Raw genomic sequence first — 142,433 nt, 5'->3', positions numbered from 1 at the left:
GCTGTAGTCGTCTTATTTGTGGGCTTCCTGGAGGGACCTGGTTGGCCACTGTGTGAACAGACTGCTGGACTTGATGGGTCTTGGTCTGATCCAGCAGGGCTTTTCTTATGTTCTTATGGATAGGATGTAGCTGAGTGGAAGAGCACATGCTTTGCAAATCAATAGTCTTACATTCAGTCAGTGGCATTGCTAGTTAAAGGATTTCAAGTAGCAGGCACTGGCAAAGACATTAGATCCTGAATATCTGTTGCCAATTAGAGCAGACAATAGTGAGCTAGATGGACCCAGGGCCGGTGCTACCACTAGGCAAACTAGGCGGTCGCCTAGGGCGCAGACCTCAGAGGGGCACAGAACTGGCCTGAGGGGCACAGTTTTTAAACAAATTAGTTTCTTGAAAAAATGCAACTGACAATTTATATATTTTTATTTTAAGATGAGTACCACAGCAGTGCTATGGAACAGAATTAATTATAACATCTTATGAAACATTTTGTGTTTTTTTTATTTTTTCTACAAGACATCTGTTTTTCAAAATTGGTTAGTCATGGGAGGGGGCACAAGTAGTTAGCCTTGCCTAGGGTGCAAAAATGATTGGCACCGGCCCTGGGTACAGTGGCCTATAAGGCAGCTTCATATGTAATGAAACTATGTGATTGAAAGTGTGGCATTGGTGAATGGTGACATGGCTTAATACCCTTACAGCGCCATCCTAAAAACACTTTCCTGGGAATAACAATGAAGAGACCTCAGTAGGATTCTCAGTATACCATCTTAGGGAGCAATCCAGTCTACTCAAAAGAAAGTCTCGTGATATTCAGTGGGGCTTACTCCCGGCAATGTATCCTTCAGATTATAGAATAAAGGTAACAGTATTTACATAGCTTAGTTTTTTAAGTACTCAATATACATTTAGGATTATCTCGGTAACCCTTACGACAGCTGGTCACTATTATTTCCCAGTTCATAATTAATTGCTCTGTAGCAGTACTACAAACCAAAAAGTCCCACAACTGACATGCAAACTTTAGGCTAATGTGAAGATAGCTTTTTCACGAACAGACACAAGTGGAAATGCCAAATTAAAATGGTTGATAATTAGTGTCAACCATATCTCCTGTTCCTTCATTGTTTCTCTGCAGAGCCTGTAACAAGAGTCTTGACCCTACTTTAACTTAACAGATCAGACAAGCTCATAGTCCCAAGATGGCATGGTTGCAGATCCAGGGAAATATAAGAGGGTGGCTAAGCACTTTATTTACAGGCAAGAAATCAGCAGGAGATTTGCAAGTGGAGAATGGATAGCTTCAGTGACCCAAGTGGCATGGTTTGAGAGAATAAGATGCCAGCTAGAGACTGCGGGTGATTTATTTGATAGCATCAGGAAACCATTTATGGGCCGTGTTATAGATGACTATCCCAGGGTTTAGAACATGTACAAAAAGAGAGGGGGATGTAGTACTTACGACTACATAATACAAAATAATGCGATTCCCAAAATGTGAAAGATGGAAAGCAAGATCTGCTCTTGATTTCTTGGTCATTTTTAAATTTAGGCCTTTTATGCATGGCTTTTTCCTTCGCTGACACCCCTCTGCTGACTTTGGGTCTTTGTTTGGATTATGCATGCTGTTTCTGACCCTCAGAGGTTGCCTCACTCTCCCCCTATGTTTCCATGAGTTTTGCCCGCGTTTTCAGCGACCGGTTTTATCTCAAATTTGAAAACTCGGGCAAAACACTGGGAAATGCAGGGGGAGAGCGAGGCGACCTCTGACAGTTGGAAAGGGCAGGCATAATCAAAACAAAGACCAGAAGTCATTGGAAAGGTGACCGCGAGGGAAATAGCCATGCATATAAGGCCTTACTTTCTTGGTAGTCACTTTAAATGAGCGCTGTTTCTGCCCATGAGATTTTGGACGTGTTCATACGTTATTCCTCAATTTTGAAATTCACTTTCATTTAGAGAATTGCTAAAGCCTAAACCAGTATCGCAGAGCAAGACCTTTCTATGTCAACTACCTTTTAGTAGCTGCGGTTGCTGTGATCTGCCCTATGCCTTTGGGATATGTGCAGTTAACAATAATAGATTGGATATATAAAATCATCACTGTCATCGTGTTAGAAACACCAGGCAGAAGGAAAATACATGAATTTAGAGGAGGAGAAGAAGAAGCAGCAGCAGCAGCAATTGAGTTACAACTGCATCATGGCAACCACACAAGAGACAGGCAAATGTAGTTTGCCATTGCTTTCCTCCATGTAGCAATCCCCCTATTCCTTGGTGGTCTCTCATCTCAGTACTAACCATGATGATCCCTGCTTTCCTTCCAAGCTCTGATGAGTACAGGCTAAGCTGGGGTATCTGGGCTGCTCTTTGGACCAGATAATCTAATATTCATATTGATGTCTCATACTTTTCCTTTTCCACTTCAGAATATGGGTATGCCCACTGCACAAAAAATAGGTGAAGGGAAGGTGATTGTAAGCTGGTTTGATTCTCCCTGAAGTGGTAGAGAAAGTTGGCATATAAAAACCAACTCTTCTTCTACTTCTTCACTGCACTACAGCAGTTGGTTTAGGGTTGCCAACTTCCAGGTACTATCTGGAGATCTCCTGCTATTACAACTGATCTCCAGCCGATAGAGATTTCACCTGGAGAAAATGGAGACTTTGGCAATTGGACTCTATGGCATTGAAGTCCATCCCCTCCCCAAACCCCGCCCTCAGGTGGCAAAGAGGGACCTGGCAACCCTAAGTTGGTTACTTCCTGGATTGTCTTGTCTGCCCAGGAAAACCTGGTCACAAAAGACTACTATTGTGCAACAATATCCAGCAATGTGTGGATGCTCCCTTTATGGGATACTGGAGTAAGTAGGAATCAAATGTCCACATGGTTATCTTGTTTTTGCAGATCAAATTGAAATGTTCCCTCTTCGGCTCATCTCTCCTTTTTTTAATTAGCAAAAAATGCAATGCTTGTGGTTATATTGCATACATTAGTATTTAATGGGGGCAACAGAGGGAAGAGGCTTTCTAATCATTCTGTTCATTGAAACACCTCTTTTGGGGTAGGACGTGCAGCTTGGGTCTGCACAGCTGATGTTAAAAGTGGTCAGGAACATGGATGAGCACTGGTCAGGAACATGGATGAGCCAATACTGAAATGTGGACAATAAATGGAACCATCTTAATTTTAAAAAGAGAAAGAGGCTGCTGTCACACGCACTTAAATTCAGCTGATACTATTTAAAGTAGTTTCTTAATGCCCTGATCAAGAACATACTGTGCTAAACGATATACAAACTGATGCCTTAAGTACTCTGCGACAAAATGTATGCTGCAGGACATAGCTAGTTCAGGTCTGCAAGCCTATCGCTCGGAAGAGAGTGAGCTGTCAGTGCTAATAGTAAGGCTGCAAAATGATATCACTTGCATACAAGGTAAGGGTTTCTGCATCCTTGGAAGACTTCCCAGGAAAGCAGTTGCAATTCTGGGAGATCTCCAGCCACCACCAGGCAACCCTACCAATTTCAAAAGCGGCCATTTTCTCCGGGTGAACTGATCTCTATCGGCTGGAGATCAGTTGTAATAGCTAGGGTTGCCAGGTCCCTCTTTGCAACCAGCAGGAGGTTTTTGGGGCGGAGCCTGAGGAGGGTGGGGTTAGGGGAGGGACTTCAATGCCATAGAGTCCAATTGCGAAAGCGGCCATTTTCTCTGGGTGAACTGATCTCTATGGGCTGGAGATCAGTTGTAATAGCAGGAGATCTCCAGCTCGTACCTGGAGGTTGGCAATCCTAGTAATAGCAGGAAATCTCCAGCCACCACCTGGAGGTTGGAAACCCTACTCAAGAACCACATGTGGCTCTTTGACATGCTCGCTGCGGTTTTTCTGAGCATTATTCCCCATTGTGGCACCTAAGGCTGCCAGACCTCCTTGGTATGGTGGGAGGCCTCCCACTGGCAATCATCCTTGCCTGCTGCTGCTCCAAGGGGCAGCAGAAGTAGAGATGCCAACCTCCAGGTGGGACCTGGGGACACCCCCCCCCTCAGAATTACACCTCACCTCCAGACTACAGAGATCAGTTCCCTGGAGAAAATGGATGCTTTGGAGGGTGGGCTGTATGGCATTGTACCCCATTGTAGAGGTTTTATCTTGCTGCATTCCAATGTTTAAAAAATAAGGATGGCCATTCTTTAAATGACGAAGGAAGAGCATGTGCAGAATGCAGTCTTAGAAAGAAAGGGAGAAAGACCATTTACCAAGGAAACAAGTCCTTGTAGGATACTGACTGACCTCTCAGAGTAACTTTGAGGATAAAAATGAGGTACTTTTGAACACTGCCACAACCCTTGAAAGAAGGGTGGGATAAACATGCAGCAAATAAATCCAGCTTCTCCGACAGTGATAACAAACAGGAATTGTGTGGCCCTGTAAAGAATAACATTTTTTTTAAATTCCAGCATAAGCCTTTGTGGACTAGAGTGCACTTTTTCAGATACAATTAATTCCATGTTATTGTAATCCTGAGTGGGAGGTTGAGTGGATCATGTCCTTCAGCGGAAACGTTTAGGGTATTTTGCTCTGTCTGGATTATAAGAGCTCGATGTTGGTTGCAAGGCAGCTAGAATAGTGCAATGAAAATCAGTTGAATATCCCTGAAGGGGCCAGGTCCCTTTCATGTATGAACACACCCTGCTATAACCTTGCATTTTCTAATGCTTTCAAGTAATTTGTTTCTCCTAAAAAACGTTTTCTATTGTTTCATTCCATATTTTTTTTCCTTCACAGATTAGATAAACAAAAAAGAAGAAGAAAAGAACACACTGGCCCAAGTATTTATCCTGGCAGAAAGAAGTAACAAAAAAGCCATTCTCCTCCGCAGTTTGCACTATAAGGTAAATCAGGGAACAGGACTAATTTTTGCCAAGTTGCAGAATCTGCTGAGTTTGGTTTTATTTAAAGGATTTATTGACCTTCTCTTCTGTAAACATGTTTGAGACATCATGGTGGTGGAGAGTGCCATCAGGCTGCAGCTGATTTATGGTGGACCCAGAGGGTTTTCATGGCAGGAGATATTCAGAGGTGGTTTTTGCCATTGCCTGCCTCTGCATAGCAACCCTGGTATTTCTTGGCGGTCTCCCATTCAAACATTTATCAGGGTCAACCCTGCTTAGCTTCCAAGATCTAATGATATCAGTCCAGGTGTGGGTATCCAGGTCTGGGCTGAGGCATCATAACCAATCCTAAAACGTTCAACAGTGTAAACTGTTGAAAGACCAGAAGAATAAAAACAGTGTCTATAAGTAATTTGAGAAGACAAATAATGTGTCATCAAGCTGTAATGATCCACAGGGTGTTCCAGGCAAGACATGAGCAGAGGTGGTTTTCCAGTACCTTTCTCTGCATAGTAATTCCAGTCTTCCTTGGTGGTCTCTCATCCAGGTACTGACTATGGCCAACCCTACTCAGCTCTTAAAAGCATTACCATTTGATGTGACTTTGCTGACTAGGAGAAGTAGAGTTGTCAATCAATATATTGCTGCTATTTCACCTTGAATCCCTGAACAATCTCTCTCGTGGATTCATGTAAAATTTTAAGCAGCATAGGGACAAAGATGGAATCCTGTGGGACTCTATAACATTAATACTAGGGAGCCAAGCAGGTGTCCCCCCCTAAGAATCATTCTTTGGAACTGAGAAGCATCAGAGCTCGGTGCCCTCAATACCCATCTTGACCATGCTACCATGGTCGATGACATCAAAAGCCACCAAAAGGTCCAGGAGAGCATTCCCACTCACTGTTTCCTGATGAAGATCCTCTGTCAGAATTACAAGGTGGTTTCTGTCTAAAAACCAGGCCAGAAGTCTGATTAAAATGAGTTCAGATAATCCGTCTCTTCAAAGAGTGTATGAAATTATATGTCCATGGCGCACTTGAGAATCTTGGCCAATAGAGGGATATTTATGACTAGTTGCTGGTTAAACGCTTTGGGTCCAGGGATAGCTTCTTTAGGAGGACTTCAGAACTACCTCCTTCAAGGTGGTTAGCACTGATGAAGGCGACCACTCGACGGCGCATTGGCACAAGGCAAGGTGGGCAAGTATCTAGCTCTGCTACCCTTCCAAGCAACATGCCCGTATGCTGGGTAACCAAATGCACCCTAGCAAACATGACTAGCCTGAATATTGTCGAAGGCTTTCACGGTCAGAGTTCATTGGTTCTTGTAGGTTATCCGGGCTGTGTAACCGTGGTCTTGGAATTTTCTTTCCTGACGTTTCGCCAGCAACTGTGGCCGGCATCTTCAGAGGAGTAACACTGAAGGACAGTGTCTCTCAGTGTCAAGGGTGTAGGAAGAGTAATATATAGTCAGAAAGGGGTTGGGTTTGAGCTGAGTATTGTCCTGCAAAAGTATTGTCCTGTAAGTATCAAGATAATGTGCTAATGAGGGTATGGTATGTTAATATGGAACCATTGTATCCTGAAGTGATCTGTTAATGTGTGTAATCCAAAGCTAATCTGTATGGCTATTGTTGAATGTTGTCTTTGTCTGGAGGTTTTTCAGGGCAGGAAGCCAAGCCTTATTCATTCTTAAACTCTCCTCTTTTCTGTTAAAGTTGTGCTGATGTTTATGAATTTCAATGGCTTCTCTGTGCAATCTGACAAAATAGTTGGTAGAATTGTCCAGTCTTTCAGTGTCTTGGAATAAGACCCTGTGTCCTGTTTGTGTCAGTCCATGTTCAGCCACTGCTGATTTCTCAGGCTGGCCAAGTCTGCAGTATCTTTCATGTTCTTTTATCCTTGTTTGTATGCTGCGTTTTGTGGTCCCGAATGAATAAGGCTTGGCTTCCTGCCCTGAAAAACCTCCAGACAAAGACAACATTCAACAATAGCCAACAACAGATTAGCTTTGGATTACACACATTAACAGATCACTTCAGGATACAATGGTTCCATATTAACATACCATACCCTCATTAGCACATTATCTTGATACTTACAGGACAATACTTTTGCAGGACAATACTCAGCTCAAACCCAACCCCTTTCTGACTATATATTACTCTTCCTACACCCTTGACACTGAGAGACACTGTCCTTCAGTGTTACTCCTCTGAAGATGCCGGCCACAGTTGCTGGCGAAACGTCAGGAAAGAAAATTCCAAGACCACGGTTACACAGCCCGGATAACCTACAAGAACCAATGACTAGCCTGAGCTGTAATAACATTCTGAGATTGGATTGACAAACAAGTTGTGATTGCCACTGTGGAAGTGTCAATTTTATAATGGCAGAGCCAGTTCCAGCCTAGGCATGATAACGACTATAACATGGTGATAGTTACATGTGGGGAACTAATGGGAAAAGCTGTTCATAGTTCAGCGACTGTTTATGAGCTCCACTGGCTAGTCTTTCCCCTTGTGAATCTCGTTTGAATATCTGAAGGGCACTGCTAGGTGTCATTGGATATTTAACATCTGACCTCCTCTTGACATGCCGGCTGAAAATTCTGCTCATCACAACAAACAGGAACGGCCCTAGCAACCCTCCGGGCCAAATTAGTGGCTCGGTTCCCCTGTAAGGAAAATCTTCTTATTTTTTTAAAAAAAGTTCATATCAATGTCTTTGAAGTCATTTTCTGATTCAAGGTCAAGGTCGGCTGCGACTTGACAGCACTTTACACACATACAAAGCATCATCAGTCCACATGTTATGTTAATCAATAATAGGGTTGCCAACCTCCAGGTAGTAGTTGGAGATCTCCTGCTGTTACAACTCATCTCCAGCCCATAGAGTTCAGTTCACCTGGAGAAAATGGCTGCTTTGGCAACTGGGCTCTATGGCACTGAAGTCCCTCCCCTCCCCAAACCCCGCCCTCCTCAGGCTCCACCCTAAAAACCTCCCGCCGGTGGCGAAGAGGGACCCGGCAACCCCAATCAATAACATAAACTAAAACAACTTCCTCTTTCAAGGGACTTACAATCTAAATGCAGACCGTATAGGGGAGAGGAATGGACAACAAAAGGAAGAGAGGTAGAAGGAATGACAGATAAATGCAAGCAAATGCAGTTTACATGGACTTAGGCTCTATTTTCATTGGCAATAAGGTCAAAGCCAAAATCTTCACAGGGCGAAGTGGGGCTGGTGTGAGCTAAATGTTGAAGGAACCGGGGAGGGCACCATGTAGACATTCTGAGATATGAAATACATGGGCGAAGAGCTCACACTGAAGGAAGGAGGGCCTTTCTATGTAATTGGCTACTTGAATGTATTTGCGATCTCTGTTGAAAATGGGCCCCGCACTCTTTCATACCAGTAAAATTTCATCCACATTATGAAACATTTCCATTTTAAAGCTAAACTCAGTTTTGCAGACATAAGTAAATACACAGATCAATTGTTTAGGTGATAAAAGCAGTCGTCAATCTTGTTCAAAAGGCTGAACCCTGAGATTTCCTAGGAAGAGTTAGTTAGGCCAATACGATTTCCAGTTTCCTTTGGATTGGATCCTGAGGGTCTTTTTTGGCTATCAAAGCCCAGTGGAAGAGGCTCTTGTATTGGCGGATGTCTCCTTTTGCTGAAGGAAAACAACACAGTGAGCAGAAATGTTTCACAGTCTCCAACCTTTACCACTAGCAATTCTGTCTTTTAAAACCGTTTGGCTGATGATCAGATGTTGTTTCAGCATTATTCAGATTTATTAATACAAAATGTCCGTGACTCAACCGAAGGGCTCCCAGAGGGCTTTGCTCAAGACTAGTAACAATAAATACAGTGGTGTTTGCCAATGCCCTCATAAATCAATCATTTTCCAAACGTCTGTTAAAGGCTACCTTCAGAGGTTGAAACTGGTTGGTGTGCAAAGTCACCAGTGCAAAGCGTGAGCATTAACCACAGAGAAGAGGTGCAGAAGTCAAGTGCAGGTCACCAAGAGTCGCATTTGCCTCAATAGACAAATAGGTTGTGTACATAATGAGCCATCAAGATGCCTATCCTTAGGGGAATCCTCTCAAAAGTTATCAGGAAGACACTACAGAGCAGCAGCTGTACTGAAATGTCAGACAAGCTTACACAGCTGACACAAGCAGCTGAAAACAGAACATGGCAGCATCTCCATAAATTCTCTTTATCTAGCCAGCACTGCTTAATATAGATTTACCATATGCTTCGGTCTCACTCACTCTTCCATGAGTATCTTCTAAGACCGAGTTGGGTTATAAGTTCTGACAAATAGCACAGATGGCTGTTGTGGATTTCAGAGAACTGTAGAAATACTCTACTTTCACCCGTTCTGGTTGTTGGTGTTCTTGTTGTTGTTGTTTTAAATTGTCTTTAGGTTCTTTTTAAAAAAGAAAAGAAAAGAAAATGTCTGAATTCAGCCAAAACTCGGATCAAGAAGAGATTTATTCTGAGGAGCTAGATGAAGACGAAATTTTAGCAAACCTGTCCCCTGAAGAACTGAGGGAACTACAGAGTGAAATGGAAGTCATGGCTCCAGACCCTCAAGTGCCAGTTGGAATGATACAGCGAGATCAGACTGAAAAAACCCCAACAGGAAATTTTGATCACAGATCCCTTGTTGACTATCTATATTGGCAGAAGGAATCGAAGCGTATGCATGAGGATGAGAGGGTCCCAGTCACGCTTTTACCATCAGAGGTAAGTGGCTGGAAATACCATTGAGTATTCTGAACGTTTAACATTGTACTCTTTATATACATTAAAATGACTTTTTAGGGCAATCAGTCATTTCCCCTTTTTAAATGAAAACATACTGATGTTACAAACTGCCTTATCGTATTTAAGAGGTCTTCAGGGATTTTATTCTACAATTCTTGATCTGGTACTTCCGGATGAGATGCATGGATTTGAATGGAAAACACTCCGTAATTTATCTTAGTGAAGAAATGTCATTAGGTTTCTTAACATGAATCAATCTTCTTACAAAATTAAAGTGCTGATGTTATGAAATCATTCGTAAAGGGAAAATATTCAGTCTGATAACATGGCGTGTGTCACAGCTAAAACAAGAGGATGTGTAATTGTTAGTTACATTCCACAAAAGAGGTCTTCCTGAAAAGGAATTGCCTTGCAAGTTTTTTTTTTTTAAATGTAGGCAGAGACAGGTTCAGGTGGGCCTTCTTGGGGAGGGAGTTGCCTAATAAAGAGCCAACAGGGATACCAATAGTTGGAGGGGTGAGTAGGGTTGCCAAGCTTCAGGTACTAGCTGGAGATCTCCTGCTATTACAACTGATCTCCAGCCAATAGAGATCAGTTCACCTGGAGAAAATGGCCACTTTGGCCATTGGACTCTATAGCACTGAAGTCCCTCCCCTCCCCAAACCCCGCCCTCCTCAGGCTCCACCCCAAAAACCTCTCACCAATGGTGAAGAAGGACCTGGCAAACCTAGGGGTGAGGGGATACAAAATTTCAGAGGCCTGAGTCACATTGGGGTTCATGAATCCAGGCAGGATACTTTGGGGGGGGGATAGGGGCAACATACATGTTCTAATCAAACATCTTGTCTGTGTTCTTCTAAATGTGAAAAGGACCAAAAATGTGTGGGGCCCTCAGAGTGAATCTTTGCCTGGGGGCCCTGCTTCATGACCTAACCAAATATACCTGTCCGTTTAAACCAGCGGTCTTCAACTCATGTGTCAGAATCTGCAGGTGTGTCACAAAGAACCACTTAGTAGATTGCTAGCCATTACGGAACTGCCATTATGTTGGTGCTTTTGGGGGGACATGAGTAGAAAGCAAGGATGACACACCTCCTGCCTATCTTTGTGTGCTGCTTAGAGGAGCAGCAGGATGGAGAGGTGAGGTCACTCAGTGGCTTTCACCCTTTGCTTCCTCACTATGGTAAGTCTTGGTGTCTGGCGCATTTCCTGTCCTTGACTGTCTAGGTCTAATGCTCACGATACAGGCCTTGAACCCAGGGAGGTCATAACTCTGCCCCCCTTCTTTCTCTCACATGTTTCTGACACATGATTTCCTGTCATGTGTTTGCATTTCAGTGAGTCCCGTGCTTAGTGGGCCTTGGGACTATGGCTCTATCTTACATCTTAAATGGACAGAGGGCTCATATAGACATACCTAGTTCTACTCAACTAGCTTTTTTCAAGGTTTACGGTTTCATGAGTTTGAATATGATTGTCTTATGAGCCACTTCTATGAGTTGCTGGGCCAGCACTACAGCTCATAGGATCAGTTGTGGGGGTCTACACACCAGTAAGAGAACACGTTGCACCAGATTTGGGACCCACAGATTTGGGACCCACACAAGCAATAGTATAGTAGAAACCATCAGTGCTGCTGTGCCATTGCTTCCCTTGTGCCTAGGGTTGCCAGGTTGGGAAATACCTGGAGAGTTTGAGGGGTGGAACCTGAAGTTTGGAGAGATCAGTTGTAATATTGGGAGATCTCTAGCTACCACCTGGAGGTTGGCAACCCTACTTGTGCCTGTGTAATACAACTATGCTGCTGTACACGGACAACATGTACGTCAAAGCCCAGTGCCATTGAGACATGCTGTGAGAGATCTAGATATTGGGGGGCTTGTGGGCAACGTATCCTCAGTGAAGCTTACCTCTCCAAGTGGGCCCAGGAACAGGCCATCGTAAAATGGCTGGTGCGCTTCCTCTTGGCCTATACTCCAAGTGGGCCCAGGCATACTGCCACCCAGAGGGAGCAAATGAAGCAACTAGAAGTAGATGCTCCTTCTTGTTTTCTCACCACTTGTTCTTTTAAAGAGGACAGACAGCAGCAGCCTAGAAGGAATAGTGAGGCCAGGAAATTCTAGGGACAGTGCCCACCCCCTGATACCAGGCCAGGAGGCATGAAATTGTAAGCACAGCCTCCGATGAACTACAAACAATCAAATCAGGGGGAAAGGGTTGCTTGAAAGGAGAGGCATCGCTGGCTTAAAGGGCTGCATGGGAGACAGTGGTCAGACTGAGACTGGTAAGAAAGAGTTCAAATCTCCACTTAGCCATGAAACTCGCTGGGTGACCTAGGCTAGTCACTATCCTTGTAACCAAACCACAGAGACATAGGCCTTTTATGCATGTCTGTTTCACTTACTGTCAACCCTCTGACTACTTCTGGTCTTTGTGTTGATTATGGATGCCATTTCTGACTTTCAGAGGTCACCTTGCTCTCCCCCTGCATTTCCCCGTGTTTTGTTCTGGTTTTCAGAAACCTGTTTTATCTCAAATTTGAAAACGCAGACAAAATGCAGGGAAAGGCAGGGAGAGAGCGAGGCAACCTCTCACGGTAGAAAACGGCATGCATAATCAACACAAAGACCCAAAGTCATCGGAAGGGTGACGGCGAGTGAAATAGCCATGCATAAAAGACCATAGCCTACACACGTTTGCGGTTCTAAGAGCAGGAGCAGCACCACAGCAGAAATTAGGGAGAGGTAGTCTTACAAGGTCCCTTTGCTCCACCGGTGGGAGTTCTTCAGCAGCGCGCAATGTGCACACGTGACCCACACAATGCGCACGCGTGACCCGCCTACGTCACTTCTGGGTTTACTCGGAAGCGACGCAGACGCTCTATCAATCTCTGCCAGAACTCTATGGTTTCCATAGAATTTCGGCGGAGGTTGCTAGAACATCCGCGTCACTTCTGGGTAAAACCCGGGGTGCGTCGTGCAGGTGTGCGTGCTTGCATTGCCCACCGGCCCTCAGGTGGTCGGCGGGCAGCCCGGTGGATTGGCGGGGTTTTACCCGCCATCACAGGGCACATGGCAACCCTACGGAGAGGTAATGAATACAATAACACAAAGTAGTAGGTTAACAAAGGCCACAGCTTTATTGGTTACAGCAGATGGAGCATTGGCGAAGCATGGGGCATGGATCCGAGCATTGGGTGACCACCCTGACCTAGGCTGGTCACTGTCTCTCTGTGTAACCAAATCACAGAGACATAGACTGCACGTGTATACTTCTGTGGAAGGCTCCTCTGAGAAAGGCAAGGCTGGGAGAATGTGACCAGTCAATTGGTCACCCAGCAAGCTTCATTGCAGAGTGGCAGTTTGAACCTGGACCTCCCAGCATCTACTCCGACACCCACTACACCACACTGACTGTGTAGTGGCAAGACTGCATAGAAGTTATGTGGTCCCTGACTGCCCTGAAGGACAAGATATGGAGAGAACCTGCCTCACAGGAGCCCCCTACAGAAGAAGGGAAGTCACATAGGATTGCCAATCTCTAGGCCTGGAGTTCTCCTGGAATTATAATGGATCTGAAGAAGTGAGCTGTGACTCACGAAAGCTCATACCCTGCCAGAAATGAAGTTAGTCTTTAAGGTGCTACTGGACTCTTGCTCTTCTCCACTGCTACAGACAGCCTAACATGGTTACTCATCGTGATCTATCTCAGTGGATCTCCGGACTACAGAGATCAGTTTCCCTGGAGAAAATGGCAGCTTCGGAGGATGGAATCTATGGTATCACATCCCCACTGAGCTCCCGTCTCTCACTGAACTCTGCCTTCCCCAGGCTCTACCCCCAAACTTCTAGGAAGTTCCCAACCTGGAGTTGGTAATCCTAGAAGTCAGCCATTAGCCAGTGGACATTAAGGATGCAATAGAAAATCACATATAACTGGAAGAGTAGGCCAGGTGAGTGTGTAGAGAGGTCAGGGGAAAAGTTTGTTAGAGACAGTAATTCTCAAAGAGGGAAAGGGAAGAAGAGTTGGTTTTTATATGCTGACTTTCTCTACCACTTAAGAATCAAACCGGCTTACAATCTCCTTCCCTTCCCCTCCCCACAACAGACACCCTGTGAGGTAGGTGGAGCTGAGAGAGTGTGACTAGCCCAAGGTCACCCGGCTAGCTTCATGTGTAGGGGTGGGGAAAATAATCCAGTTCTCCATTAGACAGAAAACAGACTTAGTGAAACAAGGAAGAAGAAATAGCAAGAATTAGAATTAGGGTTCCACAACCTTACCTGTTTTGCCTCAGGCTGATATTCTGGCAAAGCTACAGTGAGGGGAAAAAGTATTTGATCCCCTGCTAAATTTGCCTGTTTGCCCTCCGATGAAGAAATGACCAGTCTATAATTTTAATGGTAGGTTTATTGTAGCTGTGAGAGACAGAACAACAACAGGAAAAACCCCAGAAACCCAGAGACTGATGTGCAGTATGAGTGAAATAAGTATTTGATCCCTTTGCAAAAGATGACTTAGTACTTGGTGGCAAAACCCTTGTTGGCAATTACAGAGGTCAGACGTTTCTTGTAGGTGACCACCAGGTTTGCACACATCTCAGGAGGTATTTTGTCCCACTCCTCTTTGCAGATCCTCTCCAAGTCAGTAAGATTTCGAGGCTGATGTGTAGCTACTCGAACCTTCAGCTCCCTCCACAGATTTTCGATGGGATTAAGGTCTGGAGACTGGCTAAGCCACCCCAGGACCTTAATGTGCTTCTTCTTGAGCCACTCCTTTGTTGCCTTGGCCATGTGTTTTGGGTCATTGTCATGCTGGAATACCCATCCTCGACCCATTTTCAATGCCCTGGCTGAGGGAAGAGGTGCTCACCCAAGATTTGACGATACATGGTCCTGTCCATCGTCCCTTCGATGCGGTGAAGGTGTCCTGTCCCCTTAGCAGAAAAACACCCCCAAAGCATAATATGTCCCCCTCCATGTTTGACGGTGGGAATGGTGTTCTTGGGGTCATAGGCAGCATTCCTCCTCCTCCAAACACGGCGAGTTGAGTTGATGCCAAAGAGTTCGATTTTGGTCTCATCTGACCACAACACTTTCACCCAGTTCTCCTCTGGGTCATTCAGATGTGCATTGGCAAACTGCAGACGGGCCTGTACATGTGCTGTCTTGAGCAAGGGGACCTTGTGGGCTCTGCAAGATCTCAGTCCTTCACAGTGTAGTGTGTTACCAACTGTTTTCATGGTGACTATGGTCCCAGCTGCCCTGAGATCATTGACAAGTTCCCCCTGTGTAGTTCTGGGCTGCTTCATCACCGTTCTCATGATCATTGCAACTCCATGAGATGAGATCTTGCATGGAGCTCCAGACCGAGGGAGGTTGACAGTTAGGGTTAGGGTTGTCACCTTCTCACCAAGCTGCTTGGCAATAGTCTTGTAGCCCTGTCCAGCCTTGTGCAGGTCTACAATCTTGTCCCTGACATCCTTGGACAGCTCTTTGGTCTTGGTCATGGTGGCTAGTTTGGAATCTGATGGATTGATTGCTTCTGTCGACAGCAGAACCCTAACACTAACCCTAATCTGGCTGGTTGATAGGGGATCAAATACTTATTTCACTCATTATAATGCACATTAATCTCTGACTTTTGTCTTCTGGGTTTCTGGGGGTTTTCCTGTTGTTATTCTGTCTCTCACAGCTACAATAAACCTACCATTAAAATTATGGACTGGTCATTTCTTCGTCAGAGGGCAAACGGGCAAATTCAGCAGGGGATCAAATACTTTTTCCCCTCACTGTTAGTAAATGCTTAGCTGTCTTAGCTATTTTGCTGCCTTGGCATCTGACTGAATCGGATAATTCTTCCAAATGAGCCCTATATATAACTGTAAAAAGTAATGTATTGTTATGTAAGCACAGAACATCCCAGCTTTACTGTTCTTTTAACTAAATCACATGTGCTATGATGGTTCCCAGCCTTCTAACAGCTGTAAAAAAGGGGGGAGAACCCTCAACCACTGACCTGCTGTAATGGCCTGCACTTGAAGAACCACTGTGTGGGTGTGTGCAATTGATGCCATTCTTAAATAATAGTTATTTCTTGAAATGGGGCAGTATCTGGAAGAACGGAACACAGTAGAGGAATGGGATGTTCTCTGTTGCGCCAGAAAGTTTGACCAGAACCGACGGGTTGAAATTAAGTCAAATGTTTTCAGCTAAATGTTAGGAAGAACTTCCTCACAGAGTGGTTCCTCAGTGGAAGGGGCCTTCTCAGGAGGTGGTGGGCTGTCCTTCTTTGGAGGTTTTTAAGCAGAGACTAGATGGCCACTTGATAGCAAGGCTGATTCTGTGAGCTTAGGCAGCTCCAGATTGGGAAATATTTGGAGATTTTGGAGGTGGAGCCTAAGGAAGTTGGGGTTTGGGGAGGGGAGGGACTTCAATGGGGTATAATTAGGGTCGTCAGCTCCAGGTTGGGAAATACCTGGAGATTTTGGGAGTGAAGCCTGTGTGGTGAGGAAAAATGAAATAAGGGTATATTGTAGCCAACTCTAAGCCCTTGGGCTACAGTGGGAAAGAAATAGAAATAAATGTGCTGGTCATATTTCAAGCTGCCCTACAATGGATCAGAAGTGATATGTAGGGTTGCCAACCTCCAGGTACTAGCTGGAGATCTCCTGCTATTACAACTGATCTCCAGCCGATTGAGATCAGTTCACCTGGAGAAAATGGCCGCTTTGGCAATTGGACTCTTATGGCTTTGAAGTCCCTCCGCCCCGATGGCGAAGAGGGACCTGGCAACCCTAGTGATGTGTGAAACACAGGGGAGAGGAAGGAATAAAATAAAAACCTGTTGTAAGTACAAAGAAAGAATATAGATTTAAGTAAATCATGAGTGCCTCCAAATGATTATGGCTAGGAGTTGTATGATGATGATCGAATCAGGCCTCCCTAACTGTAAATGAAGCAACCTGTTTCTCTCTGTGGGGCTAAACTGGCTTTAATGGGGAACAGTGCTAGGCCAACCAAGTCAAAATGAGTCCGAGTTTAAATGAATCTTCAAAGAAAGTGTGTGTGTGTGTGTGTGTGTGCGTAAAGTATCTTCAAGTTGCAGCCATCTTATGGCAACCCCTATGGGGTTTTCAAGGCAAGAGACTTTCAGAGGTGGTTTGCCATTGCCTGCCTGTGGGTGGGCTGAGAGAGTTCTGAGAGAGAACTGTGACTGGCCCAAGGTCACCCAGCAGGCTTCCTGTGGAGGAGTGGAGAATTGAACCCAATTCTCCAGATTAGAATCTGCCGCTCTTAACCACTACACCACGCTGGCTCAGGGAAAGTGCTACAGTTCAATTCACCGATAATTATAACAGTCTCTCTTTGCAACAAACAAGCTGAGACTTGGGAAAAGGAAAAGGAAAAGCACCCATCTGAATGGTCACCAAGGTTAAATCATGATTTGCCCTTGCACCATTATTTTTTTTAACTTAGTACCAGGCTTAGCAAATGCTCTTAAGAACAAGTTTATACATTACAGGAAAACAAACATCTTCCCAGATATTTTCCCTCCATGAACATTGGGGTTTTAGCATGTCCATGAGATGAACATGCTAATAGATATAACGTAACATTCAGTGAAAGCAGTGTTGGAGGAGAGGGTTACAGATAGGGTTGCCAACTGCCAGGTAGTAGCAGAAGATCTCCTGCTAATTCAAGTGATCTCCAGCCAATAGAGATCAGATCACCTGGAGAAAAATGGCCACTTTGGCAATTGAACTCTATGGCATTGAAGTCCCTCCCCTCCCCAAACCCCTCCCTCTTCAGGCTCTGCCCCCAAAATCTCCTGCCGGTTGTGAAGAGGGACCTGGCAACCCTAGTTACAGATACCATGGACGGCCAAAAAACAAATAAGTGGGTTGTAGATTAAATCAAGCCTGAACTGACCCTAGAAGCTAAAATGACTAAACTTTATACTTTGGTCACGTTATGAGAAGACAAGAGTCACTGGAAAAGACAATCATGCTAGGAAAAGTCAAAGGCAGCAGGAAAAGAGGAAGGCCCAACATGAGGTGGATTGACTCTGTAAAGGAAGCCACGGCCCTCAGTTTGCAAGACCTGAGCAAGGTTGTTAAAGATAGGACGTTTTGGAGGACATTGATTCATAGGGCAGCCATGAGTCGGAAGCAACTTGACGGCACTTAACACACACACAAGAGAAAGCACAGACTGAAGGTCTCCATCATTCCTTCCTCGCTTAAGGGTGAATTCCTGCCTGCATGATTAATACTCAGTGACTGTAGAGAAACAGTGGGGCAGGGATGTGGCAGGGGATAAAGTGTCCGCTTAGTGTACAGAAGATCCCAGGTTCAATATGTGGCATCTCCAGATAAAATGGTCAGGTTGTAGGTAATGTGAAAGACCTCAACCTGAGACCCTGGAAAGCCACTGCCAGTCAGATTAGACAATACTGGCCTTGAGAGAGCCATGGTCTGATTCATGTGTTCAGTGTTCAGAGATATGGCTTAGTGGGAAAGCACATGCTTTGAATGCAGAAGTTTCCAGGTTTAATTTCTGATACCTACCATTCAAAAGGATCACAGGTAGCAAACAGGGTTGGATCAACCCAGGGTTGGATCAACAGAGGTGTTGGTGGTGTGGATATGCCTTTCTCTTCCCTTAGCAGCCTGTCATTTGTCCTAAAACTCCAATCTGAGGACTGGGGGAGCCTTGAAAGCAAGTTGCTACAGGATGAGGGACTGCAGGAGGGGGGGATGAGGGGGAATCAAGTAAAATTACCTCGCTTCCCCACTTTTCTGACACTAGTGTTTCCCCTTGGTCTCTGCAATCCCTGTTCTGTAGTGCATTTTGCATTTGAGGCTCTTCCAACCCACATGTAGGTTTTCAGGACAAACAACAGACTGCTCAGGGAATGGTGACGATCCATTCTGCCAACACTTTCCATGAACTCTTCTGGTGAATCCAACCCATTGGCAAAGTTCTGCTTAAGATCACGGAGAGCTGTTGCTGATTGGTGTAGACAGTACTGAACTTGGTGGAGCAATAGTCTGACTCAGTGTTTGATTACAAAATCAAACGAGGACTTAGCCCGTGCAACCCAAAGCCATCAAAGACCCCCAAATAGTTTTCATATCACCTCAAACATAATATCTAATGCAGAGATGGCCTCTCTCACAGCTGAATGAGTGAACTAAGTGATATAACTGAATGTCAAACAACCCAAATTCTTTGTCAACAGTGTCCATTTACTATCTCTGAGAGAGAAACGGTCATGGAGATCAGCTTCTCGTTGCTCTTCAGCTAGAAGGCAGTTTTGCTCAAAACAGACCAGTGGGACAGGGAGCCATGGCAAGGACAGCACACCTGGCCAAGTTCAGTATTTTACTTGCAAACCAGAAGTGTTGGGAGAGTTGCCTGATGTGGGCTTAGCTCAGGACTTGTGTGGGTGGGTGAGAACCTGAAAGTAAATGCAACAGGTTTATGCGTGTCTTTCGTTCCCCAGTTGCCCCTCCTTTGAGAGCTATCACGAGCCTTCAGGACATAAAACAATTACTCTTCGGACTTGTGGTGTAGGGGTTAAGAGCAGTGGACTCTTATCTGGAGAACCAGGTTTGATTCCGCGCTCCTCCACATGAAGCCTGCTGGGCTAGTCACAGTTCTCTCAGAGTTCTCTCAGCCCCACCTACCTCACAGGGAGTCTGTTGTGGGAGGGGAGAAGGGAAGGTGATTATAAGCCACTTTGAGACTCCTTTCAGTAGAGAAAAACTAACTCTTCTTCTTCTTCTGTACCTTTACCTACCCTGCACAGTCAGGGTATGGTGTTTATTGATGTAAATGAATAAACAAATAATTGGAAGTGAAGCTGAACCGGATAGTTTTCTGGAGGCCCTCTCACCCTTCAAATTAGTTCAGTGACACGATGTGTTACATCAACTTTGTGAACTTTATCTAAATGATGTGGTAAAACTATTTAAATTATTTCAGCTCTTAGCATTTTGTTTTCTGCAGAGACTCACTGGAGAAAGGTCTGAAGAAAATGTAACAGATTTTGACAACAAGAATGAAATGGCCAATGGCACCACAGATATGGAAAAAAATGAAGGCTATGGATATGAACAGCCCACTGAACTGGACACAGGGGAAACAAATAGCGATGTGAGCGACTATAAGGAGGAGGAGGAGGAGGAGGAAGAGGAGGAGGAAGAGGAGGAAGAAGAGGAGGAGGAAGGAGAAAAGGAGGAAGAAGAAAATAAAGAGAATGGAAATGATAAGGAAGATCTGGAAACAAAGAAACCATATGATGAAGAGGATAGCAGAAGCACAGAATCAAGGGAAACTCCTGAAAAAGAAGAAAACAATGAAAAGAAACCATCAAAGTTAAATATTCCCCAAAAATTAGCTCTAGATACTAGTTTTATAAAGTTAAGTGCAAGGCCTTCAGGAAATCAAACTAATTTAGATGAGAGCCTGAGAAAAGTCCGGAAGAATGATCCAAGCATGACAGAACTCAACTTGAACAACATTGAGAACATCCCCAAGGAAATGCTGGTAGACTTTGTCAATGCCATGAAAAAGAACAAGAATATCAAAACATTCAGTTTAGCCAATGTGGGGGCCGATGACAACGTTGCTTTCGCCTTAGCCAACATGCTGCGTGAAAACAGGAACATCACTACTTTGAACATCGAATCCAATTTCATCTCAGGCAAAGGAATTGTGGCCATTATGAGGTGCTTGCAATACAATGAGAAGCTGACCGAGCTACGTTTTCACAACCAGAGAAGTATGTTGGGCCACCAAGCAGAAATGGAAATTGCTAGACTACTGAAAGCGAACCCAACGCTACTGAAGATTGGCTATCATTTTGAACTTCCCGGTCCCAGGATGGTGGTTACCAATCTTCTCAGCAGAAACCTTGATAAACAGAGACAAAAAAGAATCGACGAACAAAAGCAGCAACAGTTGAAAGAGCAGAGGGAGCTAATAGCCATGCTAGAGAATGGACTTGGGTTGCCTCCTGGGATGTGGGAGATGTTAGGTGGGCCAATGCCCTCTTCAGTGGTGCCCCCACCCATGCAGCCTCCAAAGTCACCAGTCCCAACTGTTACTAGAAAAAAAGAACCTGGAAGAAAGCCAGCCCCTGAACAAGAAAAGAGCGATGATCCACCCTCTTTCAAAATTGTGAAGCTCAAGAGAATCCAGCGCAAACCCACTATAGAACAATATGTGGAGCCAGCTGAAAAAACCAATCTCAAAGACGTGATCAAGACACTTAAACCTATTCCGAGAAGGCGGCCACCTCCTCTGGTAGAAGAAACCCCTCGAGATAAGCTGCTGAATGCTATCCGTCAGAGCAATGTAGCTTATCTTAAACCGGTAAGTACCTAGAACAGGGAAACATTAGGAAAATGTTGCAATCCCAGGAATCTCAGTTTAGGGTATTATTCATTTCAAATTAAAGGATGTGAGTGTTGCAACAATTGTATGTTGTAAAGGCACTGTGGCTTGTAAAGAATATAAGTAGTCTTATTTGTGCACTGATGTCAATATTACGTAAATATAGATTTTCGAATACGTCACCTCTCTATGAATATTACTGTTTTCAAAATAAGCAGATAATATTGTTAGAATAAAGAACTGCTGCAGTATGAGATAAACTACAGACATTTAAGGAAAGAACCCATACTTTACATGTAAAAAGGGATCATCCTTGGCATCTCCAGTTAAAGAATGTGTAATAGTAGGACTAAGACCATGGAGAGCCACTGCCAGTCTGAGTAGCCTGGGATGTTTATCCCACTAAATAAGTGACATCTTGGAGTACCACCTTCTGGATTGCAAGTATCTATAGAGCTGGCATCTTTTGCTGCTTTTTGGAAAGACCTAGCATTAGCCTGCCCTGACCTGGATGGCCCAGGCTAGCCTGATCTCGTCAGATCTCAGAAGCTAAGCAGGGTCAGCCCTGGTTAGTATTTGGATGGGGGACCACCAAGGAATACCAGGGTTGCTGTGCAGAGGAAGGCACTGCCAAACCACCTCTATTAGTCTCTTGCCATGAAAACCCCAAAAAGGGGTCGCCACAAGTTGGCTGTGACTTGACGGCACTTTACACACACACAGTGTTAGCATCCATGCACTAATAGCAAGCCATGCCTCCAGCCTCTTTTTGCATACCTGCTGAGAAAAGCAACAGAATGGTGAGCTGAGGTGACTCAGTGGTCCAAGAGGATTCCTCCGTGGATCTAACGCCTGGCTCATTTCTCACTATGGTACACCTCCTGGTGCTTCTCTTGTGTTCCAGTTTTTTCTTGGCCTACTGCCTGCCTTCACCAGTGAGGCCATAACCCTAGCTTCCCCCTTCCTGTCATGTGACTGAAATGTCGCATGGTTTCCTGTATGCTGCTTGCAGCTCATTGGGTCCTGTGCTTGGTGGGACCTGGGTCTTGACCACTGCACTAAACTGAGGTTTGCAAACTCAGTGGTTATTCAGCACTGTTGTAATGGCATGTTTAGAAACATTGGATCTGTAGGTTCAACGCTTTGTTGTTGTTGTTGGCCGCTTAGATAAATTTCATTTGTTGTTGTAGAAGATAACCACCACATTGGAAACTCCTCAAACAGGAGTTTGTGTGATGATGTAATAATGTTAATGTAATCTTAATGACAGGAGTATGTTCCTTACACCCCTGGACCCTGGTGCATAGCAATACTTAATCTGGACTGAAGCTTTGTCTCTTCTGCAAGCATACTCTTGCTCACCAACATAAGGTGCTAAAGGGATGGTAGAAGAGAGGAATGGAAAAAGAATCAGGGTATGCTCAGGATTCAATGACCCCTTTCTTCTCAAACATCAGTTCATTCATGAAATGATGGCTTTCTGGATGAGTCCATCAAAGGGTTGTTGTTTTTTTTGATACTATCACTATCAATTTTAGAACTACTGGTATGCCAAGATACCTGTGTTCTTAGAATGAAAGGGACCAATCTACCTTTTTGTCACATTTTAATCATCTCGATACTGTGAGTGAAGGTGTGATCCCAGCATGAGCGCACATACTACATTTACACCAAAGTCATCAGCTTCACAATTTCATTTTTATCTTCCCTCCTCCAGTCACTCTACTTGAGGAGCGTTTTTTAAAAAAACCTTCTGGCCTTCAGTGCGGAATCTCAAATGTCAGCCATTGAGTGCACTGTAAGCTATGGGGTGCATTTCCCAACAAATCCCTCCTCTCAATTACACAGCTGGGCAGCTGTCTACCGAACAAGCTGGTCCACACTAGATCTCTGTCCTTAGGATGCTATACATTCCATAGATACTTGTACTCGGATCAAGTCCAGTGTGATGCACCTGTTAATCATTGAGGTCACCCATAGCATTTATGATACATTGGGTCTTCCTCAGGAGTCGAGAAATAATTTTCCAAGGCTGAAAATCAAGAAATTTGCATCATAGATACTAGCAGTTCTCTTTATTAAGATGCCTGAACTAATTCCCTGCTCAGGAAAAATGATAACATATAAATTAGAACGAGTTTCAAAATTTCTCGTTTTGATTTGGTGCGGCTCTAATGGACAAACCATCTGGGTAGCACAAGAACATTTTATTTGATAATGTCTATAGCAGGGGTGTTAAACACAAGGTCCGAGGGCTGGATCCGGCCCACAAGTCAGCTGAGGCAGCCACCCCACACACTCTTAATCTAGGCTGGTGAGGCATGGCCTGACCAAGTGACATTTACGTCATATCCAGCCCTCATAACAATTGAGCTCAACACCCCAGTCTATCGTTTTATGTTTTTCTTTCTTTTACATATTTTATACCATTGACTGAATTGTGGCTTCCAAGCAGTATATCTCCTTGAAATCTTCTTTATATCATAGGGAGATCCTTCAATCACAGGATGCCACATTGAGGAGCATTTATAAACATGCCACCTTTGTCAATCTCAGGGAATTTCTATATGGAGCTTTTGGCTGTTGGTGATGGGGAGGCAGAGATGATGTTCCTGGATGTCTACTTCCCATAAATCATGTATATATCCACACTAGTCTCTAATCCATCTGCACAGCTGGCACAGATACAGCTGGGGTCACAAACATGGGCCAGGTTTTCTCGGGGCTCAAGATGCTGTATCTTTACGGTCTTCTTCCATTATATTAGGGCAACCTTCCTGCCTGGCACTACAGAGCCAAACTGATAAAAGTAGATGTTTTCTTGCAGATGTCTCTGCCCACACAGCAAAATGAGGAGGTGACAGAATGCTGAGGTGGTAGAATACACCGTACCTCTTTGGACACAAAGTGAGAGATCACACTTTTAAATGCTTCTGTATGGACAGGCTTGGATCTGCTGGGGAGTTTCCACAAACAGAACAACTTCTGCTCACAGAGGGTGACTTTCTCCCCTTCACCTCTTGCTGCAGCCCAAAATATGCCCCCCAATGCTGCTCCAGAACAGCCTGTATTCCCTGTAAACAGAAAACTAGTGCAACAGAATATGAGCCAGCCTAGAATTTATCTCCCCGTTCCGCTAGTTTATATAGTGCTGTAGGCTGCCTTGAGGCAAGAGGAAGTATGGGGTGTATAAATATTTTAAATAAATATTACATGGAGGGTTTTATTGAACGTTGGGTAATGTTCACAAAGGCAGTCTCCACCTGCAGTCTTCAGCAGCACGGTCCATTCTACCACCAGCTTTTGAGAACCTGATTCTCCTTCATATGTAAATAAGGACAAAGAGGACAGCTCCTCGGAGTGCTATTTTGATGGAGAAGGGGGAGGTAGTCAAGCAGAATGCGAAGAGTAGGTCTCTTCAGCCTTGGTGAACAGGCAATGGAATGGCAGACAAGACAGAAGATGAGATAGAATGTCAATGCAAAGTGAGACATATGTATTATGTGTCGTCAAGTCACAACTGACTTATGGTGACCCCAGCAAGGGGCTTTCAAAGTAAGCGAGAAGCGGAGGAGATCTGCTATCGACTTTTTCATCAGGGTCTTCCTTGGTGGTCCCCCATCCAAGTGCCAACCCTGCTTGGCTTCCAAGAGATGACGCGATCATGCCATACCATACTGCCTTTCCTTAAATTGACACATATTGGGGCCCCAAAGTTTGCAACTTTACTGATTTGATCATTGCAGAGTGTGTCTTCAGGGCAAAATATTTCTGCCCACAGAACACAATTTCCCGGCGTCCTCTCACCTTCCCATTGCAGCCCCAAATGGCCCCCAAAATATAGCATTTCAAGTGACATTTGGGGACTGCTGTGGGTGGGGGAAGGCATGAACATAATGCTATGCAGGCAGAAATCCTTTTACACACACACCCAAAAAAACCACTCTGCTGGATCCAAGCCATTACATGAATAGAAATGTATTATACCAGGGACAGAAAAAATTCTCATTTTCCCTACAACAAAATAAGGGTTCGTTGCTGGGAGAAGGCACTTTCCTTTCAACAAAGTGACTTCCAAGGATGTCTCAGCCCCCTCCCCACCACACCATACACAGACAATAGCTGTATATCATTTGTGCTTCAAATTTTGTATCTGGAGAAATATTTAACACAAATATTAAATCATTTGAAAACATTTCCCCCCAGCTTGGGATTTCCTTTTGCATTTACTAAACTGTTTTGCTTTAACAAGAGGTTCTTTTTCGGAGGTGGGTGTATGAGCAAAGCCCCCTTCCCCTTTTCACAATTAACATTTCTTGGTGTTGTTCCTTCCTTCACAGGTGCCCGTTCCCAAAGAGCTGGAGTAAAACACCCCGTTCAGTTGAAGGAAACAACTTGAAAAATATACAGACTGTGCAAGTGTTGCTTCAGATCATTTCGGGGCTGTTTCCTTCAGGTGGAAGACAAAGGTGTGGGAACAATGCGTGAAGCATGCTTCCTGTTGAAGTGATGATCGAAAGAGGCAGAGCGCAAGTATACATGGTGAACGTTTTTCATCCACTCTGAAATCATGGGCTGCCTCCCAGACTCCGCCAGTTCACCGAATTTTAATTGCTCCCGGGGGTGGAGAGGGGAGAGTGATACTTTATACCCATTAATAAGCATGTTACCACTTTTATAGCTTCCTTCAGTAAACATTGTTGGAACTATCACCTTCGGCTGTGATATTTGAAAGAAGCAAGTGGTATCCTTTTGCGAGTGTGTGGTTGGTTGCTTTCTCTCTGCCTCTCCCTCTCTCTCACACACACATGGGTTGCCAACCTCCAGGTGGTGACTAGAGATCTCCTGGTATTACAACTGATCTCCAGTCAACAGAGATCACTTCACCTGGAAAAAATGGCAACTTTGGAAGGTGGATCGTACAGCATTATATCCCACTGAAGTCCCTCCCCTCCTCAAACCCCGACCTCTTCAGACTCCACCCTCCAAAATATCCAGGTACTTGTATGGTTACAAGGTCGTTATGACGTGCAGCATCAGAATAGGGGGTCTTCTTTTCCAAAAGCAGCAGAGGAATGAATGCTAACCTTCAGCAGGTATGAGGAATGGCAAGTCAGAGTTGCCTACATTTATAACTCAAGACAAATTAGGCCAGACAACTGGCCCTGGGAACAGAGAACGTACACTCCATTCTGAAGGCACTGTCCTACTGATAAAGACAGGGTTCTCCTATGGGTAACAAAAGCTTGGCAGCATCAAACAACCACAGGGCATAGTCTGTCATTTCACTTCTGGTGCTTGCTAATACCTACACAGAACATCCCAGGCTTTTTTTGGAGAATTTAGAGGGACTTATCTTGACCAGGCAGGTCCTCACTGTCCTTGCTAAGCCCCCAAACTTTTCTTTCATTCCCCAAAGACAAGGCCAATCTCTGTACTTACATCTCAGAAACTGAGCTCTATGGGTTCAAACATCCCTTTGGGGAGGTTAGCTGACTGTAAGAACTCGCTAATGCCAAACTCTTTCCTGGATGAACACACCAGCTGCCTTAGAAGTCAGATATGGCATGTGGAGCCAGGCCCTTTGGTCTGCTGAGATCAGTATTGGCTACTCTGACAAGCTCCATGGTTTCAGGGAGAGGTCTTTCACATCACCTACAGCTATTTTTTTAACTGGAGGTGTTGGGCATTGAACTAGGAAACTTCTGCTGGTGCTCTACCACTAAGACATGGCCCTTCGCCAGTGGTCTAATCCAGGTGTTGAGGGCACTGCTCTTATTAATCTGCCCTTTGTGGAAGAGTGAAAATGTGCCACTGGATACAAAAGGGCGAATCCCCCCTTGCAGTTTTGCTTTTTGCCATCAAGTCATAGCCAACTTATGGAGACCCCGTAGGGTTTTCAAGGCAAGAGGCATTCAGAGGTGGTTTGCCATTGCCTGCCTCTGCATAACAACCCTAGACTTCCTTGGTGGTCTCCCGTGTAAGTAATAACCAGGACCGACTCTGCTTAGCTTCCGAGGTCAGACTAGCCAGGTCAGGCTCTTCAGATCAGTTTCTAAATGCTGTTTTTTTGAAATCCTCATCTGGCTCAGCCACTTTTTTTTTTAACCATCAATGTGGTATAAGATGAAGACCAAACTACAGTGTGTAAGAAAAAAAATCTCTCTTCTTCTGACTTGGGAGAGAACATGAAGCTGACAGTCAGGCTTTTGGTCCATCAAGGTCAGTACTGTCTACTCAGACCAGCAGCGGTTCTCTGGCTGAAGTCTTTCACATAACCTAGTATGAACCTTTTAACTGGAGGTACCAGAGACTGAACCTGAGATCTTCTGCATGCAAAGCAGATGCTTTGCTTCTGAACCACAGCCTCTCCTATTTTGAAAAAAGAAATATTTTGAAAGTATAAGACACGTTCATTCCTACCATCTTTTGCCTTTAGGATTACATTGTCCTAGCAGCATCGAGCTGGGCATGATGCAATTGCTCCATCTTCCTTAAGCAGATGATGAGAGGGAGGGCATCTTGGCCATCTGCTGGGCATGGAGTAGGGGTCACTGGTGGTGTGTGGTGGGGAGGTAGTTGTGAATTTCCTGCATTGTGCAGAGGGTTGGACTAGATGATCCTGGTGGTCCCTTTCAACTCTATGATTCCTTTTGGCCAATATTTGCACCTGTATCATACTTCTCATTTATTCACTATAGCCCTTCCAATTCTGTAATTACATAGCCCCCTCCCCTCGCTTCCTCACACCATATTGTCCAGTCCCCGCTTTTTCTCAGGGCTGGCACCTACAACCAACTTGGTCCAACCAACACCTCCTCCGAGGCTCACAGGATGCCCATGTATGGGGCAAAGTTTGCATTACATACTTATCATGAACAGAACATAAAACTTTTACATACTGCCAGTAGTCTTGGATGTGAGCTTTGAGATACGCCATGCAAACGTACAAATTCGTCTTGTGGCAAATGAGCACAGGTCTTCACATTCAAGACTGGTCTATTCATGGAGGAAAGGGGTATTCATGGCTATTAGTTAAAATGGATACTAGTCATGCTGCATACCTATTCTCTCTAGTATCAGAGGCGCATGCCTATTACATTAGGTACTGTGGAACACAGGCAGGATGTTGCTGCTGCAGTCATCTTGTTTGTGGCTTCCTAGAGGCATCTGGTTGGCCACTGTGTGAACAGACTGCTGGACTTGATGGGCCTTGGTCTGATCCAGCAGGGTCTTTCTTATGTTCTTATGTCTACACCATAGGCTTGCACAGCATGTTGTTTTCAGGGCACCGATGCTTGCCTAAATTAGCTTCACTGCCAGGAAACTGTTCCTGTCCCTGTGACACCAGAAGCATGCTAAAGATTAGGCACGCTTGTTAGGCAATGCTTATGCTTACCCCTGCTGAATTATATCTTGTTACTGTTTAGAGGTCAAGCTGTCCCAGGTGCCGATCAACAAGTGGTCCTTGTTTAAAAACCAAGACAACCCAGCAAGCTCTCCTGCATCTTTGTGGTGTACTACATAATAATGTTGGCTCCCCCCACCAAAAAAACACATGTTGCTACTGTTTCTCTTTTGGGTCATCCTCAGTCTGGCCCTAGCGGATTGATTTTCCAAGTCCTGTAGTGCCATCAAGCTTTGATACACTTTCATCTCAGATCGTTGATGGAAAATCTGTCACCACATGGTTACAGTGGCCTCCCCTCATCAGTGGGCACATCTTTCCATAAGAAAGGAGGTATAAAGGATGAAGAACTCACAGTGGGGGCTGTCTAGTCATTTTTCACCCCATCCCAGACTCCCAATGCACCTTAGAGGAACTAGAGCCAGCGTGGTGTGGTGGTTAAGAGAAGTGGTTTGGAGCGGTCGAGTCTGATCTGGAGAACCGGGTTTGATTTCCCCACTCCTCCACATGAGTGGCGGAGGCTAATCTGGTGAACCGGGTTGGTTTCCCCACTCCTACACACGAAGCCAGCTGGGTGACCTTGGGCTAGTCACAGCTCTCTCAGCCCCACCTAGCTCACAGGGTGTCTGTTGTGGGGAGGGGAAGGCGATTGTAAGCCGGTTTGATTCTTCCTTAACTGGTAGCATAGAAAAACCAACTCTTCTTCTTCTTATCTAAGCATTCCATGATAAGTGGAGCCACAGCTAAGCTGGTTCCAAGGATGACAGAGGGTGTAGCGCTGACTCCTCTGTTACTACTGATGGCTTTGGAAGCAGGGCAAAGAAGAAATAGTTTGTCCCGCCTAGGTTCTAGCCCCACTTCCCACGATTCTGAGGTTGGCTAAAGTTTTCAGCAGAACAGCTGAAGGAACAGGGCTTGAAGAGAACAATGAGGAACAATGAAGATTCACATTATGCCGAGGTGGAAGAACGCTCGTGGAAAGTACAGCACCAAGGCTCTGCATAGCTATTACCCAGCAACACCATTTTAAATCCCTACCACCCACAAAACCTCAATTCACAGAAAACAATGCTCTGATGAACAAGGAGTGTTTAAGATAAAACTCTTCATTCTCCGGATAAGGCACCCCAATACACAAGGCAATGGAGGCAGGATAAAACCCATGTCACCTGTGACCATTTATAAGCCAAAACCCAAAGAGCGTTTCCATTTTATCTGCTAGCCATGCACATCATTCCCATGAGTTGTCTGAGGTTCATTTGGCACACATCACTAGTCCGTAGAAAGACTTCACAGCAAATAAGCATCACTAAAATGACAACAGAAATATTCTGTGTATTTATTCAATTTTATTCTTTGCCATTTTTTATTTTTAAAAACTCTCACTATAGTGAAGCCACAGGCTAAATTAGCTGTTGGAAGAACTAGTCCATGTCATTGAAATAAGACAACATAACAAATCAAGTCCACCCTACAGGCTTTTTAAAAAACAGCAACCCTGGAATACATTGAAAACATACCCTCAACAAAATACTGTTCATTTTATAATTTATATATGGAATGAGGTGTTGCAGCTCTCAGTTCTAGCGGGGGAGGGGGAGGAGGAGGAGGAAAGAAGGTATATGCCTAACTGGGCCTAAAAGCTACATTAAGAGTTACTCTTGTGTGTGGATATTTGCAAATAAGTGTCTGGTCACTGCATGCTAATGCATCAGAGAAGAGGAAGAATTAGAAGAGGGTGGCAGTAAGGAATAAGGAACACATTTTTTGTGTGTGCACAAGATGCATGCAGCTAGCTTTCAGTCAAAAAAGGTAAAGATGCCTAAAAAATGCTGTAACTGGTAGCCTTAAATGCCCCCTGCCTGTAGATTCTCACTGTTAGTTTGAAGTACGAACAACTAAAACTAGAGAATCCGAGGAAGGTATTTCCAGTTCATTTATTTTGTAAAATATATCTATATAAACATATCATCAGCAACCAAAGCTTCCTAAGAGCCATAATTCTATTAAATACACAATGCCTAGCCTGGCAAGAGTTATTTTTACATACCTATATGCTCCACTACATATGTACTAAAGCATGTATTAAACAGTTAGAGGTGGCATGCACAAAACAGCAGTCTTGTTATTAACTCCCCCCCTGTCATATTACCATGGATTCTGCAAAGAGTGTACCGAAGGAATGTCTATTTGCATGAAACTCGGGTGCAGAAAAAAAAAGTTGGTTTGTAAACAGGAGAAAGGTTTGGATTTGTCACAACTTACAAAATTTACCTTATGTGGCTAAATCACACATTTCCCCCCAATCAATATTTCTCTATTGGGAAACACAGACCATTAAAGAGGTCCATTGAAAATGCATACTCTTTAGCCCTGGTAGTTTTGGATCTGGTAACAGTGCCGTCCTTAGATAGAAAGTTTAAAAAAGGGGACGATTTGCTTTTAGCGCACTATCACATAAATTTACACACTTCAGAAAAACACTAACATACAGGGGGAAAGGGTTTTTAGAGAAAGCAGTCCTTCCCATTATTTCCCTGAAAACAAGCAAGTGCTATGAACTACCAAATGCATTTGTGCCCCGTGCATTTACGCATGTTGCGGAAAGGTTACTGTCTCCTCCCCACCCTGGTCAGAAGAGCCCTGAAGAGTGTGTGATATATTTTTTGTCTTTGTAGACCTGTATATTCCCTACCTCCCCCCGGCACAGACTGATAAATTAGCTTGGACAAGACCAACCAATTCCCCCACCCCATCAAAAGAACATTATTCCTTCACTTTAGCTAGGAAGTCAGCTAGTTTGTTAATGCCTTCTTCTTGTTGTTCAAGAAGATCCAGGATGATACCCATTGGAGTCTTCTTCAGCCCTACGCCTTCCATCTTATTTTCCACTTTGTTCTTTATATTCCGAAGCCTCAAGGAAGCATGGATAAACATCACTGAGGGAAAAGAAACCCACATTAGTGAACACATACTGTCTGACAAATCCTTATTTTATCACCACCGTATCTCCAAAAGAAGGGTCAAAGCTGGCTCAGGATTCTGGACGCCAGCATTCTGGACGTCACATGCTTCATGCATGGCATGATGGCAATTCAGAGAGGTTAATCTGGTATCCAGAGAGATCGTGGCTAACCATCATCACCAACAGGGCTGTGGCACTGACCTGTCTTCTGGATTTACACCAAGAAATAAAAGGATCTTATTTTAAATTTAAAAAAACCCCAGCATAAAATATTTGCATGTCTGAAGCAGCTCACAATACAGGTGTACATGCAGCATGGCATTTAGGATTCTCCAAGCACTGGAATGGCTGCAGTGCTCAAAGTAATGCTTGCATGCGCAGGATAGCACATTTTTAGTTCTTCTCCTTGCAACTGGTCACTGCAATGTAAAGCCTAGCCCCAAGACTGGATGAAGTAATACAATTCTGCTTCGCCAGAGTGAGCCATGCATTCAGCTAAAAAGTACACTTAGGGACAGAAAAGATAATGGACTAGAGTTGTAATTCTGGGAGCGGTCCAGATTCCACCAGGAGGATGGCAACCCTACTCCAACAACAGTTTGTAAAAGCATCTCCTGGTTTCTCAGTATCGATCAGTTCTAGGAACTGATATCGGTATCGATCAGTTCTGGGAATTGATCTCTGTAGTCTGGAGATCAATTGTAATTCTGGGAGCTCTCCAGATTCCACCAGGAGGTTGGCAACCCTACTCCAACAACAGTTTGTAAGAGCATCTCCTGGTTTCTCGGAATCACTATAGTTGACGCAAGACTTTTTCTTCTGACCTCAACATGGCCAGAATTGTCAAGAAGGGGGACGAAGAGAACAAAATCCCCAAGGGCTCAGGTTGCTCTGGGCTCCTGAAAAACCAGGCAGCCCACCTGTCTCCTTTTGCTCTGATATGACAGCAAAGGAACATCCAGCATGAGCTCTGTCTGAGCCAACTGTGGTGGAAGCCCTGAGAGTTAAGCTAGAAGTCTCTCTATGAATCAACAGCCATTCACTTGACTTGAAACCACAGCATATGCTCTCACACGAACACATGAAGCTGCCTTCTACTGAATCAGACCCTTGGTCCATCAAAGTCAGTACTGTCTATTCAGACCAGCAGCGGCTCTCCAGGGTCTCAGGCAGAGGTCTTTCACATCACCTACTTGCCTAGTCCCTTTACCTAGAGATGCCGGGGATTGAACCTGGGCCCTTCTGTGTGCCAAGCAGATGCTCTACAAACTGAGCCACAGACCCTCTCCTGCAGCAACAGAGCGTTTGCTAGGTTCAGTGGTTAAGCAAAAGGCTAACATGAGATAATCTAGATGCATTTTTCTGAGTTCTGTCCCTCAAGGTTCGGCAAGCCCCACGAATGCATGTCTTTCTCTGGTTTGCCATTTGGAGAGACAGCAATGAAGGAGAAGTAAATCCCACTGAAGTCACTGGAGTTTATTATGCCATTCACTCCTTCCTTCCTATTGTTTTTCTTTTCTTTCCTTAAGTGGGGTGGTGGCACAGAGAGAATCTTCCACCAGGGACGTGTGGTGGCTCTCCGCCACACTGCAAGTGTCCTCCGTTTCCATTTTTAAAATAAGCAGCCTCCATATTTACTCTCAGCGGCGCTTGGAACGTGCATGCATATAAGAAACTCACACAGCAGAGGAAACGTGATTCCAAACATGAACACCATGACACCTCCAAAAAAGGATATCAGGAAATAGCTCGACAGAATGATGGCTATGACAAACGTGGCTGGATACTGCTTCTTAAACTTGCGAATAAACTGTTTGTTGTGAGATGCCCACACAAATCCTGTAAACACCAGGACTACCACAGCACCACCAAGGATCATGTTCAGTGGACTCAGAAATCTATAGACAGGAAAAATAGAAACAGCCATCAGTACGACAAACCCACTCAGTTTTGGTTCAATATCTTAATGTACTTTATAGTCTAATGCATTTTTTTTTAAAGCTCCCCCGGGTAGAGGGACATGTGTGTTTAATTTAACCACATCTAACCAGTGAATGGCTAAAAAAATCTGCCTATTAAATACACATTCCTTACCTGTATTCACCATGTCCCCTCAACTTAATGCTGCTGTTTATATCAGCCTCTCTGCCAGAAGATTAGAAAATTGTCAACATTATGCTTTAAAAAAAAAATTGACCCAGAGGGGATGTGGAAAAATACAAACCAGTCAGCTTAACTTTCATCCCGGGTAAATTGATGTAAAGTGCTCAAGAAAGAATAATTAAACGTGGAGCCTTGCTGAAGAGGAAATGGCGTGGTTTCTGAAAAGGGAAGTAGTGCCTCACTGTCCTTTTAGAGTGTCAACAAAAATGTAGACAAGGGCTACCCAGTAGACACAGGGCGAAAATGCATGGTCGCTTTAGCCTCCTTTATTCCCTGTTTCAGCCAGGATTCAGCCAGGATCGAACACATGTGTTTCGCTGAACGTGAGTTTGATCCTGGCTGAAACAGGGAATAAAGGAGGCTAAAGCGACCATGCGTTTTCGCCCACTATTTACCTGAAGTTCCCCAAAGCAGTTGACTTTTGGACCTCACTGTTATGAGCTGTAGAGATGACTGCTGGTGCAGATGGACTTAAACAAGAGGATGAACAGATTTAAAGAGGATGGGTCTATGGCCAGCTGTCAACCATGATAGCCAAATGGGACCTCTGCAGTCAGAAACAGAAGGAGTCCTGATTATCATATGAAGAAGACATGTTGGTTATTATACCTCGCTTTTCTCTACCTTTAAGGAGTCTCAAAGCAGCTTACAATCGCCTTCCTCTCCCCGCAACAGACACCTTGTGAGGTAAGTGAGGCTGAGAGAGTTCAGAGAGAACTGTGAGTGGCCCAAGGTCACCCAATTGGCTTCATGTGGAGGAGTGGGGAAACAAACCTGGTTCTTCAGACTAGAGTCTACCGCTCTTAACCACTGCACCACACTGGGAGAGAGTCAAAAGGTTATTTCTGTGAACCTTGCTTGTGGGCTTTCCTGTGACATTTAATTGGTATTGTTGGGGAACAGCATGCTGAACTGAATAGAGCACTGGTCTGATCCAGCATGGCTACTTCTATGTTGTTCAATTCTCTGTTCCTGTACCTCTAAAAAGTCTGCTTGACAATACCGCCAGATAGCCTTCAAATATGTAATTTCAACATAAATTAATTTAATACATTATATTCAGATAAGGTACATATATAAGCCGTGGTCGGCCAAAAAAACAAATCTGTGGGTTATAGATCAAATCAAGCCTGAACTGACCCTAGAAGCTAAAATGACTAAACTGAGGCTATCATATTTTGGTCACATTATGAGAAGATAAGAGTCACTGGAGAAGATAATCATGGCAGGAAAAGTTGAGGGCAGCAGGAAAAGAGGAAGACCCAACAAGAGATGGATTGACTCAATAAAGGAAGCTACCGCCCTCAATTTGCAAGATCTGAGCAAGGCTGTCAAAGATAGGACATTTTGGAGGACACTGATTCATAGGGTCGCCATGAGTCGGAAGCAATTTGACGGCACTTAAGACACACACACACACACACACAAGCTCAGCTGTCTTGGAGCTCAACATTCCAAAACATGAAACCGATACACAACAAAATGATGTACAGCTCCAGGGAGGACTGCTAACCAAACAGTATATACCATTTCACTGAAATAGCTATAACAGAAAGGGTTTAAGGCAAGATCCTCTTGCAATTTAATAAAGAGATTTTGTTCAGCAATAGTAATTAGCCTCAAGTTATCTTTATCCATAATACTCTTGTGACATCTGAACAAAACATGCAAAGGTTGAGCTGGTATCTTTATATTGGTTACTTTCTCTAGACTCCATAACTTTCTCTAAACTCCACAACATCAAAAGCAGAGTGACTCAAATGTCACAATTCCAAGCACATAAGCAAGAAATCGGACCCAGAATTATCACATCTGAAACAGTTGCTCACGCTGACCTTGTATGGTGTCCGGATTTCTCCTAGACCCAGACATTATAGAGTCTGAAGTGAATCCAAAGGAAAGCTGATCGTGTTTTAGCAGCAGCTAAAATATTTGTCGTAAAATATATTCAACTCCTTTCTTTCAAGACATAATTTCCAAGGTGGATTCCAAAATACTAGAAAGAAAAGGAGGGAGACACCACTAATACATCTTTTTTTTTTTTAACTCAAGATAGTAAATGAATATTACCAAGCTTGTGTGAACAAGTGTAAAGGGGCTTGGCTATGAAAGGATATAAACACACAGCAATGAGGTTGCATTATCCTGAAAGTGCATTAGTCATACGTTTTATTCTTCATGTTCATATCCTGCCTTTCCTCGACGGAGCTCAGGATGATACGTACAGCAAAAAGCTTTACTGTCAATAGTTGGGCTCGCCAGGGGCAGAGAGCAAGTCGAGCCTCTGCTCCCAAAGGGCCACCCAGCACCCATGAAGCTGCCTTATACTGAATCAGACCCTTGGTCCATCAAAATCAGTATTGTCTACTCAGACCAGCAGCGGCTCTCCAGGGTCTCAGGCAGAGGTCTTTCCCATCACCGACCTGCCTAGTCCCTTTAACTGGAGATGCCGGGGACTGAACCTGGGTTACCTTCTGCATGGCTAGCAGATGCTCTACCACTGAGCCACGCCCCCCAAGGGAGCCATCCATCCATAGAAACAAAGGAGAGCCGCTCTCAATCCAGACTACTACATAACCCTGTGGGCAGCAACAGCATAGAGCAAATCTTTCCCCCGGTGTAAAAAAACAGCAAGCACTAAGAAAGTCAGTTTCAAGAAGACCGGGGACGGTAGTGATATGGGAAGGGGGGAAGACGAGTGAGGGCATATTACAAGTGACAGGACAAATCCTTTTGGCAGTTTTAAAAATTGGTTTCAACCAACCTCAACCCTAGACAAAGGTAAGGGAAAGGTAAGTGATAAAGCGGGAGCAAAACTAGGAAGTGCTGGATCAGAATTTCCAAAATTATGGAGACCGTTAAGTTCAGTGATGCTGGTGAAAGAGGTGTGCACTGGTTACTGAAGAATACAGCCAGGGAAAGTTAACAGCCAAGGAAGGGTTAGACGTCACCCCTGGAGGTTATCAACATTAACAGCTGCCATTAATTTTCCACACAGAAAAATGATGCTGCTGCCCTGAGGCCACAATACATATTTCACTGATTGACACCTGCTGGCCTGGCCTAACGGCAGAAGGGTTAACTACAAACCTCGGCATGGGGGACACACAAAAAAAGTACCCAACACCTTCAAGAGCTCCTTGCAATGCACCTCTGAACGTCCTTCAGAAAGCTACATTTCACAAATGGCACACTTCTGTTACAAATTCCTTATTCACATCAAGCACAGTGAACTTTGGGCAGATCTATTCCCATTATCGCTTCATAATGGAGAGGATACAGCTTGGACTGATAACAGTGAAAAAGTTTCTCCTTCCCTCACGGCTTCAAGTTCATTTCCCACCTGTTCCCGCTGCTCATCTGAGCTTCAGGGCAGCTTGTTAAAAAAACAGGCCAGGAACGCTTGCTGTTTGCAGCCTCTGAGTCACTCGTGGTTAGCCACAGACTATATTTAGATCGAAACTTTCTGAACGTTCAGCCTGGAAAAAATAAGAACAGTAATTCCAGGCAGAAATCACTCCGATGTCTGATTCACAGGATTACATGTGAGTGCTGAGAAAACTCCCACTTTCTAAAAATGATTTGGTCAATTATATTTTGTAGTAAAACTGACTATGACCCGCCATCAGCCAGTACAACAAAGGACTTAGACAGGACCTGTGCAGCTTGTGTTTCGCCAAGCCAAGCACAGTTCACAAGCTATGTGGCAGCCTACCCATAAGCTTTTTGTTTCTCCCGCCTGACTTTCTGCCCATAGCGTATCTGGGCATCTATATGTATGAGTAGTGAGGACGGGCTGTGGCTCAGTGGTAGAGCATCTGCTTGGCATGCAGAAGGTCCCAGGTTCAATCCCCGGCATCTCAAAGGGACTAGGCAAGTAGGTGATGTGAAAGACCTCTGCCTGGTATCCTGGAAAGCCACTGCTGGTCTGAGTAGACAACACTGACTTTGATGGACCAAGGGTCTGATTCAGTATAAGGCAGCTTCATGTGTACAAGGGAAGGCCACCAAACAGATTGATGGGCTAGTTTCAGCTTAGTTTGCCACAAGATGCACAGATCTCACTCAGCAGCATCCACTTAAATGAACCGGGCCACCAAAAATAACCCCAACCCCTAACTAGATGTGCCCCTCCAAAGTCGGTTGAACTTCCTGCCAAGTATGTGTGCTTAGCTGTGCAAGAAAAGTAGACTTGGCAGTCGAGTTCAATGGGATTTGTGCGGTTGACGGTAGCGATGGGTCCCTCTGCTGAGCCACAGAGTAAGTATGTCACCCTCTCTCGAATGAAGCAACAACATCATTTTCAAGCAGAGAAGAGCAACCAGTTACTTCTTGTCATTCTGGTCATTAGCCACAGTGCACACATGGCACACAGTCATTTGATGCCACAGGTGGTATCAGAAGCAAGGTTAGTTATGGGATACACTCTAAATATAGCTCTCGTTAGCGAGATTTATTGGGCGCCTCAGACATAAACAGTGTATGTACAGACACCCAGTACCATGGTAGCACTGTAGTAATTTGAGGTGGAAGTTACTTGGACAGCTTGGAAAGACAGAAGCTCGAGAAGAAGGCGATGAGCTCTTATTGCCAAGGAACAGGTTACTGAGTGGTGGCAGGGATAATCAGGGAGGTGTGAAGAACACAACATAAATAGAATGCTAACGGGAGGACTTCTGCCCTCTCTGTGGTTATAACAAGGTGCCACCTCTTAGGAAAATGCTACCGGCAGAAGAAACTGTAGGGGAATCAAAGACAGAAGTGATCCTCACCTCCATTTCCTTCTGTTGGGAGATTCCCATTTCAGCAACCTGCAGCAGAAAAAGGATGCGGAACAGACTGCAGTGGAAATCTCGCTTCCCGATCTAAACTTGTTTTGGTTGAATAAAAGTCCAGCAGGGGATTTAAAAACTTTAGTCAGTAGGCAGAACGAGCAGTTTTAGCCCGGGATTAAGCACCTTCCTAAAAACGGGAGTTTTAGATCCTGCCCTGTAGGAGGACATCCTCTTAAGAGAAAAAAAAGAAAATACCTACCAAGAAGAAAAAAAAGTCCTAACTGAATAGGGTTCAGTTTACACCAACAGGTAAGCTCCAGCCAATAACAGGTAAGCAACAGGTGGGTGCATATTGGACTCCCTTGGTAGTACCCCTCAAGGAAGTTCAAGCAACAGATTGCCATTGCATGACACCAGCAAATGCATACTCTACTACTAGCGGGTATCACTGCCTGAAGTTTTTAATTTAAACGTTAACAGTAAGGACACAGGCTACATGAGAGCCAGTGTGGTGTAATGGTTAAGAGCGGTGGTTTGGAGCGGTGGAGTCGGATCAGGAGAACAGGGTTTGATTCCGCACTCCTCCACATGAGCGACAGACGCTAATCTGGTGAACCGGGTGGGTTTCCCCACTCCTACACATGAAGCCAGCTGGGTGAACTTGGGCTAGTTACACTCTCTCAGCCTCACCTACCTCTCAGAATGTCTGTTGTGGGGAGGGGAAGGGAATGTGATTGTTTGATTCTTCCTTACGTGGTAGAGAAAGTCAGCATATAAACACCAACTCTTCTACATGTAACTGAAGCCATATGAAGAAGCGTAACACAGCCGCCTGCTTATACCGGACTGAAGTTAACAGGCTCTTCCAACATTCTTCATAACGTCCATATTTTGGACAGAGATTCACAAGAAAGGAAAAACTAAGGAGGAACCTAGTGGCACCTTAAAGAACAATATTTTATTCCACTACAAGCTTTTTTGGACTAGAGCCTGCTGAGCGGCTCATCACTATGCCGACCTTTATGTAGGAGGCAGGGTTGCTAAACTCTAGGTGGGGCCTGAAGATCTCCTGAAATTACAGTTGATCTCCAAACAGAGATCAGTTTGGCTGGTGAAAATGGCTGCTTTGGAAGGTGGAGTCTATGGCACTGTACCCTGCTGCGGTCCCTCTCCTCCCCAAACCTTGCCCTCCAAAGGCTCTACACCCAAATCTCCAGGAACTTCCCAACTCAGAGTTGGCAACCCTTGTAGGAGGCAGGGAAAAATATCAGGGCAAGGAACCACAAAATGCCGGATGTACAGGGTAAAAATGTAATCATGTAAAATCAAAATTTAATCAAGAAAAACGCAGAGATCAATCACTGGTGTTGGTAAGAATTTCTCACACGTCTGACTGATGGGTATTTCTGAGGCATGAATGTAAAGGAGGAAGAAAACGGGATATGTATCAAAGAGGACTGCTTGTAACACTGCTTTTTAAACTACAGGAAAAATCTTCAGAAGCATGAACACAAGGCCTGCTGTAGCATCGCTATCCAGAGCCTTAAAGTTCACTGGTGGTCTTGTAGTTAAAGATCTTACAATGTTCACTTTTGGGAGATGGAAGCAGTTTTAATACACACCCAAGGTTGGTGCATATGTTACATTAAAACAGAAGCTTTACCTGAGAAATGCTGTAATTACACTAGGTGTCCTATAAATACCTCCATCCTACCAGCTTTTCTGGCCAATCTGTATTAATGTTGTTTAACGGGCATGCAACACACAAACCATCCTTTCCAAAGGGGAAGCCAATCAACAGAAAAACCGTTGCACACAAATGTCCTCAAAAAGTCTTTTTAGACTTGTATGCCTATTGACTCAGAGTAACTGCAGATGCAACATCAAATGGGGATCCATGGAAGCACAATGGATGATAAATAAGGATTTTTATCTACAGCAGTTTTACACAAAGCAGCACTGTGGTGATTTGTGCTCTTCCACTGGCAGTTGCAACTGTCTATTTACAAAAGGCAATGAACTTGCTGATTTGTGCTAAGTATCATGCCACACAAGCCATTATTAACATAGCTTTCATTTTTAATTAATACAGAATACACTATGCAGCTTACTCCCATGCTCATTTAGTAAAAATTAACGGTGACGACATTGGATGCAGCTAATTCCCGTTAAGTGAGCACATCACTACTACTTAATGTGCCACCTCAATTCTCATAGAATCATAGTCAGAAAGGGGTTATACAGGCCATCTAGCCCAACACCCTGCTAAATGCAGGATCAGCCTGGAGCATCCCTGACAAGTGTTTGTCCAGCCGCTGCTTGAAGAGTGCCAGTGAGGGGGAGCTCACCACCTCCATAGGCAGCTGATCCCACTGCTAAAGTACTCTCACTGTAAAAAAACAATAACCTAATATCCAGCCAGTACCTTTCTGCCTGTAATTTAAACCTATTATTACGAGTCCTATCCTACGCTGCCAATAGGAAGACCTCCCTGCCCTCCTCTAAGTGACAGCCTTTCAAATACTTAAAGAGAGCAGTTATGCCTCTCCTCAAACTCCTCTTCTCCACACTGAACATTCCCGAGTCCCTCAGCCTTTCCTTATAGGGATTGGTCTCCAGGCCTCTGATAATCCTCATTGCTGCACATGCTCCATCTGTTGACGTCCTTTTTAAAATGAGGTCCCCAGAACTGCATACAACACTCCAGGTGTGGCCTGACCAATGCGGTGTACAGCGGGACTATGATATCTTGCAATTTGGATGTTATGCCTCTGTCGGTACACCCTAAGATTGCATTAGCCTTTTTTTGCCGCTGCCTCTCGCTGGCTGCTCATGTTTCGTTTACAGTCCAACGGAGTAATGGATCTTGTTCATGCACATTGCTACCCATCCAGCGTACGTGCTTCTCATTTTTGCTACCCAAATGTAGAACTCTGCACTTGTTCAACTGCATCTTGCTCATACCCACCCAGTTTTCCAGCGTGTTCAGATCTCGCTGAATTCTATCTCTAACTTTCAGGGTGTTCGCTACTGCTCCCAATGTAGTGTCATCTGCAAATTTAATGAGTAGGCCCTCCACCCCTCTCCAATTCAGATCAGTTATAAAAACACTGCAATGTACCAGGCCCAGAACCGAGCCCCGTGGCACCACACTGGACACCTCCCTCCAATCAGATGAAATGCCATTGACAACTACTCTTTGGGTGCGGTTCTCCAACATGTTTAGAATTATTAGTCTCTCTTATTGCATGAAGTTCCACGGGTAGCTTCCTCTACAAAGAAGCACTGTTCTTCTATAGCTCCCAATGAATATTTTAGCAAACTGTATCCCAAATTTACCAAGCCTGCTTGCACATTTTACCAAACTGCCAACTGCTCTGATTTTCTTTACACAAATGCTTTTTGGGAAAACAAACAAAAACACCAAGCTACATCATCTATTCAGTTGTTATATTTTAAAACATCTAAAATACATTTTATACCTGTGTTCTCTCAGCATTTGACATTTCGTAAACTTAATTTCCTTTGACCATAAATTATCCTGTTGAGTCATATCTATGACTGCTCCAAGGTTTTGCATCCATTTTACCATACAATCCTTTACTTGTTCTGTTTCAATCTCGTACTGTAATAACAGTTTATAATTTTTCCCTAACAGGTGTCCTGAGTATCCCATTATTAGATGTTCATAATTCGTCCTTTCTTTTAACCATCCACTTTAGGGGTTTCTATGTTGCCTTTATTGAAGACGGTACTTTTAAAAACATACTGTAATCGAGTAGATAAAAAATGGGAAGTAGCCATATTGATCCCTGGTCACTATTCAAAACATTCATAAGGTAGGAAATGTGTTGTTGCGTCTTCAAACGGAGTCCAAAAGGAAATGGATGGGCAAGTCATAATGTTTGGGGATGGGAGTACAGCAGCTCAACATCATCCTCTAAACAATATGAATATCCTTCGTATCCCATTTCAGAGCTATTCACATGAAATTACAGAATGACACAGATTATAGTACAATTCTCTGCTAAACCTTTGGAGATGCCACTGAATCAGCAGCCATCAAAGCTATGGCACTGATGCTGAGGCCCCAAATTTTTTATGGCTACCAAGAAGAGAATACATCACCTGCACCACCGCTAACTTTCTCACACTCCACTATGTGTGTTAAGTGCCGTCAAGTCGCTTCCGACTCATGGCGACCCTATGAATGAAAGTCCTCCAAAATGTCCTATCTTTGACAGCCTATCTTTGATGTCCTATCTTTGACACTCCACTATATCAACTCCTAATTTACGGCACGTGCTGCCAGAAGGACCCAACTTCCATGGACACTGGAACAGCCTTATGTGTGATATCATAGAACAGCAGTAACTATAAGAGCTGAATCAGCAGCCTTCATACAAGTAGCCATAAATAAAGATTAGGCCAACAACCTAAAAAAATGATCTCTGCACCCAATTATTCAGAGTGGTTAACTGGTTCAATTAATGACTAGCGATAACCAGCACTTGGGTTTTAAGCACTGCTTCTAAATAAACCCCCATTTATTTCATGAATGTATTTCTCCCGTCAATTGTTTGTTTCTGGTTGCCTACTACTGGGCAGAGATTTACTGAGTGTGTCTCTGAGTGTGAGGGTGTGTGAGTGTGCCCACCTCATCAAACAGTGGAAGAGCTGCTTGCATCCAACTCCAGGGTGACTTGGAAGAAGAGGACAGGCACAACATCTTGCACCTACCATGTTTCATGATAAGTGTGCAGCCGTGTCTCTGCGCCTCCTGAAAACTCATTTGTGCAACTGGAGGGTGATGAAGAAAGGAGGAAGGGAAAGCAGCATCCAGCCCCCTTTGAGAATCCTAGCTACAGTATTGAACACATGAAGCTGCCTTATACTGAATCAGACCCTTGGTCCATCAAAGTCAGTACTGTCTACTCAGACCAGCAGCGGCTCTCCAGGGTCTCAGGCAGGGGTCTTTCGCATCACCTACTCGCCTAGACCCTTTAAATGGAGATGCCAGGGGTTGAACCTGGGACCTTCTGCATGCCAAGCAGATGCTCTACCACTGAGCCACAGCCCCTCCCATATTTTATGATATGTGCTGCAGGTTGCTAAAGAAGTAACATTAGTACAACTCTCTCCATCCAGATTGGTTATTGCATAGATGGGACAGGTCAACTTCTAAGCTAGCATGACATCACAAAACATGCTATTTGGCATTGAAATGGCATCACCACCAGAGCAGCTGATGATGATCTAGGAGCCAGCCTGCAACCATTCAGTCAAAGTTAAGTTGCTTAAAGCGAGTCAACAATGTGATGTGTGAAAATTAGTCAGAAGATTCATCACTGGTGAAACTAAAAGAGAGCTAGCATAGTATAGTGGTTAAGAGCGGCAGACTCTAATCTGGAGAACCAGGTTCGATTCCCCACGTGAAGCCTGCTGGGTGATCCTGGGCTTGTCACAGTTCTCTCATAACTCTCTCAGCCCACGCGGAGGCAGGCAATGGCAAACCACCTCCGAATGTTCCTTGCCTTGAAAACCCTTGACTTGATGGCACACGCACACAATTTTTAAAATATGCTTAGCTAGGGAACGTTTGTTGACATTGGCAAGAAGCAGGATCAAAAACAAATGAAAGGGGGACAAGATTCTAGTAAGTTAATAGGGGAAGCAGCAAGGCAAGATTCCAGTCCCCATGATCGTGCAGTGGGGGTTGAGTCCATGAAGACACCCTGCCTCCAAGTTAGAAGCAGGCTGAGTCACCACAGGCACCAGTCAGGTGCCTTTTCAACAAAACCCACCACACAAGTGAAAGGCTGAGTCATTACTAGTTCCACGCTGCCTGGAGGACGTCCATGCCACAAGGAGACTTGCTGGGCCTCCAACATGCCAGGAATTATTTTCTAAAGATAAAATGCTACAGATGCAGTCAGAGAAGCATGACTCATCTAGAAAGTCCCACCTGAAGTCTGAGCACTAGTTCCATCAGTTTCCAGTTATGTTCAACACTGGGATTTTGTGCCCCTTTAATGACTAATTGAGAATCTTAAAAACTGTCATGCTCACTCATTAGACTAGGCAAGGCTACATTTAGCGACAGGGCTGGGCTTAAACTATGCCTATCACAGCCCATTCAACGGCTGTTAACTAGTACAAACAGTTCATCTTTCAAACCTGGCAATACTGAATAGGGCCAGCATTCCTCTAACATTAGTTTTTAAATGAGTATTTGCAGGAAAATGTACGACGTCACTGCCCACTCAACAAAGCTTGTATGTGCGTGACTCATATCACCAACGCTATAACAATAATTCAAATTCATGAGGTTAGTATCAAACACATATTGAATATTATATTTGCTTATCTTGCACAAGAGGGATAAACGATCCATCAAAGTCATGAAGCGGCCTACCAATGCAAAGAAAAGTCAGATATACAAAAGATGAACAAGCTGGGGGAGGCACCAAAGACAGTCCTCACCGGGGCCTTTATATAATCTTGGGCTAGCCACATTTTAAGGGGGGAGGGAAACAGTGGATTTCTTTGAAGGTTGTATTATACTGTGTGGATGGGGATGAGTTTCAGGGCAGAGAGTTTTATTTAAAAGCAGAGGAGATCAGAGCCAGGTTAAAAAGGAACAACAGAAGCTTAAAGCCAACATTTGACCTACACAACCACACCCTAATAGCTGTCTATTGTGTGTGTGTGCAAAGTGTCGTCAAGTTGCAGCCGACTTATGGCGACCCCTTATGGTGTTTTCAAGGCAAGAGACAAACAGAGGTGGTTTGCCAGTGCCTTCCTCTGCATATCAGCCCTGGTATTCCTTGGTGGTCTCCCATCCAAATACTAACCAAGGCTGACCCTGCTTAGCTTCCGAGATCTGACGAGATCAGGCTATACCATGCTGCCTTCCGTCCCAGCTGTCTATTAGGCAACCCTAACAGCTGTCTTGGATGGAAAACTAAAGGCATATTCATAACATAGAGGAAACGCCACGGACAGGCCTTGCCTTTTCTGTATAAACACATAACCATAGCTCCAATGCGTTTCTACTAAGAACGGAAGATGTCTTAGCTTCAGAATCTATTTTTGAGCAGTGCATTCAAGGGAAGAAGAAAAAAAGAGTCGGCCTTGCTGCTTTTTGGTAAAAAGGAAACCCGGTCAGGCAGCCATGCTCATGTCACCACCTTGCAGCAAAATGAAAAGGAACGACGCCTGCTTTATTCGCCCAAGGTAGCAACCTGAATTTGGGAGAGGAAAAGAGCAAGAGTCCAGTAGCACCTTAAAGACTAACAAAAATATTTTCTGGCAGGGTAGGAGCTTTTGTGAGCCACAGCTCACTTCGAAGCTCACGAAAGCTCATACCCTGCCAGAAAATATTTTTGTTAGTCTTGAAGGTGCTACTGGACTCTTGCCCTTTTCTACTGCTGCAGACAGACTAACACGGCTACCCACTGGGAATGATCTTCTTGGGAGTCACACTTAAGCCAGCGGTCCTTTCGAGTAAACACACCCCATTTGCGACTAAGGAACCTCCGTCTTCGTTGCGACTTCTGCGTTTTTGCACAGCATCTCGCCATTTTTATTTTTTTTAAAGGATCCTGAAGGCCAGGGGCTGTAGCAATGCGTCCGCAATGCAAACATCACCACTGTTTTGATCACTGATCACCGGGGGAGAGGGGAGGGGGGAAGAAAGCTATTTGCAAGCGACAATCTCGTAGAGCAAAACAAGGCCGTCTTCGGTTCCCAGGGCTAGCTGGCAAGCGACAGGAGCTGGAAGGCCGACCCACGTTTGCAGCGCCCTTCAAGGCTGCGTTAGAACTGGGGGACGCGGGTGGAGGGTCGAGGGGGTATCTTTTCGGATTTAATAATTTTGCAGTCAGGAATGCATCAAATAGTATATATAGATACTCTTTTGTATTTTTTAATTATTATTATTATTGTTTTGTGTTGTAAAAATTAATAAAAAATTTATTTATTTTTTATTATTGTATTTGTTTGTTTTGTGTTATAAAAATTAATAAAAATTATTTTTTTTTAAAAAAAAGAACTGGGGGACGTCAAGGCGATCTCCGCCCCCCACCCCACCCCACCCCACCCCACCCCCGCATCACGACGTTCACCTCCTTCCTCGCGGAGAGCCCCGCTTACCCCACGATGGAGATGACCACGGCCGCCACCAGCAGGTAATTGGTCTGGTAGTAAAGCAGGTTGCTGACCACCCGGTGGTTCCATTTCGAGACGTCTTTGAAGTCCGGCACGGCGAAGCGGCCCTGGCCGGGCACGAAGTCCTCCCAGGAGCGCAGCGGCGCCGCTTGCACGTCCATAGCGCCTCTCCCGTCCGGAGCACCGCGGCGGCGGCGGCGGCGGCGCGCGGGCGGGGCGGGGCTTACGGCGCTGCCCAGCCAACCAGCGGGCGGGGGTTGGCTTTGTGGTTGCCCGCCCCGTTCGCGGCGAGGGACCGTCGCGGGAGGGCGTTTTCGTTCCCCAAGCCCTTTCCAGTAGCCGCTCTCGTCAGTAGGCTCGCCGGCGACAGGTTGGGAGATTTTTAGGGCGGAGCCTGAGGAGGGCGGGGTTTGGGGAGGGGCTTCAATGCCGTAGAGTCCAATGGCCATTTTCCCCAGGTGAACTGATCTCTATCGGGGGGGAGCTCAGTAGTAATAGCAGATCTCCAGCTAATACCCGGAGGTTCGTGCGACGCAATATGTACGAAGATAAAGTGTAGCTAAAAAGCTAACGATACAGATGGTCAGTTTCAACCTGGAAAGTCCTTTAAAGGTAAGTACAATGACTTTTCTATTTCTTTCTTCCTGAAAGAAAGAAATAGAAAAGTCATTGTACTTACCTTTAAAGAAAGAAATACTTCTAAGTACAATGACTTTTCTATTTCTTTCTTCCTGAAATAAATAAATTGAAAAGTCATTGTACTTACCTTTAAAGAAAGAAGTAGAAAAGTCATTGTACTTACCTTTAAAGGACTTTCCAGGTTGAAACTGACCATCTAGAAAAGTCATTGTACTTACCTTTAAAGAAAGAAATAATTCTAAGTACAATGACTTTTCTGTTTCTTTCTTCCTGAAAGAAAGAAATAGAAAAGTCATTGTACTTACCTTTAAAGAAATAGAAAAGTCATTGTACTTACCTTTAAAGGACTTTCCAGGTTGAAACTGACCATCTGTATTTTTAGCTTTTTAGCTACACTTTATCTTTGTATATATTGGCTTCTTGCACTTGTAAATAATAACACCACACTTTTGCATAATTTGTGTGAGCTGAATACTTTTTTTTTTTTTTTTACATAGCTAGTCTATTTAGTATTGGGTGCTTCTTTTTGCTAAGAATACCTGGAGGTTGGCAAGCCTAGTCGTTAGAGATCTGAATCGAAGGATGATGGGAGGCCAACAAAGGTGATAACTCAGTTACAGCCTCTGAGTTATATCACAATCGCTTAAGAACATAAGAATATGCTGGAGCAGACTAAGGCCCATCAAGTCCAGCAGTCTGTTCCCACAGTGAACAACCAGGTGCCTCTAGGAAGCCCACAAACAAGACGACTGCAGCAGCACCATCCTGCCTGTGTTCCACCGCACCTAATATACTGGGCATGCTCCTCTGATATTGGGCATGCTCCTCTGAAAATAGGTGTGCATCATGACCAGTATCCATTTTAACTAGTAGCCATGATTACCCCTCTCCTCCATGAACAATCTTCTTTTAAAGGGTGAAGGAAGCCAACCATTCTTCTATTTTTCGTTGCCAACCTCCAGGTACTAGCTGGAGATCTCCTGCTATTACAACGGATCTCCAGCCGATAGAGATCAGTTCCCCTGGAGAAAATGGCCCCTCTGATAATTGGACTCTATGGCATTGACGTCCCTTCCCTCCCCAAACCCTTCCCTCCTCAGGCTCCACCCCAAAAACCTCCCACCGGTTGCAAAGAGGGACCTGGCAACCCTAAAAGTGCATGTGATTAGGGTTGCGAGCCCCGGAATGGGAAATCCCTGGAGATTTTGGGAGTGATACCTGGGAAGAACCGAGTTTGGGGAGGGGAAATTGCTCAGCAGGGATGTGGTACGATAAAGTCTGACTTCCAAAGCAGCCATTATGTATACAGGAACATCTCTGTTGTCTGGAGATCTTTTGTAATTCTGGGAGAACCCCACCTCCCACCTGGAGGCAGCCAACTCTAGGCTCCATGTATTTTATTTAAGGAGGTATACAATTTCCACTTTTTAATATGAATGGTTTGGAAATGAGATCAAACAGTGGAAAAAGTCAAAGATGAATTCTCCAGTTTTCCCCATACAGGTTGTCTGTCTTGTCTAATTTTAAAGTTGCCTTTCCATCCAATTTAGGGCCTCCAAGGTGGCGAACAATCAAAACCATTAAATCCAGCTTTTTAAAAATGCATATTATAAAACGGATTAAAAACAAACAAAACATATAATTTGTTAAAAAACACATAAACAGGAAGGAGAGTCAGTGAAGGGATACAACACACACACACACTCACACAGATAAGTGTTAATCTGCTGGTGGAAGACAATAACTGAACAGGATAGACCAACCTCCCAGGGGAGGGAATTCCTTCAGTTTGGTGTCACAATTGAGAAGGTTCTTTCTTGGGTTGCCAACTCAACAATCTCAAAACACACCACCACACAGTACCTCTAGATTGGGTCGGATTATGCCCAGTGTTTGAAAGAATGAGGACACTGCTCAGCACAAACGGGCACAGCAAAAGGACACAGGTGCTGCCAGAGGGAGAGTGCAGACAGGAGACGGGAATTGTCTCAGCAAGGGGGCAGACAATTTTGTGTGTAGCCCAGCCTGGTAGTGGGGAAGAGTGGTTTAACTCTTCCTCTGGGAGAGGACAGAATTGTGAGGCTTGTCTCTGGTGATGAGCATACCTGGTGACTACAAGCTTTACAGAGAATCCACCTCATAACTTGGACATAAATACATTTTCTTTGTCGTTTTATGAAACCTCCTGCTTCAGTGATCTCTGTATTTTTCATGCTCAGTAGAAAACTTACCTCACTGCAGTGACCCAAAGTCTTTACACTTGCTACCCTAAGAACAGCTTGTTACTGAAGGGAGACCTCCAGGGAAGACTCTGCAGAGGAAGGCAATGGAAATCACCTCTGCTTAATCACTTGCCTTGAAAGCCCCTTGCTAGGGTCTCCATAAGTCAGCTGTGACTTGATGGTACTTTACACACACACAGGATTTGGGTTCTTTCTGCCAGCACAGCTCTCTTGAGGCTCCGGCTCCCCTAGGCAATTAGGCTGAGAGCGAGACCCAGAATGCCAGATTAAGAACACACCTGCTGTCCTGGCAAATGAAGGAGCCGCAGAGGGAACATTCCCTTCTCAAAAGGCTAGGATTCCGCATGATGTCCTGGTCCTTTAAGTATACTTTCCCTCAGAGGACAGAAGAACTCAGGGGCCCAAGTATAAATGGTCAGACTTTTTAAAAAAGAAGGAAGAATGCCTGCTTTTAAAATCTGGGATATGTCACTGGGATATATAAGACACAATGGAGAAGAGCTAGACACAAGGCAGAGTTAATGCCTCATGTTATTTCTGCTGGGTTTAGGATTGACAACCTCCAAATGGAGCCTGGAGATCTTCCAGAATTACAACTGATCTCCAGACTATGGAAATCAGTTCCCCTAGAGATGGTTTCAGAGGGGTGCTGAGAAACTAAATGAATTCTTCTCATCCGTCTTCGCTGTTGAAGATATAGGGCAGATACCTTTTCCTGAACAGTTGTTTTGGGGAAGGGAGAATGGGGAGTTGGGGCAAAAAGTGGTAACAAGGCAGGAAGTTCTAGAACATCTAGACAAACTGCAAACTAACAAGTCACCGGGACCAGATGGTATTCATCCTAGAGCTCTTCAAGAACTCAAATGGGAAATTGCTGAACTTCTAACGATGAATACATTCATCTGATGACCAAGATTAAGATAATTTATACCACAGTATTCCCCATTACTATGCATGGATATGAAGAGTGGACAATGAAGAACACAATGAAGAAAGCAGACAGGAAGAAAGCCGATTCATTTGAAATGTGGTATTGGAGGAAAGTTATGGACACCATGGACAGCCAAAAAGACAAACAAGTGGGTGGCAGACAAGGTTGCTAACCTCCAGATGATGGCTGGAAAGCTCCTTGGATTACAACCAATCTCCAGGTGACAGAGACCAGTTCACCTGGAGAAAAAAGGCTGCTTTGGAAGGTAGGCTCAATACCCACTGAAGTCCCTCCCCTCCCCAAACCCCGCCCACCTCAGGCTTCACCCCTTAAAATTCTAGGTATTTCCCAGCCTGGAGTTGGCAACCTAATAAGCAGATCAAAGCAAACTTGAACTTTCCCTAGAAAATAAACTGACTAAATGGAGGCTATTGGACTCTGGTCACGTTATGAGAAGACGAAAGTCACTGGAAAAGACAATAATGGTAGGAAAAGTTGAAGGCAGCAGGAAAAGAGGAAGAGCCAACATGAGATGGATTGACTCAACAACGGAAATCACGGCTTTCAGTTTGCAAGACTGTTAATGATAGGATATTTTGGAGGTCATTAATTCATAGGAGCGCCATAAATCAGAAGCAACTTAATGGCGTCTGTCGGCCTCAAGTAAAGCGTGAGGGGGCGCTCTATCCTCCCAGGAGCCCGCTCTATGGATCTCTTTCTATTGACTGGCACACCCTGGCATATTATTATACAAGGTCCCGGAGGGAAGTGTCGTGATTCCAAAGAGTTAGTCTCGCTCTACTCGATACAGACACTTCCGGTTTTCCCCAAAACAGAAGCTATAAATTATCTAAGAGTAAACCAAAATAACACAACACATTGGGCAAGCCTTTGAGTTATCCAGAACTAACCAGCTGGATGTTAAAAAGCAATGGGTAGGGGTGGTGGTCTTTAGGCCACGGTTATCTTCTGTAGTATGTGTTCCACGCGACTTAACAGTATGGACGCTTTATGGACCTCGGCGGACATGGCTCAGTGGCTCGTTGATAGGTCCCTCTTCGCAACCGGTGGGAGGTTTTTGGGGCGGAGCCTGAGGAGGGCGGAGTTTGGGGAGGGGAGGGACTTCAATGCCATAGAGTCCAATTGACCAAGCGGCCATTTTCTCCAGGGGAACTGATCTCTATCGGCTGGAGATCAGTTGTAATAGCAGGAGATCTCCAGCTAGTACCTGGAGGTTGGCCAACTCTACTCGTTGATATCAAGTAGGGCTCTTGGTATGCCTGAAGAAACAAAAATGGATACCACCCAGCTGAAAATATAACAGCTTATCTCAAACGCCAAACGGAATACACAGGGAGTGAAGTGCCTACAATAAAGGTATTTTACCTGAGGCACTATAAACTGCCAGGTATTTTACCTGAGGCACTACATAAACAGGTGCAAGAATCCTCCTTTTAGACATGACACCCGTGTAGACAAATGCATGTCAAGAACCGCCCCCCTTCCTCTGCAAACTCTTGCTTTTCACTCAGTCTGCATAAAAGCACTCACATACATTTCTTAATCTGCAACATGCCAAACACAGTGGGTTTCCTGTACTTTGCTAGCTCCGTTATCTATTACAAGGACCTTCGAGTCCCAGCAAAAGACTTTGCTTTGAAGAAATGCTTGTTGATCTCAGTAGCCAAGAATGACACCATGGAAAAAATGGGAAAGTATCTATATTGTTAGAATTCTATAAAGGTTGATGAATGTTAAACAGCAGTGTTCTTCTTTCTTTTGCTTGTGGCTGGGGAAACTTGAACCCAGTCTGTATTGTTAAACTGGTATACCATTAAATAGCACAGCTGTAAAAGTACTTCCTGATCTCCAGTGCGTTATCCTTGATCAGATCTACCTGGGGTAACGTTTCCTAGGCACAACAGGAGTTCCTTGAAAAACATAGAGGGGTGGAATTGTGTGTGTGTAAAGTGCCGTCAAGTCGCACCCGACTCATGGCGACCCCTTATGGGGTTTTCAAGGCAAAAGACAAACAGAGGTGGTTTGCCAGTGCCTTCCTCTGTATAGCAACCCTGGACTTCCTTGGTGGTCTCCCATCCAAATACTAACCAGGGCTGACTCTGCTTAGCTTCTGAGATCTGACGAGATCAGGCTAGCCTAGGCCATCAAGGTCAGGGCAGTGGAATCATAGCAGTCCTTATATTAACACAGTTGGGAAAACATAGCAGTCTTTAAATGAACAACGGTAGAGAGTAATTTCAGTTGGTCACAAGCAGTCATTATGAGCCGCATTGTGCTAGTGCAACTTCCCAGCCCTCCAGATAAAGCTCTGCCTACTTCTTCTGTCCATCAGATGACTCACGAAAGCCTGTGCAAAAACCGAATGGCGTTAAGATGCCAGCGAACTCCTGCTTAACCGTAGGGAGGTGCGGCTCCTGCTTTTTTTTTTTTTTTTTTAACCTCATGCGCCCAGTGTGGCCTTAGGCAAATCTCTCTCTCAGCCTCCGCCCCCCATCTATACTGGCTTAACTTACAGGGCTCTTGAGAGGGTTACAGCAAAATAATAACATGAAGCGCTTTGAATATGGGAAGTGCCACATTACAGATGTGTTATGACGACTTTAAGGATAGTGCTCAACAACAGTTAGCCAAATAGGGGAAAAAATCTAAAATGTACAAGAACACCCACTTGCCCTTTATGTATCAATGTACTTAAATGATGTGAACACACATGACGCTGCCTTATACCGAATCAGGCCCTTGGTCCATCAAAGTCAGTATTGTCTACTCAGACCGGCAGTGGCTCTCCGGGGTCTCAGGCAGAGGTCTTTCCCATCACCTGCTCACCTAGTCCCTTTAACTGGAGATGCCGAGGATTGAACCTGGGACCTTCTGCATGCCAAGCAGATGCTCTACCACTGAGCCACAGACAAAGGACTTGCCTAGAAATAACTGTCATTTGTACTAGGCACTCAACTAGCTGTAAGACCACTGTACAGATTTAAGAATTAAAACATGTTATTTGGGCAGGGCTCAAGAACTGTTGTCACAACACACAATCAGTGGCGGACTGGCCAGAGAGTCAGCTTGCCCGAGGGTAAATGGGCCCCTGATGAAGTGGGGGCCCCTTAAACATTAGACAATATGTTAAAAATAATTCACAGTGGGTCGCCGTGTTAGTCTGTCTGCAGTAGTAGAAAAGGGCCAGAGTCCAGTAGCACCTTAAAGACTAACAAAAATATTTCGTGGTAGGGTGTGAGCTTTCGAGAGCTCACGAACTCACACCCTACCAGGAAATATTTTTGTCAGTCTTTAAGGTGCTACTGGACTCTTGTCCTTCTTCGGATCTGAAGAAGTGAGCTGTGGCTCACGAAAGCTCATACCCTGCCAGGAAATATTTTTGTCAGTCTTTAAGGTGCTACTGGACTCTTGCCCTTCTTCAGATCTGAAGAAGTGAGCTGTGGCTCACGAAAGCTCATACCCTACCAGGAAACATTTTTGTCAGTCTTTAAGGTGCTATTGGACTCTCGCCCTTTTCTACTATGTTAAAAACGTGAACGACCTTTTAGTAGCTTGAAAGCGTAATAGAAGTCCCAATGCTATTACTGTAGGCAACTGAAATTGTAGTTGCCCCTGGTAACCTCATGCGCCCAGCGTAGGCGGAGTCCCATCAGGAACCGGAAGTGTGCTTAGGAGCGCACGTCACTCTTTGCCCTCTTCCTCCCCGCCCTCCGGATAGAGAAGCGGGGACCGCCCCTTCAGGGGAGGGGGGGAGGAAGGAGGAGCCTGGCCGCGGTGCATTGTGGGCAGGCCGGCAGGCGAAGCGGCGATGGCGGATGGCGAGGAGCCGTAAGTGCGCGCGCGTCGCCTGCCTGGTCTTCTCCTCCCTCCCCCCCCCGCCGTGGCTGCCTGCCTGCCTGCAAGGGGCTCCTGGTGGGGAGAGGCTCGTGGGGTGGGTGGGAGATTGGGGGTGGGGGTCCTCTTGACCTCCCGCCTTCGGGAGCGGTGGCGGGGAACGCGAACCTGACCCGGTGACTGACCCTTCTTTTATTCTCTCTCTTTTTAGGGAGAAGAAAAGAAGGAGGCTAGAGGAGCGGCTGCTAGCGGGAGAGAGGCAGAGAGAGATGGGGTCAGTGCGGGGGGGGGGAAGAGGGCAGGGGCTGGGGATCGTGAGGGGTGAAGGAGGGCCAGGAGAGGAGGAGGAGGAGGAGGAAGGCCAAGGGAGGGGCGGCCCTCCCAATCATGCTGTGGTTGAGAGAGGCGGCCCTCCCCTCCCAGTCTTGGCCATCTTCTGGGCATGGAGTAGGGGGTCACTGGGTGTGTGTGTGGGGGGGGGAGGTAGTTGTGAATTTCCTGCATTGTGCAGAGGGTTGGACTAGATGACCCTGGGGTTCCCTTCCAACTCTATGTAGAATGTGTGGCTGGAGCCTAGGAAGGGCGGTATCATTTCAGGCACATTATTTTTCAACACTGCCCCCCCCCATCTCTTATTTTTATTCCTGCTTTCGCCCAAGGAGCTCAGTGCAGCTCCTCCTCCTCTCCCGTTTTGGCATCGTAGAATTGGAAGGGACCCTGCAGGCCATCTAGTCCAACCCCCTACTTGCTCCCTGCTTAATGCAGGAACAGCCTAGAGCAGTGGTTCCCAACCTTTTTTTGACCAGGGACCACTAGGACTTTTTTGTTCTGTGCAGGGACCCCAAGGTTCAAAATAAAAATTCCGAGAATTTGAAAATAAACTTTAATCATAACTGTTAGTTAAACATTAAACTTAGATTAATATTTGAATATATATTTTTATAATAGAGAACTTTTAATTGAAAATATTAATTTAATATGGGTTTATAACTTTGTTTCATGGGCCTTAATTTAGTTCTCACGGACCCCCGGTTGGGAACCAGTGGCCTAGAGCATCCCTAGAGCCTCCCAACAACCCGATATGGTAGGTTGAGAGAGAGCGATAGTGACTGGCCAGTTGGGGATTTGGTCCTAGTACAGCACTCCCATCACTACACCACACTACACCGTATCTAGTTGGTGGTGGTTGTTTCGAAGTGGTAATCCTGTGTTGTTTATTATTATTTGTGGCTGTACCGTTTCAGATGCAAGATGACTTCTCATATTTATTGATTTTACTTTAATGTATTTATTTAGAAAAAGTATTGATTGATTGCATTTTAGTCTTGCCTTACTTCTGTCATGGAACTCAAGGTTTCCCATCCAGACACTGACCAGTCCCAGTATGTGCTTAATGTTAGAATGGTTGCTGCATCATACATCTTTAGACGTATACCCTGACTATACTATTGCTTGCCCATAGTAATAATAATCCTTCAGATAGAAAGCTAAGGTTAGAACCTTTGTCCCTGTTTTCCTGTTCTGCCAGTTAATTTTTTCTTTTTTCTTTCTTTTTTGTACAGAGATGCTCAACTACTTTTTAAAGTTGAGCACTTTAGATGCAGGTTTTCCACTGCAGACCAGCAGGGTGAAGTAGGCTCCAGTATTGTTGTAAACAAATAGGCCTGTGTGCTAGATGTGCATGTCAAATGCACATATCCCTTTGCTTAGTAGTGATGTATGTGCATTTAATCTGTGATGCACCACTGCTATTGTTAAAATGCTGTTAAAATAAACTGTTTTAAAGTACAATCTTGCCTGTGCCACTACTGCAATTTGAAATGATATCCTTGTTAGAAATGGTGTGAGGGATAAGAATTTCCCATTCAGGATGCTGAATGATTGCTGGGTCAAAGAAAGGGAATAATTGGCAAAATAAATGTCAAGGGGCAGGGATTATGTATAGTGTGATATCAGTTGTTATTTTTAAAAAAATATTTATTTTTGCTTTTGGGCAGTGGTGGTTGTAGGAAAACTATTGCGGTTGGCTAGGAAGCTAGCCCTAAGATAGGTATTTGGCTTTTGAAAAATGTCAGAACCTAGCTTCCAAAGAATTGGTACCCTTTTATGTAAAGGTACAGAACGTGCTATACCTGTCGTGTAGCCTCCCTTATTAATGTGCTAGAATCTTGTCCCCATTTCATTTGTTTTTGATCCTGCTTCTTGCCAAAGACAACAACATTCCCTACATGGCTTTAAAAGTGCTTCCACAAAATCTTCCCTGCTGTATGGAACTTGGATTGAGTGTATTTAAGTTCAATGGCTTGTAAAGCATTGGCAGTTTTTTTTCCACAGGAGTAGAGGTTTAAGGGTTAAGGAATCTAGGCAGTGCAGGTTTACATATGGGAGTTATAGGTGATAATGGAATAATATGCTTATTTGGGGGTATGGCCCATTGTACATTGTGGGGTTCAGTTCCAATTAAACATACATTAGATCAAGTGGTAAATCTGTGTGGAGAAAATGCTTCTTAGAAGCATTTATTGTTTAAAATCCTAGCACAAACAATATTATAAAGTTCCATTAAAACCACCCCAGTAGTGCCTACAAATGCCAATTCTGGTTCCTTTATGAGAAGTATTGAAATAAACTATTACAACCCTATTCATATTTTGCAACCTAAATCTGTAATTGCTTAAAATTGGCTCTGTTAGGAGGATCAGTAACTGCATTGTTCTGAAAACCTTGAAACTTAAATTGTGTATGATAGAAATCTGTGGATGAGTTATGATTATTTTTTTCAAGCATAGCTCAAATTTACTAAACATTTGAGTACATTGTTAATGATAATGTATCAGCATTCTGAGAACAACCAGTTTGGCACACAGTTTTCCTTTTTGAAAACATAAATATAAAGTTTGTGCTGTTTGCCTGAAACAAGCTACATACCTCCTTGAATGAACTGCCAAGGAAAATTCATTTTGTACTTCTACCAACGTACTATAGCTGCCAATGGTGTTGCTTCCTCTTTTGTCAGAAGAGGTACATTGGCTTCCATATATAGCCTTGTATGTACAGACAACACATCAAAATACCAAGTTAGTGAAATATTCATTTTGCTTTTTTCCTTCAGCCTCTACTGAATGTTTTAGAAATAAGTGCACTTGAAAAAAAATGTTGACTCTTTGTTTTTTAAAGTATTCATGTATTTGTCTGAAGTCAGCAAAGCTGAAACTTCAGGCTGTGTTAATATGTAAGTGGGAAGCTACTGGAGATATATTTTCCATTCCAAGTCATTTTTTCATAACTTATCACTAAGTGAACTTTAATGGAGAGAACATTGGCCTTTTATTGCAGAACATAGCCATATTAACTTCCAAGTAGCTAATATGATCTCAGATATTTCACATACTTAATTTGTCATGAGTAGAATCAGTCTTGATCTGTGTGACAACTGTTTTTTTTAACAAGAAGATCTAAGCTTGCAGAGAAACTGCTTTGTGTGCATGTGTTCTGTTTTTCCTACTGGTTTTTGCAGCTGAATTTCTATGTTCTGTGCAGAATGGCTGTTGATGGTGGGTGTGGGGACAGTGGAGACTGGGAAGGTCGCTGGAACCATGTAAAGAAGTTCCTCGAGCGATCTGGACCATTCACACACCCTGATTTCGAGCCAGGCACTCAAGTGAGAAATAGTTATTTTAAATACAAATGTTTGTGGTATTGTGTTGTAAACTGTTGTCAACACTTCTGTTTGTTTACCCTTCATAAGATTATCAGGACTCCAGGGGCACAGTTTATTTGCATTTATTTATTTAAAACATAAGCCTGCTTTTCACCCAGTCAACTGGGACCCAGTTAAGCAACCAGTTTTCTATCAGCCCATTCCTGAAAGCCGGAGCAACTGGGGATGGCACAGCTGTGGTGCCGCGGCGGCACCTCCACAGAGGTTTCATGGCTGCTGCAAGGTGAAAAAAGGGGTAAAAGATGAAAAAAAAAAACAAAATGGGGGGAAAGGCCCCGTAACAAACAGCGATGCTGTGCCACCAAAAAAGGTCATGCAGCAACGCTGTTACGTAAGGGGCCTTCCCTGGCTGAAAGAAGTTAGGAAGCTGCCTAATGGCAGCTCCGCCCCCCAGAACACCCCGGGAATGCCTCCTGGGACTGCGGTGTGGGGTCTTGTGCCAGGAGAACGCTGGCAGGAGGCCATGCCGGCATCCAAGGGCAGTGCTGCCGCCCCAGGGGGGCTGGCGTGAGTCCCCCTATGCCGGCATCTATGCCAGTTTGCATGGCGCAAGTGACACGGAAGCCAATGTAGGGTTTGTGCTGCCTCCGAAGGAGTTTTGTCCTACAACCTCAGGAATGCACTGTTTGTAACTTTAAGTAGCCATGCACATTGAACTACTGTGCATGAATTACTGTACAACTGCTAAAAGTCTGTTGGGTGCAGTGGTTGGATGAAGTCCTATTCAGGCTATGCTATGGACAGGATATTGTTTCATGTTTACAAATAAAAAACTATGATTCCGTAGCTACAGAAATAAAATTATTTAGTGTAAACAGATCGTTAAGTTAGTGGTGAATTCCTGTTTTGAGATACGCATGATGAATTGAGTATCTTTAATTATAACTGAGGCCTGATGCAGGTGTAACTCTCCCTGATGTCAAGGGATAAGAAGCATGCATCCCTGGAATACTGTGCTCACTTCTTGCCCCTCTTCATGGGTTGCCAGTTCCTTCTCTGCCCTTATGCCTTGGTTTGTCCAACACCTGACAGCTTTAATATTGGTTAAAACTTAAAATGGGGATGTCCCTAAATTTACTTCAAAAGCCGGCAGTACCTACAATGGCTCGATATTTCTGTAGATGCCGCAGGTCAGCTGGGGGCAGCATTAGCTTTTTACTTAGCCAGATTAGGGTTGCATAACATACTAGATTTGGGGATTAAGCCTTTTAAGATTGCATAGACAAGACACAGAATGGACAAAAATGTATCTCATAGGTTAAACCGCATAGATTCAACAATTGCCTGCCTGCAGAAATAGTGTTTTGATATATTTTTGTTTAATTAAAGAGCTATGATATTTATTGTGTATAAAAGCAAGATTCAAATTACTGCTTGTCACTGAAGGATTGTCTATGCTAATCGTATTACATAGGGCACTAGCATAATGTTAACAGTGGATTCGGTTGCTATTCACCGTTTTTAAAATATTATAGCCCTATACAGTAAGTTCTGTGAATCTACATGGAAATTGATTGCATTTTCTCTCTTTTTTCAACAAACTGTTTATCTTGGTTCTTTACAGCCCCTTGACTTTCTGTTAAACACGTGTAAAGTTCTAGTTATTGGAGCAGGAGGATTAGGATGTGAACTTCTGAAAAATCTGGTAATTTCATTTTTATTTCTTGATAGTTCACTGAGAAGATGTTCGTTTTGCGTGTGTTTGTGCACTGGCGACTGAGCTGTGAGAGTGACATGATTGAGATATTTCATGCTCATATATAATATGTTGATAATTTGTTTTTGCACCTAAAAGTTATGGAAAATCCCACATGCAAATGAAAACACATACAAAATTTTATATGCTTAACACAGATCCTAAGGCCTATTCATTTCTTTAATTATCTAAGATATATAATCCCTATACATGTGGTACACTGTTGACTTTTACAAGTTGATCCTGAGGTTTGCTGCCACTGTAGCTTTTATGTGATGGCAGAGATTTGCCCACATGTCATACGTACCAAGGAGGCAGGCAGTGGCAAACCACCTTGGAACATCTCTTACCTTGAAAACCCTACAGTGTCACCATGCCAGCTGTGACTTAATGGGGGGGGGGAGTGCATAATTGGCTCATGTAGTCTTTTTACCTCTGGTCTGTGTTGCTAAACTCTTGTCAAGGAAAAAGAGTACGTGTTTGTTGTCACTACATTTTTATTGGGGATTAGTGGGCACCTCCTATTTTGGCTTTTTAATTGTTTCATGGATTGTTTTTGTTCTCCATTCCCCTTTACCTGTCTTCCAGTACAAGTTGGAGAATTTCTAAAATTTCCCAGTTAGCATGTGCAAAGTATGTTGTCGTTTTAAGTTGCTTTTTTGTGTGGGGGAGCAGTGTTTTTGCTTTACAGGTTATTGTTGTGCACAAACACTTGGGAACATTAAAAACTGCAGAAAAATTACACTTGATGCAGTCACTGGATTACATCAAGGTTTTTTCACACTGTGGTTGGCTGGTTCATATGCACTGGTAACCTGTAAGGGAGGGAGGGGGAGAACATAAACTGAAACTGGCACAAGTGCAGCTGTCTGAATTAAGTCTAAAAAAAAGAAGAACCAAAGAATGATGGCTTGCTAATGCATCAGTGCAGTTCTGTAAACTGAGATGAGTAATTTCAGTTCCAATCCGGGAGGATATTCAAACATAGGAAGCTTTGTAAGACTCCCCAGTTATTTCACATTACGAACAATGATCAACTTTCAGTCATTTGTTTAAAAATTATTAACACCAGTTATTGTGGATTCGGTATGAAGTGTTGCATGTTGGTTTTTAGCCTGTGCCTGCATGTCGTCGTCCCCCCCTTTCCTCCAGTGCATGTCCACACTAACAGTAGAGAGCTAGTCACCTACAATGGTCCCACAGCCATCCATATGGATTACATTCTGAGGAAACGAGCGGAATTAGTTGTGTTTAGATCTGGTATTTATAGCATGTGTAAAACAAGAAAGACTGGTCTAAAGCACATTTACATGGATATAAGTTCTGTTGAAAGCAGTGCAGCTTCCCATTCACTGGCTTTAGGATAGGAATCAAAAACAGTGTAATGGTCTTTTATTAAGACCAACCAAAATAATGCTGTACAGTATGCAATCTTCTGAGATCTCCAGAATCTTTTATCAGACTAGATGTTAGAAAAAGGGGGGGATGCAGAAACCAAGATATCTCAGGCCACTGTCTTAAGGTATCATTGTCAACATTTTGTGTAGGATGCTGATTTCAGTAGGCACAGGGTGTGGCTAGTATTGGCTTGTAACCCTGATATGCTGAGAACAAGAAACAAAACAAAAAAGCACCATCCAATTTCCATGTTAAATTCTGAAGTTGGCAACAAGTTTAAATGCCTTTTCAGTTCTCTTCTATGTCCTGTCCTCTCACTGAATAGGATCCAAGCTTGTGTCTGTGTGGTGTGGGCTGCAGAGATACGCTGAACTATCAGTTTTACTAATCCTCACTAAGTTTGTTGCGTCATCGAAACACAATTTACAAATTGAGTTGGGTTTATGTGTATTATCCATTATAGTAAAGTATTGTGATGCTAAAAAGATTTGAATATACATGCCTGAAAAACATGAAGAGCATCCAGAGAATTTTGGAACACATGTGGGTTTGCTTCCTCTAGTCTGTCCCAAATGTGACTAGGGAAGGTATGACACGTGGTGCCTTATCTCGCTGCCAAGTTATTTTTCTGGAAAGCACGCCCCATAAATAAGTGAGGGAGAAGCACTAATGGGATGAAAAAGACCTGCTGTGATCTGCTGCTGTAATTTTTTATTTTGCACCATTAGGTCAGGCAGCATTTTTTCCTGTTAATATATAACTGCAGAGGATTATAATGATACCATTACAAACACCTGCAGGTATTGGAATTTTTCAAAACAGTAAATTAATCAGAACAGATATGGTTATACAGACATTTTCCTTTGTTTTGTAACATTGCTGTCTCTGTTCTTTTCCAGGCATTGACTGGTTTTAGGCAGATCCATGTAATTGATATGGATACTATTGATGTATCTAATTTGAATAGACAGTTTTTGTTTCGGTAAGTGGTAAGAGTACAAACTAAATGGGTACAAACTAAATGGCTGCTCTTGGCTTCAAGCCGCTTCTGTTAATTTCTCTAAGACTTAAAACAACTCAGTGGGTTGCATCTTCTGAACACTTACGAATGGCGTTTTAAATACTAAATTAGTAACGTACTCTGACTTCACTAACTACAAATGCTTTCTCCAAGTCTGTGTTATAGCATTAGGTTTCATTCAGAAATCATGACAAACATCTGTTGGCCTCTGATGGGCAACAGTGTAGCTTGTTCTTGAGCTTGCACGCTCCCATTGCTCTTTCCTGAGTCAAGCTCCAGTTTGCCAGTATGTGCAAACTTGAGGATTCTGAACCAAGCTCCAGTTTGCCCAGGTGCCTGCATTTGCACTTCATGACAAACTAGAGTTTGATTCAAGGCTTTCCAAAGTAAGGGACCTTCACTCGTATTCTGCGTACAAAAGGGAGAGGAGTGGAGTACTTTTCCTTGAGAATAGATCATGGCTGTTACAAACAGGTTAGTCACAGCATGTGAAACAGCCCTAGTGTCAAAATGCAATGCGTCTCAGATTGTTTTATGACAAGGTATGGTAAACATTGACTATATGGCATTTTTCAAACAGGCTGTGCTCCAGTGATTTCCTGGGTTTGATTCTGGTGGCAGTTACTTGCGCTGCACCAGAAGCAATTTCTGAGGATCCCCTGAGCTTCAATGCTTGCAGTGGGTTGAATTTGAAATCAGGAGGTTCAGAAACCACTGTGTGTGAGGACCTCACAGCTTGCTGAAGGGAAAATGAAGGAAATAACTTTCAGTGTCATCTCTAATAGAAGCACTGATTTCCAACAGCACAATCATTTTCTGATTAGAACTAGTGGTTGTTGCAAAAGAGCTTGTAATGTGTATGGTCTTGTGTATTTCGTACAAGGGACTGATCTGAAGTTCTAATACGTTTTGGTTTTTTGCAGACCTAAAGATGTTGGGCGGCCTAAAGCAGACGTTGCTGCTGAGTTTCTAAATAGTCGAATTCCTAGTTGTGCTGTTGTACCGTATCCTTTAATGAAAAAGTAACACCATCATTGGCTACTTTACTTTTTTGTGTTTAACTGTGTTTGCACAGGCTATACATTAATAAATTAGTGTGCTTTGGAGGAATAAAAAACCCTAATGTTTGCTGAACTAACCCACCTTTGGCAGCAGTCCCCTCCCCTTATATCAACTTTGTTTGAAATGTCAACTGAAGAGCAGCCACAAAATCTGGCTTCTCTAATAGAAAAAGTAAAAAACAAACAAACACAGAGTGGATTTATGTAATCATATTTTTGGTGGCAAGTTCTAATCGGACTTACCTCTTGATTTGAAGAGATTTCCCGTTAGAGACAACAAAAAAACTTCCTTGTTGGTTAATAATATTTAGCTAAAATGTGATCAGGAGGCCTTAAAAACCCGTTCAGAGTTGCATAGAAATTGAAAACCTGAATTTCTAGTAGTCGTTTCAAAACTGCCATTGGTAACTTGCCTGTGGATGCAGAGTGGTGTCTGTGTCTATGTGGAAATCCCTTGTGTTGGAAAACAGAGTGAAAGTCAGATCAATATTAAACCTTATGTAACTATGATGACTATATTAGGACTGAGCTTCATTGGTTCCACAGCCAGTTAGAGTTCATAGGGTTGAGGTATTGGTTCCCAGAAACTGACCAACTTGTCTCCTGGGTAGTGCTCTGAGAGATGATTTGGAAAGTAGGTGATTCTGTGCAGTGGAAGGTCTCTTGCAGTTAGAAAGAGGGAGAAATTGTTTATGTCCCGGTTCCCATTCCTAGAGAACTGAGCAGGCTCCGTTTTCATGAGTGGCCTGTCCTCGGTCCTTACAGAGGGCTCACATGTTCCATTTGAGAAATGTTGCTATGTAGCTGATTTTCCCCATCCCTGTAGGTCGGTATATCCATGTTCTCTTTTAACAGCAAACACTCCTGTTAAAATAGAACACGGATTCTATCCCCATTCCCATCTAAATTACTCAGATTACCCATCATTCCCAAGGGATGAGTTTTCCCAGACCCACATGCTCTCCAGCTCCTGTCTGCTTCCCCATAGAATTTATTTTAAAAGTATTTCCCTTATATTTTTTATATTAAGCAACAACAGTCTGGTTCCATTTAAGTTCAAATGGATGGGGCCTCTCTCTTTAGTACAGGGTTGGCATATCCCAAAATATTCCCGTGCCTCAAAAATTTAAGCCCTTCCTGCCAGTACCACCATTTCATCCATGCACTGAGTCCCAGATCTCTGCCTGCTTGGTGCTGGCTCTGCATGTAGAACAAGGAGTGTTTCTAAAAATGCTACCTAGGAGATCTGCGTAGCAACCTGATTTTTTCTACAGGGCTGCACAATTAATATTGCTGGTGGTGCTTTTGAGTACCCATAATTATGTACACTTCCCCTATACTACCTATAGGCCTACCTAAACAAAGCTTAATGTCTGCAAGCTTGGCTCAGACAGGTAGTTGCCCTTACGGTCGAAACACCTGTCACAGATGCAGCTTTCTGCCTTCATAAGGATCAGATATCTCACTACCAAGAGCTCCCTGAATGTTCATTCAGTTTCAGAGCAGCTTCCTTTTTTTTATGGTAGCCTGAGTCAGCACCATTCTTTTGTGTACTCCAATAATAAGAGGATACAATCAGCAGGTATGCTTGTTTTTAAATACTGAGTGAGAATCTCATTGGACAAGTTTATTCTGGCTTTCTTTATGCTGTGTCTCCCCAGATTTAAATGCAGTTATTACAAACTGGTTCCCTGGAAAAACCTCAGACGTTTGAAGGATGGGGCGAGAAAAAACTTTTACTCCTGAAAGTAGTAATGTTGGGGTAATGGGTTCCTTGAAGCTGTTCTGTGGGAAGAATTTTGAGGGAGTTAGTGAGTTAAAGCATTTTGTGTTGCGGGTTTAATCACTTGCTTGATTTTTGATTTTGAACTCTGACAAGTAGCCAGAATTAGACTTCCTTATTTCTGCTATGACCTTTACTGCATATATTTACAGACATTATAAAAAGATTCAGGACCTTGATGAAACTTTCTATCGACGTGAGTGGCTCTCATGAAAGTGATATTTTTTTGCTTTACATTGGTTGAGAGGAGTGTCCTTTAAAGAAAAGATAAAATGCCCTAAGCTGTAGTCTGAACACATAAATTACGTTTCCTGTATAAAAACAATATTCTGGTTGCATTAGAACAGGGGTCGGCAAACCGCGGCTCGCAAGCCACATGCGGCTCTTTGGCCCCTTGAGTGCGGCTCTTCCTGGCGTGCGTGGTGTTGACCCCCTGTTGGGTATCCAGTTCTATCCACCGCCTCCTTGTTGGCAGGAAACCGCTTCCTGAAACAGAAGGCAGAGCCCGAACAGGAGAGAAGGTCGGGTGGGAAAGGGAAAAAAAGGGAGGAAGCATGAGAGGGAGCCACGCTGCGAGTCACAAAAGGGGCCGGCGGCCGGGAGCCACAGACCTCCCCCGCTGCTCCGCGAGCCCTCAGCTGCGGCGTTACTATAGAGACCTCACCGCTCAGCCCCGCTGCTTCAGGGCGAGTCTCTCTCCCGCAGACTGCGAGGGAGGGGAGAGGGAAAGGTCCCAAGCGAGCCCTGTTCCTTCCCCAGAAGGGGGGTGGAGGGCGCGCCGAGGCAAACTTCCCTCAGTCGTCAAGATTTGGCTTCTCTCAGGTGGAACTGGGCAATCACCCGGCCGGGGGGGTTTCTGCGCCTCTGCCACCTCCGGGGACTCCTGGCCGTGGCGCGCTCCCGTCTCCTCCTGCCGCTGCTGCTGGCGTTGTCCTTGGGCAGCAGCACCAGCACCCGCAGCGCCCGCTCCTCCTCCTCGCCGCCGCCGCCACTCTTGGCGAGGAGCAGCTCGGCCACCAGGCTGCAAGCGAAGAAGCCCACAAGGAAGGAGGAAGGTATGCTGGCCAGCAGGCGAGAGTGCGCCTGGCGCGGAAAAGGCTTGCCAAAAATTAAGGATCAGACTTTGCATGGGGCTTGCAAACATTAAGACTCAAACCTGGCAAAATTTGCAAAAATTGAGAGGCCGGGGGCGGGGGGGGAGGGGCTTGCAAGCATTAAGACTCAAACCCGGCAAAGTTTGCAAAAATTAAAGAGGGGAGGCTTGCAAAAATTAAGAATCAGACCCTGCCAAGTTTGCAAAAATTAAAGAGAGGGGGCGGGCTTGCAGGGTGAGGTCACCCTGGCAGTGGATTGGCACCACTCTGTAAAATGCCATAGGCAGGCATGTACCACCTGGCCTCGCTTTCCCCTGCCTTGCTAGGGACCAGGTGATTTATAGGCACATGCACACATTTTGTTGATGGGGAGATATTGGTAGGGTTTAACTGCTGGTACATTGCTTCAAATTCCCTCCACCTTTGCTCCCCTCTGCAAGTCACACCAGAGGCAGCAGATGATGCTATAAAGCCTGCACCCTATGCACACTTACTTGATAGTCTCATTGGCCACTGGAAACATTCTTAGGGTCACGCTACATGGTGTGCAAGGCCATTGTTCACATTAAGTGTTTGTCAGCCATTGTCATGATTTAATTTTATGGATACCTTACTTACTTTTTTCCCTCCTCAGAGGCCATGTCTACCCACTGGCTTTCTTGGCAGTAGACCTGGACTCCCAAGAAGGGGGAAAAGTCCCCCTTCAGAGGCCAGGTCTACCAGTTGGCTTCTATGGTCCTCCGGAGGCCAGGTCTACTGCCAAGAAAGCCAATGGGTAGACCTGGCCTCCCAATGGGACTCAGCCGGAGGCCAGGTCTACCAATAGGCTTTTATGGCGGTAGACCAGGCCTCCAGACGAGGACTCCGGACGGGGAGGGGGAAATGGCAGGGACTTACAATTTAATTTTGATCAATAAATAAGATCACTATTAAGTATGATATCAAGTTTTATTCAGTGTACCTATAGTTTAATTAAGACTTAAAACTTTAATTAAAGTTTAGTAAGTTATTAAACAGTGTACCTACCTATATAGTTTAAGAAATTTGGCTCTCAAAAGAAATCTCAATCGTTGTACTGTTGATATTTGGCTCTTTTGACTAATGAGTTTGCCGACCCCTGCATTAGAGGAAGAAGTACACTCAGGATCGTTGCCATCTAATGCCTTCTGCAAGAGCATTATGTGTGTACAAGGGGCGGCCCATGATACTTAGATGGGGGGATCTGATACCATACTTTTATCGTGATTTCCCCCCCTGCTGCCCCCTCCCCCCTTTAATTAATTAATTAATTCAAACATTAATATCCTGCCTTTCCTTGTGGTTCAAGGTGGCTTACAGCAATAGTTTAAAGCGTTTTCCGTTAAACCCAAAAAGAAAATAGCCAACCCCAAGTTTTGCCCCATTTCTGTTGCTTCCCTTGCCCCCACCCCCCTTGCTAGCCCTTTCCATCCCTTTTCAACCCCTTGTCTGTTTTTCCTACCCCCGTCGCCGCCTCCTCAACTTACCCGGCTGTCTTGTCTTTCACTGTCCCCACTGATTTGCCCGCTTGCTCTCTTGCTTACTCGCCAGCCCAGCTGCCCACCCTGCTGCAGTGCCGTCACTTCCACCTGCCTGGCTCACACTCATGGCTGCACCTCCCCCCACCCCACCCCTGGCTCCCACTTCCCTCTGCTGCCTTCCCCCACCCCTTGCTTCTTGGCTGCTGCATCTTACTATTCCAACTTTCCTTCACGGCCTTCTTTTCTCTTTCCCACTGCCTGTGGAGCCGCCACTGCCTCCCTCCCACCCCACCGCCTGCCCATCCTTTCCCCCATCCCACTTCCTCACGTAGCCTTCTCTCTTAATTGTTTTATTGGTTGGCTCCTCCCTTCCTCAGCCACCAGCCAGCTGCATTAGTGATAGTGACTGCGTTGCCTCTGTGCAAGCTCCAACATCTCTTCTCTGGTTAGGGTTTTTGGATTTTTCTACAAGCCTGGGGATTCCCCCAAGTTTGTGGAAACATCTCTGCACACGCCCCCAATCCATGGATTTAAGTTTCTGCAGATGGGGCCATGTTGAGAATTATATACATTGATTACATGTTAACTGTATTCCCTTCCAGAATTTCATATAATCGTGTGTGGTCTGGATTCAATACTTGCAAGAAGATGGATAAATGGCATGCTGGTAAACACTTTTAATCATTCAGAAGTTGTTAGTGTTGCAAAATGTGGGTGCTACAATTCTTACTACTGGCTAATGTTCTGATGGAACCCCACTTAAATAAAGACTAGCTAGGGATGGCCAAAGTATGTGTTCTTGGGTTGTGTGTGTGTCCATGCTCTGTTGATGAAGTAATCCAGAGGCTGGGAGTGTATTCACTACACACAATGATCTGTTCGCTGATTGGAGGTCTTTGGAGGTCTTTAAGCAGAGGTTGGATGGCCATCTGTTGGGAGCGCTTTGATTATGGGATCCTGCATGGCAGGGGGTTGGACTGGATGGACCTTGTGGTCTCTTCCAACCTTGTGTGATTTTGTGATTTTTGTGATTTGGTCAGGCTTTGTAATCAAATCGGCACCTTTTAGCACAAATGGGAATGCACATTCACTCATTTGAAATGGGCTGAAACTGTTGGAAGGAGGTCTGTGTGTATGTTTAGCCCACTGAAACCTGAACACAGATAAGTTGTACAGAGGCTGTTTTGTGTTAATTTTGAAAAGGGTGCTGCAAAACGAAACAAAGCTGCCTTCTGGTGCCGTCAGTGTTGCCATTTTTTCAGACTCGTCAAATTCAGCTTGTCACATTGAATAAAACAATAAAGAAAAAAATGCTGTTTTGAAATTTTGGGAGGAAGGGCCTTAATACGGTAAACTTCACGCAATACATTTTCCAAACGTTCTTTCCCCCCATAGATGTCTCTTTTAAACTATGAAGATGGGGTATTGGATCCAGGTTCCATCATACCTTTGATTGACGGAGGAACTGAAGGCTTTAAAGGAAATGCACGTGTCATTATTCCTGGCATGACAGCTTGCATTGAATGCACACTTGAACTGTATCCACCTCAGGTAGTTAAAATGATGCACTGCCTCATAATTAGGCCCCCTTCTTGAAAATTTCATGTTGAATCATTCTGTAATCTGTTCTCACCAGGTAAATTTCCCTATGTGTACAATTGCTTCAATGCCTCGACTTCCAGAACATTGTATTGAGTATGTCAGGATATTGCAGTGGCCCAAGGAACAACCTTTTGGAGGTAATCAATGAATTATCTGTAAATTATCCTAAATTTGAAATCTAATGAAATAAAAATCCTGGCCTGCTTTATTCCTCTTGCTCTGCATAATGTCATGTAATAAAAGTGCCTCTCCTACATATTGCCTGTTGTCACTTTTCTTCTTTAATCATCAGTAGTTATTTTTTCTTTTGCAGAAATCACTATTTTAATAACCATAACTTTTGTAAAATTTGTATGCTGGTTGCTTCTTAAAAAAATGATTTTTAAAATTTCTAAACAAATCTGTATTTTGTGCCAAGCTGTACTGAAGTTCTGAAGAGCTGTTTTCAAAACTAAGCAAATACGAATTTTCCATCATCTTGCAGGTGCTCCATTAGATGGAGATGATCCTGAGCATATACAGTGGATTTATGAGAGATCTTTAGAAAGGGCATCAGAATTTAATATTAAAGGTCTATCCTACAGACTCACACAAGGTAAGAAACTTCTTTTCAGTTTGTGCCTGTGATCTTTGATAAAATTGGATAATAGACATAAATGTCTAGGTTTGTTTTCCCTGTATTTATCCATTCATTCATTCTTTCGATTTATATCCTTCCCCCACCACAGCAGGGCTCAGGGCAGCTAACAGCACATGTTAAATACAGCAGTTTAAAATATTCCATCCTTAAATAATATGTCTAAAGGTCTAATAAACCTTAAGTCTTCCAATGTTACAAATGTTACCACATTTATTTATTTATTTTTATAATTTTTATTGAATTTTTAATAAAGAATACAAAAAGAACAAACCAAAAAAAAGAAAAAAAAGAAAGAAATATATATATGCATATAGTACAAATAATAAATGAAAAAACAAAATAGTACAAACATAACCAAAAAAAGAATATACAACGCAATATTGAGATCTTAACTAGTACATTAATAGTTGCTATCGTTTAAAAACAAAAAACAAAACAATGATCTATAATGCATCATAACCTACCACCCACCAAAGTGCCCTTCACCATTGGGCTTCCGGCGAAGTGTTGTGACAGTAAATAAAAACAGCCTGTTATTCCATTTCTTAATTAAACATCACATTAAACTATAATTCGTTAAATATAGCTTTAAAGTCCGTTTTTGCCAGTTTATTCCAATATGCGGCGGCCTTTAACCAAGTATGTTTAAATTCTTCCAAATCTTTACCATGAAAAAAATCTGTAATCTTTGCCATCCGCATATAAAACCATAGTTTTTCTCTCCAATCTTTAATCGAAGGTTTATTTGTTTGCTTCCATTTTTTAGCAATAGTAATTCTTGCTGCAGCAAAACTATATTGGCATATGACTCTGTCAGCTCTATCTAAACCTTTTTTTGGGATTCCTAATAAACAAAAAGCAGGGTCTTTTTTTATTTTTGCTTTAATCAAATTATTTGTTTCATTCAAAACTAAACACCAGAATCTTTTAATTTTTTTACAAGACCACCATACATGCATAAAAGTTCCAGTGTCTTTACCGCATTTCCAGCATAACGCTTTTTCTTCTTTTTTCATCTTACTCAATAACACTGGAGTTATGTACCATCTATAAAACATTTTATATAAATTTTCTTTTACCACATTTAAAGGAACATGTATGTGTTGATATTGAGTGTGTGTTTGGCTATTACCAACTTAAGTAAATATTTTCATTGTAATTATTTTTGTTGATATCTGTATTAAATTTCAGTATACAGAATGCTTTACTATTGAATGCTAAGCATGTAGAAAGTACTTAAGAGTTACTTTTCCTTCCAATGTAGGAGTCGTAAAGCGAATCATTCCAGCAGTAGCTTCTACAAATGCTGTCATTGCAGGTAATGTCAAAAATAAATACTTGTGTGTTAGTTTGTTTGTGTGTGTGTGCCTTCATTATGTACATAGTAGTGCTAGGAAACCAGTCGAAAAATATATTTTCCCTGTGCTTTTTCTACATATGTGTGCTGAGTGTGTTCCTATGTTAGGTGAGAGTTAAATTTATAAAGAGAATCGGTAGCACTTCTAAGCATGCTTGCTGGAAATCAATTGGATGTATTTTTAAGTAAGCATAGTTTACTGATGTAGTGGTTAAGAGCGGCGGACTCTAATCTGGAGGACTGGGTTTGATTCCACACTCCTCCACTTGAAGCCTGCGGGTTGACCCTGGGCCAGTCACAGTTCCTTCAGAACTCTCTCAGCCCATGCAGAGGCCGGCAATGGCAAACGACATCTGAATGTCTCTTGCCTTGAAAATTGTACGGGGTTGCCATAAGTCAGCCGTGACTTGACGGCAAACACACACACACACACTCACAAACATAATTAGAATTGGAGGAAACTGCTAGGGTTGGATCCAGCCAGGTTTTTCATCTGCCCAATTCTCCTAATCACAGACCCATTCCCACATGACATTTGTTCATGCAGGTCCCATGTTCTCCAGCATACTATTTTTGGGTGGTCACAAGGGAGACTCCCTCATTCCTCTTTTACCTAAAAACTACCTAAAGCTAAAAACCCTTAGTCTAAAAAGAAGAATTGTATCTAATAAGGACTGGAAAATAAATGCATATACAGACAATAGGGGAGATGGTGTGAGGTTTTAAAATGTATTCATTCAAATGGTTATCTCTTCATCTCTATTCATTGGAAGCTGATAGCGCTTTATAATGATACATTTAATGTAATTTGTAAACAACCAAATTGAGGCAACTTGGGGGGAAAGTCTGGTTCTGTTCGCTTTAGTATCAAAATCTAAGGAATTGTCGCATGTATCAGTTTCCGTACAATGTTTCAGATGAATCCAATCTCTTGCATATAAACTTTTTCTATACCTTGTAACTCTCAGAAAGATTGCTGGCTATTTTTACTTTGTTTTTAAAGTATGATGATCTTCAATTTCCACTTTTGAATTTTCATATAATTTTGTTTCTCTGCCCCTAGCTATATGTGCCACAGAAGTTTTTAAAATAGCCACAAGGTAATTTTTTGAGTCAAATATTTTTAGCAAATGTGTTGCTTTATAAATTTCTAACAGACTTTTTGTTACAGTGCATACATACCTCTGAACAACTACTTGGTGTTTAACGACGTAGATGGACTCTACACGTACACATTTGAAGCCGAAAGGAAGGTTAGTGTTGCAGAAAATGTTCTTAGCTTGACGGATGATAGTGTTCATTCTTGGTCCTTTGTTGACTAAACAGAGCTCTCCAGAATTATATGCTGCAACTTCCAAGTGCTTAGATAAAGAAGTAGCTTTACTAACTGCATTCCTAAGGAGAGTTACTCCAGTCTAAGCCCAATGAAATAAATGGGCTTAGACTGGAGTAACTCTCTTTAAGAATGCACTGCAATTCTCATACCTTACTTGTTTGTCTGGTTGATGTACTAAGTTACTGGAGGGGAAGTGTGTACCATAGCTTATGTGGACAGAACCCTACTGACAGACCTCTGTAAGTGATATAGTGGATTGTTGATCTGGGATTGTTGGTGGTATGACTCAGATTGTTGTTGTCCCCCCCCCCCCCCGATACCGGGAGTACAGGGATACATTTGTGTGGGAATGCTCTTAAAGATTGTTCAGAAGCCACTGTTACAACAAAAGTCTTCTGTCTACCTCCTCTTGGACTTTGGCCATTGAGCTCAAATAACTCTTACTGTCTGTCAACTGCATTCTGGTATCATGTTTTTTCCATGTTCAGTTCAGGATGCTAGAAATGCAGTTTCTTCCCATGCATCCTCAGAGGGCTTGTTCCATAGATCATCATCCCCAGATAGAATATGGAAACAGAGCTTTCTGGATTAAAAAGGACCCTGCTCTCCTTAGAAAAGTCGCCTGGAGCTTTATTTTCTAGGTCATAAAAGTGTTTGAAATTGACCTTTGGGTCTTATATGGCGGATTTCTCTTTCGGTCTTTAAATATACTTGGTATATTTCCTCTTACTCCCATCAGATAAGAAAAGTAGGATATGCATTGTGTACTACAGTTACTGTGAGGGTTATGTTACTTTAATACATTTTCTAAGATGAGTAGGCCACCACAAACATGCGTACTGACAGCGGTGCACCATCATTTACTTGGCATCTAGATTTCCACCTAAACAACTGAGTCACTGGGCAGCACTGCTAGGGTCAGAAGTGTGGAGAAGGTAACACATATGGTTTATGCCTGCCATCGCCTAAACATGCACAGCCACCAGCCAAGTTAGAGGTGAATCCCTGAGATGGAGACAGCATCACTAGGGCTTGGCTTGCTCCAAACATATCTGACCCAAGTACAACCTTCACTTCTTCTCCCCACTCATTTCGTTTGGCAGGACATGAACATTTGGCACTTCGGCCAAAAAAGGTTGCCTCTCCCTGCTCTTATATAATTGATCACTCAACTTATCAAAATCTTTTCACGTTATCCCATGCTAAATTTCTCACTTCAATGTCCATTGACTTCGGGGACATTGGATATATGTTACATCTAGACATAATTCCTTAATTGCTTTGTTTCTAATGCTTGTATTTTAATAGCTTTTGTTTTATTAGTTGTAAGCTGTCTCAAGCAGGTATCTGGAGAGGTGGCATATACATTTTCTACAGAAGTAAAAAAAATAACTATAGATTGAATTGTATTGAGTAATTTTTGAGTAAATCATTTTCATTGACTCATTTTTGCCCTTATTGACTATTTTATTTACTGTCTTGTAGGAGAACTGTCTGGCTTGTAGCCAGCTTCCCCAAAACATAGAATTCTCTTCATCAGCTAAACTGCAGGAAGTCTTGGATTATTTGACAAACAATGAATCATTGTAAGTATGGAATGAATCTGATCTATAAATATTTTAACCTAGATCTTGAAGATACACCTATTCACAGGAGATTAGGGATATTGTTTTACTAATTTCTGGTTTTCTGAACAGACAAATGAAATCTCCAGCAATAACAGCCACAGTGTATGGGAGGAATAAAACTCTTTACTTACAGGTAATTTGTACATACTGACTTTTCATTATTTGTATTATATCTTGTGTCTTATGTTCGAGCAAACTTTATGTTGTTTTTTTCCAGTCAGTAACTTCAATTGAAGAACGAACAAGGCCGAATCTCTCAAAATCTTTAAAAGGTAATTTATCAGTTTCCCAAGTTGCCATGTGAAACTAAGTACAAGTATACCTCGGAGATATTGCAGGTTCAGTTCCAGACCACCGCAATAAAGCAAATTTCGCAATAAAGCAAGTCACACAATTTTTTTGGTTGCCCAGTGCATATAAAAGTTATGTTTACACTATATTGTATATTAAGTATGCAATAGTATTATGTCTTAAAAATGTACTATAATAATAATGAAAACATTTGAAATATTGCTGATAGGCTTGCTTGAAAACGCAACATCTGCGAAGCGCAATAAAATAAGGCATGTCTGTAACTTGGTTTTAGAGGACTTGGTTCCTGCATTATGAAGTCACATGATGATACTCTGTGGAAATATGCTGTTTGGTATATTGTTACGCACTAAATACGCTGGAATTCTGCTTATTCATCAGATCCTTTCGCCTCAAATTTGATTATTTTTTTAACAATCTGAGTGAATTATTTGACTGACCATTCCTGAAACAACTGCATTTCCTAAGCCGATTCTCGCACGCCGTAAAACAAAAACCGTTTTGCAGTTTTTTTAGTTTTACCGGGGCTAAAAGCCCCATTGAAAACAGCAAGGCTGCGCCTGCTCAAAAGTAGGCGCAGCATCACTGTTCCTGTCGCCAGCATATCCGGCCGAACCGGGATAGGAAGCTGCCTAGCTGGCGGCTCCTCCCCCAGCCTGCCCCTGGAACGACCCCCTGTGCTGGCGCAGCCTCTCTACGCCATGGCTGGTGCCACAGAAAGGCCTCACCTCATTTCGTTTGGCAGGACATGAACATTTGGCACTTCGGCCAAAAAAGGTTGCCTCTCCCTGCTCTTATATAATTGATCACTCAACTTATCAAAATCTTTTCACGTTATCCCATGCTAAATTTCTCACTTCAATGTCCATTGACTTCGGGGACATTGGATATATGTTACATCTAGACATAATTCCTTAATTGCTTTGTTTCTAATGCTTGTATTTTAATAGCTTTTGTTTTATTAGTTGTAAGCTGTCTCAAGCAGGTATCTGGAGAGGTGGCATATACATTTTCTACAGAAGTAAAAAAAATAACTATAGATTGAATTGTATTGAGTAATTTTTGAGTAAATCATTTTTATTGACTCATTTTTGCCCTTATTGACTATTTTATTTACTGTCTTGTAGGAGAACTGTCTGGCTTGTAGCCAGCTTCCCCAAAACATAGAATTCTCTTCATCAGCTAAACTGCAGGAACTCCCCCTGTAGAAGGGGGAGGCGTGGTCCCGTGGCGCTCTGCTGCCGGCGGGCCTGGCCTCGCTGCCAGCGTAAGTGCATGTAATCATGCAATTACACGTTCTTACGCTGGCGGCAAGGTCACGGTTCCAGTGCTGTGGCCTCATTAGTCTCTTGGAGCAAAAACCAAAAAAGAGTCCTGTGCCACCTTAAAAACTAACACTTATGAAAGCTGGATTCAAGTCCAGTATCAACTTTGAGACCAACAAGATTTTCAGGGTATAAGCTTTTGAGAGCCTTCATCAGATACGAGTTTGAATGGAGCTTTGACTCTCAAAAGCTCATACCCTGAAAATCTTTTTGGTCTCTAAATGCGCTACAGGACTCAAATCTGGCTATTCTCGTGCAGACCAACGCAGCTACCTTCTGAAATATTTATGAAAGCATATGCCCACAGTTTGCTTGAGATCACTTCATCAGATGCATGAAATGGATCCTTAAGATATTTATGTTCAGAAAAGGGGGGGGGCAGAGTCCTGGTTTGTGACATTTCTATTCAGAACTCAAAAATGTACAGAAAAGCACAGTAGTGATAACACAGACTACTTAGATACAGCAAACACTTACAGCCCAAAAAGTACTGATATAATTGTGAATCCTGTTGAACACCTTGCTTAATACTTTTAAAGCTCTTGATGAACTCTGTTGGAGTTGCACTTTGAAGTAAGAACATAAGAAAGGGCATACTGAATCAGACCAAGGCCCATCAAGTCTGGCAGTCTGTTCACACAGTGGCCAACCAGGTGCATCTAGGAAGCCCCCAAACAAGACAACTGCAGCAACATTATCCTGCCTATGTTCCACAGCACCTAATATAATAGGCATGCTCCTCTGATAGTAGAGAGAATGGGAATGCAACATGACTAGTATTCATTTTGACTAGTAGTCACGGATGGATAACCCTCCATGAACATGTCTACTCCCCTCTTAAAGCCTTCCAATTTGGCAGCCATCACCACATCCTGGGGCAGGGAGTTCCACAATTTAACTATGTACTTTTGTTGAAGGATATGGACTTTCAGGTCTGCATTAGAGTGTCCTGGAAGACTGGACTGTTTCTCCTACTGGTTTTTTTGTGTGTGTTGCTGCTGTTTATGTTGAGCCAGTTGCATGTTTCCCATAGTTGCATGGAAGGGATTTTGAAATGCTGTGCTTATAGATTGTTTCTTGTTACAGAGTTGGGACTTGTTGATGGTCAAGAACTTGCAGTTGCAGATGTCACTACTCCACAGTCTTTGCTCTTCAAACTACACTTCACTACTTGATAATCAACAGAAGTGATGTCAATGTGCACTGAAGCAGACTTGCACACCTTGTAAAACAAGACAAGTTCCCCAGAGCAGTCCCTGTTGGTACAATCAGTTCTAGACTTTTACCCTGAATAAATTGCTCCTATTTTAGAACTGAATTTGGAAACCAATATTTGGTTGATGGTATTTGTATAAATGCTCATTAAATGTACAGCAATAATCCTAATTTCCAACTTGTACGTACACTAAAATGCCAACACTCCTTCCCGCATGTTGAAACTTTATGATGGTGGATGGATTAGTTATCCAAAGCCCTCTGAATGTATAAGTAACAAGGTAAACTAAGATTTTAAATTACATTTTAGACTGTGTACAATTCTTGTATTCAGACTCCCAGGCAGTAGGATACACTTCCGGTCTGTGTGAGCTATTTGTCAGATATTTAGCATTGCCAAAACTGTATTTTTTCAAAACACAGGAAAATTGTACTTTTAACATCTGTACATGAAAATTAAGTACTTCATTTGTATATTTGCAATTATTAGTAGTTACTAATAGCATGGTGTTGGCCACTGATATTGGTGATTTGCTATTAGGATATTTATTAATAAAATCTAAAAAGATATCTTAGTCTGTAAGTATGTCTATGATGCCTTTTTAAGATGTGGGCATAACTACAAAAATAAAAGTCAAATGTAATCCCTTTACAACCAATCAAGGTGTTACTTTTCCATTAACTTCCAAAACTGTTTAAGAATAGATGAGTTGTTTTATTTCTTACAGTCTCTCCTTTTAAGAAGCAATTTAATTCTTGAATGCAGCAGTCCAAAAAGTCTGATACTGAGAAGATTTAGACTGAAAGGCAGATGATATAAAATTCTGACAGTTCCTCTGACACAGTGCTGAGGGGGCAGGGATCTGAGTTTGAGAGAAAATCTGCACACATTTCAAGGTAGCTTAATTTTATTATGGTTGGCTATTGGCACTAAAAATGATTTTTGGGGTAGCAGCAGAAGGGATAGCAAATAAACAACATCCCTTTAACAGGGCCAGATGTATGTGACAAGAAACTTTGGAGCTACCGGTTGTGTTTGTGTTCTTTCGCAACTAAGTAATCAAGCCCCCACAAGACCTTAAAAACTGACTTTGGGAATAAATATGAAGCTGTTAAAACTGTTTGAAGTTATCCAGTCATCACCAAGACTTGAAGTGGTTAAGTTATTCCATGGACACAGGAAGCTGCCTTATACGGAGTCAGACTTTTGGTCCATCAAGGTCAGTATTGTCTAGTTAGAGTGGCAGTGGGTGGCTTTCCAGTCTCAGGTAGAGGTCTTTCACATCAACTACAACAGCAGTCCCCAACATGGTACCCACTGATGCCTTTCTTGGCGCCCAAGTGGGCAGGGCTAGATGGGGCTTTTGCCCAGGAGGGTGCCTGGTTGGCCACTGGAGATCTGATTGGATGAGCACATTTTAAAAAAAAATTATTTGGGGGCAGCTGCCACCATGTCACAAGGATCTTCTCTGAGTGACTGAAAGTAGACTGTGTGTATACGCAAGAAACTATTTTAAAACAGTATGCTCATTTAAAAAGGCATCCTGTTATACAGTCTCTCCCTGAAATGTTGAAGAGTTACTATCACCATGATGCATAACCTCACCCCCTGACATTTTGTGGTTGGCTCCACCTCCTGCAATGGCCATTGTGACTTACCACCCTGTATCAAAATTCCAAAGGCACCCAAAAACTTATAAGGTTTGGGGGTGCTGGGTATACAACCTGATCCTTTTAACTGGAGATCCTGGGGACCTTGTAGCATGCCAAGTTGGTGCTCTACCACAGAGCCACAGCCCTTCCCATTTGAGAGGGAGACCGGTCAGGGTAAAATATACTTGCACTGAAGCTTTTCATGGGACCTTTTGGGTTGTAGTTTTGAAGCAGGCTGGACCAGACAAAAGTGTACTTAAAAACAAATAATGGTCAAAGGAATAGTGGAGTAGTTAGGCAAGCGATGCCTACTTTATCTAAAAGACTGATGCTCTGACTTCTCTTTAAAAACACTCAGGTTAGCTTGCATAAACACACACACATAAAGCTAAACCATTTTTTACAAAAGCAGTTGAAGTTAGTTGAATTTATCCAACCTGTAAAAGCAAATGTGTCGCTGGCAACTAAGATCAAATTTTTTCATGCCATAGTATTCCCTATTACTATGTATGGGTGTGAAAGCTGGACAATGAAGAAAGACAAGAGTCACTGGAAAAGATAATCCTATTGGGAAAAGTTGAAGGCAGCAGGAAAAGACAAAAGACTCAACAAGAGATGGACTGACTCTATAAACGAAGCCACGGCCCTCAGTTTGCAAGATCTGAGCAAGGCTTAGGGTTGCCAGGTCCCTCTTCGCCTCCGGCGGGAGGTTTTTGTGGTGGAGCCTGAGAAGGGCAGGGTTTGGGGATGGGAGGGACTTGAATGCCATAGAGACCAATTGCCAAAGAAGCCATGTTCTCCAGGTGAACTGATCTCTGTCGCCTGAAGATCAATCGTAATAGCAGGAGATCGCCAGCTAGTACCTGGAGGTTGGCAACCCTAGCAAGGCTGTTAAGGATAAGAAGAGTTGGTTTTTACATGCTGACTTTCTCTCCCACTTAAGGAAGAATCAAACCGGCTTGCAATCACCTTCCCTTCCCCTCCCCACAACAGACACCCGGTGAGGTAGGTGGGGCTGAGAGAGTGTGACCAGCCCAAGGTCACTCAGCTGGCTTCGTGTGTAGGAGTGGGGAAACCAATCCAGTTCACCAGATTAGTCTGTTGCTCATGTGGAGGAGTGGGGAATCAAACCCGGTTCTCCAGATCAGAGTCCACCGCTCCAAACCGCTACACCACGTGTTCAGTGACACAAACTGGCAAAAATGGATTTTATTATTTTACTTAGTGAGTTATAGAAACAAATTTATTTACTTTTATATTATTATTATTATTATTAGCAACTTTTAAAACTGTTTAGGTGAAGGGTCACTTTTTAAGGTGGGTGGAGGGTCAAAAGGGTATTTTGGCTTTGTTGAACTTTATAACTTTGTATAATTATAATTGATACTTTTGTAAAAAAAAATTGTATTCTCTTTTTATTTTTGTTGTTATTGTATTTGTTTTGTTTTGTTTTATATCATAAAAATAAAAAAATATTTTTAAAAAAGAGACGTTCAGTGACGTCAACCGACAAGCCAAACGCGACGGGGGCACTTCAGACGCGTCCCGAGCGTCAAAAACTGCCCCCGGCAGCCATGGCAACGGAGCTTTGCTGTCACGGGAGCCGACGCGGCGCGCGAGGGCGCCGGCGCCGGCTTGTTTCGCTACGTGGAAGGGGGCAGCCTCGCGCATGCGTGTTTGAGCGCCTCTCTCCCTAGGCGGGGGCCGGCCGCTGCATCCGGGTCCGTCGGTCCTCTCATGGCCGTCGAGGCGCGGCGGGATGCGGGCGGCGGGCGTCTGCGGGGCTGAGGCGGGCCGGGCTTGTTTCCGTGCAGCCGGGGGAGATGAGTTGGTTCAACGCCTCGCAGCTCTCCAGCTTCGCCAAGCAAGCTTTGTCGCAGGCGCAGAAGTCCATCGACCGGGTGCTGGACATCCAGGCCGAGGAGGAGGAGGAAGAGGGCGAGGGGGGCCCTGACAGGATCGCCCTGCCCAGACCCGGCGAGGCTGGTACGGGGGGGGGGGGAGGTAGGGGGGTCGCTAAAGCCTCACTGTGGTGCATAGGCAAGGTGATACTGAGGTGGATACGTACAGGAAGTCAACTTTCTCTCTCTGAAGATAATTCACACTGAGTAGCCGTGTTAGTCTGTCTGCAGTAGTGGAAAAGAGCAAGAGTCCAGGAGCACCTTAAAGACTAACAACAATATTTCCTGGTAGGGTGTGAGCTTTCGTGAGCCACAGCTCACTTCTTCAGAGCTGAAGAAGGGCAAGAGTCCAGGAGCACCTTAAAGACTAACAACAATATTTCCTGGTAGGGTGTGAGCTTTCGTGAGCCACAGCTCACTTCTTCAGAAAGCTCATACCCTGCCAGAAAATATTTTTGTTAGTCTTTAAGGTGCTACTGGACTCTTGCCCTTTTCTCTCTCTGTACACACACAGTCGCTTTCAGCAACTGTGTGGCGATTATTTCTGTTTTTTGGGGGGAGAATTGGGAACTTCATCTCCTCACAGTAGAAACGAGCACGAGTCCGGGTACACCTTAAAGACTAACAAAATTTCTGGCAGGGTGTCGTGAGCCACAGCTATCATGATCTATTTCCAGATCCTCACAACTTCCTCCTCGTTTTTGGGTCAGTGGTGTTATTAGGCTCTGAAATAAATGCTCATAATCATCCTGTATCTATACATTGTGTAAATATATATACATATGTATATGCATGCTGCTTTTTAACATTCATTCTTCGACCTACATGTGTTTGTGTGAGAGTGTATATGTAAAGAAGTGGCTGCTAAACTAGAGAGCTGCATAAATTTTGTGGCATGGACATCTACATCACGTAATCACACATTATTCATCGTATAACCTCATCTGTCTTTTCACTTATTTATTTTAAAAAAATCTTTTTTAAAGAGTACTCGCCATAGTGGCTTATCCTAAGTTTTGAATTGCTCAATATAAATAAAAGAACAAATCAAACTAGAACAGTAGTGGAATCAGTTTCAAAAACCTTTGGTTAAAACACTTTTTAAAGAATTCAGGCTTTCACCTGACTTGGTAACTGCTTAGCATTCTTTGCTTATATTTCTGCCGTATTTTATTTTTTACTTACAACTTTCCATTCTCTCTTTTATGCTCTTGGCCTTTATAAATTTATATAATGGATCAGGACAGGTTACAGAGAAGAGCAATGTACAGATGCTCAGACGTTTGGAGAATTTACACCTTGCCTCACTCAGCTGTGTGTTGTAGCGCAGTCTCTATAGTCTTTGTTGATTGCTCCTTTGGTGAACTCTAATTCTAATGATCACACCCATAGCGCTGACATAACATCTTATTTGGATGTTCCCCCCCCCATCTTGTCCTTGTGTACTGAATTTTTATTTCCAGCATAACTATGGCTATGTACTTACAGGTTTCCCCAGAGAAATTTTAGACTCGTTTTTCTCAAATAGCCACCAACCATGTTCCATGGCAAAATGAAGATGAGTTAGAATACTAGCTATTTGAAAAGCTGGGGAAAGGGGAACTACCAATTATTACTGTCCAGCTATTATGGTAATATGGTGAAGAGTAGGTAGGCTGTCAGTTTTCACCTTTTTCTTGCATACATCTCTTGTCATGACACCATCAGACTTTTTTAAGATAATACTTTAACTTTATACTTTTCAGTCATGTACCAGAGCAATCAGGTAGCCGGCTCAAGGTTGACTCAGCCTTCCATCCTTCTGAGGTTGGTAAAATAAGTACCCAGCTTGCTGGGGGCAAAGGGAAGATGACTGGGGAAGGCACTGGCAAACCACCCCGTAAACAAAGTCTGCCTAGTTAACGTCGGGATGTGATGTCACCCCATGGGTCAGGAATGACCTGGTGCTTGCACAGGGGACCTTTACCTTTACCAAAGCATAATGCAGTCATGTCATGACATCGCTCTCTTAATATTCAGGAAGTGTCGTGAATATGGTCCAACATATCCAGTGTTAGAAAAGAACCCCGTGTTTTAAAATATTTGTTTATTGCACTTTAGCTCATTTTCAACAGAAATAGCTGTCAAGCAGCCTACAATAAGTAAAAGCTAATACACTTAATATAATTCTAGTAAGGTTTTGGTCCAAGTATGATGAAAGGTTACCTTGCCTGCCTTATCTGTCTCTAACATCACTTATGGTAGCTGGAAAGAGGGGAGGTTCCAGCAGGAGCATTTTATGCATCCCTTATGAGCACAATTTTTTCCTTTGAACAGATTTTCTGTCTTATTGGGGAAGCAAGAAGATAGAATGGGCAGGCAAATGGGAGTCAAGGATGGATGGGTTTGCAGCTTGCCCCTGGGAGGAAGAATTGGGCAAGAGGGTGGGCAGGAGGCAAGGGAGGCAGAAAGACCAGGCAGATGCACAAAGAAGAGGAAAATTTGGAGCCAGAGAAGATTTCTTCTCCCTCCTGCAGGTCTCCCCTCCCCCCTTTTAAATAAAATAATATACAAGAAGTGCTCATGCATCAAAGATTTGGCTACCAGTTGCTGAAGACTGACTTGTATTATTTTATTTCCCTACCTCTTTATTATAGATTTGAACACGAAAATGCCAATGTAAACTTTAGATACTACTAGGTATCTGTTTCTTGACTGCTTAGAACTCTTGAGTTTGTTCTGGAGTACAGAGTTGCTATATGTGAGACTGTATCTCGAAACATGGTATGTTGTTGATGTGGGGGGAGCTGAAATTTCTGACCTGTGTTGGTTCTTGGTATCCCACTTGAGCACTTTGTATGGAAAGGAGTTTGCACTAGGTTCTGTGACACCTTTGGTAAAACAGCCCCCATAGGCACCTCTCTTCTGTTAGGGAAGTGGGGAATTTGCCCCACTGGCCAAGCTGGGTAAAAGTATTGATTAACGCCTTCTGGGCATGGCTAATATTGGGGCATTGTTGAGAATTGGCATGGTTGGTGGGTGCAAATGGAAATGCTAGGGGCTCTATCAGTTTTCCTGTGCTGCTGGGTGCTGGATATTACACCAGTACAGCTAAACTATGGGCATGGCTTGCCTAAAAGTAATAGTTAAAAAAGTTTTTTGTAAGTTAATTATCTTTTTCTAGGCTGACATTCTGTGTTATATACATATTCATTAATCAAGTCCCACTAAGCATACTTTTAACATCAAAAAAGTATTAGTTATGTGATGCTTCTTTTAATTCATGCAAAGAAAGGGGTAGCAAAACATGTACAGGTTCATAATTCCTTACTTAATGGCAGCCAGGTGGAGTTCATTCACTAGGATGTGTTTACAGTGTATAACAATGGCTGTTTACTGGTTAAAACTGTCAGGCAGGAGGGGACAGGAGGTGGCTTTGCCATTAAGTTAATTGCTTGTTTTGTTAGCCGAAGGATTGCGTAACATGGAGGTACTATTCTTTATAGATCTGGGCCAGATTTTCGATGTGCAAACACTAGTCACAACACAGTATCAGCAAGGAGGCTAAACATGACCTGCTTTTTAAAAATACAAAGATACTGATTAAGGTGCAGTTCAAGGGCCCACAGTTAATAAATCTTTACAGATCCAAATATACATGCAGATTTTCAAGATGTGCACATTATTTCTGTTAATATAAAAATTCTGTTAATATTCTGTTAATATACTCCGCTTGCCCTTCTGGATGATGCTGTCTGTGCTCCTGCCTTTCTCTGCTATTGCTCAAAGCTGCGTTTTTATATCTAGGAAAGGCTGCAGCTGCAGTTGTCTGCGTACAGTCTGTTTGGGTCTGGATTGCACAAGTGTAAGAGGGCATACAGCTACCATAGTGCTGTCGGCTGGGGAAGTGTAGTTCTATTGAAGCTGCCAGTTGCTCATCTTGTTAGTCTGCCTTATGCTGTGTCGGTTGGAGAAGCCTTCTGACTTTAAAAGGCATCCCATTACTTGGCTGAGGAGGAAAAAAAAGTCTCAGGTGGTAGATGAAATGGACAGGTTGTGTCTGTGGAGAGGCACGGAACAAGCAGCGGCAGGCGACCTTGCCCCCAGGGCAGCCTTGAGCAGTGAAAGTTTAGTGGCTCCTAGACCTGTCAGAAGGCTGCAGCAGCAGTGGCACGTTTGCTTTCTGCTCTCTGTCGCTGTTGCTTTTGTCTTGATTGAGACATTCCTGGGGCCAGTCTTTGAGCATGAAGAGGAAAAAAACCCCTTGCTGCCACTGTCTTTCACTCCTGGCTGTCTCTCCACCCCTCCCCCTTTCCACTGCATCTTGGAGGTTGCTAGGCAACTTCTGAGATGGCAGCTGAGATCTCTGGATTGAACATTGTAAGATGTTGCTTTTAATCATCTTAATTAGTTTAACTCCCCCCCTCCATTTTGTTAAAACCCTTTTGGTTCCCCCAAGTTTGCAGAAAGTTCCTCTCTACATGGCCATAATCCACAGATCTAAGTATCCTCAGATGGGGCCAAATTGAGAATTAGATATATTGATCCCACCTTACCATAGAAGTTTTAGCGAAAGGAGTGTCACTGAATGATTGTATGATGAATTTCTATTCTTGAAAGCCAGAAGAGACCCTCTTAAATAGAGGACCCAAAGCTCTGGGGAGCAAAATGCAAGAAGATAAACTTCAGTCCCTGTATTCCCCCCATCCTCTCTGTAGAAATATTTTGTCTGTACACATCCAATGTGTGGTAGAAGGGCAGTAGGCTAACAACTGAGAAATATTGCTGTGTGTGGTGCTGATCTCATTGCTCACCAGTGCACTGCGGTCAAATCTGGGCAAAAGTGATTAGAGATTGGCTGCTATGACCATGATACTTATTGATTGAAAACATTTTAACGTACAAGGCCTTTATATAACCACAGAGGGTACACTGTATGTTTCTTAAGTGTTTCAGTTGTTTTCTAAAATTGTAAAATATTATACCGTATTACTTGTTGTTAGGTAACGTTGCTCATGACCCCAAAGTCTCTTTAATTACCTGCAGCCATCACAGTCTTTTGTCAGTAGGTGTTAGTTAAAATCAGCACTAAAGGTGCTTCTTTTCCAGGGTTCCTTTCTATTTTTCAGTGTCCTAGAGCTGCCCTGACTCTCCCCACAAGTAAGAGTAAATAGTTTCAACCAGAAACAAGGGCTAATGATAGCTATAAAATAGATCATTGGTTGCCATGAGATGACTGGTAAACATCCATGCTATTTGATTGCCTGGTGCAGCCATACATTTTTATAATTAGGGTACTGAACTGATTGTGAGATTAGGTAATTCTTAGATATAAAATAGGAGTAAAAGATCGCCCAGATGAATTAGTGGATGACACCTGGGGTGACTTGCAGTATCAAGCCATATACGTGCATGGACTACTGTGAATGGCCAAGAGGTTTTCCTCAGAGTTCTTTATAAAGAAAAACAGCTCATACATTCATATTTAAGAGACTAGGGCCTTGACCTTGAAAAAACCTTTAATGGCATAAGTAATATTACAATTGTTACAAAGATACATAAAATATGCAGTCATTAAGATAAAAACATAGGCCAGTAAATTCCAAAAGTAGAAATTACAAACTTTGGGCTTTTTGAACTTTCATCACATCCACTAGAAAATTGGCAACATCTAAGGTAACCTCCGGATCGGAATCATTTAATAAAAATTGACGTTTTGCTTGGGTAGATAGGTGATATTTGGAAAGAAGCCAATTTTTTAACCATTTCCCACGGGGTGTTTCATATAAGGGGCAGACCAACAGAATATGATCAATTGAGTCCAGGGAATAGGTATCACAGGGACAAGTCCTATCCTGGATTGGTATTTGTTGATACCTTCCATATAGCATCCTTGAAGGAAAGGCATTAACCCTAGCAAGAGAGAAGGCTCTGCGGAGGGATGGGATGTCCAGCGTATGAAAATAATGGGGAATATTGTTGGTTAAATTCTTGAGGCCCAACATTGCTGGAGAGCAGACCAAGGGTTGAGTGGGGAGTAATGTCTGACGCTCCATATCCAAGAAACGCTGTTTAACAATTTTAAAAATGTGGGCCTCACTAGTTAAAGCCAGGTCTTCCACAGAGACTCCAGATGATCTTATTTTAGACAGAATTAAACAATTCCAGGAGGTATTATGAAGTTCTTTTAGCAGCAGAGACATCAGAGAACCACGCTCTGTTCTAAAAAACAGTTTAAGCCAATAACGAATAGTTAGCAGCCATGCCTTGGTTTCACACAAGCTTTGACCAAGTTCAGAGGTAATAGCATAATAAGAGACACAGCGAGGTTGACCAAGCATTTTTCTAAAAAAGTTAGCTTGAATGGATTCTAAGTCCCGATTGAATGCATTTGCCCAGATAGGTACACCGTTCAGAATCTGGGGACTAGGGCTTGGATCCTATGAACAAGTTATGTGTGCACTGGATACTCTCCACTACAGCAAGTGCTTCCTTCCTGCTAAACATTTATTTGTGCAAGAGCCCACTGAACACCATTAAGCTTGAGCAAGAAGAAGTTTCAGAGGAAGAGGGAGCGCACTCTGAGCAGAGATAATTGAGTGTGCATGGAATTCATTCATAGCATCCAAGCCTAGATGGTTGTGTTAATTTCAGATTTTGTTTTATTCCTGGTCATCTTAAACATAGAAACTTGTAATACCTGCTACCTAAATTTTTAAAAGTCTGATCATTTTTTTTAAAAAAATGATTTTTATCCACCCTGGCCCACCAAGAATGAAGAAGAAGAGTTGGTTTTTATATGCCGACTTCCTCTACCACTTAAGGAAAAATCAAACCGGCTTACAGTCACCTTCCCTTCCCCTCCCCACAACAGACACCCTGTGAGGTAGGTTGGGTTGAGAGGGTGTGACTAGCCCAAGGTCACCCAGCTGGCATCATGTGGAGGAGTGGGGAAACAAATACAGTTCATCAGATTAGCCTCCACTGCTCATGTGGAGGAGGGGGAATCAAACCCGGTTCTCCAGATCAGAGTCCACCGCTCCAAACCATCGCTCTTAACCACTACACCACACTGACCAAAGATAGTTTGGGGTAGGTGGTTGTATGGTTCTCTTAGGTTCTGCATAAATATTTGTAAGGGTTGTATAATGACTCTTAAGAAAGATTAAGTTTCCTTTTTCTTCCCTTTTTCAGGAACAAATTCACTGACGAATGGAGGATGGGATACTTCTGCCTGGGGGTTAAATCCTGATCCTGAAACTCAAGGTCAGCCGATACCCTCTCCTACTGCAATTACCAAACCAGTTAGGAGGACTGTGGTAGATGAATCAGAAAACTTCTTCAGTGCCTTCCTCTCACCTACAGATGTTCAGAGCATACAGCAAAATGCAGTTGTATCTAAGCCCCCCACCAAATCACAGCGACCCAAGGAAGAAGTGAAGAGGACACTGCAAGACTCTCTGCACAGTGACCCACCAGAAGCACCTGTAGAAACTGAAGCAAAAGACTTCTCTGTAATTGCACTAGTAGAACTGGAAAATCTCAGCGATTCCCAGGAACAGTTAGAAGAAAATAGCTCAGTTCTAGATACTGAAGACAAGCACGATGAAAACAACACTCAAGACACTGATCAACAGGTGTCTGCTGAGAATGTCAGTGTCGGAAAATCCACCGATGTTGTCGAATCAGATTCAGGAAGTGATGGACCTGTACATATTCCTGAAATTCCTGCACAAGCTCTGCCCACGGAGACAAAGACCGTAGGTTTGGAAACTAAGGAACGCAAAAGTGAGGACCGGCAAAGCAATACACCTTCCCCTCCCGTTAGCACTTTCTCCTCAGGGACATCCACAACTAGCGATATTGAAGTTTTAGACCACGAAAGTGTAATAAGCGAGAGCTCAGTCAGTTCGAGACAAGAGGCTGCTGATTCGAAAGCCAGCCTTCAACTGATGCAAACGTCCTTTCAGCTTTTATCAGCATCCGCTTGCACAGAATATAACCGTCTTGATGACTTTCAGAAACTGACCGAGAGTTGCTGCTCCTCCGACGCTTTTGAAAGGATAGACTCGTTTAGCGTGCAATCGCTAGACAGCCGCAGCGTCAGTGAAATAAACTCAGATGATGAATTGTCAGGCCGGGGGTGCGTTTCAGCGTCGGTCACCATCAGCCCTCTAACGCCAAAAAGCGATGTCACTGACCCTGTTCAAAGCAAATCTGACAAGATTGTCAGCGAGACTCTTGCGCTGCCCGTAGAGGAAGCAGAAATGGAGGAAAGTGGACGGAGTGCCACCCCCGTTAACTCTGAACAGCCGGATGTCTTGATTGTTCCCATACGGATTCTTGAAGAGCATGCCCCAAAAGAAGAGATGGGGGTGCTTCGTCCCAGTGCTGAAAAGTTGTCCAGCGTAGAGTGTGAAAAAGAAGAACTTTGCAAGGTAACCTGAGAATCAGCCTTCAAAATAATGGCCTGCTTGCTGCCCTTGGGACATTTATGGGCCGCTTGAACTGGGGCGGGGGGGGGGGGTTAGAGAGGTGCAGCAGTGGCGGGTTGATTGTAGACCTTGCTCATGTTCTGGGGTCTTTGAAACATGCTCTGTATGGGGCTTGTTGATTTTTCATGTTTGCTTAGCTGTGTTCTTGCTGTATCACATGAATATATTGAGGGTGGCAATAAGAAAAGAAGGCTGCTTAATTGTACTGTGAAATTGTAACCCATAGCACTAACCTTTATGCACCCACTCATTCTTGACTCCTATCGGTTATATTAGAAAATGCATAAAGTGTTACCATTTCATAGAATCATAGAGTTGGAAGGGGTTATAAGACCATCCAGTCCAACCCCTGCTTAACGCAGGATCAGTGTAAAGCATCCCTGACAAGTGTTTGTCCACCTCTGCTTAAAGACTGCCAGTGAGGGGGAACTCACCACCTCCCTAGGTAGCTAATTCCACTGTCGAACAACTCTTACTGTAAAAAATTTCCCCCTAATATCCAGCCGGTACCTTTCCTTTGCTTAAACTCCAGGCCAAACCATCCAGGTTAGGAAACTATTCTGTTAGAAATTAATTCTGTATTTATCTTATAGCGGAAGTAGCCCTTTTTATGTTGCTTATTGAACTTAACTGAAGTGTACCACATATATACAATAGACTGCGGGTTGGATACAGTGTAGAGTTGCCATGGGTACGGCAAGCACAACTTCTGTGGCTCCCCTTGAAATCCTTCTTATAGTCCCCTCCTCTCCCCCATGAGCAGAAATTTGGAAGGGCCTTTTGGACTGATATGGGAAGGTAGAGCTGCAAAAGTCACACTCCACAGACACCTGTGGAAATTCAGTGATGGATCCACTCCAGAATGAGGATGCAACAAGTTTAGCACCCTTTGGGAAAGTTAAAAATCATTAGCAATGTATGTTATGTTACTAAGGAAAGCAGTGGAGAGGAACTTCAGGCTTTCTTTCTGTAATGCTGCCCAGAAAGAGCTGTCCGCCATTCTCCCAGTCTTTTCACCTCCTGTCTGAAATCTTCTTCAGATTATTGATTCATTGACAGAGAAGCTGGAGATAAGGGAAAATCGGCTATTAAGTGTCAGTAAAGAGAAGGCATGCCTCGAAGAAGCTTATGATAACCTCAAAGAGTAAGTGTGAGTCAACAGCATTCATGTTGAGACTGTGCCAGTTACATGAAAACACCGTGATCCTATTTGCTGTTTGTAGAATAATGCATGCATTTGGTTGTTATGTGTATACTGTAGCTTTTTGTGTATTTAGGCTTAATGGATTATAGCAGTTTATTACAAAAGTTGATAAGAGCTATTGAATGTTAGTGATGTAGTACAGAACTGGATGGAACCAGCCTTAATCGCTGAGGTAAATATTTGTGCATTATCTTGGCTTTTACAAATTCTTATGAGCAGGAACGAAGAACCTCAAATCTTTGGGGTCACAGTTTTTCACTTTCCCGTTAATTTTTCTCCAGATCGGTTTTGATCATACGCCAACTCTTATTTCGATAGTTTGCCAAATAAGTGGGATGCTTTTATGGAACCTGGTGAGGGTTCTGCTCTGATCGCGAGGAAAGAGCATGATAATGCGAAAGACTTGACTTTGTAAGCTGCTGGGTGGGCCCTCCTGCATGGATGAAGCCAGCCGGCCTTCAGAAATGCTATCAGCACCTTCTGCTACAGCTGACAGATAAGGAAAAAAGGGAAATAAATAAATCCCAACGATGTTCATTATTTTATGCAAGCCTGTCTCAAGCAAAGGCTCTTCAAAGGAAATATCACAGGAGGGGAGCGCACAGTTAGTTCCTCCTTGCTCCTCTGCCGCTTTTGTTTTTAAAAAATGAAGGGCTGGTGTGTGTGTGGTTTGTAAACATAGTGCCTACTGTCTGAAATGCCGAGCACATTCATAATTACAGGAATCTTTTCTATTTAGTGAAGTCTTCAGAATGAGAGAAGAAAACAGTAGCATTTCATCTTTGAAAGAGGAGTTTGCTCAGCGAATAGGAGATGCGGAGAAAAAGGTCCAGTTAGCATGCAAAGAGAGAGATACAGCTAAAAAGGTAATTTCTTTGATATCTGAACTATATTTCTCCAGTAGTGTTATAGTGGTATTTTGGATCTCTTGGATTCGCGTAACGTCCGGAAGAAGGAAAATTTACAGGAGTCACTATGAAGTAGCAGGAAGCCTGAGCCTAATGTAAAAGTGTTTTGTGGCATCTTAAAGACTGACAGATTTATTGGGGCATAAGTTTTCATGGAATGGAACCTATTTAGTCAAACGTATGTCATGTTCTGTCATTGGGAATACACATATAAGCAAACTTTAAAAGTGGGACTAAAGAGCTATGAAATGTCAAGGACATTTCTTCTCAAAGGTCAGAGGTATACAAAATAGGCACAGTGATCAATTATCAGCAGTAACTGGCAAGCTAATTTAATGCCCATGATAAGAGATCCTTCTTATATCAGACGTAGATACATCCTGAAGAATGCATCTGGTGAAGTGAGCACCTGTGCATCTAAGTGTATGTAACAGTAAATCTGTTAGTCTTTAAGTCCATGGTCTGTTGCACCTTAAAGAACAAGAAGAGTTGGGTTTTATATGCCGACTTTCTCTACCACTTAAGGAAGAATCAAACTGGCTTACAATCACCTTCCCTCCCCACAACACTCCACCCCTCCAAACCACTGCTCTTAACCACTACACCACCCTGGCTAAGACATTGCTTTAACATTGTGCTGTAACTGGTTGGATATTGTCTATGGAAAACTGGTGTTCTAGAGAAGGAACTCTCAACCTTTATTACAGCAAAAAAATTGTGCTGGTATCAGTCCCTGATTCATGTTGCCAGCAGTCACAATGGCAGAGTAGAAAGGCAAATTTCTGCGGCAGGTCTCCCTGCGTGAATGAAAGACAAACGATAGTTACCCTTCCAGGAGTGAAAAGAACTACAGGACTAGTTCTGTGAGCTTAGGGGAGTTTTAGCCATAGTTCATCTGGAGCAGGAGCCTCCTTTCTTCAAGCCATATGGCTTTTGAAACCAAAGAGAGTTTCAAAAGCAGTTTGTGATACGGCATAGGAATCTGCTGTATAGTGAAGAACAGTTTAAAAAATCCCACTGGACTGGTACATGAGCCTCAGCATCTCTAACCCCATCACATATTATAAATGGAGACAGTACAGGGCCTCTGGGCCAACATGTGCTTAGTCTGAGAGGGTATCATGGAGGAATTTCCACTTTAACTAGCAAGCACTTGTGCTCCTCTTTGGAGATAAGGGAGGATATGTAAGAGCAGGGCTTAATTATAGAGCAGAAGGATTTGGATGTAGACTGACTTTTTAAAACCAAAGCTGTATTTCAGCCAAGGTAGCTTAAGTTTGTAGGTTGAAGTGTGGGGTTTGACTGTTTAAGTAGTGTTAAGAGTGTAGCGGTTAAGAGCTGTAGATTCTAATCTGAAGAACCGGGCTTGATTCCCCACTCCTCCACATGAGCGGCGGAGGCTAATCTGGTGAACTGGATTGGTTTCCCCACTCCTACACACGAAGCCAGTTGGGTGACCTTGGGCAAGTCACAGCTCTGTTAGAGCTCTCTCAGCCCCACCTACCTCACAGGGTGTCTGTTGTGGGGAGGGGAAGGGAAGGTGATTGTAAGCCGGTTTGAGTCTCCCTTAAGTGGTAGAAAGTCGGCATATGAAAACCAACTCTTCTTCTATTTGAAAGTTATTGATTGTAACCCCCTCTCCCAAGAACTTTAACACTTCTGATTTATTTGATTTAACATGGAAGCAATGCTTGAAGGTTTTCTTACTGCGTAAAAGGTTGTTTGTAATTCTATTTCATCCCCCGGTCAATAAAAATGCATTTGAGTGTTGCACCACTTTGTATTTTCAGCATCCTAGAAAGTACAGGATATATTCTATTGATTAACAGTTGTGGTTTTTTCACAAGGGAAAACTCATATAGTTTGAAATGAATTTTTTAAAAGTCTTGGTTAAAAATTACAATTCTGAGATAAAGCATTTGATTCCTTTTGTAGGAAGTAAAGACTCTCAAAGAAGATCTAGCAACGAGACTGAACAGTAATGAAACTGCTGAGCTACTAAAAGAGAGAGATGAACAAATTAAAGGGTTAATGGAAGAAGGTGGGTATGAGGTAACTTCAGTGGATTGGATCCAACAAAGTATGAGCATCAGGACGTTAGCAGAAAGGGGTCTTTCTTGCCTTCCCCCTTCCTCTACTAAACCCCTGAGACTTCTGAACAGCTGATGCTGGAGGTTGCAGGGCTCACCTGGACACAAAAGGCACGTGGCTCAAGGGGCTGAAGCGAGGAGAGGGAATTCAGTGCGAATTGCTCCCATTTTCTGCTTCCGCTGGCACAAGAGACGCTGTTGGCGTGCGTAAGGTAGGGAATGACCTTGTGCAGCTTTGTTTCCTCACTTGCATCTGCTGGTTTGTGTGACTTCTCGGCCATCGGAGTCCCAGGTCGCCCAGCATCAGCTTTTCGGAGGTCTCAGGGACTACTTGAGGAGAGAGTAGGCAAGTTCATTGTCGACAAGCGCCATCCATTGCCACTTCACTAAATTCAACCCCCAATACTGATTGTAGGAAACTGGCTGTACACATTCCTTTGGACGTCTGCCTGCATTACATTTATGCTGTTGGAAATGACGTTTTGAATACAGCTCTAAAGTTAAGGGGAGGGGCTGTGGCTCAGTGGTAGAGCATCTGCTTGGTATGCAGAAGGTCCCAGGTTCAATCCCTGGCATCTCCAATTAAAGGGACTAGGCCAGTAGGGTGATGCCAGGGATTGAACCTGGAACCTTCTGCATGCCAAGCTGGAGATGCCAGGGATTGAACCTGAGATGCCAGGGATTGAACCTGGAACCTTCTGCATGCCAAGCAGTTGCTCTACCACTGAGCCACGGCCCCTCCTAAGGGGTCAGTTCTCTGTGGGCCAATTCACATTATCTCCATGCCAAAAGGAAATATCTTGAGGAAATGGTTGTATTAACTAAGGCGTTGCTCTGTCACTTCTCTAGGGTGGGGGGGAAGAGTTAGAAATAGTTTATGGACCACAAAAAAAATGGAGCTTTTAAAAAATTACCAATCAAACCAACAAATGTATAATAACTCAGCGCAAAATCATCGCAGTCCTAAGAATCAGCGTATGAAAAGCGATTCTTGATGGAAACTTGCAGAGCTGGGTTTGCCCCTCTACCCTCAGTCTTGGCTACTTTCACTTAAATATCTTTCAGTGACTGTAGCAATGATGGAAAGTGGGTAAGAAGAGTGATTTTCCTAGCCTCTCTGCTAGTGGCATTGTGAGCTTCCATAGCAGCAGTGGTATAGAGGGAAAATAGGGGGCAGCGGGAACCCTTAGCAGTGCCTTGGGTTGCCTATTTTCAACGTACATTCTAATATTTCAGAATCATTGTAGCACTATTTCTGGTAATCTAGATGGACTGGAAATATTTCTATGAAGAAAGAGGTAAACTGAGACGAACATTTCTGTATCTGCTATATCTTTTGCATACAGATAACTTGAAGGTAAATGCTGTGTAAGTCTTGCTTGATCAGGCATAGACCTGTCTAGAGACTACTGAAGCTGAAATACCTGGATTTAAGTCACTATCATTGATTGGACTTTAAATCCAAGTGTTTAGCAAAACTAGCTAGTGAACTGTATTGCAGAAAGACGCGAGGCTGTTATAAATATTCATTGCTATCAGCTACTCAGATCTCTTTTTTCTCTTCAGGAGAAAAGCTCTCAAAACAGCAGTTGCAAAACTCCAACATCATTAAGAAACTGAGGACTAAGGAGAAGGAAAGAGAAAACTCGTATTCAAAACAGAGTAAAAAAGTGAAAGAATTAGAAGAGGAGTTACAGCATCTGAAACAGGTCAGGTGAATTTTTAGATACCACAGAAACACCCTTTGGACTGCAATGTCTGTCTTTTTTGTGGGCCAATTCACATTAATTTAGTTGAGATTTTTTAATCAAATTAAGTTAAAATATTAATATCCTGCCTTCCCGAGGCTTGAGGAAATGGAAATAATAACCAGTTAAAAATAACAAAATGCTATAAAGTCAACAGCAGTTGCTAGATAAGGCCAAAGTTCTTGCTTGGCGCCTGTTGGACTTTCAGGAGCAGCCTGTTGGACTTTCAGGATTTCATTCTTTAAAAATACCCGTAGAAGTACAGCAGCCATGAAACTGTTTTGAAGGAATTATACTAAAGGAAGGCCCAGCTTCTTACCCCATGTTCTCGAGTGATGCACACAGAAAGGGGGGCCCCTTCCCCAGTGGAAGACACACAACTGCTGTCCTCCGAATTGATTGATAACTGCTTACATATCGTTATTTTCTATCTCATTCTTGCAAGCTGTGGGCCCCAAAGTGTCTGGCTGGTTTTTCTTAGTCGTTTATATGTTTTCCATCATCTGTAGCCGTGTTGTGCTCTTTGCTAATAATAAGCCTTGCAGAAGACCCTTTATTCCCAGCTTCTTGGATAGAGCTGGTTGTAGAATGCTTTGTACATTGGAAGCTATTTCACGCTGATAGATTGTGGGTACTTTCCATTGTAAAAGGTACTGGATGGCAAAGAGGAAGTCGAGAAACAGCACCGGGAGAGCATTAAGCAGCTAAATAGTTTGGTTGAACGGCAGGAGAAGGACCTTAGCAGACTCCAGGTGGAACTGGAAGATCTTGAAGAGAGGAACCGGAGTGTCCAAGCAGCCCTTGATAACGCATATCGGTAAGGATGCTCCTGTAACAACAGATAAATTCAGATTTTACTACGCTTAGTGGAAATTATTCTTTACCTCTATCCTGTAGAGCACTGTGAGCTGTATTTTCTCTTGGATTCTAAAATATGGAAATATTTTCATGTTTTAAAATCATAATTTTTCAGAGATCTGGCAGATCTTCACAAAGCAAATGCTACGAAGGACAGTGAAGCACAAGAAGCAGCGTTAAGTCATGAAATGAAAGCCAAGGAGGAGCTGGGCCTTGCTTTAGAAAAGGCCCAAGAGGAAGCTCGTCAGCAACAAGAAGCTTTAGCAATTCAGGTTGGGCACAACAACTAATGTCCGTGTTTTTATTGACCAAAATTTTGTGTATTCCCTGATGTTTAAGTCTTGAACTACAGCAGCACATAATTTGTTTATTTGCTTCATTTACAGTCTGCCTTGCTCACTGAGAATCAAGGCAAATTACAACCAAGATAATACAGTTAGAACAGTACAATATATTGAACCAACAAAATCAGAGAATGTACTGTGGAACAGAGGCAGGATAGTGCTGCTGCAATTGTCTTGTTTGTGGGCCCCCAATTGGCCACTGTGTGAACAGACTGCTGGTCTTGAAGGGCCTTGGTTTGATCCAGCATGGCTTTTTTATGTTCTTATGTACTAGTACAGACAATAAAGCAGCATCACAGAATTGGAGAACAGTGCAGCAGAGCATCATAATAGAGCTGGGTTGAAGCTTGATTGCAGAACTGGAAATTGCACTTACTGGTGTTTCCAAAGCAATTTTTTTTTTTAAAAATGTAGCGATCTGATTGCATGCATCCCTGGCATAATCATTCACAACCTGGGATTGATAACAAGGCATATTTTTGAAATTGCACGGAATAAGTGTCTAATAATAATAATAAGAAGAAGAGTTGGTTTTTATATGCCGACTTTCTCTACCACTTAAGGGAGACTCAAACCGGCTTACAATCACCTTCCTTTCCCCTTCCCATGACAGACACCCTGTGAGGTAGGTGGGGCTGAGAGAGCTCTTGATAGAACTGTGACTAGCCCAGGGTCACCCAGCTGGCTTCGTGTGTAGGAGTGGGGAAACAAATCTAGTTCACCAGATTAGCCTCCGCTGCTCATGTGGAGGAGTGGGGAATCACACCCGGTTCCCCAGACTCCACTGCTCCAAACCATCGCTCTTAACCACTACACCAAGCTGGTAAGGCAAGGCAGGGGTGGGTTTGTGCGTGGGGGGGGGGGCAATCATTGTTTCCCCTTGTGAAGCAGCGGGGCAAGCCTCACGTGCCTAGTAAGGCTTCCCAAACTCACCCCATTGGGCCCCCACTGCTCAGAATGCCACTGAATTGCTGCAAGTGCAAGGAGCAAAGGATAAGCAGGAGATGGGCATGTTGCCAAAATGCCATTGTTAAGACACCAGATTTAGAATAGTTTGGAGTTTATATGTTTAATGCTTTAATTGAATAATTCCTTTTTGTCGGTCCCACTATTCACTTACAGCTCATTCCTGAGCTTTGTGGCGGCTGGGGATGGCGTATTCGAGGCGCCACCGCAGCACCTCCAAAGAGGTTCCCCGGCTACCGAAAGGTTTTTAAAAAGCCTTTTTAAAGTTAAAAATTTAAACATGGGGCATTTCCCCCATAGTGAACAGCGAGGCTGCGCCTGGAAAAAACTGGCGCAGCAACACTGTTTCAGAGGGGGGCATTCCCAGGCTGGAAGGGGTGAGGAGGCAACCTACCAGCAGCCCTGCCCCCTGGGATGCCTCCCTGGATGCTGGCACGAGCACTTGCGCCGGCGGGAGGCCAAGCCAGTGTCCATGGGCCGCGCTGCTGCACCAGTCCTGGGGGGCCGCTGCAAGTGGCACCACGCCGGCGTCCATGCCATTTTGCACAGCGCAAGTGGGACGGACACCGGTGTTAGGGGGCTGGTCGCCTCCTAAGCCCATTTGGCCCCTAGGCTCAGGAATGAGCTCTTAGTGCAGCAAAAAAGAATTATCCTTATGATGAACACTCTTTATCTATTCCAAGTGTAAAAGTTACAGTTCTGTAAGTGCAAGCTAGAGGTTCAGAATGTCACTGATGCTTGGATGAAAAGACCAAGCAATGGTAGCTTGGTGCGTTTAGTGCAACACACTGTATCTTTATTCCTGTTTAAACAGGTGACAGATTTAAGATTGGCCCTGCAGCGTGCAGAGCAGCAAACAGCAAGAAAGGAAGATTATTTACGCCAAGAAATAGCTGAACTGCAGCAGGTACGCTAGCAATTGCTTCTGTGTGATGTTAAACTGTCTGTAGACTCTTGCAAACCCTAGAACTGTTTTTCTTCATATAGAGTTGATTTTTTAAAAACATTTCTTCCAGCAACATAAAACAGGCAGGAATGAGCTGTAAACATTTGTTAGTTTTTATAAGAACAGGGTTATAGTGTCCAGAGGCTACACTTGGTACTTTTAAGCTGGCCAGAGAGCCAGCTGTATATTCCCTTGCATGCACTCTTGCAGGTAGACAGGTAATTCTTACCTCCCCACCCCCATCAGCACCAGTTTGGTTGGGACTTGTTCCAGCCAGTCTTTCAGAAGAAGCTTGCTGCTTTGAGTCAAAAGGGGAATAGATTCAGCCACACGTCTGAGGTTCCTTATCTGTGTGAAACCATCCTGCCTGCACTATATTGGGGTTTTATTTGGCTAATGCTTGACGGTTGAAATGTGAATCTCTTAGTACACTGTTAAGAGAACTGGGCTAGTGGCGTCCGCTTTATCTCAGGACTATTCAATATTTAATGCAGTGGTTCTCAAACGTGGGCTTAGATCCGCCCCTCTTTCTGAAGCCACTCCATCATTTGGACCCCCTCTCCTCCACTGCAGCATGTAAGAATCTCTGTTGGTCAGATGAGCGACTTTAATGTGTTCCCCCGTTGCTGATTAAGACCATCTCCCACTCATTCCTCCAAACTCCTGGGGGACGTGTGTTGGTAAAATGCTTTACAACTAGAGTTGCCAACCTCCAGGTACTAACTGGAGATCTCCCGCTATTACAAGTGATCTCCAGCCAATAGAGATCAGTTCACCTGGATAAAATGGCCGCTTTGGCAATTGGACTCTATGGCATTGAAGTCCCTCCCCTTCCCAAACCCCGCCCTCCTCAGGCTCCACCCCAAAAACCTCCCACTGGTGGCAAAGGGGGACCTGGAAACCCTATTTACAACACAGGTGGCTGCATTGAGATGGGGATGGTGAGCAGAATCGCCCATCTCTGTCTGTCCTCTTGAGTTACCCAAAGCACAGTAGCAAAAAGTGGCGGGGAGGGGAGGGGCAATTGTTCCTGCTGTCCCTTCTCACTACAGTTGCTCAGGTTGTATGGCTTTCTATCCAAGCAGGGGCCCCTCCCCTCACCCTTCAGCATTATCGCTTCACAGCTGTAGCTGCTGGGAAAAGGGGGAGACCGGAAAAACACGCTTATGCTAGCGTTTTACATTAATGGCGCATGGCATCTAAACCAGTGCTTTTAATGCTGCCCCTAATTCCTAGGCAGTAAAATAAGCCCAATTACTCCTTTCCACCCCCATGACAAACAGAAGGAAAGAAATGATTGGGAGTCGCGTCAATACGTGCATATTTTTGTTTTATATAGGCGCAGAGTTCAGCTTGGCAAGGAATCTTTCTTTTAAAAAAATAGCTTACTGCATATAGTCTCATAGGATGTGTGTGTGTTAAGTGCCGTCAGGTCGCTTCCGACTCATGGCGACCCTATGAATCAACGTCCTCCAGAATGTCCTATCCTTAACAGCCTTGCTCAGATCTTGCAAATTGAGGGCTGTGGCTTCCTTTATAGAGCCAATCCATCTCTTGTTCATAGGATACTACTTTCAATTCTATTTTAAACAAAAAGTGACATCTAACAGAGGTTCTGGCAAAATATTTCACCCATTAAAACATGGTAGACTGTTAAACGTTTATATTTGTGCTATTCTCAGGTGTCACTTATCTCATTTCTGATTTTAGAGACTTCAGGAAGCGGAGACTCGCAATCAAGAGCTCAGCCAAAGTGTGACCTCTGCGACGAGGCCACTGCTGCGGCAAATAGAGAACCTACAGGTGACCTTGGCAGCACAGACTGCATCCTGGGAGAAGCTTGAGAAAAATCTCTCTGATAGGCTGGGTAAGGCAAAGGTTTGCCAGTTTGACAGGAAGTTCAGGGAGGATTATTCATGTAACGAGGACACCAAGAACTTCCACTGACATCAGCTGGCTGCCCCCATCCATCCATCTCCCTATATCCCTGCTAGGACATTGCTTCTAGTCTCCCATAAAAGCTATTGGGAACAACTAAATATGCCAACTCCCTCCAACCAGCAATGCTAGTACCGGCCAGTGCTGGCATCGACTGGCCTCCTCCCACTCCCAATCACTGAACAATTGTACATCTAGAGAATCTAACGGGGGGGGGGGGATGGTTGCGTGCCATCTCAGCGTTTTTTAGAGTTATATTATATATACATATATATATTTATATTTTAATCTAATGTTAGTTTTATGGATTTATATATTCACCGGATTTTAATGATATATGTATCTGGATACCACAGCAATGGGCCTTCAAGGCAAGTGAGAAGCGGAGGTGGTTTGCCACTGCCTTTCTCTGTATAGTCTTTCTTGCTGGTCTCCCATCCAAGTACTGACTATGCTTAGTTTCCAAGATCTGATGAGATCAGGCCATACCATTCCACATCCCCCTCCTAGGACAATGGAACTGAAAATCTGGAATCTGTGCTGTGGTAGTGCATTGATTTGACTGGCTGGGATCTACATGTGCCTGATCAAAAACAACTTCTATGGTCAAGGTTTGTTTGTGTGTTCCCAGGTTTTATCCTACAGTATCAAATGTTGCTCCACAGGATCCCTGGTTTTTAGGAACACTCTGGAGAAGAGTATTTTTTGTGTGTGTATGTGTGTGCATGCAGAAAATGTATCATTGCATACTTGGAACAAATTGTATAGGTTTTATGGGCCCTGGTCATTGTAAATGAAATTTGATTAAAAACTAGGATTCGGGGGAAATACGTTCAAAGTGGAGTTTGTCTAGTATGCTAAATTGCTTTTTAAGGGAGGACAGAGAAATAAAAAGTATAGAATCTGACATTCAACATTGAAACTTACAACTGGGTTAGTAATATTGCAAACCTCTCTAAATTTATGCAAAAGGCTAAGTTTTTTTCCTGTTACTCCAAACTATAGATGCCTAAATGTAACATTTAGTAGTATGATTTGTTTTTGTTGTTGTTGTGGTTAGGGGAATCTCAGACTGCCCTAGCTGCACAGACTGAAAGAGAACGTGCTGCTACAGAAGAACTTCTTTCCAATAAAATCCAGTTATCTTCTGCTGAATCGCAGAATAGTCTCCTCAGGCAAGAAAACAGCCGCCTTCAAGCTCAACTAGAAGCAGACAAAGTCAGGCTCAAGAAACTAGAAAATGAAAACAATCGGTAAATTACTTTTTTAAAATGTATGCTTTCGCTAAGAAATATGCATGGTTTGAGTTGCCAAGGTGGAATGTTAGCATTATCAGTTGCTTTCAAAACTAGGTCTTTTTTGGTTCTTGTAGGTTATCCGGGCTGTGTAACCGTAGTCTTGGTATTTTCTTTCCTGACGTTTCGCCAGCAGCTGTGGCAGGCTGCTGGCGAAACGTCAGGAAAGAAAATACCAAGCCCACGGTTACACAGCCCAGATAACCTACAAGAACCAATGAACTCTGACCATGAAAGCCTTCGACAATATTTAGGTCTTTTTTAATTCTCTTGGGACCATTTGATCAAAGGCAGTAGAAAGCAAGGGTTGTACCGTTAACAGCTGGCAAACATAATAAAAACTGGTCTGGTACATCAGAAACATTCCTGATGCCGTGCATTTACCAAGACAGTGTACACTTCCCAGCAATTCCACCCATTGGTAGTGAAGATAGCACAAGTTCGTTGTGTATCTCACTGATGACCAAACTGTGGCAAAGTGTAGATCATACAGGTGTGTCCTATGGACATGTATTTTGTATCACCTTGCTTATAAAGATGTTCCTGCACACTAATAATGCGGATCTTTCATCCTGTAGATAATAACCAGAGACAGACATGGAGATGAATAGCATTTTTTCTTAAAATTCTGTTGCATGAACTAACCAATAGGAGTAAATTTTATTGATTTTTTTCCTACAGACTTTTCTCTCTCTTTAATACAGGTACGACGTTGAGCTTGAAAACCTTAAAGAAGAATATGTGAAAACTGTTGAAGAGGCAAAGAAAGAAAAGGTTTATTTAATTCCTTGATATAATATGATTTCAGTGTAATATAGAGTTCCCATTGAGTTAAGACATCTCTGTTACTTTCTTTAGGTGCTGTTAGCTACTCAGCTAGAAATGGAAAAAATGAAAGTAGAGCAAGAAAAAAAGAAAGCAATCTTTGTACAAGAAACAGCAAGAGAAAAGGTACTTTTTCCATTCCTAGATCCAACTCACAATGAACAATAATCAGCTAAGTGGACCAGTGGTCTGGCCGGGTACAAGGCAACTTCATGTGTTCGTATGATATTCTGTTTCATGAGCTTTGTTTTCCTGGGAATCTGCTTTCAGTGACTTAGGTCCTGCTTTTGTGCATTCCTTGCTCCTCCCCTTTTCCTTGGCTATATCTTTTGTCCTCTTGTCTGTGAACTGTGTCTTTTGGATCCATTTATTTTTGTCTTAATTACATTTAGGGAATATTTAATCCCTCCCCCCTTGTTCACTATGGTTCACTTACTGGAACATGATTTGGAAAATTTTGATCCATTTATTTTTACCAAGAGCCATATTGCCCCGAGGAGGCAATCTTCAAATCTTGGGGTTATTCAAAACACGGGGTGGGGCCATTTGGGATTTTAGGCAGCCCCTTAGCCTATTTGCAGTGGCTTTTGACAACCAGTGGAGGTGAGTGTTTTATACTAATCTGTCGATAAAGTATCAGATTGTGAGTTTCTCTCTTACAGGCCCTTTAAAAAGTGGCACACAACAAATGGGAATGCAGCCTGACATGAAGAAGTTGGCTGATGGTGCTCAGGCATTGAATTCATGCATGCAATCCACAGATCATAAATATACCCATGTGACTAAAATTGCCTTGTCTAGAGTCGTCTTATTATGACCTATTTTTTTCCTTGTGGCTTGAGGACATTTGATGATCTTGTTGGTGGTTGGCAGTGCTTTAAAGGTGAACAACCAGTGTCTTAATCATACTTGCAAAATAATATGGACTCCTTGAAATGACAAAAATACAAACCATCCTACAGGCCCAACTATAAATGTAGGTATACGTGTGAGATGCCTGTGGGACTTCAAGAGTTCATTCTGTTGTGTGAATACTAGTAGTTTTTTTTACTAATCCACAAAACTGAAGAATAAATTTTTGCTGTGAAGGCTGTTCAATTAGAAATTGGCCCATCCAGAATGTAAGAACAGAACCTGTGCTATACCTTTGCCCTCATCCCAGTGAACACAAGGTATGGATTTGTGCTTATACAAAAAAGCACACTAACCTCTGGTTTCTTCTTCTTCTGGGTATTATGTGTTTCCCTCAAGGAGCGTAAATTATTTACTCAGTCAACAACAGAAACAGTCTCAAGTACGCCAACGCTGTCACGTTCAAGCTCCGTAAGTGGGGTTGATATGGCCGGGCTTCAGGCCTCCTTCATATCCCAGGTATTGTGACACTTTTTGCACTTGCTGCTTCTGTGTGGTATGGACTGTGGATCATGGTTTCCTTCTGTTGGCATTTTAGTTGTATCCAGCTAATCTAGCTGGCAGACATGAAAATGCTTAAAGTAATTTTGCTGCTGCATTGTATCTGAAGGAATGAATGTGGGAATGCAGACAGAAAACACTGTATGGTAATATGCAGCAATTAGATATGTAGTTATAACTAGAAATTGAATCAGGTTCTCTTTGTTCAAGTGGATTAAATTTGTGATAGTATATGATTAAGCCATATAAGAATTCCACTTCTGATTAAATCTGACCTTTAACCCCCTTCTACCAGTTTCAGACAGTTCTGTTTTGGGTTAAAGGCTATTCTTTCTGCAATGTTAATTTTGCAAACCATTAAAATGTCTTTGCTGCTACTGTTGCCTAGACTTCATTGAATTTCCTTTTTAAAATTTTGGTGTTCCCCCACACTTTTTCCAAGAACATCAAGGTGTTGACTGCGCCCACCATATTCCCCCCCCCCCATTTTATCTTCATAACCTGTGAATTACGTTAAGGTGACAGATAAGTAACTGGCTTAGGGCTGTGCAGGGATTTGGATTCAGTGTTTCAGGCCCAAGCCCAGTATTTTGTCCACTACCCCACATTGTTTGTGACATCTGCTATTGTTCATCTTATTTTTTAATTAGCTTTGATTGAAGAATCGTTGGACTAGATCCCAAAGATATTTCTGCTACTAGTAGGTTTTTCTATCAGCACAATAGAGTTTCCTATCTCCCTTCTCTTCCTGCAGCCCACAGATCTCTATGAAATGCTGCTTCTGGGGCACAGGAAAGGGAAAATGGGAGGAGGAGGAGAAGGGAATTGGTGAATATAGCCTTCCTCTTTCTGTTAGCAGAAATTATTGTCTGGATCCAATCCATTATTTTAGAACTCTGTGTGTGTTAAGGGCCGTCAAGTCGCTTCTGACTCATGGCGACCCTATGAATTAATGTCCTCCGAAACCTCTTCTCATTAACAACCTTGCTCAGGTCTTGCAACCTGAGGGCCGCGGCTTCCTTTATAGAGTCAATCCGTCTCATGCTGGTCTTCCTCTTTTCCTGCTGCCTTCCAACTTTTTCTAGCATGATTGTCTTTTCCAGCGACTCTTGTCTTCTCATAATGTGACCAAAGTACAACAGCCTCAGTTTAGTCATTTGAGCTTCTAGGGAGAGTTCAGGCTTGATTGGATTTAGTGGACCTTGAATTCTTTTAGTTCCCAGTTTCACAGTTGTCACATTTTACTTACAGGATGACTCTCATGATCACTCCTTTGGTTCAATGTCTACAAGTGGGAGCAATCTCTATGATGCAGTGAGAATGGGAGCAGGTTCAAGTATTATTGAAAATCTGCAGTCACAGTTAAAATTACGTGATGGAGAAATTTCTCACCTACAGGTAACCTGAGTATTATATATGCATTTTGTGTATGTACGTAGGAACATGTTCCAGCATGCACAATGCACCATTTGCAATATGGATCTGATCATTTCTTTTGCCATGCTTGTTTTGCTGGAGTACACCTTACTTTTGCCATAGTGTTATATAGATGTTGGCTTAGTGTTTAACAACTTTTGGGTTGAAACAACAGAAATTCTCGGCCTACTTTGGAGATCAGAAATCATGGCGAGCCACTGTGGGAATTTTCCTTTGCCGGTAGATCTTTCAAGTGAGCAGGTAGTTCTTCTTAGGCTGTTGGTGAAGAGTCCATTTCGGTCACAAAACCATATCTGCGTAGATTCTGGGTATCCTTTCCATATGCTTTGTCTTACCCCGATTGCTGTCAGTGCTATTTGGCAGGGTTCATAGACTAGATGAGTTGAACCTTATCTTACAGTGTAAAATTGTTGCACCCCTGGTGAAACCATTTATACTAAAAGTATCAATGGTGTTATTGCCAATAGCTGTGTAACATGACGGGTTGTCCAGGGCACAGGGAAGGAACGAAAGGGATGTTACTACTGATAACTGTTTCATAGTCCTACAAGCGCAGCTTTTACTGGATCTTTTTCTTTCATCTGGAGCAAAAGAACATTGGAGATTTTTGGTTGTCTTTACAGTAACCTGTTTCCAAATGTGCAGGTCAAGCAAATGGTATGGGGACAAACAGGGCACTGCTCCTGTCTCTTCCTACATACCAGTGGTTCTAATGGTTTTTGTTTTTGTTTTTTAAAGCAATCATAATAAACATGATGAGATTTAAGGCTTCACAAAAATGTCCTGATGATATAGAAATCAACCTTCCATTGTTTTTTTTTTGGGGGGGGGGCGGCTTATTATTAGGGATCCTGAAAATAGAGAGCAAAGACATGACACCCAATCTTCTTCCTATGTGAGTTAGTATAGATGTAATTATTAGCCAAAGTGATCAGCGCTAAATCTGATCATGTCTGTCAGATTTCTAACTCTAGAAGTTGTTGAGGGGATAACAGATACAAGTGTAGTTTAGAGATTGTAAAGATTGGAGATTGAGCCGACCAATAAAACTCAACAATGCCTTTTAAAATGGTTATAATAAAAGCTATGCTTTACTCCATTTTTATTGACAGAATTAGAACAAAAATGGTTTCGAACCAACCATAAATGTTGACTTGTGCTGTCTCCTATCACTCTGACTAATGTATCCTGGATGAGTTGACCAGTTCCTGATAGTAAACAACCTGTAACTTTCTGAGAAGCTGAAGTTTCTGAATTGTCTTGAAGGGTAGAGTGCATTGTAATAATTAGTCACCAAGTTGCTGTGGCTTGGATCCACATGGCCAGATTGGCTGAGTTAAGATTAGGAGCCATCTTCCAGGTTAAATTAAGATGAAAAAAAGCGTTTTCTGCAGCTGAATTAACTTTTCCAGAATTATGCGGGGTTAATAATGACCCCCCCTAGTATCTTAACTGAGTCAGGGTTCATCTGTAAATGAATATAAAAATCTAATTATGAAATATTTATTATCTCAGCTAGAAATTGGAAACCTTGAAAGAACTCGGTCAGTAATAGCAGAAGAGCTGGTAAAATTAACAAATCAAAATGATGATTTGGAAGAAAAAGTAAAGGAGATACCCAAGCTACGTGCACAACTAAGGGTAGGTGAACTTTATTTATGGTGAAACCTAAAATGTATTCAGTATTTTATCTAAATGTTTTTGCTATCTATGTAAACTAGCACACTTTTGATGTGCAGTGTATGAAATCAAATCCCAGCAATAGAAAAAATGCATCTTGTTTGGAAAATGGTGGTCATTTTTTAGTAAAAATTGAGAAGATTGCTGTTTAAGAGCAGTGATGACAAACAGATCTGTTAGCTGACTTTACCATCTCAAAATGACTCACTCTTGATTATTCTCCATAGAAAATCAACTGTGGTTGCTTATTTGTGGTACCTACACCTACATTAACTTTTTCTCCACAGAATCGAGAATCTAATGTTCTCTGTGAAATTGTATCCTTAAAATCTAGTGTCAACGCTATCATTTGATTCAATCCTAGAAATAAGACCTGTCTGATCACTGCATGAGACATGAACTCTTCAATGGTTTTCTGTTGGGGAGAAAGTGTACATAGTTTGCACCTGAAACGGATTAATGGTAGAAAGAGAGAGAAGTGCTGACCGTTCCTTTGGGGAATTACAGCCAGAGAACAGGTTTCAGTTTCTCCCATGCACACTAACGCACCACTAAAAAGAAGAAAGGGGGAGGGGGAAACTACTAGAGGTTTGACTCTGAGGCTTCCTTCCTTTAAGAAGCCCACCAGAGCCTTTTAAATAAGTGTATTTGTCAGTATGCATAATTTAAATAAAAAAAAGGCTTACAACTAGACTAATATATGCAGGAGCCAACTGCCAGATCAACAGTAGCATAAAATAGCATATTAACTAACAGGAGGTTTAATGTTTACTATATCTGGAACATTCTGACTGCTGGCAGACAGAAAAGTGTTGATCCTGTCGTTTTTGTTGTTGCAAATGTTGAGAGCAATTTGGTAACTACCTGGCCATGTTGTTCTAGGATTTGGATCAGAGATATAATACTATTCTCCAGATGTACGGTGAGAAAGCAGAAGAGGCAGAAGAACTGAAGTTGGACCTTGAAGATGTGAAAAACATGTACAAGACTCAGATTGATGAACTTCTAAAACAAAGACACAGTTAATTACTGTTGAAGTTGTCGCTTGAAAACAGCGTTGCATTAAACTTTAGGGAAATTCATGTAAATTTAGGTGACTTGTAAAGAATCTGTATTATAAAGTGATTATGGTGTAGAGTTCGTATCCTGGAAGAATAATTATGCTTTCATGGTGGCCGACTGTTGGCAGTTAAATTATTTGTTAAATATTTAAAATAAATCTTATATCCATGGCTTTATCTTAATGCATACTAAAAGGCAGGATAGCTTACATCTGTACAGTAGTACATAAATTTACAGATAATATTGACTAATCTGTCAGCAGGGAGTTTTAATTGCGACTGTTGCAGAATGTAACTGAATAATTCTAATAGATATCTGATATTGATCTAAATGGAGGAACAATATAAATTATTAAATATATTGATTTCAAGTGACATTACCGAAACAAAAGGGATGAGTACTTTTAATACGTCAAAAAACAAATTAACACTTGAATTTGTACTATGATGCCCTAACCAGGTAGAGATAAATATAGTGTTGCCCAAAAAGGCAGTGTCTTCGTCCCCAACTATTTAGAGTGATTTACATTGAAAAAGAAACAAAATTCCTTTTTATTTAGTAGGAATTTTGGTTCCATTTCCCCTAAGGGGTTGCATTCCGAAAGCTTAATACACTGCCATTTAGAAGGGGTTGCTTAGCATCTTTTAATGGCGTTCAGTTAGATGATACAAAACTTACTAATTTTTTGAGGAAGGAAGGGAACAAGATGCTTATATATTCACACTCTGAAATGGTGGCTTCTCTTTTTCTGTGGTCTAATTCTTTGTGTGTGAATGCAGTTTAGTTTAAAAAGTGGACAAAACTGTAGATGTTTCACATTGTCTACAGTAATTTAAAAAAGATTTTTAGAAGGTAGCTATCAGAAAATAGCAAAGCACCTTGTTGCCTTTCCAGGAATTGAGCCTAAATGAGGCAGCAAACTTTCATTGGTATGATTCCCAGAAGGAATTTGTTCAAGGTACTATTCTAACTACTGCGGTTTAAAAGGTTAATACTCATAAAGTTAACTTTAAACAGCTGTTCTGAGAAAAGGTATGGTTAATACCATATAAACAAATCCTCAGCTGCTTCTGTTTTTTTTAAAAGTTCTCTTCAGAAATTGGAAGTTTTGTTTTTAAATGAAACCCCATTTGCTCATCAATACATGTAATCCGCTCTGTGGAAATATATTTGTATCAGGTGATTCTGCCTACTTGCCAATTCACTGTTGATTCTGTATATCGATTCCTAAGACATTTTCCCGACGCCAGTAGATCTGCAGAGTCCTCTGATTGACTTCTCCCCTAGTGAAAAACGTCCCTCTTGGAGGAAAAAAAAAAGCAATGTGTTGGATTTCAGGCTGCCACAGGAGAGGGGGAGGCAAGAAAGTCAGGTTCGGTGGCCAGAAACAGTTGTGCCTGTCAAAAAACTCCAGTGGATCTAAGCCATTGTGTGCATGTGTGTATGTGGGGAAGTGTTCTATCATACGCTTCTCCCTGATATGCTAGTTTTTCTGTGTGTAGGAATGTTTGACTTGGTGAAGTACTTAATCACATAATTCTGATTTGATTTGAAGTGCTTACATTCCTGACAGGCCTGCATTTTTTTCCTGACAGTGGTAAACATAAATTCATATTTTTTTAGAATGCAACCAAACGTAGCTCTTTCGAATAGGGGGATTCTTTGGCTTAAAAAAAAATTGGCAGTTGATACTGTTGTATAAAAAACTTGACTTATTTGTACCTTCTAATATGAGAACTGATCTTGAAGTTAGCACTGCTTCCAGCATAAAGAACAATGTTTTAAAAATGAACCAAAAGCTGGAATAATTTTGAAAACTTTTGCCCATTTTTTCATACATGCAGTGTATTTGAAACCAATGTAAAGGCTGGAAGGCTCAGTCTTGCCATATAACTTCAGCTGTTTATCAGCATGCTAATCTCTGACGGTCAACAAGTATGAGGGGGTGTTTCTCTTTTGAAGTCTTTAAATCCACTGGCAATTGAAAACAGACAATATTGCTGTCATTGGTTTGCGCAGGTTCATTTACATAATATTTTGCAAGCCCACATTTGCAAGCCACTAAAGAGCATCTTGCAAAAATGAGCATTACGTCGATGGCTCCCCACACAGAAATGTGTCCTGACTGATCTAGTTTGGGAGTTTTTTGCATCAATATGTAAAATTCATAAAGCTGTTTTTATGCATATAGAGCCATGGATGTCATTTTCCCTGTATTTGCAGAGTAATGTAGAAAGTGACCTGCATGGTATTGGTGTAAAAAGTGATATGGCAAGAAAGAAAGGATTTTGTAGTAGACTTGAGATGCATTATTTATATTAAACACAAGATTACATTTCTCGCAGAACTGTGTAGCTGCATTCAGATGTCCATTCAGACGTCTCTATTCATGATGGGCCTGAAATTTAGCTTGTTTAGTGTACTTGCATGTTTCTTCCATTCTTGTGTGCAGCACGTGAGCGAAAGCTTTCCTGGTCCGGGAAGCCTTAAATCAAACTCCTGTTTAGCACAGCGTTCAAATGCAAGCGTGTGGTCAGATTGGAGTGTTTCCTTCTTATAAATTAAGAAAGCAAACTCTACTTTGCATTCAGACATCACTGTACACTGGAGTTTGATTCAAGGCTTCTTACATCAGAAATATTTCTGTCCTGTTCCATCTGCAGAAGGAAGAGTGTGAAAGCACAACAAACAAGCAGAGGTTTTCATGAGATCTGAATATGGCCTATAATTCAGGGCTGGGGTGGGTAAGGCCTATGAGAAGAAATGCCGCATTCTACGAGGCCTTCCACACATTGTTCAGGAGCTGGTTACAGTAACATAAAAACTCTTGAAATAAGAAAATGGCCTCCGTGCATTTGGATTGTGTACATAATGGAACCGGACCCATATCTAGTACTGACTGAATAAATATTTGACCTCCATTGAATTAGCTAAAACTCGTGCCAGTATGGTTTTACAGTTTTAACCTGTTACTGCTGTGTTAACATGGTTTTCCCCACTTCCTTTACAAGAGATAGTCTTTAAGAGTATACATAGTACATTTTTATAAAGGGCTGTAAATTAGTTTAAATAGAGTATGTACATTCATAACCTGTGACAGAAATGAGGCTGCTGGGTTGAACAATAATGTAAATAATTTAAACCTGTTTAAATTCTTGGCCTAAATAAAATATTTGAGTTAACAGAGTGTGAAGAGTCTTCTTAAAGAAGTGCTGAAAACCAGGGTCGATGTTTGGGATATGTTAATAGCAGCTAGGCTACAAATGAGGTGGCAATGGAAAATGTGTGTTGCCCTTCAAATCTGATGTCTGCATTGAACTGAGACTACTTCTAAGTTGGCTGTTCCTATAGCAAGTAAGGAAGGTGGAGTTTCTTCAGCACTACAGGACTTTGTTTTAGCTATCAGGCTGAAGAATGTGAGGGTTTTTTTTTTCCAGAAGGGAAAGGTTCTCCTGGAGATGGGACATAAATCTGAAGCCCTGCAGCAGTTCGAACATTGCCTTGCACTGAATTCTGAATTCCATGCTGCTCAGTATGAGACAGAAAAGGTAAAGACACCTAAATGACAATAGTCATTTAGCTCCTTATTTATTTAAAACATTCTATGCCACCTGTTTTATGAGGTGTTTCAAGCAAGATATAGTCATTAAAACCCACAACACAGAAGCATAAGAGCAGCATTAAAAAAAAAAAACACCCAGATGCATTAACAGCCTAAATGTTCCTCATGACAGTCCTTCAGCTGGAAGTGTATGTAAGGATTTTTTAAAATTACATAAAACACTGCTGAGACTGGATTTTTCAGCAAAAGAAAATGAATATTATTATGAGTCATGTACTATTTACTTCTTGCCTGGCCAGATTGCGTTAAAAAAGGAACATTTTTGCTCTTTTTTATTAAACAGGTGCATTGCAAAATATTGTCGAAGGCTTTCACGGTCAGAGTTCATTGGTTCTTGTAGGTTATCCGGGTTGTGTAACCGTGGTCTTGGAATTTTCTTTCCTGACGTTTCGCCAGCAACTGTGGCAGGCATCTTCAGAGTAGTAACACTGTCCTTCAGTGTTACTACTCTGAAGATGCCTGCCACAGTTGCTGGCGAAACGTCAGGAAAGAAAATTCCAAGACCACGGTTACACAACCCGGATAACCTACAAGAACCGGTGCATTGCAAATTTTGCAATATAATTTTGCCCAATTATATCACAACTCTGCGCCATTTAGAAATGTGATTTTAATCTGTTAAGGCTGTTTTAACCTATTGTTTTAGGTGATTTTATAGTTTTGTTGTATTTTTGTGGTCTATGTGAGCTGTTCTGAGTGTGGCGTGCTGGGGTAGAGCGAGTTAGAAGACTGATAAATAAATAAGCTGAGCTAGGGCCAAACGGCATTTGGGGATTTAAAGAGTTGGGTCACAGTTCTGAAATGGTGATGGGCAGGAATTATTTTCTTGTTTTTGCTACTGCACATTGTTCTGTGCATGTGGATCAGCAAAAATGGGGAAATAACCCCCCAGCATTGTTTTCACATGGGAAAACAGCTGGTGGGGGGAGAGAGAGGAGTCCTTCCTCCCCCTATGGTAGCATTCCAAGCCCAAATGCTCTGTATTTTTTTAAAAGCCTTTCCCCGCAACTGCTGTGTGGCTGTGGGGGCCCTGGACATGTTGTGAGCTTCACAACAAAGCAGGGAGTTTACATCTGAGGCATGCACCTGGACCACTGTTGTCATTCTGGTGTGACTGATTTATCAGACCATACTGGCCTTGAAAGACCCACTTGGAGATGGGTGGGGATACAACTCATAGTAGCAAATGGTTCTTGGGAAGTCTGCCTGGCTTAGATGTTCAGTAGTTTGCACGGCGTGTTACACATGGCGTATAAATTTCTTGCTCTCTACCTATTGTCCTTCAGCTTGTAGTAGTTATCCCTATCTCCTTCCCTGGATTCAGAACTCTTCAGCTAATGCAAAGAAAAAATAATAAAAATGTAAAACAATCACACTTTGCAACCGTGCAACACCCCAGTACAGAAAGCTGGTAACAAAATTTGAATTTAAAAATGATAAAATATTTACCTTCCCAGAACTTTAGGATCTCTTTTTATATTTCCAGCCAGAACTCTTAAGGAAATGGCTCAAAACTTGCCTAAGCTTGAAATCTGGTATATTTGTTTTCTAAGTAAGGTGATCGTGAAGTTTGGCCACAGCAGTATTTAGTGCTAAAATAGCAAATGTCATTAACTGACTGGAGGCCTCCCCACCAAACTCCATTTGGGCCTGAACATGAAACATCTTATGAATGGGTTATGTTGTGATGTGTTGTTGGTGAACCTATTGACTTCCGAATGAAGTGATTCTGCAAGTCATGTTGGGTTGGGGAAATGATGAATATCTGCTATTAACAAATGATAACCGGGATTAGGATAATGCTGACATAGAGGCATCAGATCCTGATGTTTTATGGTGTACCATTTGAGGGCAAGCAGAGACGTTTTAAAGGCATTATGTAAGAACAGGTGTGTCTTGACGGATCTGCAGTTATCTTACAAAGTTAGAGTTTGGCTTGTCCAACTAAGGAGAAGGAAATTGCATATCCAAGATGTCTTAATGGAAAATTGCTTTCTATGATATTTTTAAAACTTCAACTTGATTTTGATTGTTCTCATGGAATTAACAAAAGAAGCAGTATCTGTCTGCCTGGAACTGTCACTGCAATTGTTTTGTGATGTTTTTCATAATTTCATAGAATCATAGAGTTGGAAGGGGCCATACAGGTCATCTAGTCCAACGCCCTGCTCAATGCAGGATAATTTATGCCTTAAAAAAAGAAAAAGAACAAGCAGATCTGGGCTGTCTTCCCCTTTCACTGTTTGTTTGCAGGGCAAATTAAGTGTGTAGTTTGTCCCAGACAATTTCCAGTAGTATTCAAAAACTCTTGATATTTTCTTTCCTAAAAATTATAAATTATGAAGCAGTAATTCAGAACATGGAATAATTCATATACTGCTGTTTTTTTTTTTAAGATTTTTTTTTCCTATTCTGGGATGGATGTTTTGTCCTATTGACAATTCTTGACAATAAACAGTTTGAGAACATTCAACTGGAGCATAAACTGGGAAACAAGTTAAAGACGTGGAGGAAATAGAACAATGGTGTTTGGCTGGGTTACATTTCCTATGCTGCCGTTGAAAAGAGGTTTTCCTGTAAGCTGCTGAAAAAAACTTCACAGTACTATGAGGAAAGATGTATTAATAAAATTTAGTAGCCTTTTGCTGAGTGTATAATTGTTCAGCTTTAACAGCTGCATTAAAAATCTGTATTATGAAGGCAGGTGTATTATTTGTTAAGTGCAGCTATGACCTTGCAAAATCAGATTTTTTAAAAGGTGGTTTTATATCCCAGGGTGGTGGTTGTTTTACAGAATAAAAAGTGTAAGTGATTAAGTTGTACTCCCACTTCTGGAGGCATTCTACCATAAAAAGTGCAAACAGGGAAGAATTTCACCCCCAAACATCTGGCTAAGGAGCCACAGGTGTAATGTCCCCCTTTTAAGGCATACAACATCAGGCAAGAGTACTCATTTCAGGGTTCACTCTTAGGTCCGTTCATAGGGTTGCCAGGTCCCTCTTTGCCACCAGTTGGAGGTTTTGGGGGCGGAGCTTGAGGAGGGCAGGGTTTGGGATGGGGAGGTACTTCAATGCCATCGAGTCCATTCTCCACTGAGGGAAGGGCATCTTCAATTCTGGGTGGTTCTCATTTGTTTGCCCGGGGAGGCAGGAAGAAAAGGGTTAAAAAGGGTTCCGCCTCCTGCTCCAGGGCGGGCAACCATCCCTTTCAGTTTTCAGTTTCTCTTCCTGCCTTCACCGGGGAGTGCACGCTTTGTAGCAGCTCTGTACTATTTTTCCTAGAGAGTTAGATTCTGTACCTTTTACTCTCTTTGTTCCTATTCCTCCATGTGTGTGAGTGGCTTACCTCTTGTTTTTCCTTCCCTCCTCGCTAATTCCTGCCAATCCTTCTCTGTTCGTCTTAAATTTAAAAAAAAAAAAAAAGGCGGACACTGTTTCTTCAAGAGGGGACGATTTCCTCTCAGAAGGAGACCACGATGACTGGCAATTCACGGCCGATCAGGACGACGGCCCCAGTCCACCAGGCAGCCGCAAACGCGGTTTTGCCGATGAGGAACCCTCCGGCAAGGCCGGAGTGTCCAAAAAGAAGTGGCAAAGTGGTCCGGTCTAGTGGGAGGGGTTATTTTCGAGGAGGAAGTAGGTTCAACGAGCCCCTCATTGAGACCTCAATGATCCTACTCAGGATGAAAGTGCTATTCCTAGTAGCTGTCACTTCGGAGCAAAGAGTATCTGAACTGGGCGCTCTTTCCGTTAACAAGGGACAAAGTGGTTCTGCGCCCAGACCCAACCTTTATTCCAAAGGTAAATACCCCTTTCACAGAGACCAGGAGCTCCACCTTCTGTCCTTTTGCCCAAATCCGTCCTGCCAAACGGAGTAGGACTGGAATACCTTGGACATTCGCAGGGCCTTAAAGATTTACATCGCCCACACGGCATCCATTAGAAAGACCGAAGCGCTGTTTATCTCCTTGTCACCGGCCAGCAAGGGTAACAAATGATCTAAGTCTTCAATCAGCCAGGCCATCAGACAATGCATTGTCCAAGCATACTCCTCCAGTCGGATTCCGGTTCCGGAGGGCATTACAGCACATTCAGTGTGTAGCGCAGCGACCTCTGCAGCCTTCACAAGACAAGCCTCTGTGGAGGACATCTGTAAAGTGGCCACTTGGTCATCTATTTCAACCTTCGTACGTCACTATAGAATAAATTCCTTTTCCTCAGCAGATGCGGCCTTCGGAAGGCGAGTCCTTCAACAGGTGACGAGCGAATGACATTCCCATCCGTAACAGGACAGCTCTTGGGGGTCCCAGAATTGAAGATGCCCTTCCCTCAGTGGAGAATGACCCTTGTTTACTCACCGTGAAGGGTCCTTCTCTCTGAGGTAAGAAGGGCATCTTCCCCACCCGGATGAGAAGACTGAAGAAGAGACTGGAAATGAAATGTAATACAAATAAAATAAAAAAGGGGGAAAAGAGGCAGTATATTTACAAAGGATTACTTAGGTCAACTAGGAAACCCAGTTAGTAACTCATGATGTTTATTCTTGTTGTTTAAATGTTGCAACCTATTGTCAAGTTTTCTAGTCAGTTGTTCCTGTTTCCTTGTTCCGGTTCTTTCAATGTTGATTTTCAGCTCGTTAATAGAAAACTGAAAGGGATGGTTTCCCACCCGTGGAGCAGGTTAAAAAACCCTTTTTAACCCTTTTCTTCCTGCCTCCCCGGGCAAACAAATGAGAACCACCCAGAATTGAAGATGCCCTTCTTACCTCAGAGAGAAGGACCCTTCACGGTGAGTAAACAAGGGTCATTTTCTCCAGGGGAACTGATCTCTATCGGCTGGAGATCAGTTGTAATAGCAGGAGATCTCCAGCTATTACCTACAGGGTCGGTGCTACCATTAGGCAAACTAGGCGGTCACCTAGGGCGCAGACCTCAGAGGGGCGCAGAACTGGCCTGAAGGGCACAGTTTTTAAACAAATTAGTTTCTTGAAAAAAATGCAACTGACAATTTATATTTTTTATTTTAAGATAAGTACCACAACAGTGCTACGGAACAGAAATAATATAACATCTTACAAAATATTTTCTACAAGACATCTGTTTTTCGAATTTGGTTAGGGGGGGGCACAAGTAGTCTTGCCTAGGGCGCAAAAAAGACCGGCCCCGGCCCAGAGTACCTGGAGGTTGGCAACCCCCTCTCCATTCAAAAGGGACGAGCCAGCGACAAGCAACAGCTTTCACTTGTATAGCAACAACTCCAAAATGCCCCAGCCGTCGTTCACAGCGACATCAACTAAAAAGTAGAACCTGGTAACAAGAACTTCACCCTGTGGGATCTAATGAACTCCCATAGACAATGAAAAGGAGCAGACTGTACCATTTTACACATATATCACAGTGGCTATACCACTGTCACTGTGTCAGTGTCACTGGCAACCAAGATCAGGTTAATTCATGTCATCGTATTCCCTATTACTATGTATGGGTGTGAGAGCTGGACAATGAAGAAAGTAGATTCCTTTGAAATGTGTTGGAGGAGAGTGTTACAGATACCCTGGACTGCCAAAACAAAAAACAAAAAACAACAACAACAGTGGGTTTTAGATCAAATCAAGCCTGAACTGAATCTGGAAGCTAAAATGACTAAACTGAGGCTGTCGTACTTTGGACATATTATGAGAAGACAAGACAAGAGTCACTGGAACAGACAAGAACGCTAGGAAAAGTTGAAGGCAGCAAGAAAAGAGGAAGACCCAACAAGAGATGGATTGACTCTATAAAGGAAGCCTCAATTTGCAAGATCTGAGCAAGACTGTTAAGGATAGGACACTTTGGAGGGTGCGTCGGGTCGCCATGCGTCGGAAACGACTGACGGCACTTCACACACACACACACACCACCACCACAACAGGGCCACTGTTCATCACGGCAGCAACAGGCTCACCCCACTACCAAGGTGGAATTACATCAGACCCGCTCTCCCCCCGCCTCCCCCCATCCCCTTTCCCAGCATCTAGAAAGGCCCATCCTGGAGGCGTCACCGCCTGCTTAGGAAGGCAGCTCCAGGGGGAGCAGGGGGCAGGAAAGGCGGCGGCTCCCCGCCTGCTGGGATGCCAACCTTTTTCTGGCCCAGGCGAAAGGGGGTCGGCGCGCGCCTTTGGAGAGCCGCCCGGGACCCGCGGCCAGGTGCGTGGGTCAGCCAGGGGGCTCCGGGCGAGGCCAAAAGGGCGCCCTCCTCTCCTGCCGGGCCTCTGCGAGTCCAGCTCCGCGCCCTGACCAGCCTCCCGGCCAGCCGCCTGGTTTCCGGAGGGTTGAGCCAGCGCCCCCAGGCTCCTCCTCCCGCTCGCCGCGGCTGCTTTCCCCTTTCTCTCCCCCACCCCCCACCCCCTCCCAGGTCAAGGGGAGCCTGGGCAGGAGCGGCCGCCCTGGCATCGCGCCCCTCTCCCCCTGGACGGCGGCTCGGGGCAGCCCCTCTCCCGTTCCTCGAGGTACAGCGACGCGCGGGGTCTCGCTTTCGCCAGGCAGGGGGTGGTCGGGGGCGCCCTCTGGGCTGGCTGCCTTCGCCGTCCGTGGCGGGGCTCGGGGGGAGCTGCGGCCCGAGGCAGCCCGATCGGCCTGGGGAAGGAGAGGCTGCGGCCCCGTGCAGAAAACAGCTGGGAGAAAACCCCGCTGAGCTCTGCGCTTGGTGCGCTGGTAGCCCAAGAAATGCATGGGGAGGGGCCGCGGGTCAGTGGCTAGGCGAGTAGGTGGTGAGCAAGACCTCAGCCGGAGACCCTGGAGAGGGGCCGTGGCTCAGTGGTGTAGAGCCTCTGCTTGGCGTGCTGAAGATCCCAGGATCAATCCCCGATGCAGAAGGTCCCGGGTTCAATCCCTATTATATTAAGAGCTGTGGAACACAGGCAGAAACAGGCTGTGGCTCAGTGGTAGAGCCTCTGCTTGGCATGCCCGGTGTCTCCAGTTACAGGGACTAGGCAGGTAGGTGACATGAAAGACCTCTGCCTGAGACCCTGGAGAGCCATGAAGAGGAGCTGTGGCTCAGCCATAGAGCATGCAGAAGGTCCCAGGTTCAATCCCAGGCGTCTCCAGTTAAAGGGACTAGGCAAGGAGGTGATGAGAAAGACCTCAGCTGGAGACCCTGGAGAGCCATGGAGACACTCAGTGGGGTAGAGCCTCTGCTTGGCATGCTGAAGGTCCCAGGTTCAATCCCCGGTGTCTCCAGTTAAAGAGACTAGGCAAGGAGGTGACATGAAAGACCTCTGCCTGAGACCCTGGAGAGCCATGGAGAGGAGCTGTGGCTCAGCCATAGAGCCTCTGCTTGGCATGCAGAAGGTCCCAGGTTCAGTCCCCGGCATCTCCAGTTAAAGGGACTAGGCAAGCAGGTGATGCGAAAGACCTTTACCTGAGAGCCGCTGCCAGCCTGAGTAGACAATATACTGACTTTGATGGACCAAGGGCCTGATTCAGTATGAGGCAGCTTCATGTTTGTTCCTGTTTACTTGGAAGTAGAAAAGAGCAAGGGTCCAGTGGCACCTTCAAGACTATCAATTTCTGGTAGGGTATGAGCTTTTGTGAGCCACAGCTCGCTTCTTCAGATGCAGCTAGAATGTGAGTCCATCTAACCTTAAGTAAAGACAAGTGCATTAGACACGCAATGTAAATGTCAAAAGTGAGTACGTGACATTAGCAGGCGTGATTGGATTAGGTGTGATATGTAAACGGGTAGTAGGTGTGGAGAAATTAGCATTGGCAATGAGACAGGAATCCCAGATTAAGTCCAGGAGAATGCATAGTCCTAAACTTCATTATTAGTTGCTATTCAGCAATCTCTCTTGGAAGTAATGCATGTCGAATTGAGCTGCGCTGGAGGAATTGTGGCAACGGGAAAGCACACTCTCTTACTTGACAGCTCTGCTTCCAAATTTCTATTAAACTGCAGTTGCGCCATAGCGGCAGACAGACAGTCTGTAGGTACTCAGAATCACTTTTCTTTGTTATTATTTTGCATGTACCAAGCAAGAAACCTGGAACTGAAAAAGGACCTGGAGATAGCCGATGAATGGAGCACACTATCCACTGCTTGAGAACACTGTTTCAGGAAGTTGACACTTGGGTATCTCTACCTCTCCTCCTTACCTAACCAAGCATTCAATGCTAGAATCTTAGCAATGTATGTGGAAATTGGCCACTGGGCCACTACTAAATCATTGTTGTTAGTAAAGTACAAGAATTGCATGCAGCATAGATACGCAGGGGTTCCACTGAGTGTACTTCCAAGTAAGCATATTTAGGATTACATCTCACTCTGTGCAGTGAGATTAATCAAGTTGCTAGACATCTCTTATTCCAGAATATCATGGGGCTCTAAAATATAACAGTGTATTATTCCCATAGCAGATATGCTCTTTGTTCTGATATTTTAATCTGGTCGCTCTGCCTACAATGCTGAAACCGTATATGAAGATTTTGATTTCCCTTGGTTTTGTTTCTACTGTTTCCCCACTCCTACACACATGAGGCCAGCTGGGTGACCTTGGGCTAGTCACATTCTCTCAGCCCCACCCACCTCACAGGGTGTCTGTTGTGGGGAGGGGAAGGGAAGGCGATTGTAAGCCGGTTTGAGTCTCCCTTAAGTGGTAGAGAAAGTCGGCATATAAAAACAAACACTTCCTTCTCTTCTTCCTCCCCCCCTCCCGCCATGTGGCTTCAGCACATTTCTCTGGCCATATTTCCATATAATCCCCATCATTTGGGTAGGCATTTCACGGCTTTTAATGAAACATTCAAGAGAATCATTCCAAAAGTCTTCTTGTGTTGCAGAAGAGTTGCATCTGAACTGGTTCTCCCTCCCCCCTTAATCCAAGGAGACTTCCTAGGGCTGAGTTTCTCCCTCTAAATGTAGAATCTCATAAAAATCATGCACAAAATACACATCAGGGGCAGTTGATCAGCGGTTTCTTCCCTGCATTTTTTTTTGCTTCCACTCTAAATTTAGTGCCTAAGAAATGAAGCCCAAGGGAATCTTGCATATTTTCCTAACTTGATCTTCCCATGCCTGCCTTGGGAACAGCAAATACTTTGTGTGTTGGTTCAGCATCAGTAATGGTAATAACTTTAAATAACTGAGTTAGACATGGACACAAGCTGGTATACAGAAGAGAGCGTTTCTGGCCAAGTGATTAATAGCTGCATGCTAGAATTAAGGACTGAAAAGAGTCTGGCTGGTTGAAATTATGTCATGCTTAAATCTTTTTAGTGTTTCTTTTTAGGATTGTTTGACTGCCATGTTAATGCTGCTTGCTTTTGGAGTGCTGCTTCAGGAAATCTCGGCCAGTGTTCCAGATGAAAATCTTGCTGATGCCAGCAATATTCCGGAAGTGCCATTGTTGAGCTATGAAAACATCAACTTGCCAGAAGAGCATATCCCATACTTTTTATATAATAACCAGCACATTGCCACAGTCTGTAAGCGGGATCCTCATTGCCCATATAAAGTAAGAACTTCTTTACTCACTGAAATATGATGATTTGGTTTATTCTTAGAATCTCAGAGGTTAATTCTTAGACTCGCAGAAGTTAAAGATGGTTCATTTTCCAGACAATTTCAGGGTTTGGAATTACTATTGTTTAGACCAGGGCTTCTTAAACATTTTCCACTCATGACCCCTTTTTGACCGAGAAATTTTTACGCGGCCCGGGTATATAGGTATATAAAATAGGTATACAAATCAAACATTTACTGACAATAAATCATAAAAAATTATTTTAAAACAATTCTTTGGTATACATATAATTTTACCATTTACTGTTGCCAAATTTTTCATGACCCCCACATTCAGTTATGCGACCCCATATGTGGTCGTGACCCACAGTTTAAGAAGCTTTGGTTTGGACTATTAAGTGAGGTGTATGTGTGTGGGGCCCTGACCTGGATGGCCCAGGCTAGCCTGATCTCAACAGATCTCAGAAGCTAAGCAGGGTCAGCCTTGGTTAGTATTTGGATGGGACACCACCAAGGAATACCAGGGTTGCTGTGCAGAGGAAGGCACTGGCAAACCACCTCTGATAGTCTCTTGCCATGAAAACCCCAACAAATGGGTCGCCATAAGTCGGCTGCGACTTGAAGACACTTTACACACATATGTGTGTGTGGGTGCATTTCCCACTAACTGGTTATGTGAGGACAGCGACCGTATCAAAATGGGATAAACTAAGTAGGTCAGCAGAGTTTAACTCTCTAAAATCATTTCATTCATGCCTTCATTAGACTTGTTATTTCAAATACCGTGCCGAAACATAAGAAGTAAGACTGTGATTTGCATACTTTGGAATATAGCATTTCTGCACTGAAGTTGACCCCAAGACTATTTTAGTCTTTAGGGGATGCAAAGAAGTGCACATCCTAAATATTTGCACAAGCACAATAGACACTGATATAATAGCATGATTTGCCCCACTGACCAGTTGGGAATATCTATCCAAAGTTTTTATTTGTTCATACACAAAATTTTAGTGACCTGCTCTGTGGCCCATAATCTGACAAATACCTATATACATCTTTACATTTGTGCAGCTTTATAGTTCCTCTGAAAATATCCATGTGAAAAATTGGGCACAGGGTACAACTCTTTGTAATTTTTGATGTATTATACAAGGTTCTTCAGATTATCTGTGCGTTTTTACAGCCTCCGGGTAGTTGTTTTAGCAAAATGGAAAATTAGAAACAAAGTTAATCTTGTTTAGAAGCGTGGATCTTTGGGAATCAGCTGTAAGTTGCTATAACATCGTCCTATTTTTGTTTTCAAACTGAGATCTTGTCTCGCCAGAAATACTTGAAGAAACTGAAATCGTGTTGGGGGTATGAGAAATCCTGTAAACCAGAAAAAAGGTTTGGGTATCCAACATGTGATTATGCGGAGGCAGGGTGGTAAGTATGCATATAAAATACATGGAGTGCAATTGCATACATTAAGTTGGATCCAACCAGTGGTAAAAAAGGACAGGTCCCCTTTGACCCCCCCGCAAAGGCTCTGCTATTAATCATCGACCCGTAGGTGCATAGAAGCTTGCTTTCTAAAATAATAGCTGAGACTTGTGGTCACTAGAATACTGTACTGGATGCTGTGATTTTTTTTAAAAAAAAATCCTTCAGCCATTGTTTGCCTTCTGTGGCTCAAGTTGTTAAATACAGTAGGACTTTATGAACTGGATGGTAGCTGAACAGGATCTGTGGCTATGAGAAGACCTCAGAGTTTGGCAACATCAGAGCTTAGAATTCTAGGATTGAAAGGGACCTGGCAATATGTAATCTAACCCCAACATCTCCACCACTGGTCACTTCCCATCTCAAATGCCAACAAGCTCCATATACGCCTGAGCAAACAATCAACGTTCATGGCAAAACAGAGGCATCTCTTTTTATTCCCTCCCTTAAATTGTTACTTGGCAACCTGTTTTATGAGAGGGCAGTTCTTATTCTTATGCTGTATGTTGTTCTTCAGTTGAAGCTGGCATTGTGTCAAATCAATACTGTCGTGCTCTTTCTACATGCTAGGGCTAGAACTGTCGAGGAGGCTCAGCATGTGTTCTGGAAGCAAGCTGATTTTGGTTATGTTAAAGAGAGGATGGATGAAATGAAGACTCACTGCAGACCGAAGGCAATGGTAAGCATCTTGGTATATATTAAAAATAAATTACTTTCTACATCTACATCCCAGCTTCCTACTACTCTTTAAAATCCAAATTGTTTCTTATTTCGGTTTTGTTTGTCCGTTTTTTCCCCCTTGCAGGGAGATTCTTCACTTGAATGTTCTCGTTATCTTCAGTATTGCAGAGCAAAGAATCTGTACATTGATTTAAGAAGCCCAACAAGGAACCACGATAGGTGCCTGGCTGACTTATGTTCCCTGAAATGCATAGGAGAAACTAAAGTCCAAATAGTATGCTAAGCAGCTTCCTCTTTCTCGTAACTGTTCATAGCTCTAAGGATCTGCGAGCGCATTCTTCCCTTATTCTTGAACCTTTTTCATCAATAGACGTGTGTTGGTACCTAGAAATCCTTATAACTTTAATTTGGCTAAAGATGATGGGGAATGTTGCCTCTATCTTTTTGTAGATCATGTTTCTGATTGCAGAGCCTCAGGGATCAGAAGTTACTTATTTTGCTTTGTAGGGTTCAGGGCCATTTTCACTTTATGTTCTGTTCCCTGCCTTGATTTCTTATTCCTTGTCAGAATATACTTATTGGTTTGGATCCAGACCACTTCAAATGGAGTGAAGTTGATGGAATGGATGCTTGCTGATTTCCCACCCTCCCTGCAGTTCCCTACAACCCCTGAAAACCTTCTTTGGGGGGATCTTGGATACATGCAGCATGGCATTCGAAGGGCAGAAATCTTGACCAAAAATGGTCAGTTCTACAATTAGGTTAAAGAAGAGTGGGGGCCATAAGGAAAGGGGAGTCCCACTTACTCTTGTTTGCTCTACTCCCCCCCTATTTTCTTTCCAGTGGAAAAACTGGGAAATTTTGGATAACACACAAAAAAGTACCCCACCATATGGAACATATTTGTTTTTCTTTCTGGAATGAGTAAAACACTTTTAAGACAAGGTTTTATTCACTCAAAATGTACAGCAAAGTCTAAGGACTGTTTTCAGTTTTTCCATTGGAAAAACTGGGAATTTGGGGGGAGCATGACCCCCCTGGTAAAATATTTTTTATTTTTGGAAATGAGTGAAACGTGCTAAAATAGCTGTAAACACAGAAATGTGGATTTTTCTTATGATCAAATGGCCGAGTTGGGAACACAGATGGAGTGGACCTATGTATTGTTAAGTATTTCCTGAAATGGTACAGAATACACTGTACTCAATCCACACTGCTGACCTATGGGTTGTATCTAGCCAACCATGAGGGGAGTGAAAGTAGTCTGTCTGCGGAAAACAGATTTGAATTCATATTGAGTGGCATTAGAGTTGGATTTATTTTGAGGCAGTGAGCACTATCTAAGCATATGCAGTTTCTTTCCAGTGTATTGTGTGTGTAAAGTGCTGTCAAGTCGCAGCTGACTTATGGCAACCCAGTAGGGTTTTCAAGGCAAGAGAGTAACAGAGATGGTTTGCCATTGCCTTCCTCTGCAAAGTGACCCTGGTGTTCCTTGGTGGTCTCCCATCCAAATATTAACCAAGGCTGACCCTGCTTAGCTTCTGACCAGATCAGGCTAGCCTGGGCCACCCAGGTCAGGGCTTCCAAAGTATTACTCTTTCACATTAGCTCTCAGTTGCATGCTGAAGCATGTTGCTGAATTGGTGCCAACCATTTTTGAACTATCTAGTTAATGGAGAGAATTATTATCTGCTTGCTCATGGGAATTCACGGGCTCTGCTTTGAAGTTTTTTTAATATGCTAACAATTTTTTTAAAAAACTTTAGATTTAATGAAGACTTTTTCCAGAAGGAGCAAATTGGAGGTCATTGTAATATGGATGTTAAAGCTTTCCTTGCGGAAGGCCAACGGAAAAGTCCTCTACAATCTTGGTAAGATTTTTAGCTCAATCCGTTGTCTCTTATTAAGATAAAGTAAAGTGTGATCGAGTCACAACTAACTCTTGGTGACCCCCTGAAGTTCCAACCTCATGGAGTTTTCAAGGTAAGAAATGAGCAGAGGTGGTTTGCCATTGCCTTCCTCTTCATAGCAGCCCCAGTCTTCCTTGAAGAAGAAGAGTTGATTTTTAAATGCTGACTTTTCTACCACTTAAGGAAGACTCAAACCGGCTTACAATCACCTTACCTTCCCCTCCTCACAACAGACACCCTGTGAGGTAGGTGGGGCTGAGAGAGAGGTGACTAGCCCAAGGTCACCCAGCTGGTGTCATGTGTAGGAGTGGGTAAAGAAATCCAGTTCACCAGATTAGCCTCCGCCATTCATGTGGAGGAATGGGGAATCAAACCTGGTTCTCCAGATCAGAGTCCACTGCTCCAAACCACCACTCTTAACCACTGCACCACGCTGGCTTGGTGGTCTCCCATCCAAGTACTGACCCTGCTTAGATTCTGAGCTCTGACTGGATCAGGCTAGTCTGGGCTATTAGAGCTGACAAAATGCTGCTGTGGAATTACCTGGATTTTTCCTCAAAAAAATAAAAAAATAATAATCCTGGATTGTGTAAGACTGGGCATTCTCCTTCTCTCCCATCCAAACACCAAAAAGATCACAAATAGGATTTGTAAAAAGAGAGGGAGAAAAGAGAGGTCAGATAGTGGCCAAGATGAAGGTTATTGCAGGCCCTGACCCAGATATGAGAGACATTATGTGAAGTCTTCTTTAATAAAGTACTGACTTTCATGTAAAGAAAAGAAGAAGAGTTGGTTTTTATATCCCGCTTTTCCTCTACCTTTTAAGGAGCCTCAAAGCGGCTTACAATCGCCTTCCCTTCCCCTCCCCACAACAGACACCCTGTGAGGTAGGTGGGGCTGAGAGAGTTCGGAGAGAACTGTGACTGGTCCAAGATCACCCAGAGGCTTCATGTGTAGGAGTAGGGAAACCAACCCAGTTCACCAGATTAGAGTCTGCTGCTCATGTAGAGGAGTGGGGAATCAAACCCGGTTCTCCAGATTAGAGTCCGGTGCTCTTAACCACTATACCACTACAGAAGTGTTCAGCAGTAGAGACTTGAGAATGCAGTGTAGCATGTTCTTTGTGCCTGTATCTAAAGAAACATGTGACTAATTCCTTGGAGCCAGAAGTGCTTTGAGAGTCTTTCCTGACTAGCAGCCCCATCACCACCACCAACAGTTCAAGGTAGAAAACCTCTCATCTAAAGGAAGTTTCAAAACCAGCTGTGAAGCGACAGCTGCCATTCAAGGGCTTGCAGTGGTTCAAACTCCGCTAGGCACTTCTGAAGTAGATCTTCTGCTACCAGTCAGTACCTCAGTTACATAAAAAGGTAATGGTTCCCTGTGCAAGCACCGGGTCATTTCTGACCCATCGGGTGACGTCACATCTCGACGTTTACTAGGCAGACTTTTGTTTATGGGGTGGTTTTCCAGTGCCTTCCCCAGTCATCTTCCCTTTACCCCCAGCAAGCTGGGTACTCATTTTACCGACCTCGGAAGGATGGAAGGCTGAGTCATCCTTGAGCCGGCTACCTGAAACCAACTCAGTTCCATACCACATGAAAAACTATTAGCTCAACCTCCTCTTGTTTTTATAACAATTTCATTTAGCAATTTAGCTTCAGTGTTGCAAAAATGGCTTTAGTCCTTGCGAAGCCAAAACAAAAACAAAAAAGATCTACGTCATACGGGCTAAAAATACAGTAACTTATTTAGTAGCTTCTGATTTTAGACTGCTTTAACAGCAGGTTTCCAAATACGTTGCTGCTACTGTGAGAAATGCCACAAATCCCACTTCCAACTCATTTTGGGGAGAAGCCTCAGCGCAGAGCGTGGTTTACATGCGGAAGGTGCCAAGTTCAATCCCTGGTGATTTATAGCTAAAGAACTTCAGCTAGGGGGTTCTAGGGAAGACCTTTCTTTGCCTGGGGCTCGGCAGAGTTGTTGCCAATTGAAACAGAAAATGCCGAGATAGACTAAGACAGCTTTGGAGGGTAGTATATGGCCTGCTGCTCTCTTCCCCTCCCCAGCCGCGCTTCTGAAGCTTTTGAGCTTTAGCAGCTCCCGGTACAAGCTGGAACCTTGCTGGACTGCTAAACGGATCCTGCTAATTGGTTTCAAATTCTATCAGTCTTGTGCCTGCAATCATTAATAACTTATGTCTTTGGGGAAATGTCTTTAAAATCATGGTCAAAACACATTTGACACGAGCCTAGATGTATTCAGATTAGCTGGATCATGGATACCTGGGCAGAAAGCCATCCTCTGTCGCTCTCTCGTGAAACTTTTCCCCAGCCCTTGATTTATAGATCAAAGATGTTGCTTGCTTCTGAGATCAAAGGCAGAATTTAACCTTTTGAAGACATACCGAAGTAAGCTTCAGTTACAATTAACAATAATGTTAATTGTCAAACTTGGTCAAACTTTGCCAATATTGTTAGGAGAAGCCCGAACCTGGGATAGGTTTTGCAGCTTCTAGAAAACAAAAGCATCTTGGGTGACTGGCTGTAATTTCAGGTTTGCTGAGCTCCAGACGTATACAGAACTGAACACCAGTCCTATGGAAGACGGTAGTTGCGATGTTGTCATCGACAAGCCAACTTATTTCATGAAGTTTGATGCAGGTACAAGATATTCTTGTTTCTGTTCTGTACATTGAAATTCTACACTGGCAAGAGATACTATATTTCTATGGGCTACAAGGTGTGCTACTTCAGAGGATCTTCTGTGACCATCAGCACAACCGTTGGCATGCCAGTGTGGTTTTTCTGTGTGCTGATGATTCTCACAAATGGCAACAGCGTGGCAAGCCACTGCTCATATTGATTTCAGCCCCTCAGTGGTGTCATAGGCAGATCACTCACATTGCCTGTTAACATTGCCACTGCAAGTGGGCCTTTCGGGATGTGCTGAAAGTCAGTGGCCATTTATGCTTGGTAATTAGCAGCATGTTCCAGGCTGAATAGCCCTGCATACTTTTTTGAGTTTTTCACGGTGAACCGTTGTTCAGGAAGTGACTGCAAAGTCGGCGCATACCTGCTTTGTATTACTTAAAAGCCCCTTTAACGCGACCTTTTGTCATTGCTGTGCCCCCCACACCGAAGAATCCCCTGAAGGAACCATGCAAAACAACAGCCGCGTGTTAGCTATGCAAACGGCGGTTGGCTAATGGAAGCAACAAAGGAGCAGGCAAGTGTGTGTGTGTGTGCAGAATTTCTCCTTTTGTATTGGGACCGTGAATAGTCATTGGAGGGCGAGAGATTCAAAACAAATAAAAGGAAATATTTTTTCACACAACGCATAGTTAAATTGTGGAACTCCCTGCCCCAGGATGTGGTGATGGCTGCCAGCTTGGAGGGCTTTAAGGGGGGAGTGGACATATTAATGGAGGAAAGGGGTATTCATGGCTATTAGAATGGATACTAGTCATGCTGCATACTTATTCTTTCTAGTATCAGAGGAGCATGCCTATTAATTTGGGTGCGGTGGAACACAGGCAGGATGGTACTGCTGCACTCGTCTTGTTAGTGGCTTCCTAGAGGCACCTGGTTGGCCACTGTGTGAACAGACTGCTGGACTTGATGGGCCTTGGTCTGATCCAGCAGGGCCTTTCTTATGTTCTTATTGTAAAGGTCGCATTTAAAAAAAGAGCTTTGAGCGAGCTTCAAACTTGACCCTGCAAAAATGGCCAGCGTTTAATTTCTTTGTATACCAGCAAGTTTCCACACGTCCCCAATAATTCTGCGCATATTGTGCACAGGTCTGAAGTCACCATGAGTATACAGCTTGATTACGTGGCACTGGCTATGTTAAAAACCACCCCTACCATATAGTGAGCAGGATCCACCAGACTCTTTTGTTGAATGAAAGGATTTCCGCCCCATGGATCGTGTCTTTCTCAGCCGCTCCCTCCTGCTGCAGAAGAGAATGGCCCCAGAAATGATTTGTGGTGTATTTTTGGGCTACAGCTGGGTGATGGGAGAAAAGAAAGTCACACTCCATGAGCCAAAATCCTTCCATCCACAGGAATGCTCCAATGGATCCAAACTACTGTGGGTGTTTTTGTGTTATTTCTTCTTGGTGCCAAGAAATTACTCTTAGGCTGTTGTTCCTGAGGCTTTGGAGGTGGGCTCAAAGCCTGGCTGAAGGACTGGCATTCCAATCAGTGTAGCTAAATATAAGATTGTTTTCATTGTCAGGCTGGAGTGAAGGTGCACGCTGTTTAAAATTCAGAACAGTTATACAATGTCCTTTCTATCTAAGGAAAATTAAAACTCAAGACCTCTTGCTTCAGAACAGCTGAGCCATTAAACAGAGTTACTGCAGTCATAATGTTAATGTCTACATAGCACTTTTCTGAAGTGCTCAAAGTTCTGTGTACGCCACGCCCTTACAAGAACTGTGTAGGATGGTATTATTATGCCATTTTTCCCCCTCCATGAGAGGGATGGTGATGGTCAGGAGATAGCGAGACTCAAACCGGCTTGCAATCACCTTCCCTTCCCCTTCCCACAACAGACACCTTGTGAGGTAGGTGAGGCTGAGAGAGAGTGACTAGCTCAAGGTCACCCAGCTGGCTTCATGTGTAGGAGTGGGAAAACAAATCAAGTTCACCAGATTAGCCTCCACCGCTCATGTGGAGGAGTAGGGAATGAAACCCCGTTCTCCAGATCAGACTCCACTGCTCCAAACCATTGCTCTTAACCACTACACCACGCTGTCAGTTGTCCTGTAAAAAACAAACAAACCAGATATGAAGGTTTGCAGGTGAATAAAAATGGGGGTTCTGTACACACAACCAACTTAATTTTCCCTCTGTCTCTCAGGTGTTAATATGTACCACCATTTCTGTGACTTTGTCAATCTTTACATCACTCAGCATGTTACCAACTCATTCAGTACAGATGTCAACATTGTCATGTGGGATACTGTAAGTAAGAGTTCCTGCTTTACAACAGGATGGTGTCCGTAGTTAAAATGTATTCTTTCATGATATGTACTAGGTTCTCTGATGTGACCTCATTTAGTCTGATGCAAGAGATGGATAGTAAAAGTAAGGGGTATAGTCACTGCTGCAGAGGGGTGCTAGTTTGGCTTTTGTGGTACAGCTGTCTATCTTTTATCCTGCTCTTCCTCCGAAGAGCTCAGGGTTACATGTACATGCTTCTCCCATCTTCCATTTTATCTTCACAATAAACGAGCAAAGTTGGTTAGGCTGGTAGAGATGACTGGCCAAGGTCATCTAGTTAGCTCCAAGCCTGCGTTTGGATTTGAACCCAGATCTCTCCAGTCCTAATCTTCCATTAGCTATTGCACTACATTATGGTCTCATATAAGCCACTGTCAGCAGAGAGAATGGTAAAGTGAAGCTTTAAAACACTTATTAAAATTATTTATATCTTGCCTTTCTCATAAGACTCAAGCCAGTTTACAATATGCATCTTTCTAACAGGGTTGTGGTCAAAGGGGGTAAGTCTTGGTTCTAGGTGGGAGTGGGCTCGTTGCCCTATTGTCCACACAGAGCACCTGTTAGGGGTATACATATGAAATTCCCAAGCTGAAAATGTACCCGAAAATGGCTTTTCGGGTAGTTCTGTGTATTAACAAAATGAAAAATGGAATTACGGTTTTATTGAAATATTGATTGGTTTTATCTCTGTATGGTAACTCAAGAGCCATGTGGGTATGAAGCTGTATAAAAATAAATAGTGCTTCCTAGCATGTTGAGTGCAGCTGACCTGGGTCGTCTGCAAACCATGCTTTTGTGGATGTGACGAGAAGTACATTAGTACTGACAGCAAAGGAAGTGGAGATGAAGTTTTTGGGGATTGCACAGAAGGAATTCAGAGGGCTGCACGTTAGAAAAGCGAAGCAGTGAAGTGAAGCGTTACCTTTTATTTTTCCAGTAGTCTGGGGATATATTATTGGCATATATTGTATTAGGGAGGGCCTGTGGCTCAGTGGTAGAGCATCTGCTTGGCATGCAGAAGGTCCCAGGTTCAATTCCCAGCATCTCCCAGTTAAAGGGACTAGGCTAGTAGGTGATGTGAAAGACCTCTGCCTGAGACCCTGGTTAGCCGCTGCTGGTCAGAGTAGACAGTACTGACTTTGATGGACCAAGGGTCTGATTCAGTATGAGGCAGCTTCATATGATACGAAGCACTGATGCCTTCTAATGCTGAAGCTTTTTGTAGCCGTTTTATATGAAGCTGCTTTACATGGAGTTGAACTAACCTTTCATCTAGTCCTATGATTGAGGACAGCTGCAGGTAATGTCAATGCTGGCCTCCCTACTCCCTCCTCCCTTTTTATTTAATGAATTATGGGGGGGGGGGTTGCCTGCTTTAGCAGGCACCACATTATACGGTGCCTTTGTGTTAATGTTTTTAGAAAGAATTTTAGAATGATATATGATAGTTTTAATATATTTTATTGTTATGCTGTTTAATTGTTGTTACCCACCCTGAGCCTGGCCTTGGCCAGGAAGGGCGGGTTATAAATTTAACAAATAAATAAATAAGATTGTCTGATGCCCTTTAGGTAGTGGATGCTCCTCTGCTGAGCTGTGACTTCTGCCTCCAAATTCTAGCAAAAATTGTTGCTGAAACTAAAACTGTTCAGATAAAAACATGATCCATCTGCTGCTAAACGGAGCCCTTCAGATTTTAACTGCTGATGTGTTTGCTTTGTGTTTTAATTTTGGGAAACCAAACAGTGCTCAGGAGTACAGAGAAAAAAGGTGCCAAAATTATGTTGAGAATCTATACAAACATGGAACTGATTCGAATTGTTTGCTGCTTGCCCTTCACTTTTGCTTATGTTTGTGTTTTTACCTAGAGTTCCTATGGATATGGAGACTTGTTCAGTGAAACTTGGAAGGCATTTACCGACTATGAAATAATACACTTGAAATCATATGATTCAAAAAGAGTATGGAATTGTTTCTAGAAACTTCTTGTGCATGGCGTTTTTGACTATTCCAAAAGCAAGTGTGTCAGAATCAGCTCTGTAGTTACATTGCTTAATGCATCCTTGACCTTGACCTTAGTTAAAAACTGATCCATTGGTTCTTGCCTTAGCTGCAGTGGCTACTGTAGTTAAAGTGTGTGTGTGTAAAGTGCCGTCACGTCGCAGCGACTTATGGCCACCCCTTTTTGGGGTTTTCATGGCAAGAGACTAACAGAGGTGGTTTGCCAGTGCCTTCCTCTGCACGGCAGAGGTGGTCTCCCATCCAAATACTAACCAGGGCCGACCCTGCTTAGCTTCTGAGATCTGACGAGATCAAGCTAGCCTGGGCCATCCAGGTCAGGGCTGTAGTTAAAATAGTGCTACAATTTCACGAGTTTCTAAATCCACAATGGTACCCCAAAGATTAACAAATGTATAATATTACAACCCATAGTAGCAATGTGAGTTTATGCCTAAATAAATGTCTTGATCTTTAAGGTGCTACAGAGTTCTTAGTCTGTTGAAGCAAAACCCAGAAACATCACTATCCTGCTGTGACGGGTATCTGAAGGCCTGTTGTTATCTGACTTGGCCTGGTCAATAAGCATGCTTTTGGGCCTTGTCATTCTAACAGGACTGTTAAAAGTGGCAATTGCATTCATACTAAATTCATAATTAAGATTATATCTGGTCTGTTCTGCCAGCTTCTGCTAATGTGAGAAAAATGCCAGAGCATACTAAGTATCTTCAAAGCGTGCCCTGTACTGATGCTAGTTCTTATACCAGATGTGGATACTGATTGCACCCTTGGAAAGTCCAGAGGGCAGATGGCCTGGAGGTGCCTCTCCTGAGCCCTCCTCCCAGACCCAGCCTGTTGGGGTTAGGGGCAAGAAGACCAGTCTGCATGAGTCCAATCTGCCTCTGGGTGGAGGGAGATCAGTTTTTGGGCAAGTCCTACCATTGCTCAGCACTTGGGTGACAGCAGCCACCTTGGCTGCCTGGCTAGCCGGCTCAGTGGAAGAAAAAGAGGGGGCTGCACCAAAACAAAATGAAAGCAAAGAACCCATTGGTGCAAGGGAAATAATATTTTAATAAGTTCTGTAACCCCAACGTTAAAGTTGGGGACGCACGGGATGCTGAAGTAGAAAAAAGATCCCCCTGAAGAAGCTTACGTGAAACGCATTGGGGTTACAGAAGTTATTAAAATATTATTTCCCTTAGCCAGCTCAGTGGTAATGCCACAACAAAGCTGGCCACCATGTGTAACTCACCCAGGCTGGGTTCCCCTCCATTCTGCCGGAGGAAGGTGCAGAACCCTTTTCAGAGCCATTTTGACCTCCCACTCTGTTTCTGCAGCCTTCTGCATCACGCATTGATTTGCTTTTATGGGTTTGCACTGGACTAAAGTAGTAAGCTGACTGCTCGCAATTATGACCACCAGCAGCTTCTGCACGTTTATTTTTATAGTCCTATTTAAGAAAAACAGACAGACATAGCTGTCACGAAAATATTAGCAAATTACATCATAAAAATGCAATGAAAGCATATAGCGCTTACATAATGGTCAGTATAAGCTGTAGTGACCTCTTTTTAGCTTTGCACTTTTTAATGAAATTGTAGCATTCGATCAAGAACTCTGACGCCTGTCTATGTAGATACTGTAGGGATGGTGGGTGTCTGTTTCATTACTGTTTTTTCTCTTTTATTGCGTAGCGCGTAATGCTTTGCTCCACTTGAATTCCTCCCCCCAATATATACACATACTTTCTCATCCTACCTAAATAAAACCAGGAATCCAGTGGTAACAACGTTTAATCTAGCATAAGCTTTTGTGAATCAGAGCTCACTTTGTTAGATGCACTGGAGTGTACATCTGACAGGTCGATGCTTTTGTATTCACAGTATTATATTATGTTGCAAATATAAAAGTATCAACCTAGTTACCATATACATCCATGCATCTGATGAAGTGAGCTTTGACTCACAAAAGCTTATGCTGGACTAAATTTCGTTAGTCTTTCTGAGGAGGAATTATCATCCTACATAGTTTGCTGTTAGTGTCAGACACTGTCTTTTTTTCAGTCATTTGTGCGGTGCTTAACACAGAGCCAGCTCAGATGGGTGATCTGATCTGGTTTCTGATGCAATATTAATAGGCCCTGCTTTATAGTCACCCTTTTTAATTATGCATTAGGAGTTCCACTGTATCTTGTTAATGATAATGATCTTTCTTCCCAGGTGTGCTTCAAAGAAGCAGTTTTTGCATTACTGCCTCGAATGAGATATGGCTTATTTTATAACACTCCATTGGTAAGTAAATATTTCTTCTTTTTAATTTTTTTCTTGGGGTGTTTTTATGCGTTCTGTATAAGAAGTGTGAACTTCATAACTAGGTATGTAAGGTGTAAATGTTTAATACTTAAAAGCTATTATGTTGCATTAAAGTGCACAAGTAAATTATATTACCGTACAACTGTTCTGATTTCAGATCTCTGGCTGCTATGGTACAGGATTATTCAGAGCCTTTTCCCAGCATGTCCTACACAGATTAAATGTCACACAAGACGGACCTAAGGTATTAATGCTGCAGTATGTAATTTCTAAGAGTGGCAGTTGTTACCCAAATGATAATTTGATTTGCACGTGCCATTTCTCCTCTCCCCTTGCTTTAAACTCCACATCTGTCATAATCTGAACACGACATAAATATATTTTCTACTGTTCACAATCCAGCCAGGTATCCCTGTTTCTACTGGCTTTCCCGTGCGCATATTGTGTTGTGAAATGTGTCAAGCTGGCTGTCTCAGGCTTCCTTTCCATGATGAAAGGGATATCATCTTTTCAAATGCAACATTATTTACTCTGCTTCTCTGGGTATAGCCCATGACACCTCTGTGTTCTCTGTGGATGCCTTGTACACAGACAGTGTTAAATGTTCAATAAGCTGTCTAATCGTGGCTGGCGCTTCTGCTAATTTCTCGCGAAGGTGGAAGCAGAAGGTTCTATACTGTGCAGTAATATAGTTGGAGGCCATTAGTGAATCAACCACCAGTAACAAGCCGAGGAGAGGATAATTTGCCTAAAACCATTGGATAATCCCAGCTCTGCCAAATGTTTGAATTGCTTCCTGCCCAGTTTCTCAATCTACAGGGACAGATCATGGCTTTCAGTTAATGGGGTTATTAAATTATTTTAAATAATTCTTACAGTGTTTTACAATTTACCCCTAAAGGGTTCAATGCATTTTTAAATCTGGAAGGCAAATAATCTTGTAAAGTGGGTGGGTTTTTTCCCTTACTGCCATTTGTTTATTCATAAAACACTGTGTTTGTCTGTGACTGCCCCTTTTCCATTCTGAAATAGCATGTGGTGATATGGTCTGTTTGTATAGTTTGAAAGCCTTTCTTGTTCTTAGTTCTCTCTGTGTGGGTGGGATATTAGGCAAAACATATAAGGGGACTCTTAAATAGTTTACAAGTTATTTTATTGGCAAATACTTCTTTGTGGGAATGAAGCGACAGAGAAAAGAGAGCATGTGCTATGAGCATCTATTTTAAGGGCCCTCTCAAGAAGTATGTGGCTCTCCTGTGTGTGGTATAAATGAGGCGATTAAAAGAAAAGGACATTTTAATCACTCTGCTAATTGTTTCCATTAAGACCACTAATCTCGTTGTTGTCAATCAGCTGGTCTTTCTCTTCCCCTTTCTCGCTCCCATTAGAATTATTGCATGACTTCCCCCCCCCCTTTTTGTGTTTTTCTAACAGGATGGAAAAATCAGAGTTACAATACTCACCCGAAGTACAGAATACAGGAAGATACTAAACCAAAATGAGGTTAGGTTATTTTCTTAAGGCACAGTTTCTGTAGAAGAGTAGGCATGTGGGAATGTTTGTGGATACAAGGGAACTGGTGGGGATGGGGTGGGAGAGAATAAAACGAATACTGTGCTAAAATGCTGGGTATTTTTTCCTTTCCTAGCTTGCCAGTGCTTTGAAAACACTGTCGTTATTTGAGGTCCAGATAGTCAATTACAAGTACAAGTAAGTGTACCTGCAAGGATGGTGGTTTTACTGGGGTGGCAATCCTAATTGTAATTACTTGGAAGAAAGTCCTTTTGAAATCATTGGGGTTCTAGGAGAAGAAGAACGTGCCGTCGAGTCGCAGCTGAATCATGGCGACCCCTTCTGTAGGGCGTTCCATGTGATGAACAGAGGTGGTTTGCTATCGGCTTCCTCTGCATAGCGACCCTAGGTTTCCTTTGTCATCTTCCATCCAATACTAACTATGGTCACCCCTGCTTAGCTCTCAAGCCCTGGCAAGCTTGGGCCAAACTGGGATAATTAATTAGGCTGCTAGGGATTTAAAAGGTCTCTCAATTTCCCCTTAAAATACAAATTTGAAAAATATGCAGTAGCTGGTGTTGAAGTTAATTTATATATTTGAGTTTAGGTAATATTGTAGTAATGCAGATTTGTAAACAAAAATGGACACCAGACTCTGAGATACTTTCTGAGCCAGGATGAGAACTTTTCGGTGGAAGGGTGGTCTAAAAATATGCTATATAAATGAATTCATCTAAATTACCGAAACAAATACATTCATTTGCAAGTCAGCCTGTTTAAATTCTTTGGTGAAATTATATACTATTCTAACACATTTTTTTGTACTTAGTTGCAAGCATATTTTATTTTAGTTTGCTTCTTGTCATGTTCCAGTAGTATAAATGATATCTTTGCATGCTGATGAATGTGGGGGCAAGGGAGGGGGGGCGAGAAAAATAGCTGCACTTGTTGCACATCCGTTCTTATGTTTCCCCCCCCACCCCAAGGGAGCTTGAGTTTGCAAAGCAGCTGAAAATTACACACAATTCTGATATATTCATTGGAATGCATGGAGCAGGACTTACTCATCTTCTCTTTCTACCAGACTGGGCTGTCATCTTTGAACTGTAAGCCTCCCGTTTTATTCTTATGCTTTCGCTTTATTATGTACTCCCACAATGATGGTACCCTACCATTGCATACCCCAAAGAGGGTTCTCATTTGTTTAATAGCTGTAGGACAATCAGGGAGATTTGGCTCCTCGTCCTGCTTAGTAGCTGTAAAATTAGACATAAAGCTGATTTTTTTTTTCAAGACAGGAGTTACTTCTACATGAATTTGCCTTGCGTGTTCCTCTAGGGATATGGCTAGTGGTGATTAATTGTTATCTTATGCCATTAAAGGTTTTTGAATTGAATTGAATTGAATTGGCTAGTGGTGGCTATTGAGCGAGATGGGGGGAGAAAGGTGATTCTGAGGCTGCCCTTTGGACTGACGAATGTCCAGTTCCCCACTGTGGTCTCTTCCATGGATTTTTAAAACGCCAACTGCCCACAATCCGGTAAAAAGAAGGGTCACCCGCTTTAATTAAAGGATTGTTAGCATGTAAGCTGTGTGCTCTCTAAAGACCTCTTATTTGGGAACCTGCTAGACCAATGGTGTAATTATTTATGAGGGAAGTAGAAATTGTTTTTTCTTAGATATTTGACTAGACAGACAAGACACAGGTGGAGATGAACAACAAATGTTTATTTAACAGAAAATAAATTATTTAACAGGGTAAATGTTTTGTATGGATTGCCTCAATGTATAAGCTGAAACAGGCTCTCAGCCTCACACACACATCCCATAGGTTACAAGCTTTCCCCAATGAGAGTAACCACTTTGTAGCCGAGCTGCAGTCAAGGTAAATAAACCCCGAGAGGAGATTTGATTCCCCTTTCTCCAGACAGTTTGTCTCAGTTTACAAAGTTTCACTGGAATGCAATTCCACAACTAACAGGATTCTTCCCTGGATCAAGGTTGCTCTGTTAACACAGAGAACTCCAGTCCACAGAGCCTGTACACCTGAAGTAGGAATGTTGGGCCCTTAATAGGATGATTATGTGTTCCACTACAACAAGCTTTCTTCCTTAAGCTGACCACAAACCCTAACTAAAAACCAAATAAAAACCGGGCTAAACTGATGCCCTTATCCAGAGCCATGAAGACCCCCTTGTCTGAGGGAGGGACCATTGAGGCGTGCTCGCCCCCTCCCAGCCATTGGAGTTTGGTGGGCTCTGATTGGCTGACAATCCCTTGGATTTGCATGAGGCTAAAAGGATTGGTTCAGAGCCCCCTCACTGACAGCAGGTGAGGCAGGACTTTTGGGGATGATTGACACAGTTGACTTTATTTTATTTTATTTATTACATTTCTACCCCCCTCTCCCCAACCTGAAGGTCAGGCTCAGAGCGGCGTACACGGTCTAAAACTGAATAAAACAGTAACCCATTAAAATAGTTTAAAATACAATTTAAAATAGCCCAATAATGCCCCTCAATGGGGCCAAAACTCCAGAGACAGAAATTTGCAGGTAATAAAATTAATCTAACCGCACTCTAAGGTGGTATAGAAGGGGTGGTGCTCAGCAGCGGGTAAGTGGGGAGAAGGACTAGGGAGGCCAGTAATTATAACTGGCCATTAAAATTAGGGATTCTTAAACACCCTCAGGCTGAGCTCACATTCTGTTTGCTGGACGCAAGCAGGGGGACTTATTTGTTTGTTTTGTTAAAGCGATCCATCAGCATCCTCTCTTTTAAGTCTGTGACAGCATTTCTAATGTAGAGCACTGTACCTAGATATGGAGAACTCTGGAGCAAAATGAAGAACTCCATCCCATTCCTACCCCTTTAATCCATCTTCCTTCTACTGGAAAAGAAAGCCTCAGCCTGTCTGGTCCCCATAGGATGGGATTTCAAAATCCATCTGTCCCCTTTCCCCCTAAAACACAAAGCAGGTGCCACAATAGGGCTTTGCCCTCGTCTAATGTCTTATCCTTTTTCCTGCATATCAATAGGTACAACTGTGAAGATGAACGCTGCTATTTAGATCTGGCAAGACTGAGAGGTGTCCACTACATGACCTGGCAAAGGAAGGAGAAAGTATTTCCCCAGGATCAGGTAGAGTGCATGGGTGTCGGAGGGAGAGGGATGGAAGTGTCCCCAGTTTTGTTTAATTGTTTAAAGATTTGTTTTACCATTCTTGGTTTGTGTGCATGAAATATGATACTGCTGCTTCAGCCCAAATTAAATTCTCTGCTCTGATTAAGGAGTCATTTTATATTAATAGCTAGAGGAGGAAGAGAAATGAAATTAATTGGCCATTCATTCAAGCTGTCAATAGTGTTGCTGTTAGGTGTTTTCTTACTTGACACTGTTGCTTTAGGGTGGATCAATGAATCAGCGATTATGAATTAAAATAATTACTCAATTTGCAGCTTGTTTTCCAGCAGAAGGGCTGACTTTGTTTGCTTCCTTAACTCTATTTTAACTCCCTTTTCTTCAGGGGCATCATCCAACACTCGGAAAACACCCAAAGTTTACAAATTACTCCTTTGATGTGGAAGAATTTGTCCGCTTGGTACTTCTGGCAGCTGATCATGTGTCACAACATTCTAAATGGCCATTTAGGAGAAAACAACATGACGAATTCTAGGCTGTACTGCAGTGTTTATACCAGGGGTCCCCAATCTTTTTTTTGAGCCTGTGGGCACATTTGGAAGTATGACACAGGGTGGTGAGAACAACCACAAAATGGCTGCTGCAGCTTACCTTCAATCACACAGTGATGATCCTTGTGTTGTGATGGCAGCTGTTGCCAAAGCAGTCTTTTCTTTTTTTTAATGTACAAAACCAATCAAATCACCAAATGGCCAAACAGAAGCCTGGCTAGGCAAAAGCCCCACTTGGCCATGCCCACTGACACTTGGTGGGCACCGGATGCGGGAAAAGGATAGGACATGAGAAGAGGACAAAACACTTGGTGGGAACCAGAAAAAGTGTCGGTGGGCGCAATGGTGTCCACAGTCAGCGTGTTGGGGACCCCTGGTTTATACAGTGTTTTTTAAAAGCTAAAGTGTTGAACGTGTCGCCTATTTTGAGACACAGTCCCAAACTGCTAACTTTGTTTTCCTGGAGGAAAAGGAATGGGAGTTGCATCTTGGAACTCTTCTCCCTTCCTATTGTTATCTCTGTATTTTTATTTATGTACTGTCCTCCCCCTTCCTAACGTTACTTGAGAAGTTTATTTATTTAATATGATGAATGTTTGCACTGCTTTGTCCTCGTGTTGTCACTTCCACTGCTAGAAATGCTGACCGCTGCTTTAAAAGCGGGGACCAGAGATAAGCACACTGGGTCCAGTTGAAGGACTTCCTATCGAAGTCCTTCAGGAATTTTTCAAGGTTTTGACACACCACCACCCTCCCTCCCTCTCCCATTCTTGCAAGACACTCCTAGCACGAAGGGGCAGGGGCAAGAAAACACAGCTGAACTGCTGGAATTTCCAACAGAAAACAGAGGGCCAAAGAAAGCAAGAGAATCTGACATGGAATTCCTACCATTTTTTTAAAACTTAATTTACTACTTCCTTTTTCTTTCATTGCCCACCCATTTCATATTGTGGAGGTCCAGTTGCAAATGTTGCTCTCTTTCCATCAATAAATCCCACATTTAAATAATGTTGTGCTTTGTATGACTGGAACACCTTACTTTGTATGGAAGCATTTTTCCATAGCTTTTTCGTTTTTTAACCTATTCTGGGTTCAAAAACTAAAGTGATTTTTTTTAAGTTGGCTCCGCACCAGGGCTTTACGGAAGTCTATTACTATACATGTAAAACTTTTAAAAACATCTTGTAGAACCTGACTTTTGGATGCTAGCAACCTTTGGCTTAAAGGTTTTTATTTATTTTTTAGACTTATATTCAGCTCTCTATCCAGCCAGAGCCAGGCTCAGATTAAAAAAGAATTAACCTTACCTGTATTTTAGGTCTTTATTATGCCCTGAGAGAGTCAGCGTGGTGTAGTAGTTAAGAGTGGTGGATCTGGAGAACCGGGTTCAATTCCCCACTTGTACACATGAAGCCTGCTGGGTGACCTTGGGCCAGTCACAGTTTTATCAGAACTCAGCCCATGCGGAGGCAGACAATGGGCAAAAACGCATGGTTGCTTTAGCCTCCTTTATTCCCTGTTTCAGCCAGGATTTAGCCAGAATCGAACACATGTTCGGCGAAACAGATGCGTTTGATCCTGGCTGAATCCTGGCTGAAACAGGGATTAAAGGAGGCTAAAGCGACCACCTCTGAACAACCACCTCTGAACAACTCTTGCCTTGAAAACCTGTGGCTCATGAAAGCTCATACCCCTCCAGAAATTTTGTTAGTCTTTAAGGTGCTACTAGACTCTTGCTCTTTTCTACTGCTACAGACTAACACGGCTACCCATCGTGATCTGACTCCCAGTTTTAGGTATGGTGAAGAGCTGTTACAGAGGATAACATCAAGTTTAAAGGCAGCTACCAGGACCATTCGATTGAGTCCAAAATAAATGTAGGCATGGGAAACTTATGCTAAGTTAGATTTTCACTGAACACAGCACGTTTTGTGGATTTTCTGTGGGTAGGCTTGTTAAGCAAGGCTTCCAGATATGTTATGTTGTAGAGACCAAGCACAGTCCTAACCAGTCCAGTTTAGCTGGAAAAGTGTCAGTTCTTCTGAAACTAGCTATGCCTTACTACCCTACAGCTAGGATTATATTGTGTGTTACATGCTGTACAGGAGATTTTAACAGTTTGTAGCAATGGTGATTTTTCAATGCGATTGCTGCATTCTGTCCTTAGCTACACCTCAGTTGCTGTCTCACTTCCCTCCTGCACTCCCACAGTGTGATGTACAGCTGGTTATTGGTCAGTAGCCATGTATTGCAGCACTTGGGAAAGGGCAGGTTGTAAGGGTGCTTTCGCACGTTCCAAATAATGCACTTTCAATCCACTTTTCAATGCACTGTGCAGATGGATTTTACTGTGTGAAACGGCAAAATCCGCTTGCAAACTATTGTTAAAGTGCATGGATTGAAAGTGCATTGTTCAGTATCTGTGAACATGCCCTAAGATAAATGGCAGCATCGTGTTAGATCTAAAGATGAAAACCTATGAATTTCCGTAATGGTTCAGATGTGATCTATTTAGTGGCTTTTGAAAGCTCACAATGGGCAGTGATGAAGACAAACTGAAAAAAAGTGTGTGGGGGGGAAGAAACTCAACCTGAAAGTAGAACGAAACCAAAGGTGTTGAGCTAAACACTACTAAAATATCAACAAATATATCTGTTTTATTATGGTGCACAATTATGTTCAAAACACAGGGCCTACAATGTAGGCTAACTAAAAACAATAAACATTTACATACAACACATTCACAGTTGATGTATATCTATACAATGACCAAACTAAGACCAATATACTGATTGACTTTTTCATCCTTGTTTTTCTCTTTCCCAAACAAAGCCACACATAATAAAAGGTAACCATGCAATTTCAATATTTTTTTTAAATATATATATTTTGTATAAAAAGAAAAATCTTTATGAAAGATATACTAATTGACTTTTTCATCCTTGTTTTTCTCTTTCCAAAAGGGTTTAACATATTTTTTTACCTTGTATTATGTTAATGGAGATGTCAGGATGTGTATTATATAATAATTTTATGTATGACCACTGAGGAAGGCCTAGATAAGGC

At 43.1% G+C, this 142,433-nt stretch overlaps 5 protein-coding genes and 1 non-coding gene across 10 annotated transcripts; 5 read left to right on the top strand and 1 right to left on the bottom strand.

Annotated features, from left to right (window-relative positions):
* The first annotated feature begins 9,346 nt into the window (after positions 1–9,346).
* LMOD3 (leiomodin 3) lies at positions 9,347–25,789 on the top strand. The gene is made up of 3 exons (XM_056851040.1): positions 9,347–9,656; positions 19,688–21,055; positions 25,417–25,789. Exons 1-3 carry the CDS (start codon positions 9,363–9,365, stop codon positions 25,441–25,443), a joined length of 1,689 nt encoding a protein of 562 aa, XP_056707018.1. The 5' UTR covers positions 9,347–9,362; the 3' UTR covers positions 25,444–25,789.
* Positions 25,790–31,200: 5,411 nt separating this feature from the next.
* On the bottom strand, positions 31,201–46,717 carry ARL6IP5 (ADP ribosylation factor like GTPase 6 interacting protein 5). The gene is made up of 3 exons (XM_056851052.1): positions 46,542–46,717; positions 33,130–33,347; positions 31,201–31,423 (listed from the first exon to the last, which is right to left on the bottom strand). Exons 1-3 carry the CDS (start codon positions 46,715–46,717, stop codon positions 31,251–31,253), a joined length of 567 nt encoding a protein of 188 aa, XP_056707030.1. The 3' UTR covers positions 31,201–31,250.
* A 7,481-nt stretch (positions 46,718–54,198) lies between these two features.
* On the top strand, positions 54,199–77,180 carry UBA3 (ubiquitin like modifier activating enzyme 3). Of its 3 annotated transcripts, none has more exons than XM_056852262.1 (17): positions 54,199–54,218; positions 57,765–57,885; positions 59,510–59,590; positions 61,939–62,021; positions 62,984–63,064; positions 65,057–65,100; positions 68,100–68,164; positions 68,893–69,048; positions 69,134–69,236; positions 69,584–69,694; positions 71,004–71,057; positions 72,160–72,196; positions 72,268–72,349; positions 73,918–74,018; positions 74,130–74,193; positions 74,278–74,332; positions 76,784–77,180. In XM_056852262.1, the coding sequence occupies exons 1-17, from the start codon at positions 54,199–54,201 to the stop codon at positions 76,870–76,872; spliced, it is 1,347 nt and encodes a 448-aa protein (XP_056708240.1). In that variant the 3' UTR covers positions 76,873–77,180. The 3 variants fall into 3 exon arrangements, with proteins under 3 accessions (XP_056708240.1, XP_056708243.1, XP_056708241.1); XM_056852263.1 differs by lacking the exon at positions 54,199–54,218 and adding an exon at positions 54,448–54,498; XM_056852265.1 differs by lacking the exon at positions 68,893–69,048.
* Positions 77,181–80,370: 3,190 nt separating this feature from the next.
* TMF1 (TATA element modulatory factor 1) lies at positions 80,371–107,634 on the top strand. The gene is made up of 17 exons (XM_056864776.1): positions 80,371–80,551; positions 87,640–88,883; positions 89,981–90,084; positions 90,884–91,010; positions 92,988–93,093; positions 94,709–94,851; positions 95,541–95,707; positions 95,864–96,020; positions 97,873–97,965; positions 99,715–99,871; positions 101,003–101,195; positions 101,942–102,011; positions 102,096–102,188; positions 103,314–103,433; positions 104,727–104,873; positions 106,428–106,553; positions 107,475–107,634. The coding sequence occupies exons 1-17, from the start codon at positions 80,389–80,391 to the stop codon at positions 107,616–107,618; spliced, it is 3,354 nt and encodes a 1,117-aa protein (XP_056720754.1). The 5' UTR covers positions 80,371–80,388; the 3' UTR covers positions 107,619–107,634.
* TRNAT-GGU (transfer RNA threonine (anticodon GGU)) lies at positions 93,652–93,723 on the top strand. The gene has a single exon. It is a non-coding gene; the product is annotated as a tRNA-Thr (tRNA).
* Positions 107,635–120,423: 12,789 nt separating the features above from the next.
* On the top strand, positions 120,424–139,387 carry EOGT (EGF domain specific O-linked N-acetylglucosamine transferase). Of its 3 annotated transcripts, none has more exons than XM_056859284.1 (15): positions 120,424–120,765; positions 122,098–122,198; positions 122,826–122,934; positions 123,061–123,155; positions 124,703–124,807; positions 127,403–127,509; positions 129,712–129,815; positions 131,723–131,815; positions 134,072–134,143; positions 134,322–134,408; positions 135,599–135,667; positions 135,813–135,874; positions 136,663–136,782; positions 138,714–138,816; positions 139,202–139,387. In XM_056859284.1, the coding sequence occupies exons 1-15, from the start codon at positions 120,556–120,558 to the stop codon at positions 139,349–139,351; spliced, it is 1,587 nt and encodes a 528-aa protein (XP_056715262.1). In that variant the 5' UTR covers positions 120,424–120,555; the 3' UTR covers positions 139,352–139,387. The 3 variants fall into 3 exon arrangements, with proteins under 3 accessions (XP_056715262.1, XP_056715253.1, XP_056715270.1); XM_056859275.1 differs by having other exon boundaries at positions 122,083–122,198; XM_056859292.1 differs by lacking the exon at positions 134,322–134,408 and having other exon boundaries at positions 122,083–122,198.
* Positions 139,388–142,433: the final 3,046 nt, after the last annotated feature.

The sequence above is a fragment of the Euleptes europaea genome, chromosome 1 (assembly GCF_029931775.1).
Source record: "Euleptes europaea isolate rEulEur1 chromosome 1, rEulEur1.hap1, whole genome shotgun sequence".
Classification (NCBI taxonomy): Eukaryota; Metazoa; Chordata; class Lepidosauria; order Squamata; family Sphaerodactylidae; genus Euleptes; species Euleptes europaea.
This window is presented reverse-complemented; position numbering and strand designations above follow the sequence as displayed.

What these genes read in the sequence shown, in the direction of transcription:
- LMOD3 (XM_056851040.1), top strand. Translation starts at nt 9,363, where the DNA reads ATGTCTGAATTCAGCCAAAACTCGGATCAAGAAGAGATTTATTCTGAG. An exon ending in TCACGCTTTTACCATCAGAG is followed by an intron (nt 9,657 to 19,687) that starts GTAAGTGGCTGG and finishes TGTTTTCTGCAG; the next exon opens with AGACTCACTGGAGAAAGGTC. An exon ending in ATGTAGCTTATCTTAAACCG is followed by an intron (nt 21,056 to 25,416) that starts GTAAGTACCTAG and finishes CTTCCTTCACAG; the next exon opens with GTGCCCGTTCCCAAAGAGCT.
- ARL6IP5 (XM_056851052.1), bottom strand. Translation starts at nt 46,717, where the DNA reads ATGGACGTGCAAGCGGCGCCGCTGCGCTCCTGGGAGGACTTCGTGCCC. An exon ending in GTGGTCATCTCCATCGTGGG is followed by an intron (nt 33,348 to 46,541) that starts GTAAGCGGGGCT and finishes TCCTGTCTATAG; the next exon opens with ATTTCTGAGTCCACTGAACA. An exon ending in AATCACGTTTCCTCTGCTGT is followed by an intron (nt 31,424 to 33,129) that starts GTGAGTTTCTTA and finishes CTTTTCCCTCAG; the next exon opens with TGATGTTTATCCATGCTTCC.
- UBA3 (XM_056852262.1), top strand. Translation starts at nt 54,199, where the DNA reads ATGGCGGATGGCGAGGAGCC. An exon ending in GTGAACTTCTGAAAAATCTG is followed by an intron (nt 59,591 to 61,938) that starts GTAATTTCATTT and finishes GTTCTTTTCCAG; the next exon opens with GCATTGACTGGTTTTAGGCA. An exon ending in GTTTTTAAAATAGCCACAAG is followed by an intron (nt 72,197 to 72,267) that starts GTAATTTTTTGA and finishes TTTTTGTTACAG; the next exon opens with TGCATACATACCTCTGAACA.
- TMF1 (XM_056864776.1), top strand. Translation starts at nt 80,389, where the DNA reads ATGAGTTGGTTCAACGCCTCGCAGCTCTCCAGCTTCGCCAAGCAAGCT. An exon ending in AAATAGCTGAACTGCAGCAG is followed by an intron (nt 97,966 to 99,714) that starts GTACGCTAGCAA and finishes TTCTGATTTTAG; the next exon opens with AGACTTCAGGAAGCGGAGAC. An exon ending in AGCTACGTGCACAACTAAGG is followed by an intron (nt 106,554 to 107,474) that starts GTAGGTGAACTT and finishes ATGTTGTTCTAG; the next exon opens with GATTTGGATCAGAGATATAA.
- EOGT (XM_056859275.1), top strand. Translation starts at nt 120,556, where the DNA reads ATGTTAATGCTGCTTGCTTTTGGAGTGCTGCTTCAGGAAATCTCGGCC. An exon ending in ACATTGTCATGTGGGATACT is followed by an intron (nt 129,816 to 131,722) that starts GTAAGTAAGAGT and finishes GTTTTTACCTAG; the next exon opens with AGTTCCTATGGATATGGAGA. An exon ending in AGATACTAAACCAAAATGAG is followed by an intron (nt 135,668 to 135,812) that starts GTTAGGTTATTT and finishes TTCCTTTCCTAG; the next exon opens with CTTGCCAGTGCTTTGAAAAC.